Source organism: Schistocerca cancellata, chromosome 1, assembly GCF_023864275.1.
Source record: "Schistocerca cancellata isolate TAMUIC-IGC-003103 chromosome 1, iqSchCanc2.1, whole genome shotgun sequence".
In the NCBI taxonomy this organism is placed as follows: Eukaryota; Metazoa; Arthropoda; class Insecta; order Orthoptera; family Acrididae; genus Schistocerca; species Schistocerca cancellata.
In genome coordinates this window covers 1,018,473,583-1,018,617,761 of record NC_064626.1, presented here as the reverse complement: position 1 = coordinate 1,018,617,761, position 144,179 = coordinate 1,018,473,583, and the positions used below count along the sequence as shown (strand labels likewise).

Sequence of the window (144,179 nt, the reverse complement as noted above, 5' to 3'; positions counted from 1 at the left end):
AACACATCTCCACACGTGAATTGCGCCGCAGCATGCCATAGTCCACCAAGGGACCAGGGCACGGAATGGTAAAGAGGAAGTGCGAGCAATGGGACATTCTGTGGCAGTAAGGATAAAGTTTGTAAGACATTCCACCTGGTTAACACAACTAGGGAAATGTTGTTCGTCTAATGTCGCTAGGGAGAGGTAAAGCCTCCAGTCAGCCTTGGTAAGCTGACATTTGGGTGTGCATATAGGCTGGGTAGGAGTCAGCAAATTGATAGCACATGGGAAACGGTCACTCGAGTATGTCAGAGAGAATGGACCACTCGAGATGATGAGCAAGCTGGGCAGTGCAGAAGGATAGGTTCAAATGGTAATAGGTGTGCGTGAAGACAAAGGAATGTGGGTGTTCCTGTGTTAAGGCAAAGGAGGTTAAGTTGACTGAGAAGGTCAGCTAAGAGGGTACCTCTCAGACAGGTTCCGGGAGAACTCCAAAGGGGCTGGTCGCATTAAAGTCACTGAGCAGCAGAAAGAGGTGAGGCAGTTACCCAGTAAGCTGGAGGAAGTCTGCCCTGGTGTCATCGAATAATGAAGGAATGTCAATGGTACAAAGGGAAAAGGTCAAGTGTGGAAGGGAAAGGCAAACTGCGACAGCTGGAAGATGGGTAGTCGGGGAGATTGGTTGACTATGAACATCATCCCGTATGAGCAGCCTTAGTCTCCCATTAGATGGAATGACGTCCTCAGGGAGAAGGTCGAAAAAGACTGAGAAGAAATGCAAGAGCTCAAAGTGGTCATGAGGACGCAATTTTGTTTCCAGAGGCAGAGTACAAGGGTACGCTGCAATTCTAAGAGCAGCTGTAAATCCTGTTTGCTTGATCGAAGGCCAGGAATTTTCCACTGAAGGAGAGTCATAACGATGAAAGTGGAGGAGGGCAAAAATAATGGGGTGTTACCTTGGTGGCTGCTGAGTGCCAGCCTTCTAAGACTCACTTGCAGAGGCTGGATGATCCTGCTTCATGAGATCTACAGAGGCGTCAGCGTTCTCCCTCTGTCGATCTGCAGAGTACAGGGCAGAAAAACGGTTGGCGGTGTGCTCTGGCGACATGGCGGTCGGCTGGGCGAGGATACCTCATGGCGACACAGTCGATGAGGATCTCTGAGTCAGTGAAGTGTAGAACGTTTGCCTTCATTTGACTTCTTGGAGCCTTTCCGGATGGCAGAGGAAGATTCAGATGTTTGTTGGCTGGAGGGACTTACCGCAAGATGTAGCAAGAACAGTACTGTAAGTGCCAACTGATAGAACACAGGGTTTACCACTATCCAGTAACTTGTGAGTGACAGGGTAAGGCACTTTTTTCTATACCTGCATATCCTCGACAGCCCGCTTATCAAGATCAAGATCAAGATCCATGGGACAATTTCGAGATGAGGCAGCATGGTCGCCATTGCAGTTGACACAGTGGGGAGGAGGAGGAGGAGGAGGAGGAGGAGGAGGACAATCGCCCCCATGAGCATCCATCCACAGGTTACACATTTGGCCAGATGTCAACAGTACATTAGAGTGTGGTTGAAATGATGACACTGGTATCAGTGCATTGGGTTCGCAATGTACGGTCAGACTGTGATAACTTCATAGCCTGCTTTGATCTTGGACGGAAGCAACACTCTACCAAAAGTGAGAGAAAGAGGGCGTGTGGCCACTAAGGATGCATCTACATTTTCCATCAACCCATGGACTGCAGTGACACCCTGATCAAAGAGGTATGTTTGGATTTCTGCCTCAGTCAGGTCATAGAGTAGCCTAGTGTAAATAACACGACGGGAAGAATTCAGAGTTCTAAGGGGCTCGACACATACAGAATAGCAGTGTAGAAGCGAAGTAGCAATCAGTTGTTGTGCTTGAGAATCAGAAGAAGTGTCCAAAAGCAAAGTGTCATTGTGTACATGAGAGCAGTACTTCACAGAGCCGGCAATTGCATTAACACCTATCTGAATAAGAAACGGATTTACCGTTGCAAAGGACTGACTGCTCCAACACATGAAACTATGAAGAACCATGGTGCACCTGGGAGCTTCATTCTGTTAACAGTTGGTAGATGTTGACTGCAAAGATGATGATTGGCTCATTGTGAAAAAATCCGTCACCTCCGATGGCGGGCTCCTTCCAACGACGCCCCCCTCCTTCCTCACAGGGGGGCTCACTCGCTTTAGGTGACTGTCCGCACCTCGGATCATTCCGCCTGAACACCTGACAGAGGAATCAATTGGCAATTTGGGAAGGTAGCACCTCAGGCAACCAACTCTCCATGGGCCTGGCCTGTACCCGGGGTCCATGCGGACCCTACCTGTCGGCCTGGGGCTGGGAATTACGCGTTACCCAGTCACCTGTTGCACATCAGACATGTGGGCCAGCCTTCAGGAGTGCATAGGGAGTTAGAAGAAAGAGAGGAACCTCAAATGCCAAAGCGGAGAATGGATAGGAGAAGGTCAACGAAGAAAGAAAAGAGGACCGAAAAACTGTGGTGAGACTGTTCGGATGTCAGCTACTGAAAATGCAGAACACATCCCCAAAAACACCACAGACATATTCCCCAATGGAGGGGGAAAGAAATAGCAAGAGGACAGAAATGCAGTACGGAAGGGAAAAGATGCTGCAAAAGCTGGGGCCCTGTGGTAGCCATGCACAAACCCAACAAAGAACAAAGCCTCTTGGGAGGGGGGGGGGGGGGAATCCCTTTGTGTAAAATAAGATATCAAGAGTACAACTGTGGGGCGAACGTGAAAAGAAAGCTTTCTAGTCTCTAGAAAAGAACTTTAGATTTGAACAAGAGAGCATTCTATGTACCATGTGGCAGTCACTCAATGGAATCTTGTCCGCTATGTTTTCGCAGTATGCTGTTTGCATGTTTTCAACACTGAAGAGCTTATACGGTTTGTTCTCATCCTCTATTTGGTGAAAGTACGTTTTGAAGACGTATCTGCCCAGCCTGACACTGAAACCACTGAGCCATACTAGGAGCGAAAGTCACGCCGATGCACTTACTCCCCTTAAGGTTTCAAATTGGAGGCATTTATGATGCGCTTGTTGACATATGAGAAGAATTAGACAGCACGTGATCGCTCACAAAGCCATGGCACTTACAAATAAAATAAAAAAGTACATCTTTCTTACTTCTCTGGTAATCTGGTACAACATAGTGCTTCACATCAGTGTAGTCAGTAAGACCCTTCAAAGAACTGACATAAACGTTTTGGGACCGTGGAAACGCCTGAAGGAAAAAAAGCATTCTTGATGGATTTCAAAGAATTGGTGACAGAATTAGAGCTGGGAGATCTAGTGTAACTGCGGTAAGTGTCTCCCAATAACAAAGCAAGAAGCCAAGACACTTACCCTACCAGGAAAGGGACAAGACAATAGAGGCTCCAATGAAATGTTATAAGATTGAATACTAATACTACATTTTAGACGTTGTCTCATCTTCGGATGAGATATTCAATCAGTTCAAGTCCCATTCCAATCATTTTGATTTCTGTACTTCATCGACAAGCTGAAGAATATGCTTCCCAAAAGCCGGGGTGAAAAACGTGGAAGCCTTGCAGAGGTGTTGTGAGACAAGTCGAGCGATGTTGAAGCATGCACTGCAGTTGAGGGAAGGAATTAAAGTGCTTTCAGCATTGGTGAAACCCAGAATAGATGCAACAGAGATATTGCAGTTTATAAGAAGACTTAATTGTTGCTCCAATTTTAACATCGCTCTAAAAGTTGCTTCCACCCTACTCGTGCTCACCAGACTTGTGCTCGTGCTGCTTCTATGTTTGTTTAAACTACCCCACTTTCTTGCCAGGTGTCAACTTGTGTCAACTCCATATTGAGTCGTGACAAGTGCCAGCTTCCTAATTTAAAAATGGACGAAGAGGTTGTAGCAAATGCCACCTTTGTTGTAATGCAGCCTTTAGATCAGAAACAAGGGAGAAGACGCATCAAAGACCCAAGAAAATGTAGTTGGGTGATGACCACAGTTTTCAGTAGCAAAAACAGATATAGTGGGAGGGATTTTATGGATGACTTGGATATTGAAAACATATACTTCAAAACTTTTTGCCACATATTTGACAAATTTGATTGGACCAAAGACAGTAAAGGCCGACAGCAGATTTGGCGAAGCTATAGCAGTCACTGAGCAGTTGGCACTCACGCTCAGATATCAAGCAACTGGTGATTCTTTCTCCAGCCTCTGTTTTTTGTTTTAAGTCTCTAAGCAATGCATATTAAACATTTTTCCTGAAGAACATAGAAAATTGTTCACAAATATTTATGAATTTAATAGAAAAATCGTCGGTCTACTCCATATATTCATAAATTCAGGATTAGTTTCCCAGACTTCTCTATATTTTTGTTTTCGCCTTTTAGATTTAAAAATGTCCGCTGTAGATTTGTCGGGAGTACTACGACCGCTATCACTCTTCTGTTTGCATTGACATAATTTTGCACTACTTTACACCTCACAAATTGCTCACTACCCTTACCTGAGCGAACAAGTTAAATGTAATTGCTTTCACTTATGTATGATCACCGCACAGGATGCAAAGCAGTCAATACAGTGAATTCCCCAGAGGATTCATCTCGGGGAATAACCTAAGTTGACTAATGCAGCTACAACGTAAGAAATTGGAGCATCCCACAGCTGATCATAATGGCATGTAGGCACCTCAAAATTGTATTTGTGAAATAAATTTACAAAAATTAAATAAATCACAAAAATTAAAATAATAAATGAGATGAAACCTTAACAATAGTAAGCGTTTCAAAAGATCGTGTGTGTGTGTGTGTGTGTGTGTGTGTGTGTGTGTGTGTGTGTGTGTGTGTTGGTGTGTGACGAAATGAATTTGAATGGATGTATGACATTTGAAGAGAAAAATCGTGTTGGAGGCCCACTTGGTAACGCGCTTATTGTTGTGTTTCGCCGCCTTTATTCAGGATGGAAACAGCCGATATTTTAGGATTTCGATATTCAGATGACAGCGGCGTTGCTAAAATCAATAGTTTCCTCGCTTCATAGTGTTGTTGTAGTCATTTATGATCTTGGGCCGAAAAATCGATGTGTCTGGAACGAACTGTATATTGATCACGTCAGTTCACGTTTCATGCATCCACAGGAGTCGGCGAAAAATGTGTATTTTCATATGTCCACCAGCTGTATAAATCACTTCGCCATCATTTTATGACAACGGCATAAAGCTTTTCGATGGGAAAGTTATTATCAAAGTGACAATCGAAAATCTGCGATCATTAAACACACAGATTAAAATGGGCCCCCAAACTGTCGCAGGTTCACCTCATTGTTAAAGTTAAGTCCCAACATGTATAGCGAGCCTTACAGCTGTGTTCGAATACAACTGCGCAGAAATTCGTTATCTGTTGCGACAAGAAGTGCAAATGGTAGACTTCTTTCAGCTTGTGAATGACTTATTTGACACTGAATTCTCGCAGAGACGTCGGCAAAAAGACATTAGCGAGCGCTTCGGAACTAACGAGCAACTCCAGAAAAAGATTCTCAACAAACTGCATTTTTGGAACGGAGGTAAAAATAGTGGAGGTGGCGCTAGACTTAACGCTGTACGTTGTTTTGGGGCCCGTGCCACCGTGTTCGATACCCCAAAACAATAGCAGACTATTGTTTGCATTGAGTGTTTACGACTGCTTTTTGTTCGTGATTTCTGTCGTGTGTACGCGGCAGTTGATTTAAATAATAAATATTACAGAGCTTACGCTAATAACACAGTGTTAGGAAGACATTTACAAACGTTTTTCTGGTCTTAAATGCGTAATAATACGACGCATTTTCTCTCTTAAATGTAGCTTCCTTTTTGTTTATAAATTTGAAATAACCATGAAGACAAGTATAATCCATTTAAAGCCTCTTTTACAGTGTTATACGTCGATAGCCGATGAAGCTAGAACACCGAAATCAATAACTGTTTGCTTATGGGTACCCAATTCCTATTCCTTACAATTTCAACCTTGAATCTTAACGTACAACAAGTTTAATGTTCATATTTGCAAAACGCTCAGCTACGTTCTTTATTAGCCCACAGATGCGTACTATAACGAAAAAAGCAAGCAAAGAATGCTATCACGATTTCGGTATGTCAACAAAGTGAAATATTCTTGAAATGTCGCAGCAACAGAACTACATGGAGGGATACCCCCATGCAAAACTAATTTCTTGTTGTATTGGACTGTCAGTGCGTCACTATCATTGTAGTTTATGCATGTTCTCGCTTTGAAATGTTACCTATGAAGTGTCTTTTTGCGTGCGACCAATAATAGCAAATAACGTAAATTCATTGCTGAATGCCTGTTCCAGGAATCTGCAATTCAGTAAATGTCATCAATAGGCAGTGCCGGTGATATTAATTAGCATTTAAACTAATACCTCTTAAGTAACCTACGTGAATAAGTATGTTATCAGCTCCCGTAGACTTCCTATAGTAGGTACAGATCGTTGGAAAGTCAGCACCATTCGGAATACACTAGATCGACAATTGCCGATTTCAGACTGCTGCTACCGCCAGCAACCGCAAACTTGTGACACAGTAATTGCATGGGGAACTGTTGTTGCCTTTTCTGTGTAAGCAGATTATTAATTGATTACTAATAGTAATTGTACTTACATCTAATCTCACCGGAAAAAATTAGTCACCCCCTAGAGAAATCATTACGAGCATCATTTAACACCGTGTAATTCCGCCCCTGGACTTGATAACCGCCTGGATTCGGTTGCGAAATGAGTCCATAATTGTTGTGTACGTACACGCATACAGGTTAACCCTTTGTTGCCTGACATAAGAAAAAATTTACTTTTTAACATTTTCTTTGCAGAATTTATGCTATTGTGGCCTCAAATGACGGTAGGATTTTTTGTAAAATTTTATTTTATTTTTTAAAACTTTTTTCACTCCTGGTACTCAGAAGTACCGTCAGACTCCATGGACAGAATCACAACATGCGCAGAACAATGCACCAATTTTTATAACTTGTACTTTATTCCACATAAATATTAAATATTTTTACATTAGAAAATTAATTAATAAATATATGATATTTCTGAATTTTTTAAATTTCGCATAAATTTACCTTCTAGAGCAACTTCACAATACATAGTAACTTAGCTATACATTTTTGACAGTGTATACATATCACATATATAGTGATACGTCATGAAATTGTAGCCAACATTTCTTTTTCTCATTGCAGCACAAATACACTTTACATGTACTACATTGTGAATGTGGTCTCGACTGAATTTTATTTTACGCACACTATTCGCATCGTCCTCTTTTACAACTGAACACTACAAAATGGTTTCCTCGGTTGTCAAGACGTACATCCTTAGGAACAGAAAAGTTATCTTTCCTTCTCTTTGTGGGAGTTATTTCATCTTCACCAGAGTTTCTCTTTTTGAGATTCTTGCTGTTCATTCATTAGCCCTAGTGCCACAGCACGCCTGAATTCCAGCAGTGGCAGTGCCCGTGCCCCATGTAGATCACCGAAAATGACGTAAGCATTGACAAAAGGAATTTCTATTGCTCCCCAGAAGAGACGGTGCCACCATTTCTTTGATCGCCTGTCAAGACCATAAGTTGAACGTAATCTGTCTGCATCATCCACACCACCCATGTTTTTATTGTAATCACATACAATAACTGGACATGGTATAGTCATACTAGTTCCATCTTTCTGTTTTCTTGACACTACGCTCTGTTCAGTGCCATGGAAGTTTGACGCAAAATACACTACGTTATTGTCCCTCCATTGAAATACTGTTAGGTCTAAAGAAGACACTCTGTGATTTGATTCCCCATGCTTTAGACATTTTTCTTTAGGTAAATTCTCTGGCAAACCTTTCCTGTTTGTTCTAATCGTTCCACAGGCAAATGTATTTACGGATTTTAATTTCTCCGGAAGTGGAATAGAAGTAAAAAAAATGTCAAAGTACAATTTTCTGTACTGACCCCAATACGGTTTGGACAATTTCAGTACTACTCTCTCCCCTAAACTGTACCCTTCAAAGTCCTTCTCCAGTGTCTCATTTCTACCTTGATACACTTCAAAATTGAGTGTGTATCCTTTTTGATCACAAATTGCCCATAGTTTATAGCCTTTTTTGATTGGTTTTAATGGATTATATTGCGTTGTGCTACTTCTTCCCTTGAAGACAATCATTGATTCATCAATACTGAGTTCTCTAGTGCCCCTGTATATGGACATAAATTGCTTATTCAAAGCAGTCAGAAGCGGGCGTATTTTATACAATTTATCAGTGTTTCTTTCTGGAATTTTTGTGTTATCATTAAGATGTAAACTATTCAAAATAAAATCAAACCAGTCCCTATTCATGCATCGCCTTACAATAGAAATACCAAGGTCATCACATGCAGACCAGTAGTGTTTCCACGACGGCAGCTTGTGGTAACCTATAAATAAATTAATTCCCAAAAAAAGCAAACAGCTCATGTTCCTCAAGATTTAAAATTTTTCCCTTCTGTGTTGCGTTAAGATTGCTCTGGAAAACTATGTCTCCTACAATTGGCTTCAAAATGAAAATGAAAAGATCAGTAGATGTGTGGCAATCCTGAAATAATTATTCCATAGGGCCTGCAAAACGAATACATGAATGGAAATAGTGCTGCAGTTGTCGCAGACGGAACAGGATTCTAGAGTAATTCGTGAAATGAAAAAGAAGAAATTGACTAATGCTGAAAAAGAATTTATGATGATCTAAGTGTAAAAAGATACCTTCACTATATCTGTATTCACTGTTCCTTGTTTCATGTGTTTGTCTCTCCACATTCTGTTTGTCCGATATTCACATTGAGGTGAAAGTGTAAACGGCAAAGAACTCTCTGAGACACCATTATCCGAACAAGTGGAGATTGTTTCACAATCTGCCTCTTGCAAATTGCACGAAAAAGTTTTGTCAAAATTATTAACATTTTCGTCATCATCTTCGATGTCAGTATCCTCTGCAATATCAGAGGGAATGCCCTCAAACAAAATTGCTTCAATCTCTGCATCACTCAAAGGTCGAAAGTAGCCACCAGTTTTACGATTTTCGTCCACCTGTGTGAGAAAAAGTGGACAGAACAACTAGTGAGAGGTAACGCATGGTTGTTACAATAAAGCGTACGCACAATCTGACGGTACTAATAAGTCCGCTTTATATTTTCCACTTTATCTCATTCACTTGTAACGTAATGCTTCAAACTATTATAAAAAAAAGCAAAGAAGGTAAGTACTTGCAATGGAAAACTCAACGGAAGTTTCAATAAATTGCGCACAAACTCAGGCAACGCCATGGTAACAAGCACATACAATCTTCTGTTTTCACAGCAACGCGCGAAAAACAATTTCAAGCTCTGACCACCAGAGAGATCTATGTATTGTACAATAACATCTATGAAACAGTAGAGCAGAGTTACTGTTACGTACCGACAGGCTCTCAGATCAAGAAACTGCGCCACGAGAAAATAATGAGAGTCAAAAGTTACCGGTACTTTTAAGTACCGTCAGGCAACGAAGGGTTAAGCCACTCACTGAGTATGTGATCACGCAATTCCACAAAATTTCAGGGATGCAGATGTCGGCTTTTTGCGTGTTGTTGCAACAGGTTCCGTAGATTTTCCATGCGGTTCAAGTCAGGTGATATTGCTGCCTAATAGGGTAGGGAAGTGTTCAGGAAACCATTCACATACGCGGTGCAACAATAAAGTAATGAGACTAATGTGAAAAAAAATGTAGCTTACCGTTTTAGTCAAGTTTAGTGTTGTCTCCTTCAAAGCAGTTCCCTTTTGATTGCACACACTTTTTCCAGCGATTCTGCCATTGATGGTAACATTTCTGGAACTCATCTTCTATAATATCCTCCAAGACCCTCGTCACAGCTTTTTGGACATCGAAATAAGTGTCCAAGGAATAGAAAAGCAACTGAAATCACTCAACAGAGGAAAGTCCACTGGACCTGACGGGATACCAATTCGATTCTACACAGAGTACGCGAAAGAAATTGCCCCCCTTCTAACAGCCGTGTACCACAAGTCTCTAGAGGAACGGAAGGTTCCAAATGATTGGAAAAGAGCACAGGTAGTCCCAGTCTTCAAGAAGGGTCGTCGAGCAGATGCGCAAAACTATAGACCTATATCTCTGACGTCGATCTGTTGTAGAATTTTAGAACATGTTTTTTTGCTCGTGTATTATGTCGTTTTTGGAAACCCAGAATCTACTATGTAGGAATCAACATGGATTCCGGAAACAGCGACCGTGTGAGACCCAACTCGCTTTATTTGTTCATGAGACCCAGAAAATATTAGATACGGGCTCCCAGGTAGCTGCTATTTTCCTTGACTTCCGGAAGGCGTTCGATACAGTTCCGCACTGTCGCCTGATAAACAAAGTAAGAGCCTACGGAATATCAGACCAGCTGTGTGGCTGGATTGAAGAGTTTTTAGCAAACAGAACACAGCATGTTGTTATCAATGGAGAGACGTCTACAGACGTTAAAGTAACCTCTGGCGTGCCACAGGGGAGTGTTATGGGACCATTGCTTTTCACAATATATATAAATGACCTAGTAGATAGTGTCGGAAGTTCCATGCGGCTTTTTGCGGATGATGCTGTAGTATACAGAGAAGTTGCAGCATTAGAAAATTGTAGCGAAATGCAGGAAGATCTGCAGCGGATAGGCACTTGGTGCAGGGAGTGGCAACTGACCCCTAACATCGACAAATGTAATGTATTGCGAATACATAGAAAGAAGGATCCTTTATTGTATGATTATATGATAGCAGAACAAACACTGGTAGCAGTTACTTCTGTAAAATATCTGGGAGTATGCTTGCGGATCGATTTGAAGTGGAATGATCATATAAAATTAATTGTTGGTAAGGCGGGTACCAGGTTGAGATTCATTGGGAGAGTCGTTAGAAAATGTAGTCCATCAACAAAGGAGGTGGCTTACAGAACACTCGTTCGACCTATACTTGAGTATTGCGCATCAGTGTGGGATCCGTACCAGATCGGGTTGACGGAGGAGATAGAGAAGATCCAAAGAAGAGCGGCGCGTTTCGTCACAGGGTTATTTGGTAACCGTGATAGCGTTACGGAGATGTTTAACAAAGTGGCAGACTCTGCAAGAGAGGCGCTCTGCATCGCGGTGTAGCTTGCTCGCCAGGTTTCGAGAGGGTGCGTTTCTGGATGAGGTATCGAATATATTGCTTCCCCCTACTTATACCTCCCGAGGAGATCATGAATGTAAAATTAGAGAGATTCGAGCACACACGGGGGCTTTCCGACAGTCGTTCTTCCCACGAACCATATGCAAGGAGAACAGGAAAGGGAGGTAATGACAGTGACACGTAAAGTGCCTTCTGCCACACACCGTTGTGTGGCTTGCTGAGTATAAATGTAGATGTAGACATCTTGTGTTATTTGAAAATGGTGTCCCTTGACTGCCATTTTGACTCTTGAAAATAGAAAAAAGTCAACGGAGCAATATCTGGTGAATAAGGTGGCTGTGGTAGTACTGAAATTTGTTTTGAGGTTAAAAATTGCTGTACTGACAGAGCAGTATGGGATGGCGCATTATCATGATGCAGAATCCAATTATCAGCAATGTTGGCACGGACACGAAGAACTCTTTTACGAAGTCTTTCTAAAATTTCTTTGTAGTAATATTGGTTAACTGTTTGTCCAGAAGGCACCCACTCTTTATGAACAATTCCCTTGGAATCAAAGAAACACATAAGCATGCATCTCACTTTTGACCTTGACATGCGAGCATTTTTTGGTCTGGGTGATCCCTTTGAGCACCATTGTGAACTTTGGCGTTTTGTCTCTGGATCGTACTGAAAAAACCAAATTTCATTACCAGTGATAACACTGCTCAACAATTCCGCATTGATTTCCATTTGCTTTAACAGATTGACTCCCACATTTTCCTGTGTTTCTTGCTGTTGTTGTGTGAGATTTTTGGGGACCATTTTTGCACAAATCTTTCTCAAGCCAAGATCTTCAGTTATCATTACACGAACCACTCCTCAATTGATGTTCAGTTCTTTTGCAATCATTTTCATGGATAATCTTTGATCAGATCGTACAAGTTCATGCACCCTAGCCAAGTTGTCATCCGTCCGTGAGGTTAATGGTCGTCCACTGTGGTCTTCATCTTCAACATTTGTTCTGCCTTCACTAAACATTTTATCCCAACGAAAAACTTGACTCTTGACATACCCTCCTCTCCAAAAGCTTTCTGAAGCTTACTGTAAGTTGTCGTCGCATTTTCACCCAATCTAACGCAAAAAGAAATGGCATACCATTGTGCAATATTATGCGGTTCCATTTCCGTGACGAGAGATGCAACCACATGTTAACTTATTACAGCACAACTCACGACTGAGCAGTTGCATCAATGTGCCGCTTGGACTAGAAGCAGCTTATTGACCAAGGTCAAAGATATTGTGCCTACGCAAGCCTGCAGGGTTGCCACATCTTGCAAAGAAAATCAGTCTCATTACTTTATTATCACACCTCATATTCTTAGAGCCCAATGAAATTTGATTTTGTTGTCCGTACATGCCTGTGCAAGGCCGTTTGCTAGGTGACCAGCTTCAGATCTTCATTGTATGACATTCCTGCCGTACCGGCTGCTCGCTAACAGGTAGGGTTGGTCCCTCTTTCACTGCTTGCAGCAATTCCCATCAGATTTGGAGGCGATTTTGATTTACATCCCATGAAACGCATTTCTGGTCCCTCTCAGTCATAAACTTTTTCTGACCACAATTCTGACGTCGTGTTTCGTGCCCACGAGTGTCACACCATTGCTTGTAGACATGTTGAACAGTCTGGTGCAAAACATGAATAAATGCAGCAACTCTACATACCGTATGGCCATGGGCATGGCCAGACATGATTGCCCTTTTTGCCATTATGTCATTTCATTACATTTACACACTTTTAGTAGATGAATGCACAGCTAACAACACTATGAACCAAAAGTAAAAAACTGATTTTTGGATTCTGTTTGCACATTGCATGTATTAAATACAGCACAGCAATAATGTTTACAAAGTATAATTAACTGTACCTGAAAGAACTGTCAAAACCATGTTCACTAAAGATCATTGTCATTCGTGTTTGATTCAAGATCATCATATCATCATCATAGCCTGAGGGCGTGGTATTGATGACAAATTAATCGACGACCATTACCATCGTTCCATTTTGTCTCCAATACTCTTGCTCCACCTGTAGTAACCGTGCCAGTCCTGTGCAGTCACTGAATGGAAAGCAGCAATAACAAGATTTGGCAATCTTTCTTTTGGCATGTCTCTGCTGACATTGTTCTCCCTGAAATTATGTTATTATACCAATTCTATTGAATTTAGATCGCAATTGTGGGGCAGTAAATGGACTATTTTATAGCCTCTGCTCTCACCGATTTTATCCACAACGTACACTTTCACGGCTGGTTTGTTTGTCCTTTTTAGATATATGTTCAGTCTTCCTTATTGTGTTGTTACAGATCATTTGCCTGTCTCGCAACCACTCTAACATCGTAATCCTGAAATCATATTTATCAGGCATTCTGTCAAACTCCTGCTGTGGTGTGACGCATTATACAGGCACCCCCACACCCCCAACCCCGTCTACATCCACTAGCTGAGTCAAATTTAAGAATTTCGCTAGTTAGTGAAAACAGTTTCTTCCATGAAACTTCCTGACAAACTTAAACTGCGTGCCATATCTGGTTTCCATGTTCGAGGCCCAATCTGGCACACAGTTCTAGTTTGTCAGGACGTTTCAAATTAGTGCACACTCCGCTGCAGATTCAAAATTCGTTCTAGTTTCATGCATCTTGCTGTAAGTACTTGCCGAATTTGTCATTTACAGAAATTTTTCTCAAACTTACAGAAGTTGTGTTTGTGTTATGTGAAAATGTCACTGTTGAAAATGAGAAATACAGATGGGCTGAAGCAAATGTACCAATGGAACCCTTAAACACATATAACTGGCATCACCTATCAAGGAAGTGCAAAGTGAGCTTACCAATCAATTCTTTCACCAGAAGGGAAAGCAAAATGGCAGTATAGGAGTCTTTAAATTCTTGTTGATTTTTTAATTTTATCGTAAACATAAATGTGTTACTTTTATCATAAAAGTGGTAGACAGCGATAACAGAAGTCGAGCAGTAATTAAAAGTCTCTTGGTGAGATACCCCGCTGCATTTTTGTTTCCGTCTATCAAGTATTTTATTACACAATAGAGAAGAGATGGTCCAAAGTTGCATATGACATCCTCAGTGTTTTTAATCAAAGTGAAATGCTCTGATTTTAGTTAATTGAATGGTGTTTCTTGGTAACATCAATATGTACTACTCTAACATTTTTTTTTCTATTTTTCTCTTTCGTCTTTTTATTCATTAATAATAATGCAACAACAGTGAAGACTGCATTTCTGCACCAAGTACATGCAGAAAATTCCTGAAATAAACTTTCTCCAGTGCCTTCAACAAGTATGTTTGAGTAAGACTGTGTTGTAATTTTAACGCTTCAGCAAATGATTACAGAAGTTACTTGCGAGTAAACACAACCCATACTTGGTGGCTAGGGGCAGCCTGATATTGGCAGCGCTCAGAGACAAATGAATATCTTTCAAGTGGTGCTGATTTTCTTCAGTTCTGGCAGCACTAATGCAATCGTCAAGTTACCGTGGTCAAACAGTAGAGGCAGTGAACACACGGGTCAGCACATGACTATACGGTACGCCATCTGTAAAGGTTTAACGATTCATCTGGGCGTACGCAGATTAATTTTTTGTCCAGTGGACTTAAATGCATTATGCAATACGTGACACAATGATAAATGTTTACTACATGTTTTGACTTTCATTTTTCTTCCACTAATTCTGTTGTATCAGCCTTAATATAATGACATTGTTTTCCCTTGTAGGAATTTGGTAACGAACACGATGTTCATGATGTGTAATGACTGTCAGTGTTACTGATTCACATACACAATATTTATGAGGGTTGGAACTTAAATAATGGCAACTATTTATTCACAACCGACACAAAAGAGTTACATGTTTGCACCAGTCACTGCCCTTCAAAGTAGTCACCAGCATTGTGTAGAACCCGTTGCCAGTGATGTGGAAGGTGTAGTATACTGATGGTGTGAATGGAGCGGTCTACTGCCTGTCGAATCTCTGGAACAGTTAGAAGCAAATGCCACGAAATGGTTCCTTCATCTTCAGAATCAAATCAAAGTCACAAGGACTTAAGTCCGGGGAGTATGGTGGGTGGTACAGTACCACCCAGTCCCACTGACCAAACAGAGCAGCCAGAGCTTGCACTGTATGCGCCCTCACATTGTAGTGCAAAATGATGGGCGGGTTGTGCAGGAAGTTTTGCCGCTTCTTTGGCAAAGCTGGTCACAGGTGATGCTCCAAAAATGAACAGTAATACTATGCACTGACGGTCCATCGTGGGAGAACGTAATGCATTAGGATAACACCATCACAGTTGTACATGAGAATCACCATAACTTTAGACCGCTCCATTCGCACCAACAGAACGGGCCTCCCACATCACTGGCAACGGGTTCTACACAATACTGGTGACTACTTTGAAGGACAATACAGGTGCAAAAATGTAACTCTTTTGTATTGGTTGTGAATAAATAGTTGCCACCATTTGAGTTCCAACCCTCATATTTATACACATTATACAGACAGATACAACTTAAACAATTGCCGTCTCAAAACACAGTGCCCAAAGTCGAGAGATACTGTTTTTGCAGTGATATTCTATGGAAGTCCATATAGCTTGTGTCCTCACAGCCTCTCCCCCCCCCCCCCCCCCCCCTTCAAAGGCATGGATTGCTGAAGTTGTGTTGCGATGCAGTGCAGGTCGTCTCTGGAGATGCTGTCTAGCTCGTACTCATCTAGATGTCTTGGTCAGCACAGTGGTCTGCCGGTTCATGACGTTGGTACTGACTGAGTAGTTGGTATTGCAGGTGCCACACACCGTTGGGTGGCTTGCGGAGTATAAATGTAGATGTATAAATGTAGATGTAGATGTAGATCATCCACCGGTGGTTGTACGTGATCCTGTGGTGGGGGCGTAGGCTGATCCAGCGTCTGGTGTTCTGAGTTGTGGTGTGGGGCTGACACATGTAGGATGCAACCCTGGATAGCACAGATAACATTGCAGCTGTATAAACTGACTGTCGTATCGGTGTGGAGTGGTACAATGATAGCAACACCATGCTGTTGCCGACCTGTCACTTTTGTATGTGGCAGATACCACGATTGTAGTGTCATGTAGAGACACTGTGATATCTTCTGGAAAGTAGTGCTTGACATCGACTGTCATGGAAAAGGGGTTTATGTTGTGGCATGGTGTCAAAGGGGACAGTTTGTTATTCAGCGTCTGTCCAAAGTCCTGTCTGTTGATGGACACAGTAGTGGGTTTGCCATCTAGCATGATCTCGAACATGTTGGGTCCCCATCTTAGTACTTTATATAGTCCACTGTACATTGGGTGCAGTACTGGTTTGATGGCACCTGTGTGTAGCATTACATGAGTGCAAGTCTGTAGGTTTTTGTGCACAAGATCTATAAGATTACCTATGGTACAGGACTTCCCCCATCACGCCCAACGCTAGGGTGTTATTCCAATGCCACAGAGCCCTGGAAACAGTGACAATGTAAGGGGAAAAATAAGCTGAAGATATGAACTGAAGTTTGTGTTGGGGAGGGCACTCGGCCTGGGTAGTTTGTGCAACAATGTTCGACTGTCGTGCTGTGGTGGTGTAATGGTTAGCAGTTCTGCCTTAGTAATCAAGAAGACCTGGGTTCGAGTCCCTGCTGTGGCACAAATTTTAAATCATTAAATCATTTCTTCTGCTTCCATCATTATTGTAGATAAAAATTAGCGACTTAAATGTCTCTGGGAAAATTTAATTATAAGAATACAGTGGGTGTTGCGAGATGCGATGGTGGTGAGACTCTGATGCTGCATATCTGTTCTCTGATCCATCATACGAGGTCTTGGAAGTCCTCATTGCCTTTGTTGTCTGTGTGACAAATTCCGCTGGGAGGCTAATCGTTTTGCCATATAGGATCTCCACTAGCAAGGCATCGAGGTCCTCTTTGTGGGCTGTTCTGATACCCAGCAGCACCTAGGGTAGGGTGCCTGAGCATTCGTTATTGTGGCACACGAGTGCTGTTTTCAGCATGCGGTGCCTCCGTTCAACTAGGCCATTTGACAATGGATGGTAGGTTGAGTTAAGGAATTGGTGATTGGCGCAGAGGCAGCACAGTTCCGTAACAGGGTTGATTCAAATTGTCTGCTCTGATTGGTTGTTAGTGACTCAGGGCAGCCAAATCTCGCTATCCATAGGTCGATGAACAGTCTCGACACTGTCTCCACTGATATGTCCATGAGCGGAGTGGCCTCCACCCACCGAGTTGTTCGGTCAATGACTGATAGGATGAAACAAAATCCATTAGATTCAGGTAGTGGCCCCATGAAACCTACATGTGCATGGCAAAAATGACCCCTTCAGAACAGGGAAACTCCCTAACGGCAGCTGGTTGTGTCATCCTGTCTTCGCCCTCTGGCAATAAATACACACTCGTATCAAAGTGGCACAACCCTCTTCATATTCGGCCACACGTAACGCTCTGAAACTAGTTTCGTAGTGGGGCGCACTCCAGGGTGAGCTAAGTAATGAAGAAAGTTGAATATTCATCTTTTGCAGAACATGATTTACAATAACAGGAGCGAAATTGTGAGGGGTTGCTATTGCCTTACTACTTACCACACAAAGTAGTTTGAATGTGTGAGGGGTTGCTATTGCCTTACTACTTACCACACAAAGTAGTTTGAATGTTTTTGCCCATTTTGTACACGAAATCATCTTTCTAGTGTTCACAGCCACTATACATGGCAAATTAAGCACATTTCCCTGTATGTGCGAATCTGTGGCTACTGCTATGCAGCAGCAGTTGCCAGCTAAATCTGCACCCACAGGCTGGTTTCAAAAAATGGAAACAGTTGGAAAAGTTGCATTAAGTTTATTAAATTTTGCAGGAGACAGGTGGAGAAAATTCTGAAGGTGGCATCTGCTTCAAGAATTCTTAAGATGTTTAAAGATATGTTCTTCCTCCTAAACAGTGTCACAAGATATTTGAATAAGTAAATGAAGTTTCAAGCAGTAGAGAGAAGTTAAAATTGTACACCCTGCAAGGCAACTAAAAAAGTTCCTAGAATTTAGAGATCAGTAAGGTATCAGATATACTATTTATGCATGCATCATTAACATTCTGAAAGTTTAAATTTCTATGTTGTTTGTCTCCACACCTTCCAAGCTCACCTCAAAATGTTTGTTTCAATGAAACTGACTGAGATAGAAAGAGAATGATTGAGTAAAACTTCTGGAGAGGTTTTTATCCCCTTTTATACCTTTGCATTTAAACCACTGACATATCATTTGCTAAAACTTTTTTTAAAAAAATCTGTACCAAAAAATATATATTTTTTAAGTATTGTGTGTGTGTGTGTGTGTGTGCGTGCGTGCGTGCGTGCGCTGGGTTTTTGAAACAGCATACACTCATAGCATGTAAGTTTTAATGCAAAAACCACCAAATACCTCACATTAGCTTCAGAGTGCCCTTTTCCAACATAAATTCTGTGCAGGTTGACCTGTGGCACAGAATGCGATCTTACACTGCACTGACTTGCTTATCACATCTTTCACACTCTGAAATACTACCCAACATCAAAGGCCACATCAAAGTATTGTAAAACTTATCCCATTCCAGTTCACAATTGCATTCATACCCTGTGTAAGGTTGGCTTTGTATAAAGCCAACTGTACTCGCTCTGCACTTACGTTTACTACTTGTAATGAAAATGCTGTGACCAGCAGATTTTAACAGTTGAACAAATGCAGGAAGTTTAGAATAAGAGTTCAGTGTCAGAAAAGAACATGCTCGGTCAGTAGAGTACTCACCTATGTTTGAATCATTCGCCCAAACAATGTTGTACATTTTACAGAAAAAAAAAACTTGTTTTGTTTATCTATTTTGGCTTTGTATATGACATAAAATGCCAATCTGCCTCTTTCTTTTGGTAACAATTACTGTATAATTGCTTATGTTATCTTTGAAACTATTTTAACTTTCTTGGACAAACAATGTTGTACTGCTGTGTTACTTATTTCAGAAACAGAAAGCTTACTTTCAAAAAATACCACAAAGCAGGTCAACACACAGTGTTTATTGCAATATAAATCTACACAACCTGCAGCAAAAGATACTGAAAAATTCAACACACTGGTGTTGTAATTATGCTAAACATGTACACTCAGTCCTTAATCAATGGGTTTTGCTAGATGAATATGCAAATCTGTTATTCACTTGGTAGTTGCCAACAGAAATCCCATTTCTTACCTGGGAATAATATTGAGACATGAAGACTACGTCTTTCTTCCTGAAACTTTTTATTGGCAAAAGTTTTATCAGACAAGACAGGGAAAAGTGAAGTTTTATATGGCAACATATTTCTCCTCCCACTTTTTTTGCAATGCTTTGATAAACACACAGATGCACAATGTTATAACTGTTTCTTCTCCTTAGTGTAGTAAGGGTGATCCCAGAAATCCTCTGTTCCGTCTTGCAGACAAGGAATTCATTGTCCTTGTCACTGGTAATCAGTGGAATCCAATTGTCAGTGTTACACACATTAAAGAATCTCTTATCCTTCTCTATAGGCAATCAGTGGAATCCAATTGTCAGTGTGATACACAGAAAGTATCTCTTGTTCCTTTCTATAAAGGCATGATCCTACCACATGGTAGGAAAGTATCCCCTATAATGAGGAATTTCTATTATAGTATGTATGGATGATCAAGAGTCTGCAAAAGGGAAATTATCTGCCAATTGTGCCCAACTCACTGTTCAGATCAGATTCTAAACCCATCATTGAGTGGATTGGAATGTATAAGAATATACTTTGGCATTCATGAAAATATCTTTACTGAGCCTCTCTTGGTAATGCTTTCATGTCAAAAACCCATGAAAGCAGTGTTACTACCAGTATTACGTTCTGGAAGATTGTGGCAAGAGTAATACCATTGATAAAATACAGAAAAATAATTTAACTGTCAGCAACTGTGTCAGCACAAAGTTACTATTACCTGTTGGTTTGCTTTTTCTGGTATCAGCAGCAAGTGTTTTGTATGCTGTTTCAGCCCTAGTATGATGAAATGTACCTTCCTTTTCAGCTTTCTTACTTCCTTCAGCAGGCTCTGCACTAACCACCAGCATAAAAAGTTTATTGCAATAAGAACTTGGCAAACACAATTTTAATTTAAAATCACTTCTGAAAATATCTCTAAACCTACTGTAGCTAATTTAGTTCAGGGTACTTCTCCTGGAGAGAAAGACATACAATTACGCCCTCACAGATCTGGACTGAAATGGCAACTAACAGTTTTATGCCAAAAGTAGTGACTTTCTTGGTTTAGAAACAATTCAGTTTGTTTCTTCATTAGGTCTATGTCATGATCCAGGATTCTGTGAGGCCTGTTCAAATGCTTTCCTCTTTTGTCTTCAAGGTGTGGATTACTCTTTAATGTGTTGATAAAAATTTGCACACTCTGGGGTGTAATACACACAACATTACACAGTGTCTTTCGGCAAATGCATACCTTACTGATTTCTAAAGGCAAATGATATGTAAGTGACCAACTGTGACAAGACACACTTTCTTCTGTTGTTCATCTCTTCACACCAGTTATCTCAGTGCACTGGAAAACCAAAAATTATGTTTCTGCCATAATCAAGTGCATAAAATATCCAAATAGGTTGCACCTTATAATTTGCCGATGAATTTCCACGTGAAAACTGACAGTGACAAATTCTTTCCTAGAAAAGAACAAAATTCAACTTTGAACATCTCTCACAAAATCTGCTATATTTAAGGGAAGTATTCCAGTGGGATAGAAATTGATGGATGTGCTGTACATGTACTGACAAACAAATGACTAGTTTTTCAGAAAAATTGGATGATTTATTCAAGAGAAAGAGCTTCACAAATTGAGCAAGTCAATAAGCATTGATCCACGTCTGGCTCTTATGCAAGCAGTTATTCAGCTTGGCAACTGATTGACAGAGTTGTTGGATGTTCTACTGAACGATATCATCCTAAATTCTGCCCAATTGGCGTGTTAGATTGTCAATATCCCAAGTTGGTTGGATGGGTCTGCCCGTACTGCTTCAAACATACTCAATTGGGGAGAGATCCGGTGACCTTTCTGGTCAACGTAGGGTTCGCAAGCACGAAGACAAGCAGTAGAAACTCTCGACATGTGCAGGGAGGCATTATCTTGCTTAAATGTACATCCAAGCTGGCTTGCCATGACGGACAACAAAATGGGACACAGAATATCACTGACATACCAGGCTGTGCTGAAACTGCACTGCGGCTGACAACCAAATGGGTCTTGTTATGAAATGCAGTGGCACCTCAGACCAAATATTGTCAATGTACCACTGTGCTGTAAGAGTGCTGTGGACGACAACCAAAGGGGTCCTGATAAGAAATTCAATGGCACCCCAGACTCCTGGTTCATGGACCGTATGGCAGGCAACAGTCAGGTAGGTATCCCACCACTGTCTGGGATGTCTCCAGACAAGAATTGTCTTCGGTGATGACTCCTGCTTCGAACTGAGCCCTGATGACCAGCAAAGACTTGTCTGGAGACACCCTGGTTAGCAGTGCGATACCTACCTGACTGTCACCCATCATACAGCCCAACAACCAGGAGTGATGGTCTGGAGTGCCATTTCATTTCTTAGCAGGACTGCTATGGTTGCCATCCGTGACACCCTTACAGCACAGCAGTTAGTCGACGATATTCTATGCTATTTTGTTGCCCTTCATATCAATGCACCCTGGGCTTACATTTCAGCAAGATAGAGTCCGACACACACGGGGATTTTCTACTACTAGTCTTCATGCTTACAGAAAGTTTGGAGTGGTAATGGCAGGGCCCTCCTACCAGCTCAAGATTTTGACATTCTAAAATACCAATTGGACAGGACTTGCCACATATCCATCAGGTATCAATCAATGCCATGGCAAATAACTGTTTGCATGAGAGGCAGAGGTGGACCAATGCATTACTGACTTGCTCAATTTGCGAAAGTCTTCTCATGAATATATCATTCAATTTTTCTGAAATTGTAATAATTTGTTTTTCTGTAAATGTATATCACATCTAGCAATTTCCATTTCATTTGGATAATTCCTTCGGGGTGCATTGGTTAAGAGTGTATAGGGCACCTGCTATCCTTCAACACCTTGCATATATTGTCCTTTACCTCATAAATATTAACTTAAATTTCCTTCCTTTATTCAAACACTGTTGCACTCCACTCGTTACGACAACATTCGGTGCATAACCCAGAATGATAAGTTACAATGTTTTGAGGTTTGACAACAGTACCAAAAATAATGCAAGATAGAAACAATTTAACCAGTAGATAAAGGAGGTCAGATATAATGCTATCCCAACTCTAACTCGCTTTTGGTAAAAATGTTGGGTACAATATTGTTTGGGCAAATGATTCATTTCAAGGAATTAATCAGGTGCTAATAAAAAGAAGCAGAATAGATTTATAGCTTTTGCACAATGGGAAAGGAACTATCAGTTTACTTGCTTAGCAAACATACTTCCCAAATATTCTAACTACTGAAATCTCGTTACCTTCCCCGTGAAACAAACATAATATTTGATAAAAAAACTTGTAACCTACTCCTTACCTTATATCGTCCTCATGGTTTAACAGAATACAAGCAGTTAAATTATTAAAACTATATCGATACAGTTTCAAATTTATTTCAAGCAACACAGTTCTCATTTTTATACACTTCGCCAACTATATATTGTAACATCATCAGTATTAATATCAGTACCAGTCAAACAAAGGAGAATATTAAATATAATACATTTTTCTTACAAAGGGTTTTTATTAAATTTATAATTCAGTATGAGGTGGAAAGTTGACTAGCTCTGTTTTCAAGGCAGTTATGGAACATAAAACATGATTCACACTCCCACTTTTTGCTTTCGACAGTTCATGTTTTGGCAGTCGTTTTTAGTCAAGAGTATTTGGGGGAGACCCCTACGCAGTCTTATCACATTCCATACCAGTATCAGTCTGTACTTCTCAGCAAACATTCTAGAACACCAAATTAATGAATTTCTTGTCATCTCATTTTTCTTCCATATTTTTGATCTGCAAAAATTTACAAAGAGTTGGCATTTGTTTTACACTGATTGCTTTTTATGGAAAATACTGCCTTTATTTGAATGGATTTCTGTTACCTTTACAAAATATTCAACAAAAGTATTGCATACATAGTGTGCAAAGGCTCTCTTCTTCAACAAAGAAAAATCTGTGGGTTTTACAGAGACACTCTTGACTACAAATAAAATATACAGCACGAGTTCTCTGAAAACTTCATTTCATTTCAACAAACATGACATGCATTCTTATGTGGTAGCCATAACGTATCAGCTGCAACACATTTCAACAATGTATTACAAATGAATTAGAAACACAATGTTTCTACCTCCTACTTTCAACACATTCTCTACAATTGGCTAAAAATACATACTACCAGCCAAAGTAAAGAGAAACATGTCTCAAGTCTTAACACAATAAATATTCCATAAATAACATGACATCCCCTACTGAATGTGTCAGAGGGCACAATGTCAGAATACAAAACACTGAAATGACTGGGTGGTGCCACCAAATTCAAACAGCACTATAACATATCTTCCAGCTTTTCTATAACAGTGGACATCTTATATCAGAATATTTATCCTATTTACATTTTTAAAAATCCACTGAGAGCACCAAGCATTGTCAATGTAATTTACACGAAATAATTTCTGTTGCTGATTGAACAATCTAATTCAGTTGCTCAATGCACAGTTCTTATTTTGATCACTTACAAAGTATTACAATTTTGTAATTGTAAACATTTAAGGATCTAATGATGTTGTCCTTTAAGTCATCACTTTTCACTTAACTTTTTCTTTAAGTCCAGTCAAATTTATTTCACTGTCACCTAACTATGGTCAGTCATCACGTCGTCATTTGTAATGCAAAGAATTATTAATTTTACGCATTTTTCATAGCTTCACTAAGTTTCGCCATTAAAGACAGGCACAACATTGAATACCTTTTAGAACCAAATTTACTTTGCGCAAAATGTTAACAATTCTTGGCGAGCAGGTAACAAAGTGGGGGCATGAACTACAAGGTTATCAGTAAAGAAACTGAGAATGTTGTTCATTACAGCTTCTGTATGAGAAATTAAAGAAACTATACAATTCAAAAAGTGAAAAGTTATCAGTTTCCACAATGTTTATGTTTCCTGTATTTTTCATGGCATGTCAAAAGAAAATGAAAAAGTAAACAGTGTACATCATTTATTATACATAGTGTAGCATTCAGAGGAAAAATACTGGAACAACACAGATGTACTCTGAGGGATTCTGTTAATAAAGGTAGATCTACAGATACAAAGTAACAGGACTGGGAATGGAACAGAAAGTAGTAGTGTGCGTTTTGAAAGGCATGAATGAAGCGAGGAAAAAACTATCATTTGCACTGACAGACTTTGTTGTGGGTTGTCAAAGCTTTTACAGTGTTCTTCACAGTAATTTCTAGAGCATGTCGGGACAATATGAAACACTGTATCAGCATTTAAACACCCCAAATATTTATGAATTACCTCTGCATAACAACAAAATATGCCTGATATCAGTTCCTCTCCTTTTCATTAGAGAGATACTCTTTCAAGCTACAAACCAATTGAATACACACACATTCAAGAGGCCAGAAATGTCACAGCAAATTTTCACATTACAATATCATAAACTGCTGTATTTAGTTACATCTGCACAATGCTCTACACATGCAAGATATATTACAAACATTATTTAATTAAGAAAGTACTTTCACATGGCATTCATCTTTTAGGGTCCAGGCAAAAGAAACTGCATTATCCAGGCAGAGGAATGGAACAGAAATCTACCGGTAACTGTGAAAGCTAGACACAATTACTTCAAGTAACACAAAAGTGTGTCTTGCAAGTGGCAACTATTACTCTGCTCCTGAACATCACAGATTCTTACACCCAGGATTCAGTGACCCTGTTATGAACTTGGACCCACAAATACTCATTTTTGTTGTATTAATTCTATGATGTTTCACAACCGGAGAACAGGAGTTTTCAGTTCTGCAGAATAATAAACAGCAGCACACAAGGCGCGAACTGAGACATTGTTGCAGAAAGAATATTAATTTTGTATTTCTTTTCTTCTCTGCATATCATTAGTTAGTGTTCTTATTTTCCGTGTTCCTTTTAAATGATCACAAAATTGCTCCATTTCTTTAAAATTTACAATTTTTGCCAGTTCAGTTCACTTCAATAAGAACGAAAATAAACTCCGAACTACTCACGAGGCGACTCTTGTGGCCCATCATCCAGAGTTTCAGAAATTGAAGCCACCCATTGGAACGCTCTGGTCAGCATTGAACTGATACTGCTGTGCCTCTGCATCGACTGCTGGAGCAACTCTCGCATCCTCCTCCTCACTTCCAAAGTAGTGCTCAATTATGTCAAATGCTTTTTGATAGATGTCCATATTTTCATGTGACTGCAAGAATTCTATCTTATCCAGACCTGAAACAATAATGAAGTAAAATATTTTCAGAAGTATGTATAATTGGGTTGGGCATTTTTCACTGGTCAAAAAGATTTCCAGTTCTTGCACCCTGCACAAGGAGCAGCATTCCAGAACATGCTGTTACTAATAGCAAGAATTTATGATGTAAACACCAGAGAGACAAACATTACAAATTATCTTTGTACGACTACATTTGAGAACCAGCCATAAGTTATTGGTGTGTGTGTGTGTGTGTGTGTGTGTGTGTGTGTGTAAAACAACAAACTTCTTGGCAGATTAAATTAATGTGATGAAGCAGAACTAGGACCAGGACATTTAAAAACAGCACACACTACTGCTGAGTGTGCACTTGTGTTAACAACTGAAAAAATTTTCAGTATCTACAATTGTGTGGGAAAAAAGGGTAATAAATTTTAACATACAACACCATTTCGAATTATGAAAACACTTTGTTATTGTACTCTAGCACACTTTTCAGAGCCCTGTAATAGTGACAGATCATATTAATGGAAATGAAAGGATGCAAATGAAGAGAAGATGAAACTGTCTCCAAATAAATCACTGTGCACCAATGTATCAAATAATTCAGACTTATTAAAAAATTTAAACTGTGAGGAAAACTGCCACAAGCCATCCTCTTTGTATTTCAAGGTCACTGCTCTTACAAAATAAATTATTAACATCCATCTCACTACCAAAAGGTGGATGGTTAGAGCAGGTGAAAATTTCATAACAGTAACTGAACTCATTTAGGTAACAGAGTTGGAACTACTGACTGTCATGATGTCAGAGGAGCAAAATTATGACTAGCTACTGATACTAGCATTAGCCACTTTACTTTTGTCAAATATTGAGTGATGACAATGGGCTTCAGGTCTCATCACTGGAATGTCGTTTCAACAACACGACGCAGTGTATTCACTGTATGGTACCCCAAAGCTAAAATTTATTTTTGGCCAGATCGCTTATTGAGGCCTGAGGAAATCAGCCCTGGGCACACGCTGTGGTTGATGTGTGTACTCTCACGGAGTGCTGCACTGAGGAGAGGTATCGTTGTTGGTCGGTGATGGCTGTCACAAGTCGGTGTTCCAGAACATCCCAAAGGTGTTCTACAGGATTCAGGGATGTTATTGTCATGTAACCACTCTGTCACAGGCTGTGCATTATGAACAGGGGCTCGATTGTGTTGGAAGATGCAATCACCTTCCCCGAATTGCTCTCCAACAGTGGAAAGCATGAAGGTGCTTAAAATGTCAATGTAGGCCTACGATGTGATAGTGCCACACAAAACAACAAGGGGTGGAAGCCCCATCCACGAAAAACATGACCACACCATAAAACCGCCGCTTCCGAATTTTTAGTGTTGGCACTAAACACCCTGGCAGATGAAGATCACCAGGCATTTGCATACCCACACCCTGCCATCGGACCGCCACATTGTGTACCAAGATTTGTCACTCCACATGATGTTTTTCCACTGTTCAATCGTCCAATGTTTATACTCCTTACACCAAGTGAGGTGTTATTTGGCATTTACCGGGTTGATGGGTGGCTTACGAGCAGCCGCTCAACCATGAAATCGAAGTTTTCTCACCTCCCGCCGAACTGTCTTAGTATTTGCAGTGGATCCCGATGCAGTTCAGAATTCCTGTGTGATGGTCTGGATGGATGTCTGCCTATTATACATAACGACCCTCTTCAACTGCCGGCGGTCAACAGACGAGGTTGGCCAGTACATGTCCTTTCACGTTTACACTTCACCATCACATCGGAAACAGTCGGGCTAGGGATGTTTAGGAGTGCGGAAATCTCGCGTACAGACATAGGACACAAGTGACACCCAATCACCTGACCACATTCGAAATCCATGAGTTCTGCGGAGCACCCCATTCTGCTCTCTCATGATGTCTAATGAATACTGAGGTCGCTGATATTGAGTACCTGGCAGTAGGTGGCAACACAATGCACCCAATATGAAAAACGTATATTTTTCGGGGGTCCGGATACTTTTGATCACATAGTGTATGTTCACTGACTGGCTCTGACAACTGCCGGTGCTTCAGGTTTTCCACCACACTGCACAGAAGAAGTGTCAAATTCAAATTACAATCTTGTCACTAAAATTTACATTCCCTTGCAGCACTAATCCATATCCTAGAGTGTTCAGGTGCCTTCCTCGTATACATTGCACAAATATTGTTCTATTAATTGTTAATATACAATCAACTTGCTGTTTAAAACTGTATAAAGAAGTAGTATATGGACAGAAGAAAACTAATAGCAACCAAAAAATACTTCAGATGACAATAAAGAAGACTAATGTTAAATGACAAAAACATTGGTGAAATACATGTTGATATGAAGCCAGTGAAGAATACAGAAGTGAAGTAGCACTGGGAGCCTTATTACCAATTAAATAAACACAAACAAGTATCAAATCCAAACTGTGTATTCAGGGTAGCTGGAAAACATTCTTGAAAGAAACATTATCACTGCAATTGTAACAGCTGCAACATACACGTAGCATAGAACTGATCCGAAGTATCCCATAATAAAGATGCTATCCTGTTGCGTACAGCAATTCTCATTCAGAAAGCACTCTCAGGAAAAACATGGAACATTATTTTAAAACAAGACTGGTGTATCAAAAACAAAGGTATGGGCAACATCACCCCGGCACCAATATCGCTTAGCAGACCATAGTTAACATTTAATGGTTAATGTGAAGCAAACTGATCACTGGAAGTTCCCATCATAAAATCAACAAAATAAATACTATTAATATAGGAGATTATTACCCTTTTCCTCGAATTAAATGTGACTTTCATCAACACAAATGCTTATCATCAATTATGGCTCTAGGGTCTGCCACCAGATCAGGTTATTTTGTTAATCCTACAATAAATCCTTGCTTTCACATAGTGAATGTTCATTACTGCTGGCAATCAGAAGCTGTTGCTACTTGTCAGCAGTAAGCAGCAGTTGTCTTGCGGGAATACTGTGGGATACTGAAAACATTATCCAGCAGCAGATCTGAGAGCCATATACTGAATATATCTGCTGAGAATACCTGAAGAGTCACAAGAAATGCTTATGTTTTTGCAACTGACTTATCTGAAGATTAATCAAGCTTCTTTCTGGCCAATTAATCTGTGCATTTGTTTCTTTTGTTAAGTCATTTAGATATGAATGATTATAATGTTACCAAACAATTTTTTGCTTTCTTTGAGATAACTGTTTCGTATTCATGTGAAAGTTAAGTTTGATACTTTTACTTGTTATATATGTCTACTATCTTTTCATACGCGTGAATGTAACTTTTTTTGCAGTGTCTATAGTACACACTTACAGCTACAGAAAACAGTGACAGACAGAAGTTTGCCCATAACTGCCAGCAAACTCCAGGTATTTTTAGTACAATGATACACAAAAATTCTCAGCGGTACTAATTCACATGGAATTATACAAATTATGTATGGCTAAGCAACAAAGCATTTTTCATTCGCAAGAAAAGTAATTCTAACTGCACTGTAGCTCTAGTGCACTACTTACTGAAGTGTCATCAAACAATAGATTTAGGAGGAATTTTTGTAAATTTGCACAAAAAATATTTACCATAGCATTCTTCAATAAGCACTGCATAGGGATTGATGCCTCCATGTGTCTTAGCATCTTGGTCACCTAGCCTGAGTATGTTTTCCAGACCATTCAGTGCCACCTGGACAATCTTGGCATCCATCACTGTCAATAGGTCACACAACGGATGTATGCACCCCTGAAACAAGGATCATTTTAATGGGTCTACCCCTGTTGAAATCATTACATAAACACAAATTTACAAGGACACAGAGCAGCTGGCCAATACAAGGAGACAAAGAGAGTACTGCCAATACACACATGTAAAAGCAGAGGAAACTATACACATCAAAAAAAGTTTTGCATCACCACAGTTCCCAGAACTCCTGAAGATAGACGTTGACTGTGTATATTGTATCACAGACACAATCCCTTTGTCTGTTCAGAGATTTCACGAAACCCGCCCAAAGATGTAAACAACCACGCATGAGCAGCGCGTATTAGACGGAGGGGGTCCGACAACCAATCAGTTCCAGTCATTCCACTAGGAAGGAGATACACTGCTCGTCTTGTCTGTAGTTCAACCATGCCTAGACAGTCAATACCGCGGTTCGATTGCATCCGCATTGTTACTTTGTTCCAGGAAGGGCTCTCAACAAGGGAACTGTCCAGGTGTCTCTGAGAGAACCAAAGTGATGCTCGAACATGGAGGAACTACAGAGACACAGGAACTATCAATGACATACCTCACTCAGGCCGCTCAAGGGCTGCTACTGCAGTGGATGACCGCTACCTACAGATTATGGCTCAGAGGTATCCTGACAGCAATGCCACCATGTTGAATAATGCTGTTCGTGCAGCCACAGGACGTTGTGTTAGTAATAGGCTGCATGATGCGCAACTTCACTCCCGACGTCCAGGGCGAGTTTCATCTTTGCAACCGCGACACCATGCAGCACAGTACAGATGGGCCCAACAACGTGCCGAATGGACCGCTCAGGATTGGCATCACGTTCGCTTCACCAATCAGTGTTGCATATGCCTTCAACTGGACAATCATCGGAGACGTGTTTGGAGGCAACCCGGTCAAGCTGAACACCTTAGACACACTGTCCTGCGAGAGCAGCAAGGTGGAGGTTCCCTGCTGTTTTGGGGTGGCATTATGTGGGGCCGACGTACGCTGCTGGTGGTCATGGAAGGTGCCGTAACGGCTGTACGATACGTGAATGCCATCCTCCAACCGATAGTGCAACCAAATCGGCAGCATATTGGCAAGGCATTTGTCTTCATGGACGACAATTCGCACCCCCATTGTGAATGACTACGTTCAGGATAACAACATCGCTCGAAAAGAGTGGCCAGCATGTTCTCCAGACATGAACCCTGTTGAACATGCCTGGGATAGATTGAAAAGGGCTGTTTATGGACGACGTGATCCATTGACCACTGACGGATCTACGCCGAATTGCCGTTGAGGAGTGGGACAATCTGGACCAACAGTGCCTTGATGAACTTGTGCATAGTATAACACGACGAATACAGGCGTGCATCAATGCAAGAGGATGTGCTACTGGGTATGAGGTACTAGTGAGGGCAAAAATGATGTTTATGTTGCTCTCTATTCCAATTTTCTGTACAGGTTGCAGAACTCTAGGAACCAAGGTGATGCAAAACTCTTTTTAATGTATTTCTTGTTTATGGAACTGATAGTACCTTCCTCCTCAAGGAGGATACGATAGGATAGGATACGATTTGGAAGGCTGCGAAAAATAGGCAGCTCGATCAATGCCCATGCTGAGAGACCCGCTCATTGTGAAGGTGAACGGAGACATGAACAATGTAAGGTTGTTCTTATAGGTTGTCTGAACATCAAAGTGTGCATAAGGGCCTAAGAGGCAAAAGTGTTGGTGAGTAATGAGAATAAGTGAAACTGCATCTGCTTAAATAGGTTGTAGTGCTACAGGCAGTAGTTGTCGGTCAGCACAGTCTTGAAATGATCCATCTGTGGATGATAAGAGTGTTTCCTGAAATAGTAGTTGACAGCACGAGGTCCAAGATTTAAATTAACTGTTAATCAGACATTCAGTTAAATGCAGTGGCACATAGTATTCTGTGAAGTTTAATTAAAGAGGAGAAGGCAATGAGTAACAATGAAATGGTTATCATCCATCAGAAACCTTATTTGACACAGTGAAAGTCAATTTCCCGATCTATACTGCATCCTGCTTTAAGATGAGATAAAGAAAAGATCTACAAGACAACATACAACTAGAGTATAACTGCTGGGAAGGTATTGGTGAGAGAAGATCAAAGGTAGTACATTAGTAGGTGATGTGTTAGCTTCAGTGCAGAGATGACAGACAGAGAGGAGTAAAGATGTGTTAAGAGGAAGATATGAGAAGTGAAAGAATATTATGGTTAAGACACAAGAAGAAATCAAATGAGGAGATCAGGGGGTGGGGGTGGGGGAATCAACAAAAGCAGCAGCTGCTGCTGCTGCTACCTTCACAATTCTCCATTATTCAAATCTCGTATAGCACGCAGAAAGAATGAACACCTATATCTTTCCGTACGAGCTCTGATTTCCCTTATTTTATCGTGGTGATCATTTCGCCCTATGTAGGTTGGTGTCAACAAAATATTTTCGCATTCGGAGGAGAAAGTTGGTGATTGGAATTTCGTCGCAACGAAAAACGCCTTTCTTTTAATGATTTCCAGCCCAAATCCCGTATCATTTCTGTGACACTCTCTCCCATATTTCACGATAATACAAAACGCACTGCCTTTCTTTGAACTTTTTCAATGTGTTCCGTCAGTCCTACCTGGTAAGGATCCCACACTGCGCAGCAGTATTCTAAAAGTGGATGGACAAGCGTAGTATATGCAGTCTCCTTAGTAGGTCTGTTACATTTTCTAAGTGTCCTGCCAATAAAACACAGCCTTTGGTTAGCCTTCCCCACAACATTTTCTGTGTGTTCTTTCCAATTTAAGTTGCTCGTAATTATAATACCTAGATATTTAGTTGAATTCACGGCTTTTAGATTAGTCTGATTTATTGTGTAACCGAAGTTCAATGAGTTACTTTTAGTACTCATGTGGATGACCTCACACTTTTCGTTATTTAGGGTCAACTGCCACTTTTCGCACCATTCAGATATTTTTTCTAAATTGTTTTGCATTTTTTTTTTTTTTAATCTTCTGATGACTTTATTAGTCGATAAACGACAGCGTCATCTGCAAACAACCAAAGATGGCTGCTCAGATTGTCTCCCAAATCGTTCATATAGATAAGGGACATCAAAGGGCCTATAACGCTTCCTTGAGGAACGCCTGAAGTCACTTCTGATTTACCGTATTTACTCGAATCTAAGCCGCACTTTTTTTCCGGTTTTCGTAATCCAAAAAACCGCCTGCGGCTTAGAATCGAGTGCAAAGCAAGCGGAAGTTATAAAAAATGTTGGTACGTGCCGCCACAACTAACTTCTGCCGTCGAATATATGTAGCACTATGCACGCATGCTCTGTAGGCACAAAGATAAATATTGGCGCCAAAACCTCTGCGTCAGTAAATAAATTTAAAAAAAGAAGTGGAAGACGAGTTTTTTTTCTCCGCCGCGAGTTTCGACCACTGCATTTTCATACATTATCCAACGAAGTAAATACAAATTCCGTATTGTTCATCTTCGAATGTAGCACAATTTCAGTGTACTACGAAAATCTGACTGGCAAGACTGTTTGGGATGTTTGTCAATATGGCCAACTCTACGTTCTGAATTTTTTCCTATCTGTGAGAAGAGATGGTTGCTAATAGGAACCTGATGAAATTTGAATCACAAGCAGTATTCTCTTCACCATAAGAATAATACGGATATAAACATTTTGCCATGTATTCTTTCGTGTTTGCTGCTCTCTCATTTAAATCCTGTCTGCCTAATAAACTACGAAACTAGAGTGAGACAACAGCAAACGCGGAAGAATATACGTATCGTGTCATGTTTATATTCGTATTATTCTTATGCCTAACAGCGATACAGTCATAAATGAAGCACGGCAAGTGACTAGATTTTTAAATCTAAGATGACTCTAATTTCTGTGCAGAATTTGATGTAATAAAGAAGCGGCCGCAAAGATTTTCAAACGGAGAAATATTTTCGCCTAACTCTCGTTCAGAACATGTTCTATCATACGCAGTCTATTATTTGATTCTTGTTGATCATTATCAAAGAAAGCAGCAGTGTAAGTAACAACAAATAGCAGTCTCTTGCCATTGTTCGCTAATGAGACGATTCCTCACTTTCTTTTTAATTGTACGCGGCGGTAGCACGCACAAAAGCAAGCCATGCCGTGAGCCGCGACAGGCCGTAAACACACACTATCAGAATGCGACAAACAATGCATGACACAGTGCAGTAATGCATTTTCAGCTTAAGAGTGACGCAAACACCTATAACAAAGAAAACGGCACTTGTCAGCTCCAAGCAAAATAAGCAATCGATTCAAACCAGACGAAGCACATGAAAAAGGAAGGGCACCCATATAAATACGGACGGAGCGCCTGACGCATAGCAATGGCTATGTAGTAAAGCTTAACTGCTAAGCTTACGACTTGAACCAAACTACTGTAGCAGTATCGTCATTCATTCGACCTAAATTGTGTCTCATATTACAATGGACTAACTTTGTTTCGATTTGGAGGTGCGGCCTAAAACTTTTCTCTCCCCTTGAATTTCGAGTCTCAAATTTCAGGTGCGGCTTAGATTCGGGAAATTTCTTTTTCCCTTTATTTCGGGTCTCATTTTTCAGGTGCGGCTTAGATTCGAGTGCGGCTTAGATTCGAGTAAATACGGTACTCGATGACTTTCTGTCAATTATTACAAACTGTGACCTCTCTGGCAGGAAATCGTAAATCCAGTCACATAACTGAGACGATATTCCATAAGCACGCAATTTTACTACGCTCCGCTTGTGTGGTACAGTGCCAAAAGCCTTCCGGAAATCCAGGAATACGGAATCAATCTGAAATCCCTTATCAATAGCACTCAGCACTTCATGTGAATAAAGAGCTAGTTGTGTTTCACAGGAATGATGTTTTCTAAGCCCATGTTTACTGTGTGTCAATAGACCGTTTCCTTCGAGGTAATTCATAACGTTCGAACACAATATATGTTCTAAAATCCCGCTGCTTATCGACGTTAACAATATGGGCCTGTAATTTAGTGGATTAATCAATGATGGTGGATATAGCAAGGGCTCTGCTTAGAATGTCATCAAGCAAAAAGTGTGCAGGTGCTAACTGCAGTACAGCAAAAAGGAAAGCAACGTATTTGGCATTTACACACTACTTAGGTCAAACAGCACGGTCTTCTACAGTGACATAAATAAATTACCATACATGCTGCTGAATCAGATGGTAAACAGTAATAAATTAATGTTTCTATTGCAGCAGTAATGTTGAAGTGATTTCACCATTACCAGCACTGGAACCCAAACCTTGTCTAAGTGATCCTGTCTGGCATAAAGTCAAAGAGCCTCAGCAATAATTACTGTGATGAACAAGCCACAAACAGTATGAAAAAGTCACAGGCAGCAATATAATTTAAACCCATAGTAACATGTCACATTAAATCACTGAAGTACTAAATGAACAACTGGTTAGCCTTACCTGATCTACAAGATAACGTATCTGATCTGGAGTACCCCCAGACGTAGCATTAGTGATGGCCCAAGCTGCTTCTTTTCGAGTTTTGAATTCGGCTTTTCCCAGGATATCAATGAGAACAGGAAATATGTTGGCATCAATGACAGCCTGTAAACATATGGAGAAAGTGTGATGCTGTTAGGACAGTGATCAGACAATGATAAATTCCCACAATTGATCAAAAACAATTACATCAAAATTCCATGACTCATACCTTAACCTACAGCAAGTAATAATACTGTGCAAGAATCAGTAAATCAAATACACCTATATGCTTATTTATTTCAAACAATGGAAAATCCAGCATGGAATGTAGCAATATTATGAAAAGAAAGTTGTTGCTCACCATATAGCAGAGATGAGTGGCAGATAGACACAACAAAAAGACTGTCATAAAAAGCTTTTGGCCAGTAACACCTTCGTTAAAAATGCAACTCGCACACGTGACTGCAGTCTCAGGAAACTGCAAGCAGCTGGACCAGCGCATGATGGGAGTGGCAATTAGGTGGGGGTAAGGAGGAGGCTGGGGAGGGGAGGGACAGTACGGTATGGGTGGCGGACAGTGACGTGCTGCTGGGGAGCACGCAGGAATGATGTGGAGATGGGTAGGGCCGCTAAGTGCAGTCGGGAGGTTAGACGGAGAGCAGGGGAGTAGTGGTGGTGGTGGTGGGGGGGGGGGGGGGGGTGCAGTGGAAATGGAGAGATGTAAAAAATACTGCATGCGGCTGTGGAATGCAGGCTGTGTAGTGCTGGAATGGGAACAGAGACAGGGCTGGATGGGAGAGGACAGGTGCTGCTGCTCGCAGTGTAGCTTCAGCCGCCAGAGACTGCAGTTGCGTGCGAGAGTTGCGTTTGAGTGTGTGTGTGTGTGTGTGTGTGTGTGTGTGTGTGTGTGTGTGTGTGTGTGTGTGTGTGTGTGTGTCTGTCTGTAATCTACTTTTGACGAAGGCCTTACTGGCCAAAAGATTTAATTGTAACAGTCTTTGTGCTGTATTTATTTATTTAATTTTTAATCCATTAGAACAAAGTATCAACGGCGCAAGGTCATATGAGATTATACAACATATGCAGAACTTAAGTAAAAAAAAAAAAAAAATAGATTAATACAAATCAAGATGGGTGGATTAGTTAAACAAGCCCTACACTCATTATGCAAATGGTTTGTCATGTTTTTAAAGTGACATTAGTATGTTACAATTAGCATAACACAATGACATAGACTTAATGTATGTACACACGTGTACACGTGGCAATTTTGTAAATTAGAGCAACTACTATATACAAAAATTAAGTTGACACTCTGCACAGTGGCTGATGGGAGCGACCATAAGTGATATATGCATTTAGGGTCGCTCCCATCAACCACCATGCTGAGTGTCAATTTAGTTTGTGTGTATATTAACACATGGAAAGCTCCACCAAATATACTGAGATAGGGGACAAAGGGCACTGTGAAGCTAGCTAAGGAATAGCAGTTTAAACATGCCTATAAGTAGTATCCTCTGCTGTAATGAACAATTCACTTAGTTTTTGCCTCTGCCTACTGTCTTTAAGGTAATCATGTTGCACAAGATGTGTTACTAAATACTGACAGATCTTCAAAAGATCAACAGATCATTTAAATGTGAATGTCCACAGTCATCACAGTGCTGAAGTTAGACTGGAAGATGAAGCCCTATTCCATAATCCTCGGGTCACACACATCTCTATTTCTGATGGGAATATCTGAAGTAACTTATTCATAAGAAGATGGTGGGCGCAACTACAAAACGATAGCAAACTTGAGGGTATCCAAAACACACAGCTCAATATGAGCTTTAGCTTTTCACCAAATGTTGTGTGTCTTGAGTGGACGTTATTTAAAGCAACATAGTATACTATGATTATAATATCAATGAGTCACTGTTGGAATTGTCCAACTCATACAAATACCTGCGTAACACTTGTAGGGATATGAAATGGAATGATCGCCCAGGTTCAGTTGTGGGTAAAGCAGGTGTAGACTTCAGTTTGTAAGCAGAATACTGGTGAAGTGCAATCAGTCTACAAAAAGAGACTGTTTACAAATCAGTCATGCGATCCATCCTAGAATACTGTTAAAGTACGTGGGGCCCACACCGTATAGGACTAACAGGGAATATTGAATGTATACAGAGAAGGACAGCACGAATGGTCACAGGTTTGTTTAATCTGTGGGAGAGTGTCACATTGGAGGAACTCAACTGACAAGATCTTGAAGACTGACAAACTATCCCGAGAAAGTCTACTAACAAGGTTTTACAAACAAGCTTTAAATAATGAATCTACAAATAAACTACAACCCCTTATGTATTGCTCACACAGTGATAGTGAGGATAAGATTAGAATAATTACTGCACGCACAGCGGCATTCAAACAACCATTCTTCGTATGCTCCATATGCGAATGGAACTGGAAGAAACCCTAACAACTGATACAATGGGACGTACCCTCTGCCATGCACCTCATGGTGGTTTGTAGAGTACAGGTGCAGATGTAAATTGATATTAATGTCACTTGAGCACATGGAACAAAATATTAACACTCCAGCTTTCTGTAATCCTATAGTTCAAGGAAATTCTGCAACATATGCTTATTACTTATTAAAATCACCATTTAAACCAAATCATTCAGAATTTCACAACACTTTCGCATGTAGCACACAAAGCAACACTTCCACAACCCAAAGAGTACACTTGCTGTTTGACTTCAAAGGTACAAAATATTTATTAGTCGTGTTCCGTAGTTTTAATAAACTGTAGAAATGACATCATGTAGCACCTTAAACTGATGTTTTATTTAATCTTTGTTGTGCAACCAGTTTCAGTCAAAGTCCTTCATCCAGCACCTGTTGTGCACAAGATCATGGAGACATGAAACTTTCAGGTGAAAAGGCTGTATGAAAATTTTAGTAAAAATAAAGGCAGTACTTACATATATTTGTTAACAGCAAGAGTTACACATAAACACCAAAAATACTAAACTATTTGTAAATATTATATTTTGACTTTTTTATGTATTTATGTAATTCTTGATGTTGTCTAAAATATTTAAGTATTGCTTGTATTTTTTCTACAGTTTCCAAACATCCTCATCACCTGAAATTTTCCTGTATCCATGAAGTGTGTACAACAGGTACTACACAATGCTCTTTCACAGAAACCAGTCACACAATAAAGATTAATTTAAACAGTGGCTTAAGATGTTACATTATGTCATTTCTACATTTGAAGTAACACTTACAACTGTTAAAAGATACAACTGAAATCCCATTTGTCTACAGGATACAAAAATAACAAACATGGATATTTAAGAGCCATAGAATAAGGCTGCTTATTCACAGATTTTTAAATCTGTAAGTAATACGGAAAATTTGGGAAGTACATTGAGGCTGCCACTGACTCTAGAGCACTGAAGTTCATTATAATTTTAACATTGCCAACAGGTATTTTTACCAATAATATAATAAACAAGATGCAATTCCAGCATAGATGCTCACACAGTGTTCCCAACCTCAAACCATTCTATATGGCATTCCTCATTTCATTTTCTACAACTTTACAAAATCACTTTGCATATCCCAGACAACTTAAGTAAGAGTAATGTTTATCTTATTATGCTCACTGAAGCAACAGTGATTTCTTCACATAGATAACAGAAACTATCCTTAAATAAAGTACTCCACGTCTGCAAAATGGCAAAAAAAGTAGAATAGTTTCATAGATACTATTTACACGAAACTTACATTTACAGCCACTCTCTGTATCACACCTTTTTATTGTGACATAAAATGTCACTTCAGAAGCACATAGAGATGAAATACTTTAGGAAAATTTCAGAACACAGTGTAACGGCCATGTTAGTAGTATTTAGTCAATTATGAAAGGGGTTATTTTCCTTTGAATGTAAGCATCTAATTTACTAATTTATTCAGTGTGTCATGAAGTAACATGCACAAAATTGAAAAGAAAAATTACCTTACAGACTTCACTTATATAAGCTGTATTTGACAAAAATTTGAATCAGTAACCTGTATTTGTTGCCGATTTCCTGCAGTTATGTTGGAAATGGTCCAGCATGCCTCTTTCCTGATAGATTCCTTTTGTGATGCAAGCAGATGCAGAAGGCAAGGGAGTGCCGAGCAGTTAAGGATCACCTGCGTCTGAACATCGTCACCCGTGACAATGTTGCCCACGGCACGCAGTGCGGCAGACACAACATTGTGCTGATTGTGCCTGCAAATTTTCCACAGAAGTAAGTGCATTACACATATAGTAACGTATGTTCAACATCTCAATGGATAAACACAGTTTTACCTTTATATTAAAAATGACTAGTTTCAACTTGCCAGTCCAGAGCAATTTATTAACTATCATTCATTTTTCTCTCAAAAGGAAAAGAGTAAATGCAAAATCTTACTGAAGAGCCAACATAGGCAAACAATAATTTAATGCTTAACCATACAAGAGATTTGATTTTCCTTTTTCTTGAAACTTCCAGACAGAATACAGCTTTGTGCCATACAAAGACTTGAACATACAAATTTGCCTTATGTGGTTGTTCTTAATGATTGAGCTACCCTTTCATGCTTGATGGTCCAGATCAAAGTCTGAATCTATGAGTAATCCCCCTAACTTTGCAAGCTCTGCTCCTTCTTTCCCATTTTCCTCAAATTTTGAAAATGAAACATTTGCTTACTAAACCTCATAGATATATACACTGCATGTTTCCAGTTTCAACTGTGACCACGTTATCCTACAGAGCAACAAGCTTTACCCACAGGCCAACCAGAATTTTAATGTAAAATAACTTGGATCCTCCTCAAGCTGCACCCCTGAGTAAAGATCAAGAAAGTTTGACTAATGTCAAGCTACGCAGTCTCTACGACTTGTCTCTTATGTGAACAAGCTGCTGCACCCTGAATCCCAATGTAAATGATTGTCACAGAATTTAAAACTTCCCTTTTCACTGTTGCATCAGTTCTCCCACTTTTATAAACCTCTTCAAAAAATTTGTTTCGATAATAGCCAGAAAGTACATTAGAAAACTAGAGATAAGAAAATTTGTACACATCCCAGCTGTTCTAGAATACTGGTGCAATGGTATTCACCCCAATAAATCAGAAAAAATTTTTGCAGTAAGCTCAAAAAGGATATCAGTCCGTTGTGACCTACTAAATGAGGAAGCTTCTACCTTTGGTGATGCAAAACGTAGCAAATATCACGTTACGTGCACTCCAGAAACAGCACGAAACCAAGTTTGCTCGTAATTATCTGAGTTAGCTTCACTGTAGACTGATACATCTTTTTAGTATGTGCCAGAAGCAACAAGAAATAATTTGTACAAGAAAGATGAGGAAAGAGCTTGTAATAACTTCCAAGTACTTGCCCTACTTAATACAACTTACAAACAGTGTGCCAGAATTATCAACAGCAGATTCGAGTCCATAGCTGGATATTTCCTTGCACAAGAACCAATTGTTTTTAGACAATGGTGACAACAACTACTGACACTATTTTTACTTTATAAGTCATGAAAAGACTTCTGTTTAATCAAGAAACACACTATTTGTTTTTGTATGTCCATCCTTCTGATTGAAGGTTGGAGAGACTTTGGCTGTTCACTTACGTAAAACGGAACACCTGCAGCCGTTCACTTATGTAATAAAACAGAACACCTACAGCTGTCCTTTCTATGTTATTTATTATACGGCTATCAGTTTCAGTGATTCAATACACCATATTCAGGCCTTAACTGATGCTGAGGGGTTAACTCCAATCATATACATGATTCTATCAGTGGCCAACACCTACGAACTGGTTTCCATAGACTGTTACAATGATGATGTGTCTCCAACCATCAACTACCAACTGTTGGAATATTATGAAGTACTGTACATAGCATACTCTTTATTTCTTTAATCACCAATTCAGAACATGCACAAGAACTCATTATGTGTGTTCAATACAGGTGTAAAAGTGATAGATCCAGGCCCAACAAACAATGGATGTAATTTATATCCACACCTATTAATCATCTTGGGGCAGTGTGGAGATCATTCTTTTTCCGGAATTTGCTCACTTAGCTCTTCAAACCATGGCAGCCCCTGAAGTGAAACATAATGTGGTTCAACTTGGTGAAGCTGTTTAAATCAAATGCTGTCCTAAGCATGTCAACAAAGTGTTTTCTACTGGAAAGGGGGTTCATTGAATTGAGTCTGACTGAAGTTACTAATTAAACTATACTCTTGGCTAAGAAATCTGTGCTGCATTCTAACTTCAGCAATACTCTTACCGCTACTAAGTTAGTGGCCATTCATTCTGGTTGACTACTGGTCGGTTGTCATATCAATGTAAAACACTGTGCAGTGGCTGCAGCAGAGCTGGTATATAACACGGCTGCTTTCACAGGTAGCCCAGCCTTTGACGGGGTAGGATAAGCCTGTGATGGGATTGGAGTAGGTGGTGCTGGTTGGGAGGCTAGGCATGCCAGGCTTTGTAACTGGGTCTTCCACAAGGGTATGATCCTTGTGGCAGGGGATTCAGGGTGGGAGTGGCACAGGGATGGACTAGGATGGTGGGCGGCGGAACACCACTTTGGGAAGGGGTGGAAGTGTCTTGGGTAGGATGTCCCTCGTTTAAGGGCAAGGTGAAGGACATGGTTCAGTCATTCCAGTCCCGAGTGGTACTGGTATTCTTGGGATGGATGTGAGGATCAGGTGTGTGTAGGGATATGGCACAGGAGATCTGTTTGTGCATTAGGTCTGGGAGGGGGGGGGGGGGGGGGTATTGCCTGTCTACGAAGGCTGTTGTAAGGCCTTCAGTATACTGGGTGAGGGAGTTCTCATCACTGCAGATGCATTTGCCACAGGTGGCCAGGCTGTATGGGAGGAATATTTTGGTGTGGAAGGTTGTGGCAGCTGTCAAAGTGCAAGTCAGGGAGTTGCTTGTAATGAAAAGTTATAAAATGTAGGTTTTGGGTAAATTTCAGTACCTCAAATTATTTCTGGTGTAGACCTGAAACTCATAGCAATAAACTACTGTCAATCTGAAAGGCTACATAATGACTTTATTAATCCACAGTTTGTTGTGTCATTTATACAGTCTGGAAAGTTAATCACGCATGAGTAGGCCTGGAGCATTCAAGGACTGGGATGAGAGCTGGTAACTTCGCGACATGGGAACACATTCTTTAGGGCAGCGGGCTACTGTGATCAGCAAGAAGAATCTTACAGATTCCTAATCATCAATGCATGTAACTACGTCACAATATGTATTAACAATTAAGTTCAATATGTATTAAAAATGAAGTTTTAAAGTAAACAGGGGGTACGGCAGAAAAACAATGCTTTATGCCAATAATATTGCACTGATTTCTAAGAAGGTAAATCATATGCACACAGCTGTTCACAAATGGCATAAATTGTGTTACAAATATTACCTCAAAATTTCAGTGCAGACAACTAACAGCACTGCTTTTACAAGTAAATAACCAACTCAGACTAAAATTGTTATTAACAATAAAATAAAAGAATAAGACAAACTCTTCAAATATCTTTGCTATTATATAACATACAAAACATGCAAAATAATGTAAATAAGTTTAGAAATATTTATAGATAGCAGATAGCTGAAAAATAAAACTCTTGAATACACAGATTAAAGTTTTACGAGATGGTTGCACTAGGAAAACTATTAAATGGAAAAGGATAGTGGGTAGTAAACAAGAAGTAGGAAATGCATATCCAGTGTTCAGAGATAAGGTTCCCAAGTATTGTCAAGAGATGTGACACGACAGACAGAATCAGAATGGTTGACGCAGGATAAAGAAAAGAAGGTTAACTGAACATTAAATAGGAATGGATCCTGAAAGATTATCTGCAAAAATAAGGAAAGACAAACCAAAAAGAAATCAAGATTCTGGAAGCTTGGAACTGTAATAGGCAATAAATGGCTTAACATGGAAAGTGAAGAAAAAGAAGAAGAATAATGTGGCTTAGCACCTCTAAATTGCACCTATTTAGATGGGACATTACAGCAGTGATCAGATGTGCAGTACGAGTCACACGCAGGACAGGTGACATCAGATTGCACGAGTGTATGCTGTTTCTATGTGATCTGTGAGGTCACTAGCTGACGGACACTGTTCGCGCTGAAGTCAAAATACTGTCAGTTTTATTTCAGGTTCTGTTTGTTTAATTTTCTAATTGTTTATTAGTTACAACTATAATTGTGCTTAGTTGTGAGAGTGAATGAAGGTGTGAATGCGAAATACTACACAGTGAAGTAATTGCTCACATGAAGAATGTTTGAGAATGACTTGTGTTACTCATTTGTACCGGGGAATTTGTTATAAACTATTTAGTCAGTTTATAGTACTGGATAAATGAGATTATGATTTCAGAAAAGTAGTTTTATTAAAAGGGAATTAATTTTATATTTGTGGGTTTTCAAAATTAATTTATGTTAATTTACTGCTCCGGTTCTGTATACATGCGCGATATTGAGCAGGCTTGATGCTGCTTTCTGATTGGCTGTGATGTTTCTCTGCCAATAAGAAATTATCATATTTGTGCATTTTTTGGAGAACTAGAAACTTCATTTGCGTAGAGAGATAAATAGAGTCGTGGCTTGGATCTCATAGGGATCAGACCAATTGATACATGCTCTGCTGAAAATAATTAATATTGAGATATTTTGGTACCAGAATGTTTGAAAGTGTTGTAAAGTGTCGAAGAGACTGTGATTTAATGCACAGGGTCAAATTCTGAATTTTTTGTGATATTTAAAATACATAAATTCCGAATGGCATGTCGCTTACTTGCGAACGTGAACATTGTGTTATGAGAGATTGTTTATAACAACATTTGAGCGAGCTATTCTAACAGAAACAATTTGGGAAGTGTCACTGATAATTGCCATAAACTGGCTACAGTTATGAATGATGTTTGCATGTGGACTTTTGAAAAAGCAAGGTGGGATAATTTTACTTCCCCTTTTGTTTTGCATCTGTCTCCTTAAAAGTCATTTTTTCACTTTTAACTCATAACCATTAATGTACGTGAATATAATCTGCCTTTCCATAAAAGTTTTAAAGAATACATCAGCAGGTCTAATTTTGTGCTTAGTTTTATGTGTGTAATTGATTTTCTAATTTATTTCAACTATTCCTAGTTAGTATCTTTTGTTATAAGGTGAAATCAGTAATTCTTTTGTAACTTAAATTCTATTGTTGACTTATAAACAAATATAAATTCTGAAATAATTGTAAACACTTGGAAGACAAAATGCTAGTAATCTTGTCTATTTAGCTCTATTCAAAAACATGTTAGCTAAGCCAGCCCTTCATTAATTCCAAAGTAATTAACAGCTTTGTTAAATGAATTGTTTGCATGACTATATTTGTTAAGTTCACAATTTAAACAAATAATTCGGCCTAACTCTTGGTCTTCAGTCCTGAGACTGGTTTGATGCAGCTCTCCATGCTACTCTATCCTGTGCAAGCTGCTTCATCTCCCAGTACCTACTGCAACCTACATCCTTCTGAATCTGCTTAGTGTATTCATCTCTTGGTCTCCCCCTACGATTTTTACCCTCCACGCTGCCCTCCAATACTAAATTGGTGATCCCTTGATGCCTCAGAACATGTCCTACCAACCGATCCCTTCTTCTGGTCAAGTTGTGCCACAAACTTCTCTTCTCCCCAATCCTATTCAATACTTCCTCATTAGTTATGTGATCTACCCATCTAATCTTCAGCATTCTTCTGTAGCACCACATTTCGAAAGCTTCTATTCTCTTCATGTCCAAACTATTTACCGTCCATGTTTCACTTCCATACATGGCTACACTCCATACAAATACTTTCAGAAATGACTTCCTGACACTTAAATCTATACTCTATGTTAACAAATTTCTCTTCTTCAGAAACGCTTTCCTTGTCATTGCCAGTCTACATTTTATATCCTCTCTACTTCGACCGTCATCAGTTATTTTGCTCCCCAAATAGCAAAACTCCTTCACTACTTCAAGTGTCTCATTTCCCAATCTAATTCCCTCAACAGCACCCGACTTAATTCGACTACATTCCATTATCCTCGTTTTGCTTTTGTTGATGTTCATCTTATATCCTCCCTTCAAGACACCATCCATTCCGTTCAACTGCTCTTCCAAGTCCTTTGCTGTCTCTGACAGAATTACAATGTCATCAGCGAACCTCAAAGTTTTTATTTCTTCTCCATGGATTTTAATACCTACTCCGAATTTTTCTTTTGTTTCCTTTACTGCTTGCTCAATATACAGATTGAATAACATCGGGGAGAGGCTACAACCCTGTCTTACTCCCTTCGCAACCACTGCTTCCCTTTCATGTCCCTCGACTCTTATAACTGCCATCTGGTTTCTGTACAAATTGTAAATAGCCTTTCGCTCCCTGTATTTTACCCTGCCACCTTTAGAATTTGAAAGAGAGTATTCCAATCAACATTGTCAAAAGCTTTCTCTAAGTCTACAAATGCTAGAAATGTAGGTTTGCCTTTCCTTAATCTTTCTTCTAAAATAAGTCGTAAGGTCAGTATTGCCTCACGTGTCCCAGTATTTCTACGGAATCCAAACTGATCTTCCCCGAAGTCGGCTTCTATCAGTTTTTCCATTCGTCTGTAAAGAATTCGTGTTAGTATTTTGCAGCTGTGGCTTATTAACCTAATTGTTCGGTAATTTTCATCTTGCTCACCAGATGGTAGAGTTTTGTCAGGACTGGCTCTCCCAAGGCCGTCAGTAGTTCCAATGAAATGTTGTCTACTCCGGGGGCCTTGTTTCGACTCAGGTCTTTCAGTGCTCTGTCAAACTCTTCACGCAGTATCGTATCTCCCATTTCATCTTCATCTACATCCTCTTCCATTTCCATAATATTGTCCTCAAGTACATCGCCCTTGTATAGACCCTCTATATACTCCTTCCACCTTTCTGCTTTCCCTTCTTTGCTTAGAACTGGGTTTCCATCTGAACTCTTGATGTTCATACAAGTGGTTCTCTTATCTCCAAAGGTCTCTTTAATTTTCCTGTAGACAGTATCTATCTTACCCCTAGTGAGATAAGCCTCTACATCCTTACATTTGTCCTCGAGCCATCCCTGCTTAGCCATTTTGCACTTCCTGTCGATCTCATTTTTGAGACGTTTGTATTCCTTCTTGCCTGCTTCATTTACTTCATTTTTACATTTTCTCCTTTCATCAATTAAATTCAATATTTCTTCTGTTACCCAAGGATTTCTACTAGCCCTCGTCTTTTTACCTACTTGTTCCTCTGCTGCCTTCACTACTTCATCCCTCAAAGCTACCCATTCTTCTTCTACTGTATTTCTTTCCCCCGTTCCCGTCAATTGTTCCCTTATGCTCTCCCTGAAACTCTGTACAACCTCTGGTTCTTTCAGTTTATCCAGGTCCCATCTCCTTGAATTGCCACCTTTTTGCAGTTTCTTCAGTTTTAATCTACAGTCCATAACCAACAGATTGTGGTCAGAGTCCACATCTGCCTCTGGAAATGTCTTACAATTTAAAACCTGGTTCCTAAATCTCTGTCTTACCATTATATAATCTATCTGATACCTTTTAGTATCTCCAGGATTCTTCCATGTATACAACCTTCTATCATGATTCTTAAACCAAGTGTTAGCTATGATTAAGTTGTGCTCTGTGCAAAATTCTACCAGTCGGCTCCCTGTTTCATTTCTTAGCCCCAATCCATATTCACCTACTACGTTTCCTTCTCTCCCTTTTCCTACACTCGAATTCCAGTCACCCACGACTATTAAATTTTCGTTTCCCTTCACTATCTGAATAATTTCTTTTATTTCATCATACATTTCTTCAATTTCTTCGTCATCTGCAGAGCTAGTTGGCATATAAACTTGTACTACTGTAGTGAGTGTGGGCTTCGTATCTATCTTGGCCACAATAATGCGTTCACTATGCTGTTTGTAGTAGCTTACCCGCATTCCTATTTTCCTATTCATTATTAAACCTACTCCTGCATTACCCCTATTTGACTTTGTGTTTATAACCCTGTAGTCACCTGACCAGAAGTCTTGTTCCTCCTGCCACCGAACTTCACTAATTCCCACTATATCTAACTTTAACCTATCCATTTCCCTTTTTAAATTTTCTAACCTACCTGCCCGATTAAGGGATCTGACATTCCACACTCCGATCTGTAGAACGCCAGTTTTCTTTCTCCTGATAACGACATCCTCTTGAGTAGTCCCCGCCCGGAACAATTATGGAATGCAAATGTGCACATGTCACCTACATCATTTACAGCACACAGTACTGCACTTCCACCCCATATTTTTCAGCCACTATGTTGACACAGAGGGCAAAAAATGAAGAAATAAAGAAGGTGAACCATCACACGTGGTGCCCTGACATGAGGAATATTGTACGCAGCCGCAATAAACAAGGACTCACGAATTTTGAGCAGTGAACATAACAGCGGTTCACAGTGCAGTGGTGCAACAGCCAATCAACGCATGGGTTTCATTGTCACAGTATGACAGCTGCCAATCAGCGAGCGGGGTCTATGGAAGCAGCCGTTTAGTACAGGAGCAGCCAATCAGCACACAGGTGAACACAGCTGAGCAGAGATAAACAAGATACCTTGCTGAGAGAATTACTATTTGTCACAGCCGTGCAGATCCAGATGACAACAGCAGCAGCAGCAGCAGAGCAGCAGAAGAAGAGTGAATGAGAATAAGGTAATTTCATAGCAAAGGCTGTTTCATATTAAGTTTTACATAATGAGTGGCCTTAACAAACAAGACAGTGTGACTGAGGACAAAGCTGTAGAGGTTAAGTTATTAAATGAACAAGGACGTAAGGGCGACGGGTTCTGAAGATGAATGTAACCTTGAAGGATGAGGACGAAAGTGCTATTGTAAAGAGCAAAATTGACGAAAACAGTACTAAAGTGGATGAGGTCATTAGAGTTAAAAAATTAAGGAGGAGGAATCTAGTAGTGAAAGTAGGCAAGTGCAAAAGTTCATGGCGGCCGGAAATTTGGAAGTGACATTAAGGCAAATTTTGAGTAGTATGAGTAGGAAAGAAGACATTAGTAGTATGAAAAATGACATTAGTAGTATGGGAAGGAGGAAAAAAAAAGATAAAAAGACAAGACATTTGTAGTATGGATAAGAAAATTGATAGCATTAGAACTGACATGGTTAAGTTAAAGGATGAACCTGAAGAAAGAAATTAAAAAGGAGATTAATGTAGTCAGCTCTAATCTTTTAGAATTAAATAAGAAGTTTGAAGCAAAAGCTAAAGATTTTGATGGAAAGATAAATACAGTAGTATATAACACTAATGAGAAATTAACATTGACGAGTAGTAAATGTGTAGAAGAGAGAAAACAGCTTTGTGATGACTGTAGTAGGAGGGTATGTAAAATTGAAGTCAAAGCTGCCACGAAATTTTGTGCTGAAAACAAGAGTTAAACTTGAGAATCAATAGATCAGATTAAAAATGATTTTGAAACTGAGGTAGAAACCAAGGGTGCAGTAGTGGCAGAGGAAAAACTGGTAAAAGTAAATAAAAATGTTAATTCAAAAGTGACGGAAATAGAGAATACAGTGGAAGGGGTACAAAATCTAAAGCACAGAGAAAGTGAAAGTGTATCTGATTTTGAAAGAAGTTGTAATGATGATAGCAATGACGAAGCCAGTAGTGATGAGAATGATGTACAGTATAGCCCCGATTTTGCGTGACCTCAATTTAGCGTAAACCCACATTTAACAGAAGAAATTTCAAGTCCCGAAAATTATTCCACAAGTGCAATGCAATTTTATATTTGATTTAATGTAATTCACATTACGGCAAAACCCAAATTTAGTGTCAGGAATATTAAATATTTAAAACAATACAATAGTGGCTTTTGGGGCCCGCATGCAAGCCACACCTTTTTTCCGGTTTTCGAAATCTATAAAACCACCTGCAGTTTACATTTGGGTGCAATTGTGGCCTTTATTGCTGCTTTTTGCTGCTAGAAGTGGCCTAGAAGCCGTTGTGCTAGTTTTGAGTAATGAATGTTAAGGTATTTTTTATCATGGGCGAATTCAGCAATTTTTCAAATATTCATAGCAATTAAAAAAACTCTTTACATATACACCATCAAAATGGATGTTTTGAAGAAACTTCACAAGCGTGGCTTTACATTTTGACAACTCCAGCTAATGAGAGCAGTGCTCGCAAGAACGTTTGTTTCAGTCTTCTTTTGAACTTCGGTAAGACATGGAGACAGCAAAAGTAACAACTTTCAGCTTGTTCCAGCAACAGAAAAACATTTTCTGGACCAAAACATGGCTGCCACTATGAGTTGGAAGTCATAGTGAACGATTTTGTGAGAAAGTAGTAACTGTGCTTACCTGTAACTGCAGAAATAATTCAAGTAAAAACACATCAGAAACTCCAGAATTTTCAAGGGAGCCACAATTGGGCCTGAAAAATACGGGGAAAAACTCGTCGCATTTCAGCGCTACATCATCAAACTGCACACCAGGAATTCATGCTGGCTTGTACAGCTGATTACCATAAACTGCCACCATTCATTTCACAAAGAAGACTTTACTGATGTCCGAAGTGTCTCCTAAAGATGTTATTGTACATGCTAACAAAATTGGCTAGTTCATGGAGGACATGTTTTAGAGTGGATCAGACTTGTCTCGCAACATTGTCCTGGTACCTTGCTAGGTTTGCCATGCATGCTTGTATTAGATTCGTATGCAGGTCACTGTACACTAGCTGTGAAAAATAAATTAGCAGAGGGTAAAACGGACTTAGTTGTAATTCCAGAATGGATGATGTCCAGTCTGCATCCATTAAATGTTTGTTTAAACAAATCTTTTATGGACAAGCAGGAAAATATGTGCTTAACGAAAGAAGATAGACAATTAACGCCTACAGGACATGTAAAGTGCGCAAGCTTGTTTCAAGTGTGCATGTGCATTAGTCAGTCTTGGAAATGTGTATCAAGTAAAACTGTTCATCACGCATTTAAACAATACTGTATTTCTAATGCACTTGATGGCACAGAGAATGATGCTTTGTATGAAAGTAGCAACAAAGGGTTGCTAGCGTTAATAATGAAACATGAAAAATCATGACTGTGTTCCGGTATGCAGTGCAGCAAGCTCACCTGTGATGTCACTACTCACAGCTCACGTGCGTGTAGATATGGAATAACTGTATTTCGATAGACATTGTAAATTTTCACTGTTGTCAGTGTTTTGCGATGTAATCATAATTTTAAGTGTCCCATATCCCTGACAGGTAGGGCCACTTAATACTTCATCCATCATATGATGAGCCATATCTTTCACTTTCAAGTGTGGCTTGAAATCGGGGTAAAATTTATTTACTTAATTTTTTTTTTCCGAATCTCATTACTGGGGTGTGGCTTGCATTCGAGGTCAGCTTGCAACCAGGTAATTACAGTAACTATAGTACACTCCAGCATTTATATTGGATACGATTGATCATCTTCCACATCGATTCCTTGCTACATGTAAGAGCAAGCTTAGCTGGCCGCATCCAAAGACTAACAATGTACAGCGTGCTAACACTCATGCCACTTTGCATGCTTACACGCGGCCCAGCTCTGTCCAAGTTTGTACGTTCGTAGCAGCATTACAGTATAGCATCAGTTTACGCAAGTTTGCATCAGTTCGTGTATTGCATGGAGAATCCATGCTGTATATCAGTTTGCTCACTCACATTCGTTGCTGTAGTGCAGTTGATTATGGCAGCAAAAAGAAAAACTATCTGTCACAGAGAAAGTGAACTCGATTCGGGAACTGGAGAGAAGCACAAATGTGCCCCTAAGTGAAATGGCTCAACGCCTGGGACTTGCACAGTCTTCATTGTCAAGAATATCGAAGAATGCAGTTCAAATGCAGAGAAAAAATGTTAAAAAGTCGCCATACGAAGAAATGGAATCGAAGCTAATGGAGCGGTTCAATCGAGCACATGCTGAAAATGGGGCATTGATAAAAATGAAAGCATCTACGATATCAGGGAAACTTGGGCTAACAGAATTCAAAGCTTCGAATGGTTGGCTGGATAGATTCAAAAAACACTATGGAATAATTTGCAGGGCAGTATGTGGTGACAGTGCTGCAGTTAGTGATGAAAGTGTTGAACACTGGAAAGAAGAGGTGCTGCCACCCCTCTTTGAAGGTTTCGATCTCGAGATGTGTACAATGTGGATGAAAAAGGTCTGTTTTACCAACTCATGCCCTCTAAAACCTTAAGTGTTAAAGGAGAAGCATGCCATGGAGGAAGAATGAGCAAGCAGAGAATTACTGTTCTCTTATGCAGAAATGCAGATTGCAGTGACAAGCTGGACCCCATAGTAATTGGGAAGTCCCACAAACCATGTTGCTTCAAGAACAGTGCTACGCTGTCATGTAAGTATTATACTGACAAAAGTGCTTGGATGCCTGCGGACTTGTTCAAAAAGTTCTTGCAAGTTTTACATGCATGAATGGGTGCTAGAAACAGAAAGGTTGTTCTCTTTATGGACAAATGTCCTGCTCATCCAACAGACTTAGGATTTCTGAGGAATGTGAAAGTGCATTTCTTTCCTGCAAATTGCACTAGCTGACTCCAGCCCATGGATCTCGGGATTATTCATAGCCTGAAAAGCAAGTATTGGAAAGCTCTTGTCTTTAACGCACTTGCCTTTATTGATAGGAATGAACTGTTTAAACTGAACATCCTGCAAATGGTAACTAAGGAAACCATCTAAAATTGCTTTCCTAAGGCTGGATTTAATGAAATGAGCACTCACAACGGTGATGAATCAGTAGTGGACATGCATGATTGGATGCAGGTATCTAACAATTTACCAATCACTTTTGATGAATTTCTGGCTTGTAATGATGATGTCATCACTACATGCATCCGAGATGTTGAGGAAATCTGCGAAGATGAAGTAAAGCAAAATGATGAAGATATCGAAGAAGACGATGATGTTAGGGATGAAGAAATGCAAACACCGTCATTCAGTGAAGCTATTGCCAGCATAGACATTATCCAGAGATTTGTCACAGCATTTAAAGTGGACACCCCTGTTATAGACAAGAGTAAATCAATTGGAGATAGACTTTTGAACCTAAAATCCAACAGTGCTAAAAAGCAGACTACCATTTTTGATTACAGGTATTTCAAAAAATGAGGCATTGTAAATATGTGTTGTATATAGGAAAAGTAACTCAATTTATTATATTACTGTAATTGTGTACGTATTTTGTGGATATTTTCATTTTGTAGTGTGCTGGGAAACTACGATCTTTGACTACCGTATTAGTGCTACAAAAAAAGTTGTAATTACAGTATAGTGTGTAGGGTAGGTATCTCCTTGTTTTATTGTTGTTATAGTGTAAATTATGTGTGTCGGTGCAATTCATGTCAATACAGTCAGAGTTTTGGAAAAGGTTTGCTTTCTAGGATTAATACGGTTTTGTTGTATGAAGAAGATCACTTGATAAGTAAAAAGGAGATATGGTACCCTATAATAACAGCAAGTGTATAAGAGATACATGTTAAGTGTTTACTGGACAGTGGTAGTGATTTGAATGGCATTTCACAGGCATTTTTTGAATCTATTAACAACACAGAGGGTATAGTAGTGATGCATGTTTCTGAAATAAAAGAATCATCGGCGCTACTGGTAAGCTATCATAGAGTGTGAAACAAGAGGTGCCATTAACTGTGGAATTGGAAGGACAGCTGTTGGAGTGCAATTTCTTGGTCATTCAAAATCTTGGCATTGATGTAATATTTGGGACTAATTTCTTGTGCAATTAGCAAGTAGGGGGTTCAATATTCTGTGTTGGATTTATTACGTGCTGATAATGCTTACCCTAGCCGTCTGTCTCATTTTTCATGTTTCCTGAGGCAGTCAAACACTTCTACTATACTATCTGTAGTTTGTAAGTGAATCAGAATAATTCTTTCTTTGACTGTCATGTGATTTTGTACAGTAGGGTTCTTTAGTATAGAAATGTTTTAGAAAAACTTTCTCATACTGTTAGTTATAAGAAATGGAATCTTAAGAGGGCGGAAGAAAGTAAATTGGTACAATGGTTAAAGAATTTCTGTCAAACAGGAAGGTAAGGTAAACGGAAATAAAAGGTGTCTGCATATGTTGAGGAGAAGGTGCAGCTTATCTGAAAACATTACCATCTGACCCAATCAGCTCATTGGTGTAGCAGCAGAGGCAATACGCAGTAAAAACAAATCTTACATACTAGATCTTAATATTAATTATGATATAATAGAAGTTTTTGAGTTCAGTGCAGTCAGTATGTGTATATAACTATCTACCCATAGGATACAGCCTTTTCTAAGAGTAAGGAATTACAACTTTAGACGTAGTTGCCTGGAGTAATGTGTGTGGAAAGAGGAAGCAAGATTTGTACGTACAGACTTTTCAGACTTCGTACAGTTTAGAGTGCGGCTTGGTAGTGACTGGTGCGTACGAGTTTATTGTAACAGAGTGAAATATTACACACATAAATACTCTTATGTAACTATTCCTTCCTCCAACAAAACAATTTTAGTAAAGCTTGTAGTCAGGATTGTAAAGGGCTGTCTTTTCTATAGCTTTTTATGCCTGATAACTGCTTGTCAGTAACAAAGTAGGAGTGCATGTTAGAGGAGATTCACCATGCGGTGAGTGGAACTTTATACACTGTGCAATGCACTGTGACGCTGCAAGAAGAAGAAGAAGAAGAAGAAGAAGAAGAAGAAGAAGAAGAAGAAGAAATGTTAAAATTGGTACTCACATCAACAATTCCACCAGTCTGCGACAGACGCCAGCATCGATTACAGCCTGAATCTTATCATTAGGTCCATCTGACAGGTAGGAAAGTGCCCAGCAGGCATCAGCCAGAACATCACCATCAGAATGAAACAGTAAACGTGCCAGGATGGGCAGGCATGGGCTAACTTTAGCAAAGTCTGGTGGTGGATTCTTGCCACGGCAAAGATTAGACAGGGCCCACACAGCATTTCTTGTCATAGATAGTCGACAGGATTTACTCAAAAGCCTGAAAAAGAAGATGGCGTAACTTTTTATTTGCATCTACACATACTAATCCCACATGTAAACTGAAATGGAGACAGGCTCTGAAGCAGATAACTGTGCACCCCCCCCCCCACACACACACACACAGATACATAGTATCTGCTTCTAACTTTCTCTCACATGCTGATGTAATAGTTGTTGCAATTCCTTCAGTTTGCTCTCAATAAAAACAGTAATGGCTGCCTTAGGCATACTAACACATAAAAGGAGAAGCAAGCAAAAGTTGTAATAGTTATAAGGATTTAAGACAATTTAAATATTTTCAACACTTATCCCTCTAGGCTCTAAAATGCAAAGGTATCTCTGATGCTCAACCCTAATGACAAATGCTAATTCCAATAAATGTAAAATTAGTAAAAGCAACAAAGTTTCCAAAACTTAATTCCAGTACTCACAGTCATATAAACCTGCTAACTCTCCCTGCATTTGTAGTACTTACTGCAACAATGGAACTAGAATGCCAGAGTCCAGCACATGGTCTCGGCACTCAGGAGAATCGCCAGCAATGTTACCCAGGGCCCAAACTGCCTGCTCTTGGACATCCTCGTATTCAGAACCGAGCAGTTGAATGAATATGGGAACTGCACCAGCTTCAATGACCATCTGTGTCTGTGCGGAAGTTCCTGAAGCAATATTCGTCAGTGCCCATGCTGCCTCAAACTGCAACAGAAGGTATTACAATATTCTCAGCAGTGGGCAATGTGGCCCCCTCCATCCTTGCAAGTGTATGCAGAGATGTGCTTGGTTGGTTGGTTGTTTGAGGGACCAAATAGCAAGGTCATCAGTCCCTTGTTTCAAATGTGCTCCATTCCGCTAATGTGACATCGCAGGAAAGTCAGAACAATAAAAGGGAAAAGGCTAAAAACGTAAAGGGGCAGTCATGTTGTCAATGGTAAAAACAAAACGAGGGAAGTCAGCAAGAGAACAAACCCAATGCTATGCTGAAGCAGCATAGGCAAGACCACCTGTGACTTAAAAGGTACAACCGCTAGAATGTAGAAAGTACATATGGGAAAAGGAGACTAACCAAGCCTTAAAAAAAGGGTAAAAACAAAGAAAAGGGGAAGAAAAGAGGATTTCAGTCAGGGAGGTGAATCGGGAATCTCCGATCACTGCTTACAGTGGGAGACACCCAAACACTCACCGCCCTGCCCCAATACCAGAGAGAGATTAAAAACCTTGAAACTGAGAATAAAAACCACCACCGAGAACCAGAGAGACCATCCGGGAATCGTCAGCCAACATCAAAGGTAAAGTGTGGGGGAGTCTGTACTTAGCACACAGAGCCAAAAGAAGGGGGCATTCAGCCAAAATGTGGGCTACCGACTGGAAGGCTCCACAACCACAAAGTGGGGGTGGCTCATCACGCAAAAGAAAACCATGGGTCAGCCTGCTATGGCCAATGCGGAGACGACACAGTGTGGTCGAGTCCTTTCGGGAGAGGCGAAAGGAAGAATGCCACGGGCCTGGTGTCACCTTAATCGCACGAAGTTTATTAGACAGGGGAGTAGCCTCCCAAGAATTGGCCCATGACTGTGCGAAGTGGGATTTGATGTGAAGCCATAAATCCGCTGCAGGAGGAGTTACAGAAAACGGGGGTAAGTGACTGCTCCCCCAGCCAAACGATCAGCGAGCTCATTACCCAGGATACCCACATGGCCAGGGATCCAAAGGAAGTCAATGGAACAAGCAGCACGGTGAATATCAGCAAGATGGTCATGGATGGCAGAGACCAAGGGATGACACGAAAAAGACCGGTCAATAGCCAGAAGGCCATTCATCGAGTCCGTACATAACAAAACGCGGTTGTGTTGGGACTGTTTAATAAAGGTAAGGGCCTGGGAAATTGCCATCAATTCATTCCGCAGTAAACACCCCACATGTAGGTGGCAGCAGATGATTTTCCGTTCCGACAGAGGACGTGAAGGCATACCCCACATGATCAGCAGATTTAGAAACATCAGTGTAAAAAACAACAGCATCCCGAAACTCCCATAAAATTTGGCGGAAAAAGGAACAGAACACCACCGGGGGGATGGAATCTTTTGGACCTCAGCGGAGATCCATCCGAATTCGAGGCCGAGGAGGAACTAACAAAGGGGGGGGGGGGGGGGGGGGGGGGAGGGAGCGAGGAAGGCAGGACAAAGAAGGAAGCTGAAAATCACGGCAGAGAGACGCAAGGCGGAGCCCAACCAGTAAACCCGCCCGAGGGCGGGAGTCGGGTGGGCGACGTCCATGGTCTGGGAACAGGATAGAGTAGGAAGGATGAGTGGGAGAGGAACGGATAGTGAGTGCATAAGACACCAGAAGCTGGGACCGCTGAACAGAAAGGGGGGGGGGATCCTAGTTTCAACCAGGAGACTATCAACAGGGCTAGTAGGGAAGGCACCGGTGGCCAAACGGATACCACGATGGTGGACTGGATCCAGCACGTGCAGTGTGGAAGGAGCAGCAGAACCATAAACTTGACAACCATAGTCCAAGCGAGACAGAACTAGAGCACGATAAAGACGGAGAAGGAGGGAACGGTCCGCACCCCAAGAGGAGTGGGCAAGGAAGCGAAGGACATTGAGTTTACGGAAACATCCTACCTTCAGATGTCTGATATGGCGCAGCCAAGTGAGCTTGTTGTCAAAAAGAAGACCCAGGAAACGAAACTGTGGGACCACAGGCAATCGGTGGGCATTGAGATAGAGCTCTGGATCAGGGTGGATCGTAGTACAGCGACAGAAGTGGACCACCCGCGATTTTAGAGGAGAGAATTGGAATCCATATGAGAGGGTCCATGCAGAGGCACGCCGTATAGTTCCCTGGAGCTGCCGCTCTGCAGATGCCATCGAAGAGGAACTAACCCAAATGCAGAAATCATCCACATACAGGGCAGGGGCGACCAAAGGACCGACAGAGGCCACAAGTCCATCAATAGCAATGAGGAAAAGAAGGACACTCAAGACAGAACCCTGTGGGATGCCCGTCTCCTGTGTCCGTGGAGAACTAAAAACAGTACCAACTCTAACTCTGAATGACCGATGGAACAGGAACTGGTGGATAAAAATTGGGAGCGGGCCCCGAAGACTCCACTAATAAAGGGTAAGTAAGATGTGATGGCACCAGGCCGTGTCACAGGCCTTGCGAAGGTCAAAAAACACTGCAACCAAATGGCGGCGCTGGGAAAAAGCCTGCCGAACAGCGGATTCCAAGCGAAGTAAATGATCGATTGGAGACCGTCCCTCTCGAAAGCCACACTGGTAAGGGGACAATAGATCCCGAGATTTGAGGACCCAATTGAGCCAACGGGCTACCATCCGTTCAAGTAACTTACAAACAACATTGGTCAAACTAATTGGCCGATAGCTGTCAACAGATAAGGGGTTCTTACCAGGCTTAAGGACAGGAACCACGATGCTATCCCTCGACTGACAAGGGAAGTCACCCTGGAGCCAGATACGGTTAAACACCTGAAGAAGGTGTTGCCGTTGTGGAGCACTGAGATGTTGAAGCAGTTGGTTATGAATGGAATCTGGGCCGGGGGCTGTATCATGAGAAGAAGAAAGTGCAGAAAGAAATTCCCATTCAGTAAAAGGTTCGGTGTAAGATTTTGACTCACAAGGGGTAAAACATAAGGTGGATGCTTCAGCCCGCTGTTTCAGGTGAAGGAAAGCAGCTGGATAGGAGGCTCAGAGATGTGCTTCAGCAGGGTAGGAGCAGAGGGGGCATATGGGGTAGGGAAGATAAATCAAAAAAGTAAGGCTATGGCTTTTAGAACATTTTCAAAATGCCAATTAATCCAAGTTCCAATGAGATGATTTTCACTTGTCAACATTTGTGCAAACACACTGTGGAATCCAAATGAAATTCTTAGATAAGGATCTAGGTGTTTTCTACTTTTTAACTTGAGCAAGCAGTAAAGGAAACAAAAGAAAAATTCGGAGTTGAAATTAAAATCCATGGAGAAGAAATAAAAACTTTGAGGTTCGCTGATGACATTGTAATTCTATCAGAGACAGCAAAGGACCTGGAAGAGCAGCTGAACGGAATGAACAGTCTTGAAAGGAACATAAGATGAACATCAACAAAAGCAAAAAATGGTTCAAATGGCTCTGAGCACTATGGGACTCAACTGCTGTGGTCATAAGTCCCCTAGAACTTAGAACTACTTAAACCTAACTAACCTAAGGACATCACACACATCCATGCCCGAGGCAGGATTCGAACCTGCGACCGTAGCGGTCGTGCGGTTCCAGACTGAAGCGCCTTTAACCGCTCGGCCACTCCGGCCGGCTCAACAAAAGCAAAACGAGGATAATGGAATGTAGTCGAATTAAATCAGGTGATGCTGAGGGAATTAGATTAGGAAATGAGATGCTTAAAGTAGTAAATGAGTTTTGCTATTTGGGGAGCAAAATAACTGATGATGGTCGAAGTAGAGGGGATATAAAATGCCGACTGGCAGGGAAAGCGTTTCTGAAGAAGAGAAATTTGTTAACATCGAGTATAGATTTACATGTCAGGAAGTCGTTTCTGAAAGTATCTGTATGGAGTGTAGCCATGTATGGAAGTGAAACATGGACAATAAATAGTTTAGACAAGAAGAGAATAGAAGCTTTTGAAATGTGGTGCTACAGAAGAATGCTGAAGATTAGATGGGTAGATCACATAACTAATGAGGAGGTATTGAATAGAATTGGAGAGAAGAGAAATTTGTGGCACAATTTGACTAGAAGAAGAGATCGGGTGGCAGGGCATAATAATAATTAATAATAATAATAATAATAAAGATTTTATTGTCTTTAGGCCATTACAGCAATTGACAATATCAAATGAAGATACAATTTATAATACAGTGTGATAAGGTATTGACTACTGAAATATTTTAGCTTAAATTACAATAAATGTACAGTGGGTCATCTGTTGGATTACTGCATTTTACAGTTGAAGAATTCATTGATATCATAGAACGGGTGGGCAACAAACCATTCATGCAGTCTTTCTTTGAATGTATTATTAAATAGTTTGTGCCCTGTGACTTCATAGCTATTTATTGATTTTGATAATCTGTGGTAAGTCGTGTATATGTGTTTGATGCTTCTTGTGTTGTAACAATGTACATTTTCTCTACGTTTCACATCTTGTAGGTTCTTCTTCGTAAAGATTAAGACATTGTATATAAGATTAAGACATTGTACATATAGAGGTTCATTACTGTCATAATTTTTTGTATAGTAAATAAGGGTTTGCAGTGAGCCTTATGCGAATAATTTGTAATTATCCTAATGGGTTTCTTCTGCAATAATAGGACGTCATGTATATGACTACAGTTACCCCACAAGATAATGCCATAGGATATTATACTTTGGAAAAATGCAAAATAAGATGATCTGATGTATGTTTCAGGTACACAATTTCTGAGTTGTCTTAATAAATAAATTACCCGAGATAGCTTACTACTAATATAGTTTACATGTTGGCCCCACAATAACTTTTCGTCTAAATAAACTCCCAGGAATTTAACAGAACTAGGTTCATCAGATAGTGGCTTGTCTCTTACAGTGAAGATTATCTGCTGAGTTTTACTTTCATTTAGCAGGAAACCATTTGCTCTGAACCAATATGCTATGTGAGTGTATTTTCAGCACAGGTTTTAAGATAATTAAGATTGTTACTGCTATGAAGAAAAGTCATGTCATCTACATACAATACAGTGGTGGATCTAATAAATGAGGGGAGGTCATTGATCATTATCAGAAACAGGAAGGGGCCCAGTACAGATCCCTGAGGCACACCTACTTTAACATTTTCTATGTTTGACATATCGTTACCAACACAAACTACCTGTTTATGGTTGTTGAGATAAGCTTTTAATAGTCTGAGACTGTTTCCTTTGATACCGTAGAATTCTAGTTTCTCTAGTAGTGGCGTGTGCTCAACACAGTCGAAGGCCTTGCTTAGGTCACAGAATGAGATCTGAGCAAAGCCTTTGTTCTCAAAAACTTTGAGGACGTAACTGACTACCGTGTTGATTGCATCAATGGTCGACAGATTCTTCCTAAACCTGTATTGTGTAGCATTAATTATTCCTAGATTCTCAAAGTGAAAGATAATTGTTAGTACATGATGCATTCTATTACCTTGGAGAATGCGGGCACTATTGAAATAGTGCCTGTAACTAGATGGAGAGTCTATCTCTCTTTTTGTATTCTGAGGCATCGAGGGACCACCAATTTAGTATTAGAGGGCAGCGTGGAGGGTAAAAATCATAGAGGGAGACCAAGAGATGAATACACTAAACAAATTCAGAAGGATGTAGGTTGCAGTAGGCACAGGGAGATGAAGATGCTTGCACAGGATAGAGTAGCATGGAGAGCTGCATCAAACCAGGCTCTGGACTGAAGACCACAACAACAACAACAACAACTTCAAAGAGCGAATGACATTTTCACAATAGGGAGAGTTGTTTCAGCAGTGTCTGGTGGCTACAAAACTATGGTAAGATGGCATTTCTATGACTGCAAACCCAACTATTTTACTTTTTCCCCCTCTGAAACAAGCAAACAAATAACACCAATATTCATACACAACTTACATAGCTCCACGATATCATACACTGACACTCTAAATATGTGTATATATACTGAAACTCACTAGAGTGTCTTTAAAGTGATTTACATGGAAAGGATTAATATGGCATTCTTCATTCATCTCCCTCCCAATGAAACATGGACCTTGCCGTTGGTGGGGAGGCTTGCGTGCCTCGGTGATACAGATAGCCGTACCGTAGGTACAACCACAATGGAGGGGTATCTGTTGAGAGGTCAGACAAACATGTGGTTCCCGAAGAGGGGCAGAAGCCTTTTCAGTACTTGCAGGGGCAACAGTCTGGATGATTGACTGATCTGGCCTTGTAACAATAACCAAAACAGCCTTGCTGTGCTGGTACTGCGAACGGCTGAAAGCAAGGGGAAACTACGGCCGTAATTTTTCCCGAGGGCATGCAGCTTTACTGTATGATTAAATGATGATGGCGTCCTCTTGGGTAAAATATTCCGGAGGTAAAATAGTCCCCCATTCGGATCTCCGGGCGGGGACTACTCAAGAGGATGTCGTTATCAGGAGAAAGAAAACTGGCGTTCTACAGATCGGAGCGTGGAATGTCAGATTCCTTAATCGGGCAGGTAGGTTAGAAAATTTGAAAAGGGAAATGGATAGGTTAAAGTTAGATATAGTGGGAATTAGTGAAGTTCGGTGGCAGGAGGAACAAGACTTCTGGTCAGGTGACTACAGGGTTATAAACACAAAATCAAATAGGGGTAATGCAGGAGTAGGTTTAATAATGAATAGGAAAATAGGAATGCGGGTAAGCTACTACAAACAGCATAGCTAACGCATTATTGTGGCCAAGATAGATACGAAGCCCACACCTACTACAGTAGTACAAGTTTACATGCCAACTAGCTCTGCAGATGACAAAGAAATTGAAGACATGTATGATGAAATAAAAGAAATTATTCATATAGTGAAGGGAGACGAAAATTTAATAGTCATGGGTGACTGGAATTCGAGTGTAGGAAAAGGGAGAGAAGGAAACGTAGTAGGTGAATATGGATTGGGGCTAAGAAATGAAAGAGGAAGCCGCCTGGTAGAATTTTGCACAGAGCACAACTTAATCATAGCTAACACTTGGTTTAAGAATCATGAAAGAAGGTTGTATACCTGGAAGAACCCTGGAGATACTAAAAGGTATCAGATAGATTATATAATGGTAAGACAGAGATTTAGGAATCAGGTTTTAAATTGTAAGACATTTCCAGGGGCAGATGGGGACTCTGACCACAATCTATTGGTTATGGCCTGTAGATTAAAACTGAAGAAACTGCAAAAAGGTGGGAATTTAAGGAGATGGGACCTGGATAAACTGAAAGAACCAGAGGTTGTACAGAGTTTCAGGGAGAGCATAAGGGAACAATTGACAGGAATGGGGGGAAGAAATACAGTAGAAGAAAAATGGATAGCTTTGAGGGATGAAGTAGTGAAGGCAGCAGAGGATCAAGTAGGTAAAAAGACGAGGGGTAGTAGAAATCCTTGGGTAACAGAAGAAATATTGAAATTAATTGATGAAAGGACAAAATATAAAAATGCAGTAAATGAAGCAGGCAAAAAGGAATACAAACGTCTCAAAAATGAGATCGACAGGAATTGCAAAATGGCTGAGCATGGATGGCTAGAGGACAAATGTAAGGATGTAGAGGCTTATCTCACTAGGGGTAAGATAGATACTGCCTACAGGAAAATTAAAGAGACCTTTGGAGATAAGAGAACCACTTGTATGAACATCAAGAGTTCAGATGGAAACCCAGTTCTAAGCAAAGAAGGGAAAGCAGAAAGGTGGAAGGAGTATATAGAGGGTCTATACAAGGGCGATGTACTTGAGGACAATATTATGGAAATGGAAGAGGATGTAGATGAAGATGAAATGGGAGATACGATACTGCATGAAGAGTTTGACAGAGCACTGAAAGACCTGAGTCGAAACAAGGCCCCTGGAGTAGACATCATTCCATTGGAACTACTGACGGCCTTGGGAGAGCCAGTCCTGACAAAACTCTACCATCTGGTGAGCAAGATGTATGAAACAGGCGAAATACCCTCAGACTTCAAGACGAATATAATAATTCCAATCCCAAAGAAAGCAGGTGTTGACAGATGTGAAAATTACCGAACTATCAGTTTAATAAGCCACAGCAGCAAAATACTTACACGAATTCTTTACAGACGAATGGAAAAACTAGTAGAAGCTGATCTCGGGGAAGATCAGTTTGGATTCCGTAGAAATACTGGAACACGTGAGGCAATACTGACCTTACGACTTATCTTAGAAGAAAGATTAAGGAAAGGCAAACATATGTTTCTAGCATTTGTAGACTTAGAGAAAGCTTTTGACAATGTTGACTGGAATACTCTCTTTCAAATTCTAAAGGTGGCAGGGGTAAAATACAGGGAGCGAAAGGCTATTTACAATTTGTACAGAAACCAGATGGCAGTTATAAGAGTCGAGGGGCATGAAAGGGAAGCAGTGGTTGCGAAGGGAGTAAGACAGGGTTGTAGCCTCTCCCCGATGTTATTCAATCTGTATACTAAGCAAGCAGTAAAGGAAACAAAAGGTAAATTTGGAGTAGGTATTAAAATCCAAGGAGAAGAAATAAAAACTTTGAGGTTCGCCGATGACATTGTAATTCTGTCAGAGACAGCAAAGGACTTGGAAGAGCAGTTGAATGGAATGGATAGTGTCTTGAAAGGAGCATATAAGATGAACATCAACAAAAGCAAAACAAGGATAATGGAATGTAGTCGAATTAAGTCGGGTGATGCTGAGGGTATTAGATTAGGAAATGAGACACTTAAAGTAGTAAAGGAGTTTTGCTATTTGGGGAGCAAAATAACTGATGATGGTCGAAGTAGAGAGGATATAAAATGTAGACTGGCAATGGCAAGGAAAGCGTTTCTGAAGAAGAGAAATTTGTTAATATCGAGTATAGATTTAAGTGTCAGGAAGTCGTTTCTGAAAGTATTTGTATGGAGTGTAGCCTTGTATGGAAGTGAAACATGGATGATAAATAGTTTGGACAAGAAGAGAATAGAAGCTTTCGAAATGTGGTGCTACAGAAGAATGCTGAAGATTAGATGGGTAGATCACATAACTAATGAGGAAGTATTGAATAGGATTGGGGAGAAGAGAAGTTTGTGGCATAACTTGACCAGAAGAAGGGATCGGTTGGTAGGACATGTTCTGAGGCATCAAGGGATCACCAATTTAGTATTGGAGGGCAGCGTGGAGGGTAAAAATCGTAGGGGGAGACCAAGAGATGAATACACTAAGCAGATTCAGAAGGATGTAGGTTGCAGTAGGTACTGGGAGATGAAGAAGCTTGCACAGGATAGAGTAGCATGGAGAGCTGCATGAAACCAGTCTCAGGACTGAAGACCACAACAACAACAACATTCATCTTGTCTAAATCTACATATATACTCCGCACGCTACTATGTGGTGTATGGTGTAGGGAAAAACAACAGTCAATATGCTTTCATACAAGTCCTGATTTCTCTTATCCTTAAATGAGATGGAAGTTCTGCAGCCTGTTACAAAGCCCTATTCTCTAAACCTTTTCAACTGTTGTTTGCAAAAAAACTTCACTCCAGAAATTCTCATTCAGGTTAATGGAGCATTTCACTAATGCTTGCGTGTTAATAGAACTTACCAATAACAAATCTAGCAGCATCTCTCTGAATGGCTTCAATCTCTTCCTTTAATCCGATCTGGCAGGGTCCCAAACACTAGAGCAGCACTCAAGAATAGATCATACTAATGTTCTGTAGGTGGTCTCTTTCATAGATGACCTACACTTTGTTACAATCCTCCCAGTGAACCAAAGTTGACCATTCACCTTCCCTACAACCGATCTTACAAGCTCATTCCATTTCATCTCGTTTTGCAACGTTGCATTTACATATTTAATCAACATGACTGCATCAAGCAACGTACCACTAATAGTATATTCAAACATTACACAATTCTTTTTCCTACTCATCTGCATTAACTTACATTTTTCAGTGTTTAGGGCAAGCTGCCATTCATCAAACCAATTAGAAATTCTACTCAAGTCATCCTGTACATTCTTACAGTCACTCAAATATGACATTTTCCAGTAAACTACAGCATCATCAGCAAACAGTCTCATTTTATGAGTCAGATGGCTTACGTGTGTAGAGTACAAGTGTCACCACACTACCCTGGGGCACTCTTGACAGTACCTTGGATTTCAACAAACACTCTGTCCAGGAAAGTGTACTGGCTCATATTTCTCTGGATAATCATAAACCGCAGAATAACTAAGGAGAGTCTGCCAATTAGGTGTAACTATCAATTGTTCATCATTGAAAACTATGCAAAGTATGTTAGTAAGTGTAGCGTGGTGTTGTATACCATTCCATAAGAGTGAATCTTATCCCTACATGTTCTTACTGACGAATAATACTAGGTAATGAAAGCCATAAAACAAATTCTTATACACGAGAGGAAATACGTTGTGTGGATTTGTTATGTTATTTGCATATGGAGAACCATGCTGAATGTCAGCCGAAGTCATCAAGACAGATCTTCGTGAGAGGAAGTACCTGTGTTGATGACAATATAATGCTAACAATGGTTATGAGGGAACTGTTAATGAAATGTCATTTCTGCTTTCACTGCCCCTTGCACAAACTTGCAAATAGAGGCTTCATGCTGGGCATTATGAACTGATGTGTAATGTTACCTAAAGGTTATTGTACAATTTGTGGACGATACAGATACACAAGAGGTGTCTGTGTATTTATTCAAGAAAGGAAGAAGTTGCAATATTGAATTTTCTTTTAGCAAGCAGAGCGCAAGGCGGGAATGGAGTTCTTTATTGCTGTATCCAAGGCAATCAATGCTCAAGAAAGTAAGATCAAGAAAAATCGTATTAAATCTGCATCAGATAATACACAGCTAACCCAAATAAAACACAACAGCAGATGCAGTCACTTTTAGGTTACACCTACTATCACTGTGTTAAAAAAGTAAGCCGGCCGTGGTGGCCGAGTGGCTCTAGGTGCTTCAGTCCGGAACCACGCAGCTGCTATGGTCGTAGGTTCAAATCCTGTCTTGGGCATGGATGTGTGTGATGTCCTTAGGTTAATTAGGTTGAAGTAGTTCTAAGTCTAGGGGACTGATGACCTAAGATGTTCAGCTCCTTAGTGCTTAGAGCCATTTGAACCATTTTTAATAAGTAACAAATCATAATGATTTATTAACACTGTATTACATGTTATGTCTCATCAACAGGTATTTGTGAATTGCATTTCATATAGCATTTACACTGGTGTCCAAACACTAACATTGTGATTATGAAAGGACATGTCTTTTCTGCTGTTTATTCCCCCACATACAATAATCTCAAATTTTAAAAAAATAAAATAAAAAAAGTTTCCTGCCATCACAAAAATGAAATAACTCTAGCAGACACCAATCCAGATGCTATAGAGGAAATGTACATCTTAACTAATGTATAAGTAGTTGATCAACACCTGCTTTGTTTTGCAATTGGAATAATTTTCATACTCATTTCTTTGTTTTTCTACTGCATTTTATTTCTCCCCCTCCAGTGGTTGCAAGAGTCTGACAACAGCTGGATAACTGTCTTCCCATTTCTAATATAAACTTCATGCAGATAGACTGTGATGAAATTTAATATTGTGGGACTTTCAGTTACAATTTTATCAAATGTCTTGAAATCTTTTACTATTAATTTAACTCAACCAAGAGCAATTTCAGCAACTATTCCCACTTCGCAGATCAGTTCCACTGTCAAGTAAGTTCCTTCATAGCACAACAATAATTATTTAATAGCAACAGCTGAATGTAGCAGCAGCCTCTGATGTCTTATCCCAATTTTAACACTAAAGATGTAGACAGAAGGCTATTAGTATTGCAACATGTATTTTATATTTGATGGGAAATAAGCTGAGACAATGAAGGAAAGATTGTACACAAATAATTTAAAATATAAGACTTGAAGAATCATGCATAGTGTCAACTTATGGTATATATAAATGTGCCCTGGCACTCAAATCCTTTGCAATACCTACTGTAAAAATTTAGCAGGAATGATCACATAAATGTCTGCATCTGCACTGTACATGACCTCATATAATTATTAATGTTATCATTTAAGTCCTTAGAAACTTATCAAGCAATTTTCTGCTTACCTGAAGTGTGCAGTTTGTGTTGTTCTGTAGAAATTCAACAAATCTTGGTACTATTCCAGTCTGTATAACCTCGTCAATGGGGGGATTTGGCTCACGTGACAGTAACTTCCGAAATTTCTGTGTTGCCATCAGCTGGTCATCAACATTTGTACTATATAGTGCCTGCACCATTGCCTGTGTTATTCCAGGTGCACTCATAAGAGAATGTATGTCATCCTGTAACAAAGACGTTACATCAATTGGTTGTCTGCTACACCTATAAATGCACCTTACCTGTGATAATTTGTTGAGATCTATCTGGGTGTCTGTGCAATTAGTTGGTGTAGCACAAATAATATTAAGCATAATAATTTATTTTCCAGCACAACCACATCAATTTAAAATGAATTGACAGGTCTCGGATGGTATTTGTCATCCTCAGATCATAAAACACATATTATGGTTCAATCCCACCACTGCAGAAACCACATTTTCAATCAATCACTGTGCATCTCCAGCTCTTCTGCAACATGCCTCTTTCTAAAATAATAAGCATCATGATACTTTGTTATTAATCCAGTACACAGGTTAAGTTTCTATGAATTTCTTCTTTTGTTAGTGTATACATTGGTTTCACATCCAAGAAGATTCCTCTTGATGGGATCTATAAAATAGAAGTGCTTGATCCACATGGTCTGTGTATAAATACCACATTCATCTAACTTGGAGATCTACCATTCACTACCAATCCTCCATCACTCCTGAATGCATTGCAACTCCATATTTGCTCTATTTTACCATTTGTGAATTTTTTTGTTTCTGACACACACTCATCTTCATCTCCCCCTCTCCCTATATCCTTGATTTTTTTAAATTTGATATTCCATTATAATATGGAAAAATCATGTATCATAACCGCTTGAGAGAACAAAACTGTGATTCCAAAGATTGCAATTCCTTCTGGGCACCAGTAATGTCTTCTCATGAAAGAAGGAAATACCGATTGTTCTGGAAACTGTTTTATGTGTGGGAGCAAATATATGCTTGTAATGTTTCCAAGTAGGACATCATTAATTCAAATTTTTTACTGCCATAGTGGGAAGTGATACAGCAATAGTAAGACATTAAAATACAATGAAGATCAAAAGTATGCAAATAGCTGTAGGTTATTTACAGAGTTTGTACAAAATGTGGAAGGCAGAAGGGAAATAAATCTGGAAGGCTTAAAGACAATTCCAATGTGAAAACAATATACACAAAACGAGGACAGACAATAATTCACCTGCAATGAGTGGTACTCCCGCAAACTTCAACATCTAACAAATGCATAGCTGCACTGATTTTCAGCCTTATTATGTCCACTGAACAAACACCATCCCACATTCAAACAGGGAGCAAAATGCTCACCTCTGCAACTGCTCTGTGTGCAGATCTGTGTGTGTGCACACTACACATTGTTAACTAGCATGCAAGTGGTCATCTACCCCCAAGATGAAGACAGATGACCACTTTATTACAAATATTTTCCATATTTCGAGTGTTAAATGGTGGTTTTCAAATAACCACAATAATTTCTGTGCCTTGTCGTGCTGTGAAGTGCCACAGGCAGAGTTTCATGTAGGACAATGACTTCTGTAGTTCATATCATGGAGAATATTGTGGACGCTATGGGTATTCAATTAGCTGCTATGTGAATTGTCTGCTTTCACTGCAACCTGTGATAGTTGACAATGTCCCTTTAAAAAACACAACATCAGCCACTCCAGCTAGTTCTTTACTCAAACTAAGACACTCAATGTACACTGTCGGCACGTACGTCTAAAAGGTCTGATAACATCCCAGCTATGTGATATGACTCACCACTGAATTTCCCATGGCAATAACAATACTCTCTCTTCAACAGAGAACGTATGTGTAATTCAACTGCTCAATTACGTACTTCATAAGAGGAGCAGTTAATCATGAGATGACCATTGTTAATTACCACAAAATAAGTAAGTGCTGTCCAGTTTTCCGCATGTTAAGCTGTCAACGACAATGAAAACACATTGGCAAAGATTGGTAAAGCACAGTACCTAACCAAAGTACACTCTCCAGCACAACAGCTGATAGCTTTAAAAGTTACTTCACTGCGAAGGCAATTCTGAACCCCCCCCCCCCCCCAAAGCACTGCAGTATTACACATATGAAAACTTGCTCTGTAACATGTGCTCATTCAGCCTACTTCAATTAAAAATAATTTGTGTAACTCCAATTTACTTCCTTTTCATTGTGTCCAACATGTACACTTTCTGTCTCCTCTTCATCTCCTTATCGCTTACCCTCAAGACTTATTCTCAGCATTCCTAGCTGCTCCTTCCTTTGTGTTAGTCTTATCTTCTGCTCCTTACAGTTAAGAAATAATGTGTTCTTCCCTTGTAGTACTGAGTAATAATTATTGCGTAATACTTCCAAATTAATTTACGTTTTTAATCAAACATAGGATTTATCTCATACCATAAGTAAAATGCTTGTTCTTCCAGTTTTTATAAAATGAGGACTGTTATGTACATCTGTCAGAAAAGGGTTTGTTCAACTTTCAGTTTCCCAAATCCTTTTGGGGGTGTTGAAACGTAACAGCCCATTAAGGCCTATTTAAAATGAACACTTCCCAGTCTAATTCAGAATCGTAAATGTAAACAAAATATGTAACTCGGCTAGAAAAACTTATAACTGAGAAAATAACTGTCTAATCTATTTCAGTTCAAAGTGTAGAAGCTCTGTAAATAAAGGGAATAATTCCCGTGACGGGAGTCTCCAGTAATTAATAGAAAATATACATGTATTATTTTAATTTTTTATTTGAGTTTATTCTCGAAAGAAATAACAGACATGTAATAATACCGTAGTGTTCTTACTGTTCTGAGCAGACATACATTTATATATGTATTTTGATATGAATATAATAGAGGGAAACATTCCACGCGGGAAAAATATATCTAAAAACAAAGATGATGTAAATTGCCAAACGATAGCATTGATATGTCGGTAGACACACAAACAAACACAAACACACACATTTTGTGTTAGTTTGTGTGTCTATCGACATACCAACGCTTTAGTTTGGTAAGTTACATCATCTTTGTTTTTTTATATATATATATATATATATATATATATATATATATATATATATATATATATATATATATATATATTTAAAAAGAAAGATGATGAGACTTACCCAACAAAAGCGCTGGCAGGTCGATAGACACACAAATAAACACAAACATACACACAAAACTCTAGCTTTCGCAACCAACGGTTGCCTCGTCAGGAAAGAGGGAAGGAGAAGGAAAGACAAAAGGATTGGGTTTTAAGGGAGAGGGTAAGGAGTCATTCCAATCCCGGGAGCGGAAAGACTTACCTTAGGGGGAAAAAAGGACAGGTTTACACTCGCACACACACACATATCCATCCACACATACACAGACACAGATGTCTGCTTGTGTCTGTGTATGTGTGGATGGATATGTGTGTGTGTGCGAGTGTAAACCTGTCCTTTTTTCCCCCTAAGGTAAGTCTTTCCGCTCCCGGGATTGGAATGACTCCTTACCCTCTCCCTTAAAACCCAATCCTTTTGTCTTTCCTTCTCCTTCCCTCTTTCCTGACGAGGCAACCGTTGGTTGCGAAAGCTAGAGTTTTGTGTGTATGTTTGTGTTTATTTGTGTGTCTATCGACCTGCCAGCGCTTTTGTTGGGTAAGTCTCATCATCTTTCTTTTTAAATATATTTTTCCCACGTGGAATGTTTCCCTCTATTATATATATATATATATATATATATATATATATATATATATATATATATATATTTTACCAAATGAGAAAGTGCTGGTATGTTGATACACACAATAAAAAACACAAACACACACACAAATATTCAAGCTTTCGCAACCCCTGGTTGCTTCATCAGGGAAGAGGGAAGGAGAGGGAAAGACGAAAGGATGTGGGTTTTAAGGGAGAGGGTAAGGAGTCATTCCAATCCCGTGAGCGGAAAGACTTACCTCAGGGGGGAACAAAAGGCAGCGTGCGCGCCCAACCCCCCCCCCCCCCCCCCCACACACACACACATCCATCTGCACATATACAGACACAGGCAGACATATATGTCTACCTGTGTCTGTGTATGTGCAGATGGATGTGTGTGTGCGCGAGTGTATACCTGTCCTTTTTTCCCCCTAAGGTAAGTCTTTCCGCTCCCGGGATTGGAATGACTCCTTACCCTCTCCCTTAAAACCCACATCCTTTCGTCTTTCCCTCTCCTTCCCTCTTTCCTGATGAAGCAACCAGAGGTTGCAAAAGCTTGAATGTGTGTGTGTGTGTGTGTGTGTGTGTGTGTGTGTGTGTCCTTTTTATTGTGTCTATGAACATACCAGCGCTTTCTCGTTTGGTAAGTAAAAGCATCTTTGTTTTTTATATAGATTTTTCCCATGTTGAATGTTTCCCTCTATTATATTCATATATATGTATTTTCATTTTTTGTATGAATTTTAATTGTTAATTAATCAAATGTTCATCTTAAACAATGCCGAGGATTGTTCAGGATTGTTAAGAAAGTATAAAGGATGGCTGCCATGTTGGCAGAGTGAGTCAGTCTGGTTTTAGTTTTTGAGCAGCGAGCATGTAGCTGCTCTTTTTGTATTGTAAGTATTGTTTGCCTTTGTAATAATGCTTTAACTATGTTTTGAAAGTATAATAAATGTATTTAAAATAACATAATGCAAGATGATTTTTAATTTTAACTTTTCTGAAGTTGGAATTTTACAGTAACTGTCTCCAGGACTTATGCTGCGACATATTGCCTGATACGATGAGTAAAACAACCCCTAAGAATGTTATAAAAGGAACATGTCAAAGATCTCAGAAATTTTTGTTTGTTGAAAATACTTTTCTTGAAAGTAGTCTCCCTTATGTATGCAAAGCTCTTCAGCTGTATTTGACTGCACCACTTACTTCTGCTATGGCAGAAATATCATATTTAAATTGAAACTAATAAACATATCTTCAAAACTATGTTTGAAGTACTTTAGCAGTACTAAGAAATGTTCGAGAACTGGAAAAATGTGTTTGCTTGAACTGAAGGCATTCTTTGTTCTATGAGGAACACATCAACTGGTGAGTTTATTTCACTATTACCTTGAATTACGGTATGTGAATGTTTCATATTTTCATATCAAACAATGGAAACTCCAGGTTGGAATATCAACAATGTAGGACAAGACAGATTGCTACTTACCATAAAGACGGCACGTTAAGTTGCAGACAGGTAAATTTAGAAGACTATTACACGCAAGCTTTTGACCACAGCCTTTGTCAGAAAAAGCAGCTTTCACAGGTAGCCCAATCCGAGACACGACTGGAATAGGAAGTGCTGGGTGGACGGATTGGGTAGATCTTGTACCTGGGTTTTCCACAGGGATCTGATCCTTGTGGCACTCGGTTGGGACTGGAAGTGGCATAGTGATGGACTAGGATGTTGTGGAGGTTGGGTGGGCAATGGACCACCACTTTAGAACAGTTGGGAATGATTTCTGGTAGGATGTCCCTCATTTCAGGGCATGATGATAGATAATCAAAGCCATGGAGAAGGATGTGATTCAGTTGTTTCAGTCCAGGGGAGTATTGGATGAAATAGGGGGCGCTCCTTTGTGACTGGTTCTTGGTGATGGAGGGAGGATTGGAGGTGTGGGAAATGGCACAGGAGATCTGTTTGTGGACTGGAGGAGGAGGAGATTAGTGTTTAATGTTCTGTTAACAATTAGGTCATTAGAGGCAAAGCACAAGCTCAGATTAGGGAAGGATTGGGAGGAAAATCAGCCCTGCCCTTTCAAAGGAGCCATCCCAACATTTGCCTGAAGCAATTTAGGGAAATCATGGGAAACCTAAACCAGGATGGCCGGTTGCAGTTCAAGCAAACCTATTTTTCCAGTTCTCGAACATTTCTTAGTACTGCTAAAGTACTTCGAACATAGTTTTAAAGATATGCTTATTAGTTTCAATTTAAATATGATATTTCTGCCATAGCAGAAGTAAGTGGTGCAGTCAAATACAGCTGAAGAGCCCAGTGTGCTAACAACTGTGCCACCTTGCTTGCTGTTTGTCTGTGGACTAGGTCTGGGGAATAGTGCCTGTCTGTGTATGCCTTGGTGAGACCCTCACCATGACTGGGCAAGGAAGTTCTTGTCACTGCAGGTACTCCATCCCCATGTGGGCAGGTTGTATGGGAGTAATTTTTTGGTGTGAAAGGGATGGCAGCTGTCAAAATACCGATGCTACTGATGGTTTTAATGTGGACAGAGGTGTGGATGGAACCATTAGAGAGGAAGAGGTCAACATTTGGGAAGGTGGCATGCTGGGTTGACAAGGACCATGTGAAGCAGATGGGAGAAATAGTGTTATGGTTGTGAAGGAATGAAGATGGGTGTCTTGGCCATGAGTTCAAATCATGAAGACATCACAATGAACATGAACAAGACTGGGTGTATTGCATTTTGGGAGTCTAGGGAAGTCTCCTGTAGATGGCCCATAAACAGTTTGGCATTGGAGGGTGCCATGTGGATGCCCATGGCTGTGCCGAATATTTGTTTGTATGTTTTCCGTCGAAGGAAAAGTAGTTGTAGGTTAGGATAAAGTTAGTAAGGTGTATGAGGAATGAGATAGTGAGTTTGGATTCTGAAGAATGTTGGTAAAGGTAGTGTTCAATTGTAGTAAGAATATGGGCATAAGGGATGGAGTATGGGGAGGTGGTGTCAACAGTGGTAGGTAGGAATCCAGGAGATAAAGGGGTGGGGATGGTGGAGAATCTCTGAAGGAAGTGCTTGGTATCTTTGATGTGGGAGGCTAGATTACAGGCAATAGGTTAGATGTATTAGTCAATGGGGACCAAAATTCTTTCAGTGGGGGCACAATAACCAGCCACAATGGGGGCCAGGATTGTTGGGGTTTGTGCACTTTGGAGAGCCTGTAGAAGGTGGGTCTGCCAGGTATCATACAGGTGAGGAGGGAAATGGATTCAGGGAAGAGGTTCTGGGAAAGGCCTAAGACTTTTAGCGGGGACTGGAGGTTGTGTTGGACTTCTGGGGTGGGATCATTCTGGCAGAGCTCATAGCAGGAGGAATCAGATAATCGGCATAAGCCTTCTGCCAGGTAGTCACTGTGATTCATAACAATAGTGGTGGCACTGTTGTCAGCATGACAGGATGACTACGTCAGAATTTTGAATAAAAATCTCTCAGTGTCAGAATTTGTTTTCAGTTTGTGTATAGTTATTCTTTCTTCTGTGGAAAGACTAGTGAGGCCAAGTTGGAGGTGAGGAATTCATGGAAGGTGAACAGTGGGGGATTAGGAGGGAGGGACAGAGGGAGGATCATGGTTGGATGGTGGTATAAACTGGGAGAGGCAGGCTCCGGTGTTTGATTTAGGGTGGCTTTGGTTGGAGGGATTTGCAGCAAAGAAGTGTTTACTTTGTAGGCATCAGAAGAAGGAGAGTAGGTCGCTGACAAGTCCAGCTTGGTTATATTTGGATGTAGGCCTAAAGGTGATGCCTTTGCATAGGACAAACTTCTGTGGAGGCTGGGTTTTGGTGGAAAGGACTGTTTCGGCTTTGGATTTGGTAGAGTATTGGTAGAGAGTTTTGGGGGATATGGCAAGTTTAAAAAGTCAGCTAGGCAGGATTTAGGTGCTACATGGGGTGCACAAGGAGGAACACTGTAGGTACGATAGGGGTTGGATAGTGGTGCCCTGAGGTGGCAACAGGATGCCAGCAGGTTGGATAACTTATGGAGGTGGTGGCTGGAATGCTCCTCCATGTGCTGGAAAGCAAGGGATTAAATTTCAGAGATGTAATGTATGTAGCAGAGATTGCACAGTAGCAGTATCTTGCAGAGGGAGGGAGGGAGGAAAGGTGGTTCTGGGATACCTATGCCATGGAGATGTGTTTTTGCAGTACAAGGTTTGTGAGGGCCAGTGACTTCAGAATCTGAAAAGGTGAAGGTCACTATGATATGAGGGGTGGGATCCAGCGAAAGGAATTTTTATGGTTAAGGCATTGGGGGTGGGAATTCCAAGCTTTAGGCAGAATTTAAAAAAATAGGATGTGGGATTGGGTTTTAACCAGGGAAAGGGATACTTTCTGAACTGGTGTAGAAAGAAGGAGCAGGGGTCCACTGCAGCAAGGTTGGTGTAAAGGAAATGGGAATGATGTACAAATGGGCAAAATAAGATGTTGATGGTTGTGAGAGGAGCTGGATAAGAGAAAAGATGCTTAAAATACCTAAAGACACACAAAAACATGCACAGATACGCCAAAACACATCCAGATACGTAAAAATACATACAAATATGTAAAAACACGTAAAATGTATGAAACCGTGTGAAAACACATAAAAATACCTTAAAAATATACAGAAATGTGGGCGCAAAGGAAGAGGTGAGGTATGGGACTATGTGTGTGTTGCAATAAGAGAAAACAGGGGGAAGGGAGTGGGTTTGGTTGAGGATCACAAGTTCGTATGGCATGGGCAGCTGTGAACTACTTGAGAATGAGGGATGAAGTGGGATCAATTAATTATCGGGGGGAAGAAACTGGGACATCAGATGCACCATCAACAATCCGTATGTCCATGAAGTCGTGTATTGTGCGAGCACTACTGTTGATGGAGTGTGGCTCAGGCTTTGATCACCTTATCATCATGCCCTGAAATCCTACAGAAGATCTTTCACACCCCTCCTAACATGGTGTTCCATCGCCTACAACATCCTAGTCCATTCCTATGCCACTCCCAATCCAAACCAGTTGCCACAAGAGTCATATACTTGTGGAAGAATCAAGTACAAGACCTAACCTATCCATCCACCCAGTTCTTCCTATTCCAGTCCTGTCACAGGACTATCATACCCCATCAGAAGCTAGGCGACATATGAAAGAAGCCATGTCATATATCAACTCACTGCACAGCTTTTTATACTGGTATGACCACAAACCAGCTGTCCACCTGGATGAACAGCCACTGCCAAACTGTAGCCATTAGCAAAATAGACGACCCTGTGGCACAACATGAGCTGAAAATAAAATGCTTTATTTGAATGGCTGCTTCACTCCCAGCCATGTGGATCTTCACCTCCACCACCAGCTTTTCTGAAATGCACAGATGGGAGTTACACTTACGACACATTCTCCATGCCTGTAACTACCCTGGCCTTAACCTACAATAACATACTGTAGTAATCTTCTTGAACTGGACTTCTGTCTTATCACTGCTCAACACTCCAATGTACTGCACAGACACGAACTGAGTGTTCCAGAACTGACAGACACACAGCACTTTGGATATAATTCACAGAATTTACAGAATCTAATTTATGATTCATTGTGGTCTCAGTGCGTGATAAATGATTCTTAAGGCTGCTAAGTAAGAGCTGTTCCTGCTTCTTTATCTTCTGTCCTTCAATTCTAACACAAACATGAACACGAACTTTGATCCCGAGACACGTCCTGCTATATTCATCATTTTATTTGGTCTGAAATCTTTTTTCCTTATTTTCTTCTGGGCAGTGTAAAAATTTCTCTTTCTTTCTTTCTCCTAACTTTCTGTCAATCTTCACCATACTTACTGGGACATTAAATGTGGATGCTGTTTTTCGCACTATACAGCTACTTGGTTCTAGCGTCACAATCCATAGCTGTTCATTTAAATTTGATACACACAACATCTAGTTGTTCCAACATATAGTCAAAATCAAGGCAGCTTTAGCATTCATGGCTTGTACTTGATTGCATCACTTCATCCAGATCAGGGGTACTCAACCTTCTTAGGCTTAAGATCTACTACATGCAGTTTAGTCCATTTGGAGGTCTACTGATTTAAAAATTTGTAATTGTTTAAGCATGAAACAACACTGTAGGCAAAATTAATCATTTTAATTATATAAAAACATAAACGCAATTCTCTCTCCATCAACAGTTGTAAACTTACTACTCAATTTTCAAGACATTACCCATGTGAAAAAATTACAATATACAGCATCATAAATGCTTTGCATATCATTGCCAAGTTTATTATAATCTGGTAGATAATTTGTCAGAACCAACCTTACGTAGTCTGAAAGATGAGGATCAGTTAGTTTATTTCTACACTTAGATTTCACAATGTTCATTATTGAACCAAAAATGATTAAACATATGATGACACTTTTACAATGTTAGGGTAGGTTTTCACACTCACTAATTTCCAAAAGTTATCTTCATTGTATTTCACTTTGTGGAAATGTCATTTTGAAATCCAATTATTTTCTGTTCAAGTTCAGTCCTAGTACAAGAGAAAAGAGCACTCATTTTACTTTAAATATATTCAACATCCAGCTTTTGGAAAAGTTTAGCTATGAATGCTAGAACAGAACTGCCTTCAAAACTGAAAATCAGTTTTCAAACTTTGTCTTCTTCGCAGCTTCTTAATCCAGTGATGTTTGTTGACATTTCTGACTGTATTTGAGGACAGTGTTTCACATTTAATATCTGTAACTGTGCTATCCAAAGGTCAAGTCTTGCAGCAAACCCTGAGCACTCTCCCTGCTCACTGCAACGTCCACTCACAATGCACCAACTTCCAGTTCGCAAGCAATAACTTCAAGAGGGAAGACGGCTGCTTGGCATGAGTATTAAGGGTGGTGAAAAGCATATGAAGATGAAAGAGGTGAGACAAGTGTTGTCAGAGTTACTCCCTGCAAATCCGTGTGAAATGCTAATTGTCAACAAATTGGTATTTTACAAAAACAGCTTATTTAAACAGATTTCTGACAAAGGATTTGAAAGATTGACTTATAAAACCATGGTAATTGACCGGCTGATTGCAATCGATGAGTTGAGCATCCCTGATCTACATCAAAACAACAGTGATCTGAATTTTGTTACTGACAACAGCTTGTTCAGAGGATCTTCCGCTTTGCATAACCACACAAATCTCCACTGCTAAGATTCAGAATGTGTGTGCAGTTCCTACCTGTGTTTGACACGCAAAACTCACACACAAATGACCACTGTCTGCACACCGAGCCTCAGATACAAGGGTGTGTGTGTGTGTGTGTGTGTGTGTGTGTGTGTGTGTGTGTGTGTGTGTGTGTTAAAAGGAGGTCTTTTGGCTGCATACTTAAATGTCTAGCAGTCTTCTTGTTCTGCCTGCCTGTGTCTCCTCTATATGGTGAGCAGTAATCTACCCTTTTCATAATACCGTCATTATTCCACCCCGGATTTTCCACTGTTTCTAATAGAGGTGTAGCAGTTTCCCCATCATCTTAAAGGCACCTGCAAGTCTGAGGGGTTGTGTGCAGTGAAAAGTGTGAAGAGATTCAATGAATAGTGTGTTATTTTTCCCATATTAAAAGGTGTACAACTCTGCTTCCGCCGTTTGCCGATAGGTGGCGACACGGTAAGTTGTGGACGTAAGAAACAGATCGCAGACGTCAGGCAGTTAGCTTGGACTTGGTCAACATAACCCCACTCAAACATTAGTTGATTTGTGTCTGCATCATAAAGTTGTTCTTGATTGAAAATGTAAGTTTATGAGCCTAATTCTCATCATTTAAGGGAGGTGTTACTATTTCATTTCAATATAAAGAAAACAGCGGCTGAGTCCCATCAAATGCTCTCAAGTATGTATGGTAAGGAAGCTATTAGTGAAAGAACGTGTCACGAGTGGTTTCAATGCTTCAAGAACAGTGATTTTACCACTGTAGACCGGCATAGCGGTGGAAGAGAGAATGTTTTCGAAGATGCAGAATTGGAGACATTGCTGAGTGAAGACTTGCGTCAAACTCAAGAAGAAATGGCACAATTAGTGGGAGTGACACAGCAAGCCATTTCAAAACATCTCATCTCAAGGCTATAGGCACGATTCAGAAAGAAGGAGCTTGGGTCCTGTTTGAGCTGAAACCAAGAGACACTGAACAGCGTTTGTGAACAGTTGCTTCAGAGGCAAAAATGGAAGAGATTTCTGCATCACGTTGAGACCGTGGACAAAAAATGGGTTCATTATGATAGCCCTAAATACAAAAATTCATGGGGATATCCCGGCCATGCTTCCATGTCGACGGCCAAACCAAATATTCACAGCTCCAAGATCATGCTCTGCATTTGGTGGGACCAGCTCGGCGTCATGTACTATGAGCTGTTAAAAATCAAGTGAAACAATCACAGGTGCTCGTTATTGAACACAATTAATACGTTAGAGGAGAGAATTAAAAGACAAATGGCCACAATACAGCGGGAGGCACGATAAAGTGATTTTGTAGCACGACAACGCTCGCCCCTATGTTGCAAAAGGGGTCAAAACATACTTGGAAACGAAGTCCTACCCCACCTGCCGTATCCTCCGGACATTGCTCCCTCTGACTATCACCTGTTTAGATCAATGACACATGGCCTGGCTGACCAACACTTCCGATCTCATGAAGAAGTCACAAATTGGATAGATTTGTGGATTGTTTCAAAAGATGAACAATTTCTTCGACGCAGGATTCATACACTGCCTGGAAGATGGGAGAAAGTAGTGGCTAGCGATGGAAAATACTTTGAATGATACATGTGTAACCAATCTGTTTCATTAAAGCCTCAAATGTTGGGGAAAAAAACAGCGGAAGCAAAGTTTTACAGCTTGTACTAAGCAAACTTATTCCAATCTAACCAAGCAAACTTATTCCAAATATGCAAAAACATTAAGACCTGTACATTAGGTATAAGTGGCTGAGGCAGGCCCCTATAGATGAGTCAGCATATATTGATCACTGGCAGTCACAGTGGGCTAGACACAGCAGCTTCAGGCATCTACCTCATCCAACAGTGTATCGTGATTCTGTAAACAACTCTGTGGTGATGTCTCGGTGTTGTCACAGCTCCACAAATGGCTGCGATTTTGACCTGTAGCAGCTTGCACTTTACAGTTAAAAGTTGTCAACAACGCTGCAAGCCATCCTGTTCTTCTTACGTCATTTTGACTACAGTGCACTTACTAAGATACAGGGGTCGGATTTGGGAGGATGGAGGTTCATGCTCTGTCTGGCAAGCCTGGTTTAGGTTTTCACTACAGCCAAGCCCTGTGTTTGTAAATTTGTATGTCAAAATAAATTATTCTTGTTTTACTTGAATTTAACCAAGAGATGCTATATCATTGCAAAATGACCCTTGAACAACTAAGTTATTGAAATTGAAACGAGGCTTGTGGTTCACCACCTAGAAAATATATGTGGGTGATGACTGAGGTTTTAAGTCTTACAATGTTTTGCACATGCTAGTCTTCTTGCAACCAGAGGTTCTGGGAAGTTGCTTAAAGGGAAACTATCGTCTCAAAAATACTGAACAACGACGGCAGGAAATATATAGGCCTAAATAAACTATAACAAACCATGTACAGATTATAAATGACCATCAAAGCAAGAAGCTTACCTGCATACCGCCTTCTTCATCAGCAAGTGCTGGCATAAGCACATTGCGCCTTTTGAATAATTGTTGTTCACGTTTTTGTTTCCGCAACTGAACACCTTCCTCTTCTCTTCGACGCCGTAATTCTTGGGAATCCAATCCCACATTTTTGTAGCGATATTTGTGAGTAGGCCCCGACATCTATAAAAAGACCGATGTTATGGTTAGAACCAACTTCGGTAAAAGTTTCAATGAGAATGCTTTTTTTCCCCCACAGCATCCGACTCATCTATTAATACTTTAACCTCTCAACAAAATGTGACTGTCAAGTTGTTAAAAGGCTTGATGACTCACGAGGTCAACAGTCACTTATTGATTTTTATCGACAGAAATATTCACAGTTGCCTGAACCACGATAATTCAATATTCATCAGGTAAACAGTACTATTGCTACTACGACACTGATTAACGTGCTGCAGCAGTTTCTGCAAAATGGTTTTGTCACTCGCGTACAGCTGACATTCACACTGTCCACAGGCTTAAAATTACACGCAATATCACACAATTTCCTATTTTTTCCCTAAGTTCAGCAGTCTCCTTAATACTTGCACAACGTTAAGAGAATCTTGTTAGACTCCAATATTTACCTTTTATCGTGTTACTAAGCGAGATTTATAAGAAGAATATATCATAGAAAATTTCTTCCGCAGCTTTCAACTTCAAGGCCCTTCGCTTCCAGGGGCTCATGGGTATTCTCTTTCGGTGTACGAGATTTAAGTAAAAATGGCAGCCTCCTCTACCGTAGAATGTGGCGATTTTCTAGAATTCCAGGTAAAATATAGATATGTTTGCAGTGACTGTGGGTAACGCGGTAGTTGAAGGTAAAATAGGCGCTTTTCTTTGAGACAAGCACTTTATATTGTTACAGTTTCTTAGTTACACGGACCGGAATACATAACCTACAAAGACAAGCTACCAAAGAGCTTATCACTTTGTAGCCTGTGTAGGCGGCGCGTGAATATGATGTGGAAGTACTCCGGTGTTTCTACTGTGTTGTGCTTGGCAAAGGCCTTGATAAGCATATAGAATTGAAAAACAATAAGTGAATCACATAAGAATTTTAAAATAAATGACAAAAACGGTAAACAAATAAGTGTTTTGTTTACTCAGCCACTGTAGTGGTATTCGTGTCTAAAGTCCACTGTATGGTACCCAGGTCCAAATTCCGGCCAAGTTAAAATGTCTTGGAAAAAGCTAAAATGCGCCACCTGTTCGTTGTAGCATTCTCCATAAAAAAAACTGTTTTTTCCGAGTAACATAAATATGTTTTCCCATTGTACATCGTCTTCGTTGTCTCAAAGCATTAACACGCAGATTTGTATAATAGATATTTAAGGTACTGCACCATTGACGATGTGTTTCCACCCTTAAATGTAGAGCTTCATGTTCAGTTTGGGAAAGAAGTTAGATCTTTACGAAATTTATCCCCTGCAGTATGTGACGAGCTGACTGCTCCTTGTTTAGGTTGGTGGAGAGCAAAAACTTTGGTATTTTTATTACAGCATGTTCCAGTTTTTGTTTTACGGTGTCATGTGCCCACTGCCATTGCATAATTTAAGTTTGAAGACAGCATTCGCTATGGAGATTGTTTGCAATTCAATTTGCCCTTGAGACAGAAATAATCTAAAGAGAAAGTACTTACTCTCAGGATGAGAAATGTGTTGCAGATAGACACACAAAGAGTAAAAGAGACACACTGCATAACTTTTGGAACTAATAGTTCTTTTGTCAGGAAGCTCTACCCTTGTTCTCACTAAATGTGGATCCCTCACACCCTGAGGCTTGGATGACCTGATCTTTTTTAACTTTTCCGAAAATGTCCCCCTCCCTCCTCTCTGAAATAGGACTATTAGTTCTGGAAGCTAAGTGGATGTATAATAAACTTATTTCACCTATATTTTGGTGATATTCCAGCTTTGCAAAACTACATTACATGTATTTTTGCTTGATGCTTCAAAGAAGGTATCTCGAACAGAATGACCTCCATGCCAACCAGCTTGGCTCCAAAAACATGCAAAACCCAGATCGCATTTTCTCACATAACATATGGAAAGCCAAGGATCAAGGCAGTTAGGTAGATTCAATATTTTTTGGATAAAGTGAAAAGCATTTGATTCAGTTTCACAACAATTAATAATGAAAGTACAATCAAACAACAATCTGTTGAGATCGCCGCAAAAGCCTGAAGAATTACAGTCAAAAGGGCTATCAAATGAAATTTGTGACGAGATTGAGAATTTTGTGGTAAGGAGGACACAGCATGTTATCTTGGATGAAGAATCACTAACAGATGTAGAATTGATTGCACCGTTCATATTGTATATTAATGACATCACAGACAATATTAATAGTAACCTCGAACATTTTGCAGATGATGAAGTTATCTACAGCGAAGTTCTGTCTGTAATAAAAAATGAAAATACATAGTATATATGATAATAATATCAGTAAGTCACATTTAGAATCAGTATTATTCTTCAAATACCTGCGTATATGAAACAACTTGCAGGAATAAATGATAAGATAGGCTCAGTTCTAGACGAACCAGTTGTCAGACTTCAGTTCATTAGTAGGTTAGTGGGAGAATGTGATCAGTTTGGAAAGGAGGTCACTTACCAAATCTCGTGTGATTCAGCCTTGAATAATGCTCAAATCTATGGGACCCACATCAGATAATACTAACAGGACATTGAATGTACACAAAGAAGGTCAACACAAAAGGTTTGATTGACGCATGGGAGGATGTCGCAGAGATGCAGAAAAACCTGAAATTACAGACACTTGAGGAGAGATGCAAACTACACTGCAACAGCTTGTGTACAAAGTCGAAGAACCAGCTTTAAGTGAAGAATCTAGGAATACGCTATGACCCTATACATATATCACTCCTGTATACAGGTGAAGTCCACATCAAGGCATTTCAGCAATCATATATCCCACGTCCAGTATGTGAATGGAACACAAAGAAGCCCTAATAAGTGGTCTAGTGGAAAGTACACTCTGTTGTGCAATTACAGTGGTTTACAGAGTGTAGGTATAAATGTAGAAATGTGTGTCAGTGCAGTTGTGTGAGCCTCAGCTGTTGCACATTTAAACATTTGAAGCCTGAAACAAAAAACAAGTAATTAGTGTCATTCATCAAGCACATATATAGGACAATGGGCTAATTACTTCTGTAATGATTGGCTCATGTAGTTTGGAGGAAAAACTAAGCTTTTATATTTAAGAAGCATATTGAGAACTCTTAAATTGTATGAACTGCATTAAAAAAAAAAGAAGAAGAAGAAGAGAGAGAGAGAGAGAGAGAGAGAGAGAAAATGCACCACGTGCATATCTGCAAACATGTGGCATTAAATTTACTGTTAAGACAAAGAAACTAACTAAAATAAAGCCAGTTTGTTTGAATGTGCACTCTGTGAAATCAAAGTTTGCTGCTATGTAACATTCAGTCCCAAGTTGCTCCACTTGTAACATTTATGGATCCTCCTCGACCTGCTGCCAACAAGGTAGTTGGGACAAGGCACTTGAGCCTGTCTCATTCTCTGATGATGGCCCTCCTGAGTTCATCCAATGTGTGAAGGGGGTACCTGTGACAATGCTTGCAAGCATCAACTGATCTCAGTTATACTCGATCATCTTCATGTCAGCAAATACCACAAGCCATTCCATTTGGGTTTTTCCTAACAACCTGGCACCATTGATTCAGATTCCAATCCAGATATTCCCTTGCCCACAATCTACACATGTAATTATGCTGCCGAATTGTTCTGTTGTTCATAATGTATGCCTGGAGAACAAATTGATAGTGGAGGTGGTTGTCTACTGGTTGGGTCAACAAAGCCTTTCCAGTTGACTCCAAAGAGGCAATGTGCAGTTCTTCTGCATTCTCTCTCTTCTGACTGGTTTAATGCGATCCTCCACAAATTCCTTTCTTGTGCCAACATATTCATTTCTAGAGTAGCACTTGCAACCTACATCTTCAATTATTTGCTGGATGTATTCCAATCTCTGTCTTTCTACACAGCTTTTACCCGGTACAGCTGCCTCTAGCACCACAAAAGTTATTTCGTGATGTCATTAACAGATGTCCTATCATTCTCCCCCTTCTTCCCTTGGAAGGGTTTTCCACATATTTCTTTCCGTGTCGATTCTTCAGAGAACCTCCACATTCTGTACTTTTTCAGTCCACTTAATTTTCAATATTCTTCTGTTTCACTACCAGACAATGCTGTGCTCCAGTCTCAGAAATTTTTTCCTAAAATTAAGGCCTATTTTTGATATTAGGAGGCTTCCTTTGGCCAGGTATGCATTTATGGCCATTACTAGTATACTATTTATGACCTCCTTGTGCCACCTGTTGTGGGTTATTTTGTTCCCTTGGTAGCAGAGTTGCTTAACTTCATTTACTTTGTGATCACTAATTATGATTTTAAGGTTCTTATTGTTCTCACTCATGCTACTTCACATTACCTTTGTCTTTCTTCAATGTACTCTCAATACGTAAGCTGTACTCGTTAGACAGTTCATTCCATTCAGCAAATCATGTAACTCTTCTTCACTTTCACTGAGGATAGTAATGTCGTCAGAAAGTCTTGTCATTGATATCCTGTCACCATCAATTTCAATTCCACTCTCGGACCTTTCTTTTATCTTTGTTATTTCTTCTTTGATGTATCAGTTGACTACTTCCCTGTCTTACAGCCTATTAATCTGAGCATTTCAGTCTTGTTCTTCTACTCTTATTGCCCCTCTTGGCTCTTGTAGGTATTGTGTATTGCCCATATTTCATTGTAGGTTATCCTACTTTTTCTCAGAATTTCAAAAATCTGCCACCATTTAACATTGTTGAAAGCTTTTTCCAGGTCAACAAATCTACATCTCTACCCTTCAAACTATCGTGAAATGCATGGCAGAGGGTATGTCCCATTGAATCAGTTATTAGGGTTTCTTCCCATTCCGTTCACGTATGGAGCATGGGAAGAATGATTTTTCAAATGCCTCTGTGCATACAGTGATTATTCTAACCTTATCCTCATGATTCCTGTGTTAGGACTATATAGGGGGTTGTAGTATATTCCTAGAGTCATCATGTGAAGCTTGTTCTTGAAACTTTGTTAGAAGTCATTCTCGGGATAGTTTACATCTATCTTCAAGAGTCTTCCAGTTCAGTTCGTTCAATATCTCTGTGACTCTCCCACACATAAAAAGGAACCTGTGACCACTTGTGCTGCCCTTCTCTGTACAGGGTATTTCAAAATGAATATATGGGTTTTATGGCTTTGTATCACATATTACATTCACCTTACAATTATAAATAATACAGCAGACTCCCACTAATCCGAACCCCAGTAATCCGAATGTTCAGTAAATCTGAACATGAAAAATGTTAGTCTAAGTATTGAAAACTGTGCAGTAAATTGCTGTACGTACACAGTATTTTAATTTACACTGTGCAGTAAACATGTATTACAAAAGTTGTCAAGAAAACATTGGGTTTAAACAATGCGTAACAATGAAAGAAAAGCTGTCAAACTTACTAAAATACAGCGGACATTTTCTCCCTACTTTTTAGATGACAAAAACTGTCATTGTTTTTTGGCTTAATGAAGACAGTCTATTATATGACGCATAGTTGCACCATTGTCTCATAAACATCAAATCAGCAGTTGAAGCAGTGGGCTCTTGCTCCAAATAACATAGTGTGAGGTCAAGGGCTTCAGCTGCGTCACTGTGTGGCACCAGTTCTCCTTTGTAGCTTTCTGGCTCATTGTCACTTCTGTCACAGCAGTCCACTTCTTCCTGGTCTTGAGTCACAGCAGTAACTAAATCAGCGTCAGTAAGGTTCTGCACACATGCTCCATCCACTGCAATCCACTCATCTACGTCTCCTTCACTAGCTTCTTCACATCCAGGGTTTGTCTGTATCATTTGTAGTAGATTTTCCTCTTCCTTTTCACCTAGGTTGTCCTGAAATTCAAGAGATGTCCACAGTTTTCTCCAAGATTTTCTCAGAGTTTTTTCTGAAATATTCTGCCATGCCTCAGCAGCCCAATAATCAACATCCTTCACATGTGTCTTTTTTATTTTGCCCTCTAAAGGAATGCTGTCATCTTGGACCAGCATTCTTAAGAATTGTTTTCTGTAAATCAGTTTTAATTTTGCAGAGCGCCCTGGTCTATCGGCTGTAGAAGTGGTGTAACTTTTGCCACAATTTCTCCATCGCATAATTGCTCACTGCTGGGGGTGAGATGGCGTGTTAACAATCAAAAGTATTCCACAGGGAGACAAATGATTTTCCATAGAAAACCATTGAACAGGGGGAACAAACTGGCCATGAAACCATTCTTTGAACAGCTTATCATCCATCCATGCCTTTTTCTGGTTGCAATAATATACGGGCAGAGACTTCATGTTGCAATTCTTAAAAGCTCTGGGCGTAGCAGATTTGCTGATCAGCATTAAAGGCAGCTTGTGATTACCAGCAGCGTTGCTGCACGCTAATAAAGTCACATGATCTTTGCACATTTTAAAACCAGGAGAATGGTCTTCTGCTTTTGATGCCAGGCTTTTTGTTTGCAATGCCTTAAAATTAAGGCCAATCATGTCAGCGTTATAAATTTGTTGGGGAGAATACTTTCCCTCTCTTATCATTTTTTCAAACTCATGCAAGTATTCCTTCACTGCATCATGGTCAGACGAAATCTTCTCTCCAGTAATTGTTAGCTGACGGATTCCAAGACTTTTTCGAATCTGTCCGACCAACCCATACTCGCACTAAAAGACTCATCACCATTCATTAACTTTTTCAGGTAAATAGCCTTCTCCTGAACCAGTGCTCCACTCAAAGGAGTTCCCCTTTCTCTTTCCTGCATAAACCAAAGGAAAAGAGCTTCATCCACTTTATTGTACTGGGACTGTTTCAAAGTCTGCCAACTTTCGAGTGTTTTTCATGAAGGCATTGCACAGGACTGTTCAAGATTCACTCAGTTCTTCTTCCAATCACAAATGGTTGCTGCTTTACCAACACCCAGTTCCGTTGCCCGTTTAGATACATTCTCACCATTGTCTATCCGCTTCGAAGCATTCAGCTTTTCTTTGAGAGTTAATGTTGCATGTTTCCATTTACTTATGATGAAAATACGTACACCACTACACCTGAACGAATGCATTACAACTGTTACACATGCCAGCGATTGGTAACTAACCTACCAAGCACTTTGCTAGCCAAGTGGCAGTGCACTGACCACAGACACTACAAAGGTCTCAACAGTGCACAACAACAAGGGCAGGTAGTGAGGGTGAGCCATTGTTCCCACACTTTTTTCCATTTGTTACCATGGTGTACCTACTTATTTGCTTGGTATACTTCATTCTAGAAACTCGTCACCATAATACCGGCTAATCTGAACAAATCGGTAATCCAAACAAGCTCCATTTGGATTAATGACACTCTACTATACACCAAATGAAAGAGAAACACAAACAGTTTTTCTTACAGTTATTTGGTGTGAACACCGACCACACGTCAAGTTGACAGGTGAGTTGTTCTGGAACTGTGATCAGTGTGTCGGGAGTAACTGTTGCAGTAACACTGTTTCTAAAGTCGGGTAGATCAGCTGGTATCAGAGGCACATACACATGATTGTGTCAGATTGTGTGTGAACATAGAGGTTGTGCATAAAATGCTGTGTCATCCGGCCCCTTGCACCCAATCAACTGGTCGGATAGCAATGTCATTTAACTGGTCGTCTACTGAGTTCCATCTTGCTCCCAAATAAAGATGTGTTTTTCACCTTCTTCCCATTGAGGCAAGGGTTGTAGCTGTAGCACATCGAGATAAGAAACAACAGTTACAGTTGATTTACTGAAAAAGAAAGGCCCATAAACTTTCCGTGGGGATATTTCTTGAGGCTATGTGTGGAAGACCCGCACCCGTTCAACATGTTTTTCAGTCGCTCTTTTTCATTCTATACTCTTCCCATTGCACACAGGTATGCAAACAAAACTGTTTGAGTTGCTCTTTCATTTGGTGTATTATTTGCAATGCCTTAAAACCGGTATGTTCATTTTGAAATACCCTGTATATGTTCAATATCCCCTGTTAGTCCTATTTGGAATGTATGCCAGATACTTGAGCAGTATTCTAGGATGAGTCACACGAGTGATTTGTAAGCAATGTCCTTTGTAGACTGTTTGCACTTGCCCAGTGTTCTACCAATAAAACAAAGTCTGCCACCAGCTTTACTCACAACTGAGCCTATGTGATCATTAATTTCATATCCCTACTAAGTTTTACACCCAGGTATTTGTATGAGTTGGCCGATTCCAGCAGTGACTCATTGATAGTATAGTCATAGGCTACTGTTTTATCGAATGCACAGCTTTACATTTCTGAACATTTAAGCAGGTTACCAATCTTTACACCACTTGGAAATCTTATCAAGACATGACTGAATAATTATGCAGCTTTTTCAGAGACTCCTTTCCTGTGCTAACCTCTTCATCTCAGAGTAGCACTTGCAATGTACGTCCTCAATTAGTTGCTTGATATATTCCAATCTCTGTCTTCCTCTACAGTTTTTGCCCTCTGCAGCTCCCTCTAGTACCATGGAAGTCATTCCTTCATGTCTTAGCAGATGTCCTATCATCCTGTCCCTTCTCCTTATTAGTGTTTTCCACATATTCCTTTCCTCTCCGATTCTACGTAGAACCTCCTCATTCCTTACCGTATCAGTCCACCTAATTTTCAACATTCGTCTATAGCACCACATCTCAAATGCTTCGATTCTCTTCTGTTCCGGTTTTCCCACAGTCCATGTTTCACTACCATATAATGCTGTACTCCAGACGTACATCCTCAGAAATGTTTTCCTCAAATTAAGGCCGGTATTTGATATTAGTAGACTTCTCTTGGCCAGAAATGCCTTTTTTGCCATAGCGAGTCTGCTTTTGATGTCCTCCTTGCTCCGTCCGTCATTGGTTATTTTACTGCCTAGGTAGCAGAATTCCTTAAGTTCATTGACTTCGTGACCATCAATCCTGATGTTAAGTATCTCGCTGTTCTCATTTCTACTACTTCTCATTACCTTCGTCTTTCTCTGATTTACTCTCAAACCATACTGTGTACTCATTAGACTGTTCATTCCATTCAGCAGATCTTTAATTCTTCTTCACTTTCACTCAGGATAGCAATGTCATCAGCAAATCGTATCATTGATATCCTTTCACCTTGTATTTTAATTCCACTCCTGAACCTTTCTTTTATTTCCATCATTGCTTCCTCGATGTACAGATTGAAGAGTAGAGGCGAAAGGCTACAGCCTTGTCTTACACCCTTCTTAATACGAGCACTTCGTTCTTGATCGTCCACTCTTATTATTCCCTCTTGGTTGCTGTACATATTGTATATGACCCGTCTCTCCCTATAGCTTAGCTCTACTTTTTTCAGAATCTCGAACAGCTTGCACCATTTTATATTGTCGAACGCTTTTTTCAGGTCGACAGATCCTATGAAAGTGTCTTGATTTTTCTTTAGCCTTGCTTCCATTATTAGCCGTACGTCAGAATTGCCTCTCTCGTCCCTTTACTTTTCCTAAAGCCAAACTGATTGTCACCTAGCGCATTCTCAATTTTCTTTTCCATTCTTCTGTATATTATTCTTGTAAGCAGCTTTGATGCATGAGCTGTTAAGCTGATTGTGCGATAATTCTCGCACTTGTCAGCTCTTGCCGTCTTCGGAATTGTGTGGATGATGCTTTTCCGAAAGTCAGATGGTATATCGCCAGACTCATATATTCTACACACCAACGTGAATAGTCGTTTTGTTGCCACTTCCCCCAATGATTTTAGAAATTCTGATGGAATGTTATCTATCCCTTCTGCCTTATTTGCCCGTAAGTCCTCCAAAGCTCTTTTAAATTCCGATTCTAGTACTGGATCCCCTATCTCTTCTAAATCGACTCCTGTTTCTTCTTCTATCACGTCAGACAAATCTTCACCTTCATAGAGGCTTTCAGTGTATTCTTTCCACCTATCTGCTCTCTCCTCTGCATTTAACAGTGGAATTCCCGTTGCACTCTTAATGTTACCACCGTTGCTTTTAATGTCACCAAAGGTTGTTTTGACTTTCCTGTATGCTGAGCCTGTCCTTCCGACAATCATATCTTTTCCGATGTCTTCACATTTTTCCTGCAGCCATTTCGTCTTAGCTTCCCTGCACTTCCTATCTATTTCATTCCTCAGCGACTTGTATTTCTGTATTCCTGATTTTCCCGAAACATGTTTGTACTTCCTCCTTTCATCAATCAACTGAAGTATTTCTTCTGTTACCCATGGTTTCTTCGCAGCTACCTTCTTTGTACCTATGTTTTCCTTCCCAACTTCTGTAATGGCCCTTTTTAGAGATGTCCATTCCTCTTCAACTGTACTGCCTACTGCGCTATTCCTTATTGCTGTATCTATAGCGTTAGAGAACTTCAAACGTATCTCGTCATTCCTTAGTACTTCCGTATCCCACTTCTTTGCGTATTGATTCTTCCTGACTAATGTCTTGAACTTCAGCCTACTCTTCATCACTACTATATTGTGATCTGAGTCTATATCTGCTCCTGGGTACGCCTTACAATCCAGTATCTGATTTCGGAATCTCTGTCTGACCATGATATAATCTAATTGAAATCTTTCCGTATCTCCCGGCCTTTTCCAAGTATACCTCCTCCTCTTGTGATTCTTGAACAGGGTATTCACTATTACTAGCTGAAACTTGTTACAGAACTCAATTAGTCTTTCTCCTCTTTCATTCCTAGTCCCAAGCCCATATTCTCCTGTAACCTTTTCTTCTACTCCTTCCCCTACAACTGCATTCCAGTCGCCCATGACTATTAGATTTTCGTCCCCCTTTACATACTGCATTACCCTTTCAATATCCTGATACACTTTCTCTATATGTTCATCTTCAGCTTGCGACTTCGGCATGTATACCTGAACTATCGTTGTCGGTGTTGGTTTGCTGTCGATTCTGATTAGAACAACGCGGTCACTGAACTGTTCACAGTAACACGCCCTCTGCCCTATCTTCCTATTCATAACGAATCCTACACCTGTTATACCATTTTCTGCTGCTGCCGATATTACCCGATACTCATCTGACCAGAAATCCTTGTCTTCCTTCCACTTCACTTCACTGACCCCTACTATATCTAGATTGAGCCTTTGCATTTCCCTTTTCAGATTTTCTAGTTTCCCTATCACGTTCAAGCTTCTGACATTCCACGCCCCGACTCGTAGAATGTTATCCTATCATTGATTACTCAATCTTTTTCTCATGGTAACCTTCCCCTTGGCAGTTCCCTCCCGGAGATCCGAATGGGGGACTATTCCGGAATCTTTTGCCAATGGAGAGATCATCATGACACTTCTTCAAATACAGGCCACATGTCCTGTGGATACACGTTACGTGTCTTTAATGCAGTGGTTTCCATTGCCTTCTGCATCCTCATGTCGTAGATCATAGCTGATTCTTCCGCCTTTAGGGGCAATTTCCCACCCCTAGGACAAGAGAGTGCCCTGAACCTCTATCCGCTCCTCCGCCCTCTTTGACAAGGCCGTTGGCAGAATGAGGCTGACTTCTTATGCCGGAAGTCTTCGGCCGCCAATGCTGATTATTTATCAAAATTTAGGCAGTGGCGGGGATCAAACCCAGGACCGAAGGCGTTTTGATTATGAATCAAAGACGCTACCCCTAGACCACGGGTAGACCATTAATAGACCAGGTTAATAGACCGGGTAAACTATTAATATTATCATTAATATACAACATGAACAGCAACGGTCCCAACACACCTCTCTGGTGTCCTTGACCTTCACTAAAATCAAACTTGTCATCACATAGTAGATCCTCAATTTTCTTTTCCATTCTTCTGTACATTATTCTTGTCAGCAACTTGGCTTAATGAGCTGTTCAACTGACTGTACAATAATTCTTGCACTTGTCGGCTTTTTATCGGCTCTTGCAGTCTTCAGAATTGTGTAGATGATGTTTTTCTATATAAGTTCCTGTTTCTTCTTCTATCATGTCAACACACATCTTCAACCTCATAGAGGTCTTCAATGTACTCTTTCCGCCTATCCGCTCCCTCCTCTGCCTTTAACAGTTGAATTCCCACTGCACTCTTAATCTTGCTTTTAGTTTCACTGAAGGTTGTTTTGATTTTTCTATATGCTGAGTCAGTCCTTCCGAGAATAATTTCTTTTTCGATATTTTTCATGCAGCCATTTCACCTTAGTTTCCCTGCACGTCCAATTTATTTCATTCCTAAGTAACTTGTATTCCTGAATTTCCTTGAACATTTTTGTACTTCCTTCTTTCATCAATCAACTGAAGTATATCTATCTTCTGTTACCCATGGTCTCTTTGCATTTACCTTCTTCATACCTATGTTTTTTTTTTCCCAACTTCTGTGATTGTCCTTTTTCTTTATGTCCATTCCTGAAACTTTCTGGAAGACCAAAACTGTGTGCCAGACCAAGACTCAAAGTGAGACCTCTACCTTTCATGGACAAGTGCTCTACCAACAGAGCTACCCAAGCACAACTCACAACATGTTCCCATAGCTTTACTTCTGCCAATACCTCATCTCCTACCTTCTTAACTCACTTGGTAGAGCACTTGTCTGCGGAAGGCAAACATACTGAGTTTGAGTCTCGGTCTGAAACACAGTTCTCTGTCAGGAAGTTTCGTTATATCCATTCCTCTTCAAATGAATTTCCTACTGAGTTATTCCTTAGTGCAGCATAGTATCTTAAACTTTAGTCTGCTCTTCATTACTATTAAATGGTGATCTGAGTCTATATCTGTTCCTGGGTATGCCTTACAATCTAGTATCTGTTTTCAGGATCTCTGCCTGTCTATGATCTAAACTAACTGAAATATCTCCCTATCTCCCAGCCTTTGCCAAGTATAACTCCTCCTCTTGTAATTCTTGAACTGAGTATTCACCACTACTAGCTGAAATTTATTGCAGAACTCAATTAGTCTTTCTCCTCTCTCATTCTCAGTACCAAGCCCATAGTCTCTCGTAATACATTCTTCTACTCCTTCCACTACAACTGTATTCCAATCTCCCATGACAATTAGATTTCCATCTCCCTTTAACTACTGAATTACCCATTCAGTATCCTCATATACTTTCTCTATCTCGTCATCTTCAGTCTGCGATGTTGTCAGTGTTGCTTTGCTATCAACTCTGATTAGAATAACAGTATCACTGAATTGTTCACAGTAAGTCACTGTCTGCCCTACCTTCCCATTCATAATGAATCCTACTCCCATTTTCTGCTGCTGTTGATAGTATCCTGTAATCATCGATCAGAAAGCATTGTCTTCTTTCCATTTCCCTTTATTAACCCCTATTATATCTACAGGGTGTTACAAAAAGGTACGGCCAAACTTTCAGGAAACATTCCTCACACACAAATAAAGAAAAGATGTTATGTGGACATGTGTCCGGAAACGCTTAATTTCCATGTTAGAGCTCATTTTAGTTTCGTCCACCTACGCTCAAAGGAGCACGTTATCATGATTTCGTACGGGATACTCTACCTGTGCTGCTAGAACATGTGCCTTTACAAGTACGACACAACATGTGGTTCATACACAATGGAGCTCCTGCACATTTCAATCGAAGTGTTCGTACGCTTCTCAACAACAGATTCGGTGACCGATGGATTGGTAGAGGTGGACCAATTCCATAGCCTCCACGCTCTCCTGACCTCAACCCTCTTGATTTTCATTTATGGAGGCATTTGAAAGCTCTTGTCTACGCAACCCCGGTCAAAATGTAGAGACTCTTCGTGCTCGTATTGTGGATGGCTTTGATAGTATACACCATTCTCCAGGGCTGCATCAGCGCATCAGGGATTCCATGCGACGGAGGGTGGATGCATGTATCCTCGCTAACGGAGGACATTTTGAACATTTCCTGTAACAAAGTGTTTGAAGTCACGCTGGTACGTTCTGTTGCTGTGTGTTTCCATTCCATGATTAATGTGATTTGAAGAGAAGTAATAAAATTAGCTCTAACATGGAAAGTAAGCGTTTCCGGACACATGTCCATATAACATATTTTCTTTCTTTGTGTGTGAGGAATGTTTCCTGAACGTTTGGCCGTACCTTTTTGTAAGACCCTGTATATTGAGTCGTATCATTTTCTGTATCAGATTTTCTGGCTTCCTTACCATGTTCAAACTTATGACATTCCACACTTTGACTCAGAGAACATTATCCTTTTGATGGTTAGTTACCTTCCTCTTGGCAATCTCTTACCAGAGATACAAATGGGGGCTAGTTCAGTATCTTTTGCCAATGGAGAGATCATCATGACTTTTTTAACTACATGCCCCATGTCTTCTGGATACACATTATCTGTCTCTAATGCAGTGGTTTCCATTGCATTCTGCATCCTCATTCTGTTTATCATTGCTGATTCTTCCGCCTTCAGGAACAGTCTCCCACCCCAAGGGCAAGACCGTGCCCTTAACCTCTGTTCGGTCCTCAGCCCTCTTTGACAAGGCTATTGGCTGAATGAAGATGACTTCTTATGCCAGAAGTGTTCGGCCGCCATTGCTGATGCTTTTTATTCACAATTTAAGGGATGGCAGGCTTCAAACCAGGACCGAGGACGTTTTGATTACTAATCAAAGACATACCCCTACACCACTGGTGCACCTATGAACCAGACTTTGTAGGTAGGCGCCAATCATCGGTGTTGTTGACTACGGTTGATGTCTTTGAACAGATCCTCAATTTTTTTCATGTCTCATGATAGCAGCTGAATGTTTGAATGATGTCTGTGTTGTGTTCACTAATTTGGTGGGCTACTTCTCTCACTCACAAATCTTCATGCCATAAAGTGACAATGTACACACTGTCTAAGCTTGAAATGTCAATTCAAGGCAAGTTGACAAACTGAAAACTCTTCACAAACCACATTCTCTCTTTCATGACTACAGACACAGTATTGCACCATGAATGTGGCTTTTATGTCCATTACACAGGTAGTGATTTCATGTGGGTAAAAGAGGATTAGGACAGCAAAAAACAGAAAATTATGAGGTTGGTGCAGAACTTTTTTTGAGCAGTTTATAATGCTCTTGGCCACATATGTCATACATAATTTATATACTTGTGTTTCATTTGTCCACCTTTTGATAACAGTATAGGAAAAATCAGTACAGACATGAATAAAAATTGATAAAAAAAACAGTAGCCAAGAGGTATTTCTATTTAAACATTGTAAGGGTTGAAAGATTATGTACAACCAACAGTTGTATACAAGACTCAGTCTTCATTTTCCACAAAAGGAATTGGTTGTATGTACATGCATCTGAAATCTATGTAAACAACTACAGTGTCCCGTGCTCTTCATTTCCACTGACTCACATTTCCCAGTTGTATTTACACACTTCATGTCATCAGTAGAAGGAAAGATTTGCAGAAGCTTAAAAAAAAAGAAAAAGAAATATTATTTTACCTTGCTATATTTTTTAAAAATTCTTGTTATCTACTTCACTGACTTTTTCATAAGTATTCTCTACTACCACAAAAGCCAGTTGAGATTGCATATGATCTTAATTTATCTTGCAAGTTGATATCATTTTTATGTTTTATACTGAGGGTGAGCCAGGTACCTAATATACACCAATGTTTGCTAAGATTTTTTTGAAATTTAAGATAATTATCAGCACTGTCAACATGGTGATAGTGACCATGATGTTTGAGATCGTTTGCAGTTAAAACATAATCTTTTAGCTATTGGAGTCCACTTTATCTGGCAGGATGTGGAGGGGGGGGTTCCATGCTAAGTCATACCATGTTTTGCTGATACTATGGCATCATCATTTTCTTAAGTCAGAAAATAGCACACCATATTATAAAAAACTTACAATGACAGAGCAGTGATAAAATATGTTTGGATCAGTAAAAATAAGCTTGTGTTTTCTCCGTGCGGATAGTTAGATGTGGAGAAAACTCTTAAGTACTAGTGTAGTTTGATGAAGATGTTTGTACAACTGTTAACATACGAATAGTACTGGCATATATAATATCTGTAATTCTTACTGGTTTTTACTGACTATGTAGCTAGTCAATTTCCTATACACTTAATTGTTAAAGTCTCCAATTATAAATTTCTGCATATACACACACCTGCTGCCGTGTCTATACCGATACATTTAGTAAAAAATGGTGATATTACCAAAGTTAGGATCTGTCTGTCAGTTTTGGCATGTGACCTAGTCAAGATGGCAGACATCTGAACTTCAAACATACTAAATATGGTGGCCACTACCTCACACAATTTACCTGCTGATAGATCTCAGTAATAAGCTAAATGTTTAACATACACTATAAAAAGTAACCATCAGGACAATCACAGGTGAGGCCAAACTAAATCCATTACAGTAACAATCAAAACACCACTCCAAACAAATATTCACCCAAGAGTAAAGTACACAAAATCATCAACACCCAACCCAAAATTGGAAAAAGCGTAACATTGGTATCGTACATTTTGATTGACCTATATAGTTCCAAAGAAGGCAACATACCAGGAACCCACATACAACTCGAAAACCCGACACCATAAATTTTTCTTTACCTATGCAACTCAAACGAAGACAGCAATACCAGCATCCCAGGCACAGTTCAAAAGCCCGGTACCGCAAATTTCACTTGCCCTATATTGCTCAAACCGAACCCACAATTCTAAGATCCCTCAATTAGGAGAACTAAGTATTATCAAAACCTCCTTGCCGCAGTGGTAACACCAGTTCCTGTCGGATCACTGAAGTTAAACACTGCTGGGCTGAGCTAGCACTTGGATGGGTGACCATCTAGTCTGCCAAGTGCTTGGCAAGCGGGGTGCACTCAGCCCATGTGAGGCAAACTGAGGAGCTACTTGATTGAGGAGTAGCGGCTTCGGTCTTGTAAACTGACATAAGGCCTGGAGAGCAGTGTGCTGACCACATGCCTCTCCATATCAGCATCCAGTGATGCCTGTGGGCTGAGGATGACATGGCGGCCAGTCAGTGGCCAGTACTGTTGGGGGAGGGGAGGGGTGCACACACACACACACACACACACACACACACACACACACACACACACACACACACACAGAGAGAGAGAGAGAGAGACAGAGAGACAGAGATACACACCTGGTTTGAGATGCAGAGATCTTCCTTGTTTCATAAATTCCACACACTGCCGACACTTAACACATTCCACTGCATAGACACATGACTGGAGAAATTAAAAGTAGTAACAACTAACAAAAGACTATTAAATATCATTGTAAGGTCGATACACAGTACCAAATGAAACACCAAAAAGAAAAAAAAAAAGCTTTCAAACAATTAATAACATGGTGAACAAGCAATTTCAAAACCGAAAATGAATAAGTAGCCAGTAACTATCAACATTAAGATAACTCACTGACAAGTCAACAGAAACAAACTCCCAAAACACTGAGTAACACCCATCACAAAGTCCAATGCCACATTAACATTATTCACAAACAATTGAAAAACATAAACATCCCACACACTCTGCAAACACAATCCATTTCCAACATACCATGTCTCAACATCGTCACACAAAACAACACAGTTAACTGATGAGTCAAAGCCGATGGGTGATATCCCACTTTTCAGTTGACTCTTAATTACTGTAGTATATATTAACTTTATAGTGCTGTGAATTTGAGGAGTACTTTTATTTGAAAATTTTAGAGTCAGTTTTGATTATATGACTTTCCCATGTCTTTACTCACCTACCATAACCCAAAGAAGTCAGTTACTGTATTTTGAGAACTTTCCAGTTGCTCATATACAGGTCCTAATCAGAATTTTTGCATTTTATTGTTGTGCTTTGTGTTTAGGTTATTGATTCGTGATGATTTTAATTCAAGTATTTAACAGATGTTAGACTGAAATGGTCTATAGACGTTACTGGCTCTTTGTGATTGAGTACCAATCATAATTATCTTTACTCAGTTAGGTCCTAGAGGTAGTAGTACCCTGATACATAATGTAACATGAAGCTAAATAAACATATACCTGACCTGTTGTAAACAGAGTGTCTGATTTCAGAATGAAATTTTCACTCTACAGCAGAGTGTGCGCTGATATGAAACTTCCTGGCAGGTTAAAACGGTGTGCCGGACCGAAACTCGAACTCGGGACCTTTGCCTTCCGCAGGCAAGTGTTCTACCATCTGAGAGCGTGACTCATGACCCATCCTCACAGCTTCAATTCTACCAGTACCTCATCTCCTACCTCCCAAATTTCACAGATGCTCTTCTGCGAACCTTGCAGAACTAGCACTCCTGGTAGAAAGGATATTGCGGAGACATGGCTTAGCTACAGCCTGGGGGATGTTTCCAGAATGAAATTTTCACTCTGCACCGGAGTGTGCACTGATATGAATCTTCCTGGTAGATTAAAACTGTGTGCTTGACCAAGACTCAAACTCAGGACCTTTGCCTTTTGTGGGCAAGTGCTCTACTATCTGAGCTACCCAAGCACGACTCATGACCCGTCCTCACAGCTTTCGACCAGAAGGCCTTTTTCTGAAATGTACAGTATAAACACAAACGTTCACGCAAATACAGCTCACACACTCATGACCACTGTCTCTAGCTGCCAAAATGTTGACAATTTTGAAGTTCACAGTAAGGTAAACATTGATATTAACATTCAACATATTTATGAATAAACTTTAAATTAAAATAAAAAATTAAATACAGTACTGGGGAAAAGTAAATGAAAGATTACATTGTTACTGGTATCATTGTCTCTTCAGAAAAGCATATTAATTCTGTAAAATATTCCAATTTAGTAATGACACAAAAATACTTCCATACATACTATAACACATTGTTTTTTTTTCTTCTTAAGTTGAGAAGATGTTCTCATATTCTACCTGAAACTGATAACTCTGAAAATAAATGTGAAATATTGCTATAATGAGATTCATGAAAAGTAGACATGAAGGATGAAATTATTTCTGTTAAGAGGAATGAGAAAGTTATGAGTACAGTCCATTTGTAACAAATACAAGGGTTGACTGAAGGGTAATACCTCCACATTCGTAACTCTTCAATAGTTGGCAATGTTGGTTTGCGGCAGGTACTGGTTGTTCTGTAGCCTCTTCTCTGCAGCTCCAGTTGGTGGGAAGCCTTAGCATTGAATGGTTGTATTGTTGCAGTGTAAAGTATGGAACCATGCACAGGCGGTCGGTCATTGCGATTTAAGTTACATGCAGTCATTGAATTCTTGACAGCGGAAGGTGTCACCCCAAAGGAGATTCATCAGAGAATGAGAGCAGTTTATGGTGACTGTGTTGATGTGAGTACTGTGCATCATTGAGCGAGTAAGTTTAAAGATATTGAGGCGGGAACGTCTAACCTGCATGACAAACAAATAGATGGACGTCCTGTGACAGCCACCACCGAGTTTCCCAAGCAAAATGTTGACAGATTGATTCAGGACGATCGTCGTATCACTCAGAGAGAAATTGCAAGCACAATCGGCATTTCACAAGAACGTTTGGGTCACATTATTGGGGCACATTATCGGAAGATCTGTGCACGGTGGGTACCCCGGATGCTGACTCCTGAAATGAAAACACACAGACTTGAATTTTGCCAGGTACTCCTCTCGCGTTATGAGAATGAAGATGATGCCTTTCTCCATTCAATTGTGACAGGAGACAAAATGAGGGTACACCATTATGACCTGGAGATGAAAAGTCAGTCTATGGAATATCAACACAAAGACTTGCCCCAGAAAAAGAAATTCAAGATGCAGCCCTCAGCTGGAAAAATTATGGCCACAATGTTCTGGGATGCAGATGGTGTTATCCATGTTGATTTCCTTGATCGTGGAACAACAATGAATTCAGAGCATTACATCACAATGCTGTGAACTCTGAAACGACGGCTAACAAGGGTCCGAAAGGGAAAGGGAAATGTTTTCCTGCAGCACGACAATGCCAAACCACACACTTCATGTGCCACCACAGCAGAACTTCAGAGACCGACTCTCATCATCATACGGCATCCTCCACACAGTCCAGATTTAGCACCAACTGACTTCCATCTGTTCCCAATAATGAAAGACAATCTTTGGGGACATCATCATGCTTCTGATGAAGACGTTGAGAGAACTGTGAGACTTTGGTTGCGGAAACGGAGTGTCGACTTCTTCTGTGACGGCTTCAGAAAACTTGTTCATTGTTGGCAGAAATGTATCCAATTGGCTGGTGATTATGCGGAAAAGTGAATATTGGTAATTAAAAATCACATTCGAAGGATTATTTGTGCATTTGATTTATTAAAATATTCCCACCCAAACCCAATTAACGAAAGTGAAGGCATTACTTTTCATCCAACCCTCATACGTTGATAGAAGTTGTGACTACATATACTACAAATTGCAGTCATAACAATAATTGTAACTATTACTTCATAAAACAATTACCAAGTGTTTGCAGGGAGTAATGGTTGTGACAAAGCAGGTGGATTCCATGTAGCTGTTAATTATCCACCCCCCCCCCCCCCCCATTTTTTTGCAAATATCATTGATATGATAATTTATATGGCACATGCACAACACTAAAAACTGTGAATATTAATCAGAGCTTAGCTAATGTAACTTTATTGTCCGTTATATTCTTTTGATTAATAAAACTCATAAGTGTGATTAGTTTACCTGAAAACTGAACACTAGAAATACCAGTAATTTCAAACTTAGTTATTATTTGTTCATATGCCAACAAATGCCTGTTTGCTAACTTCATGACAATGTAGATGGAAAAACTATGTAAAGAACGGTAGCATTTATACATCTTTGGAAATATGTTAGCAACTTTTGCACTCATTTAATTCTGGAGTAATTAACATTCACAGTTAAAACATTGTTATTGAAACAGAATAAGATATTTTAGAAAAATAGACAGCATAATTCTATAGTCATTATTGTTCTATCTAAAAGTTCAAATTCAGAAGAGTCTTCCTCCATTGTTCAGTTAATCAGATGCATAAATGTTTAATTGTAATTTGAAAAAGCCAGTGAATGACAATAGATAAATGTAGCTCTAATTATTGTAATTTTATAAAAGAGAAGCTGCTGGAAGCCATTTTAGTCAGCCTGTGGAAGATTATGAAATGTGCAAGGTCTATGTCCGCTGATAAGGGAAATGTACCAAAGATGCTTTGGCATCAGTTATGTCATTTTATATAAACTCTGTATTTGAGAGTTTAGTTAGTGACTGTTTTAAATGGTTAGTTGGACGTTGAATGCGTAATAGTATCATGGACTGTGCCAAACGTCAACAATGCTTCTGTGATAATAGCATCAGGCTGTGAACTGTGTTACTACCAAATTATACTTAAAGTGCACTTCATTTTCATATTGAAATAATGGTTATACTTCAAGGACAGTGAGTTAAGAAGTTTAATCAGCAACTGTGTTAACTATCTGTTTGTCACATGTAAACTTTTGTGTCTCTTCAATGTTAGATTACTGCTCTCACGAACAATCCCTTTATAGGACATTGACTGAGTGTAGTATGTAGCTAATCATTTATCTGTGCATAAATTATGTTAGATGAGACTTGATCTGACCATGAACAGTATTTAATTCAGCAATCAAAGAGCAAGTAAAATATTTGATTTCCAAATCCTGTGTGGACCACAATATTCGTAGTACACTGTCCCTACCACCAATTTCCAGCCAGATTCAATGGAGGTACTGCTACTGAGGGAATGTTTTGCACTGGTAAATATGGCTGAGCTTTAAGACAACAAATCACTGTATAGCTGAGAGGGCAATAGGCACATAAACTCCCTCTGAAACAAAGAAAACTATCAGGGCTCTCAAAGGGGAACATTCTCCTGAGGTACAGCACCAAGTCATTTGAGCTTGCTTACTGCATTGTAGCCTTGTTCTCCCACTATAATTTTCAACTCCTGCATGTTCCTACACTATCAGATTAATTATCCCTTGATGGCTTAGGATATGTGCTATCAACAAATCACTTCTTGTAGCCAATTGTGTGCTGAAGCTCTTTTCACGTCAATTTGATTGATATCCTCCTCATTAGTTATCTGATTTGCGCATATAATATAAAGTACTTTTCTACAACCACTTGTCAAAAGCTCTCTTCTCATCTGTACTATTTATCGCCACATTTCACTTCCACATAAGGCTATGCCGCACCCATATACTTCCAGAAAAAGAGTCCTCAACACTAAAACTTAAATTAGATGTTACATATTTTGATTACTCTGAAAAGCTTTTCTTGCCATTGTCAGTGTTCATTTTGTGTTCTCTTTACTTCTACCCTCAATTATTTTGCTACTCAAATAGCAAAACTTACCTACTACCTTTAATTTCTCATTTCTGAATCGAATTCCTTCATCACTACCTGACTTAATATGACTACACTCTATTCCCCTGTTTTGCTTTTATTGGTGTTTCTTTTACATCTCATCTAGAGACTAACCATTCCAATCAGCTGATCTTCCAAGGCTTTTCCAATTTCTGTATAGAATGACAGTGTCATTGGCAAATTGTAGTTTTCTTTTTTTTAATGTAATTAATTTTTTTGAGGAAAATGCAAAGCAGGAAAGTCTAGAAGGCAAATGCAGAACTGCAGAAGTATGTTTGGCTGTAGGATTTTGATTACAGAAAAATCAAAGAAAACTCTGGGAAACAGAGAAGCAACTGTATGGCCGTCAAGAGTGCAGATAGCAATCCAATGTTAAGGAAAAATAGAAAACTGGAAGGTGAAAGTAATATGTGGAATGTTCATACACACAAAAGAAAATTTAAGACAGTAGTGTGGAAAGGGAAGACACTTGGTGTAGATGACCATGTCTCAGAATTTTTAAGATATTTGGAGGAGTCAACCACGCCAAAACTGATTTGTTTATTGCTTTTGCAAAATGAATCTGTAGTCACCGTATGTATTGCAGGTTGTAAATGCATACTGCAATCATAGCAATAATTGAAACAATGAGTTGATAAAACCATTTCAAAGTATTTCAAGGAGTAAATTGAATGCTTGACACACACATAAAAAAGACTGAAAGCAGAAAGCTTTTGGTCAAAGTATACAGACTCTGCAAACCTCTGTGAAGGGCAAGGCAGTGTGTACTTAGCATTGTATCATATGTTAAGGTTTCTTCTTGTTCCAATGATGTATAGAGCAAGGGGAGGATAACTGCTTAAAACCCTCTTTGCATCTTGTAATTAATGTAATCTCGTCTTTGAGGTCTCTGCAGAAATGATACACTATGTGATGAAAAGTATCCAGACACCCCAAAAAACATACATTTTTCATGTTAGGTGCATTGTGCTGTTACTTACTGCCAGGTACTGCATATCAGCAATCTCAGTAGTAATTAGATATCGTGAGAGAGCAGAATAGGGTGCTCCGCAGAACTCACGGACTTCGAATGTCGTCAGGTGATAGGGTGTAACTTGTGTCATACATCTGAATGTGAGATTTCCACACTGTTAAACATTCCTAGGTCCACTGTTTCCGATGTGCTAGTGAAATGGAAATGTGAAGGGACACGTACAGCACAAAAGTGTACAGGCTGACCTTGTCTGTTGCCTGACAGAGACCACCGACTGTTGAAGACGGCTGTAATGTGCAATAGGTAGACATCTGTCCAGGCCATCACATAGGAATTCCAAACTGCATCAGCATCCACTGCAAGAACTATGACAGCTAGGTGGGAGGTGAGAAAATTTGGATTTCATGATCAAGCGGCTACTCAGAAGCCACACATCACACCAGTAAATGCCAAACGATGCCTCACTTGGTGTAAGGAGTATAAACACTGGATGACTGAACAGTGGAAAAACGTTGTGTGGAGTGATGAATCATGGTACACAGTGTGGCAATGTGATGGCAGGGCGTGGGTATGGTGAATGCTCAGTGAACGTTATCTGCCAGCGTGTGTAGTGCCAACAGTAAAATTCGGAGGTGGTGGTGTTATGGTGTGATCATGTTTATCATGGAGGGACCTTGCACCCATTGTTGTTTAGTGTGGCACTTTCAGGCCTACACTGATGTTTTAAGCACCTTCATGCTTTCCACTGTTGAAGAGCAATTTGGGGATGGCAATTGCATCTTTCAACACAATCGAGCACCTGTTCATAATGCATGGTCTGTGGCAGAGTAGTTACACGACAATAACATCCCTGTAATGGACTGGCTTGCACAGAGTCCTTACCTGAATCCCATAAAACACCTTTGGGATGTCTTGCAACGCCAACTTCATGCCAGGCCCCCCTGACCAACACCAGTACCTCTCCTCATTGCAACACTCCATGAAGAATGGACTGCCATTCCCCAAGAAACCCTCCAGCACCTGATTGAACGTATGCCTGCAACAGTAGAAGCTATCATTAAGGCTAAGGGTGGACCAACACCATATTGAATTCCAGCATTACCGATGGAGAACGCTACGAACTTGTTAGTCATTTTCAGCTAGGTGTCCAGATACTTTTGATCACATAGTGTATATATGGGGCTGAAGTACATTTATCGTGATATGGTTCTTGAAAATTTATAAGTAGCATTTTGTGGAACGATAGGAGTCTGTAGCAGCCAGGACCACTCCTTCTCAGTGTACTGTGGTACCACGAGCGAATATTTTTATTGCGCTGTCGATATTTTTATGCCACCTGTGAGAGGCACTGTGTTTCACAGCAATATTATGCTCACAAATACACTCCTGGAAATTGAAATAAGAACACCGTGAATTCATTGTCCCAGGAAGGGGAAACTATATTGACACATTCCTGGGGTCAGATACATCACATGATCACACTGACAGAACCACAGGCACATAGACACAGGCAACAGAGCATGCACAATGTCGGCACTAGTACAGTGTATACCCACCTTTCGCAGCAATGCAGGCTGCTATTCTCCCATGGAGACGATCGTAGAGATGCTGGATGTAGTCCTGTGGAACGGCTTGCCATGCCATTTCCACCTGGCGCCTCAGTTGGACCAGCGTTCGTGCTGGACGTGCAGACAGCGTGAGACGACGCTTCATGCAGTCCCAAACATGCTCAATGGGGGACAGATCCGGAGATCTTGCTGGCCAGGGTAGTTGACTTACACCTTCTAGAGCACGTTGGGTGGCACGGGATACATGCGGACGTGCATTGTCCTGTTGGAACAGCAAGTTCCCTTGCCGGTCTTGGAATGGTAGAACGATGGGTTCGATGACGGTTTGGATGTACCGTGCACTATTCAGTGTCCCCTCGACGATCACCAGTGGTGTACGGCCAGTGTAGGAGATCGCTCCCCACACCGTGATGCCGGGTGTTGGCCCTGTGTGCCTTGGTCGTATGCAGTCCTGATTGTGGCGCTCACCTGCACGGCGCCAAACACCATTACGACCATCATTGGCACCGAGGCAGAAGCGACTCTCATCGCTGAAGACGACACGTCTCCATTCGTCCCTCCATTCACGCCTGTCGCGACACCACTGGAGGCGGGCTGCACGATGTTGGGGCGTGAGCGGAAGACGGCCTAACGGTGTGCGGGACCGTAGCCCAGCTTCATGGAGACGGTTGCGAATGGTCCTCGCCGATACCCCAGGAGCAACAGTGTCCCTAATTGGCTGGGAAGTGGCTGTGCGGTCCCCTACGGCACTGCGTAGGATCCTACGGTCTTGGCGTGCATCCGTGCGTCGCTGCGGTCCGGTCCCAGGTCGACGGGCACGTGCACCTTCCGCCGACCACTGGCGACAACATCGATGTACTGTGGAGACCTCGCGACCCACGTGTTGAGCAATTCGGCGGTACGTCCACCCGGCCTCCCGCATGCCCACTATACGCCCTCGCTCAAAGTCCGTCAACTGCACATACGGTTCACGTCCACGCTGTCGCGGCATGTTACCAGTGTTAAAGACTGCGATGGAGCTCCGTATGCCACGGCAAACTGGCTGACACTGACGGCGGCGGTGCACAAATGCTGCGCAGCTAGCGCCATTCGACGGCCAACACCGCGGTTCCTGGTGTGTCCGCTGTGCCGTGCGTGTGATCATTGCTTGTACAGCCCTCTCGCAGTGTCCGGAGCAAGTATGGTGGGTCTGACACACCGGTGTCAATGTGTTCTTTTTTCCATTTCCAGGAGTGTACTTATGAGTTAGAGGTAGGAATAATACTACCATAAGGTGGAATTTCTCAAAGTTGTGTTCTCCATTGACAAGCTCTTCCTTCCTGTATAACTGAATAAAGTTTGAAAATTTTTCTCATGTGCGAGTGTTGCATTTTGTACGCCAGACACCTTGACTATGACATGCACGGTAATTGATCAGATAGCTTCCGTTTCATGGCTTATCTAACACTGGTGACCCTGGCATGATTTGAACACACAATAGCACTGAAAGGATAAGATTGTAACATAACATTATCATTGACTGGACGTGTACCTTCAGTCTCTTGGCTCACTGTGCACTTACCATCCTTCTAGCCACATAATCTGGCATTGTGGTTTGACCAAGTGGAAGCCAGTTTCCTCTACATGGGCATTACAGCAGATTTTGCCAAATTCATGATCGTGGTAAGCTGGGTGGAACATAAATATGCCATGGAGATTGAAGATGTGATCATTGCTCTGCTTATGAAAAAATGGAGACAGAACTGTATCTTAGGACGTCTGCATCGTAAGAGGAATTAATCAGATAAGTTTTAACACAAGAAGAAGTTGGTGGCAGGAAACTGTCACAATATTATAGACATTTACGGAGTAAAGATGACATTAGTATCAACCCTGATAGTCTTCTGCATACATTGTGGAGTACTTGTCAGCCACTTCAAGTGAAGGCTATTGTAGTGACACAAACCGACATGGCTTGGGCACAGTGGCTGAATAGGCTCGTAAAATATTCAGCACAATCATGCCCATGTCGGTAAATGCAGTCACAGTGCCATGCAACAGCTTGTCAATGCCCCTGGTTTCACACACCATTCATGGCGCTGTGGCAGCCAAGGTTGATTTGTTGACTAAACAGATTGGTGAACTGTTGACTAAGCAGGATTGCAGCAAGGACAGTGGACATACTACAAGAAATTTAGAAGTCACTCTACAACTGCCTCTTCAGCATCTGGTACAAGTGAAACCTCTGTCTGTTGGTACTATAAAAGATTTGGAGACTAGGCGCATAAATGTACTAGGCCTTGCATCCATCCAAATGCCAGCAGAAACTGGACGTAGCCACATCAGCTGATTGCCAGGCTGCATTGCAGCGCCTTCTCACAAATGTCTGCAAGTCCGATTGAAAACATATAGTAGACATTGGATCAAACCTATGCATATTTCCACACACGCTATTACACAACAGGCAACCAGCGACCACCTTCTGCCTGACAACAGCTAATAATTCTACCAAACCAATGTATGGTACACTGCGGATCAAGGGGATCTTGGATTTTGGTGTGAACTGGCATGGGACTTGACAGTTGCATCTGTGTTAGAACCCATTATAGGGGGAGAAGTTTTCAACGTAGTGTCAACTGTTAGACATGTCAAACACTCAGCTAGTTGATGGCATTACCGCCTTAACAATCTCAGTTTTCATATGAAATGCAGTAGCATACACTGGTGTCCTGTTGACTCTAATGTTTATCCGCAGACCATCTGGCCATAGCAAAAGCTGAGTTCAACAGCATGTTTCAGGACTGTGTTATGTGCCGGTCGAGCAGCAGTCCTTGATTGTCCCCATTTTGCTTAATGCTTAAGAAGTGTGGTGCTTGGCGCTCGTGCGCAGTTATCGAACCCTCAGTGCCAGAACTGTGCTGAAATGATACCCCATACCCTTAGTATGAGATTTTAACTACATGCCAAGTGGTATGACTTTATTTGGTGTTCTAGACTGCACCAAGGTGTGCACTCAGATTCTGGTGTTGGAGGCAGACATACTGAAGATGGCCATAATCACTCCGTTTGGTTTATTCGAGAGTCATTTTGTGATATTTTGCCTCCGAAACTCTGCACAAACTTAGCAAAGGTTTATAGATTCGACATGGTCTCCCCTTTTCCTTTGTGTATTTTGATGGTATCCTGTTTTTTTTTCTGCCTTGCCAGAACAGCATTGGCTGCTTCTAACTGGTATTTAAATGTTTAGAACAGTACGGCATAGTTTTAAACACCATTAAATGGATTTTTGGCCGGACACAGATTAACTTCCTGGGCTGTAAGATCTCCTCATGACGTTCACTACCTATATCTGAGAAAGTTGAAGCCATCTTATAAATTCCACCACCAAGAACCTTTAAAGAACTGCATATCTTCCTCAGTCTGCTTAACTTGTGTCACCGACACTTGCCACATGTGGTTGAGTTGCAAGAACCGGCAATAGCAGCACTAACTGGCCCAAAGAGCTAAGGTAACTTGCCAGTTCCCTGGATGAATAGCATGGACCGTAGGCCTGATGCTCATGAATGGCAACATTGTGATGCAAGGATGGGCTCAGAGGTGTAGAGAGTATTTTTGCATCAAAGTCTTTTTGTTAGGACAAAAATTTCCATAGGGTTTAATGCACATCTGCTAATATTTTACTCATTATCAACATTGAGTTACGCTGTTGATTGATCCCAGCAGTTTTTGTTTGATCTCCTCTTGAGGATCTGAAAATACTTGTTCCTGATTTATTTTATATAAATAAGATTTGTGAAATCTGCTGTTGTTTTTTCCCTGCTAAAATTTCTTTGCTCTCAACAAACCTGCTAACAAGGCTATCAATTGCCACTCTTAGTGACTCTTGGTACAAATGTCAAATTAATTTCTTTTTTACATTTGTAGACTTTTGTGAACAGAGACACTTATAATAAAATTCTTCTGTGTTGTAGACTAAATTATTTTATTATTGATAAATTTGTATCATCTTGTGATGCACACAAGGATGAATACTGTAAAAAAATACAGTTTACAAGTGATGTCAAATAGAAAGTCGTGAGAACTGGCACTTTGTTCTGTACAGTAACTTTACACACCATATATGGTGATCACACAAACTTGTTGCTCTGGTGTATTGAGAGTGTGGTGGAGCTGATGTTTCTTTTATGTGAGACAGTAAGCCGTGTGCTGGTGTGAACCGATAGCTGTGACATCAGTATCTGAACTGGAGGAAGTGTTTTCTTTGAAGAATATGACACAATCTAAAACCGAGAAGAATTTGTGGTAACCAACTTTTGATTAAGATTAACTTCATTTTTCATTGATGCTTGGCAGAACACAATAATAATATTAAAAAGGAAAACACTTCATAATGTTCTGAAAATCATTACAGAACATTAGAAAGTGTTTTCCATTTTAATACAATTTTGGATTATTTGTTCAGGAAGAACACCTGAATAAAATTTTGTTGTGACCTATTTCACCATCAAATATCTAGTCAAAATCTACTGTCATGAACTCAAGTCAGTTCCACCAATTCATTGATTGTTTTGCAATGATAAGATGTGACCCTATTATGTGATGTATTGACCATTACCATTTGTTCTAGAAGCTGGGCATCATAGTGCAAAGAAATATCTACCTTTGAGATGCAGTCATTTTTATATTGACAATACTCTGGAGACCAGTTATTGTTGTGGTGCAACTTAGTTGCAGTTGGACTCCCGGCCAGGATGGAGTGAGTCAAGTTTGGATAATGCATTTGTCAACAGTGCTCAGTAGCCATCTCAATGCTTTTATAGCTTGTCTGTGCCACGCTTGGTCATTGCTTAAGTTTCAGTGCGGAAGCGACCGGTAGCAAATTGTGGCATGTAAACTGAAATGCTGATTGTTATCAAAATATTAATGTTTAGTGAGTATTTGAATATACTATAATTCATAACGCCTTTACAATCGATGTTCTCACTTGAAACAATTATCATAATATCCCGGGAGGAATTATTTCATGAGATAAGCTGTACAGAAAGTTTGTTGGAAAAGTAAAAAGAGACTGTGACTTAATATAGTGGGCCTGGAGGAATACCAACAGGGTTATAGTGTGTCACTTAATCAGCAAACAGCCTTGCAGTGATGGTAACTCTGGTTCCTGTCAGATCACTAAAATTAAGTGGTTAGTACTGCAGTGGATGACCATCTGAATCTGCTGAGTGCTGTTGGCAAGTGGGGTGCACTCAGCCCACACGAAACCAATTGAGGAGCTGCTTGACAGAGAAGTAGCAGTTCCAGTCACAAAAACTGACACCAGCTGGGAGAGTGGTGTGCTGACCACATGCCCCTCCATAGCCTCATCTATGATGCCTGTCACCTGAGAATGACATGGCAGTCGATCAGTAACACTGGGCCTTCCAAGATCTCTTCAGACAGAGTTTACTTTAGTTTTTATGTTACTTAATAAAGTTAAATGGGTCCTACAATAAAGGCATAGGAATTCTCTCAAGGCAATACTTGAAAATCTGATCCAAAACTACAAGAGAATGAAACTGCTGCACTTTTGACCACAGATAAAAACTCATTACACTGATGGGTTGCTCTATAGATAATTTTATGACTGCACTTTAACATAGTTCCTGAGAGGAGAAACGTCTCTTATTGCTTACAGAAAAAAAATAACCAAATTGATCATAATCATAACTGCAGAATGAGTGTATTTCTTTTTAATTTCAGGATGCATTGAAGAAAATGAGGACTGTTGATGACAAAATTGTGTATATGCTGAATACATCTATACCAACAGAATCATTTAAAGGGCAAGTTGATCCAACAGCGACATGCAAACAGCTTTATGAAGAGGTATGATTTATTTGTACTTTTTAGTTACTGCTGTTGCATAAAGTGCTTGCTTGTGAATAGCATGCATATTTTTCATTCCAGCTGAAATCCAGTTATGATACAAGAGAAGCAGCCATTAAAAAATGTATTACTTTAACTGCAGAGCGAGTCAAAGAGCTGAAGGTTCAAAGGGAAAGTAGAGTTGATGATATAAGCCTCCTGAAGAATCTACGGAAAGAACAAACAAAGGTAAAAAACCAAAAATTGAATGTTCATTTACTTTTTTTTTTTTTTACAGTACTGCATGATTTTGCTGTATAACTGAACAAAATAAAGACTCTTACCTGCATTCCTTTATTCATTTCCTAAAGCTACCTTGTTATTCCATCCATATTGTTCTTGCCATTTTCTTCCAATTCACATTTCTGTTTCCTCTAATTGGGTCCTTTCTTGTTTCCGAAATGTCCAGCTTTCAAATCCACAGACAAGTACTCTGCACAAATGATTTTGTGGATTTCTTCATTGATGTGTTTTCCTAGTAAAAATGTTTTCCTTTCCCACAAATTCTTGTTTTTCTAATGATATTCTTTACTTCTGTTAAATAAGTGTTGTCTTATGTAATTATGTTGCTGAGGTAGCAGAACAACTTTACTTGATTGACTTTAGCGACATTAGTTTTCCTCACATTGTTAATCCCTTTAATATTTTTCCCCTAGTTGTTGTTACTTAAGATTTTTCCCTGTTTACCTGCTAAATGTGATTCACTTCCATATCTGAATGTGAAACCAACTATGTCATCAGCAGTATGGTGCAGTGTTTCTTTTTTCAGTGGGTTTTAATGTTTTCAGATTTTGTATAGCTTCTCTGTCGTACATATTAGAGTTGGCAAGAAAATAAATTTATGGCATAACATGAGTAAATGAAGTGACAGGTTGATAGAACACATTCTGAGACATTAGGGAATCACCAATGTAATATTGGAGGGTTGGAGGGAAGTGTGGTGTGTAAAAAGTTTAGAAGGAGACCAAGAGACAAATACAGTAGTAGCATGGAAAGCTGCATCAAGGAAGTCTTCAGACTGAAAACCACAGCAACTTGAAGACAAAAGACAGCATTAAGTTGCCTCTTCCTTGATTTTAGCCTTCCTTTCTGACCTCTTCATATTAATTTTTGCTTTCTTATTGTAGTACACTTCATAAATTATTATTCTTTACTCCCAGTGCAACCCTATTATTTTCATCAGTATTTTCATCATTGTCAGCTGCAACTTAGTTGTGAGTATGCACTGTGTTTCGAGTGGCTGAACAGACCAATCCTGGCATAAAACATGTGTCCACACAAATTGCACTGAACATTTGGAGGAGGGCGGGGTTGTAACTGACGGAGCTTTCTTGCTTGTTGCTTGGCCTCTTTGTGCCTGTGACATTCTCCTTCAATCAGTTGACAGTGGTGGACCTGCAGCATCCCTCCACAGTTAAGTGGTCCACAGCACAATCTTCCCCTGTTTGTTTGTTTATGCCAGTCATCTTTATGATGTGTTTTAGTTAGTCCTTAAAGCTCTTGAGAGGGACTCTATGCGGTCTACTGCCAGAGCAGAGTTCACAATAAAGGATTTGGTGGGGAAGCCTCATACCACATTGTGATGAAAATGGCCTAACCATCTCAGTTGAGTGGGGAAGCCTCGTACCACACTTGTGATGAAAACGACATAACCATCTCAGTTGATGAGTGTTGATGGTGATCTCAATTTGCTGAGATGTGCTTTCTCAAGAACTGCAATGTAGGTCACATGGTCCTCTCACTTAATGTTCAAGATTTATCTAATTTTTTGTTGGTGGAAGTGCTCAAGTTTCTTCATATCGAAGCAATAGATTGTCCAAGTTTCACAGCTGTACAGGAGCATACAAACGACAACAGCTCTGTCCATTGTGAGTTTGAATTGAATCATAAATTTAATGAAAGTTGTTAATATAAGATAAATATGGTTATTAAATAATGAGGCTATTAGAGGTGAGCAGATGCAGACACACACACACACACACACACACACACACACACACACACACACACACACACATCACAAATATTTGTACACACATTTTATCTGTATGTGTAGCAAATTTTGTCCTGCAGCTACATATGGGTTGTGAGGAAACTTGTAATTCTGCCAGTAACTGAGATGAGAAAGTCTCTTCGGGTTTGCTGCCAGATCCTAAAATCAACTTGACTCAATTTTGGTGATCCAACTGGTCGCCATCTTCAGGAGAATGGTGCTTCTGCTGATGAGCCCTGCTGAGAACTGACACCAGGTTGCAAATCGACATTCTATATAGGCCACCATTCAGTACACGGTGCATGCACTGCCCGTCACGGTTGCTGTTCTCCAAGACTGGGAGGTAGCACCACCCTTAGCAGAACATTGCCTCTGCCACTGCAGGATAACATCTCTTCCTCAGAGAGAGCAGCCATTCGTTCCCTTAGGAATGACGATGAAGTAGTAGTTTTATCAGCTGACAAGGGGAATGCCACAGTAGTAATGATGTGGGATGATTATGTCCTAAAAATGGATTTACTACTCAACGACTCGGCGTACAGAAGACTATCTAGTGACCCGACATAAAGTATTAAGCGCAAGACAGTTTCACTGTTGAAAAAGAGTTTGTTGTCCAAAGATTTACATAAGAAACTTCATCCTGGTGCTGCTGTTCCGCCTAGGTTGTGTGGTTTGCCTAAGTTGCGTAAGGAAGGGATCCTCTATGCCCTATTTTTAGTAATTTGGTTGCACCCACTTATAACCTGGCAAAGTATGTATCATCTGTTTTCAGTCCATATGTTGGCAAGTGTAAACACCATATCTCCAATTCGGTGGAATTTATTCGACGATTGAAATCTTTGAGGCTGAGTCCTTCAGATCTATTAGTGAGTTTTGATGTGGTACCTTTGTTTACAGGAATCCCTAGGGAAGAGTCCCTTAGCTTGATTAGTGAAAAACTGGAGGAAGAGTTGGTGAAGGTTTGTCGTCATGTACTGACATCCATGTGTTTTTTATTTAATGGCAACATTTTTGAACAGAATAATGGAGTGGCTATGGGTAGTCCTTTATCACTCATAGTTGCCAATTTATTTATGGAGGACTTTAAGGATATGGCACCAGAGGACTTAGGCTTTGCAACCAATTTGCTTCTGGAGATATGTGGATGATACTTTTTCTGTCTGGCCATATGGACCTGATGCTCTTAATAGATTGGACCACTTTAACTGTCTTCATCCCCACATTCAATTTACCATGGAAGTTGAAAGTGATGGGATGCTTCCATTTATAGAAGTTATGGTTTATAAAAAGCCAGATGCTACTTTGGGACACAGTATTCACTGAAAGCCAACTCACACAGATGGGTATCTGCATTCTAAGAGTTGTCATCCACCATACCAATGCAGTGGTGTCCTTAGGACTTTGGTACACAGAACATATGCCATTTCCTACGCGGACAGCTTAACCCAAGAACTTGTGCATCTGATGGCTGTTTTTAAGGAAAATGGATACTCCGAGAAGCAGATTCTTCATTCTATGGAGTTTGGACAATCACTGGAAGTGCATGAAGAGGAACATAGATCGGTGGCCTTTCTTCCTTATGCTGGAGGCATATCGTTTAAGATTGGATGAATTTTAAGGAATTTTAACATTAAGAGTGTGTTCCATCCACCTTCTAAGATTAGGGCACTACTCGGCTCTGCGAAAGATGATTTGGGGCTTAGGAAACCCGGTCTATACAAAATTCTGTGTCAGTGTGGGAAGGCTTACATTGGCCGTTCAATTTGTACAGTTCATGACAGGTGTGTGGAACATTGCCGTCATACGAGGCTACAACAGCTGGAAAAGTCGGCAGTACTAGAACACTACTTAAATGAGGCGCACGGTATGAAATTTGATGAAACTGTGGTAGTTGCCAACATTTCCGGTTTTTGGAACAGTATGTATAAAGAGGCAATTGAAATTATGTTGGTGGATAATTTAATTAACAGAGACAGTGAGTTTCCTCTTAGCAGGATGTGGAATCCTGTACTATAATGCATCAAAATTGAATGTTCTTCAGTGCGACCCTGAGTGCAATGTATCATTGCCCCCAAAGTTCTACTAAGAGCAGTGCCACCTCTCAGTCTTGGAGGGCAGCAACTGTGATGGGCAGCGCATGTGCCATGTACTGAATGGTGGCCTATATAGGATGTCGATTTGCAGCCTGGCGTCAATTCTCAGTGGGATTCATCAGCAGAAACAGCATTCTCCTGAAAATGGCAACTAGTTGGATAGCCGAAATATTGAGTCAAGTTGATTTTAGGATCCAGCAGCAAACCCAAATAAAACATAAATAAATAAATAAAAATTTTAAAAAATGTGGTTGCATGTCTAGAACTAAAAATTTCAGTAATATTAATATTAGCACTATTCATGTGTGTATATATATTTTGTAATTTGACTTGTTCCACATCATATCGATAAAATAATTGTGAAAATGATCTACGGAACATGACATAACTAAACTAAACTTTCAAGACTAATTACATTGGGAAAGCCTACGAAATCACAACTGTTTAAAGAGGAAGGACTGTTACTGGGAACTGTCTGACTCTCCACTATATTACATCATCTGACTCTAGAGAGGGCATTAAGTGTATCTGTGGTTTTGAGACATGTGACATGATCTTTCACCCCAACATGCCGTGTAGTAATAGTGGGAGTACCTTACTCCATAGTATTTTTTATACAAGTCAACCATAGGGGCGGTAGGGATGTCTTACAGTCACAGTAAATATTTTTAGACAGCATATGACACATGTACTGATTTTGGTAGAAATTCCTTCAGGCACTGCAGGGATTTGGTGACTTGTCACTGTCTTTGCACTCTGGCCCTACCCCAAATTCTACATGTGAAACATGATCAGACTGTCGCCAATAAGCCTAGCAACTCCAAAAACTATGGATTTGATAATAGCATCAGTTGTTGTCGAATGTTTTTACATGTCACATCTTCTCACCCCCACCCACATCCGTAGAAGTGGTTGGGGCACAGTACCCTCACAGTATTTTCATATCAGTAATAAGCCACATATATACAAAATTTGATGGAAATTGCTCCAGATGTTTCTGAGTGAAGTTCCTACCAACACCAGCTTTTCTGAATGGTGCAGGTGGGAACTCTCCTTGTGATATATCCTACATTCCCGTAACCCCCCTGGCCTCAATCTCTATTAGTCACTGTCCTTCACCCACCTATCCCCTCCAGCACTTCACGGCCTTCTATTCCATCAATGCACCCACAGTCTCTTTACTTCTCTCCTTTCCTGCTCCCTTCCGCCCCCTGTCTAACCTCCTGACTGCACCTATATACCCTACACTATCCCCACCATGTCCCTGTATGCTCCCACAAACAGCACTTTATCGTCTCCTCACACCTACGCTGCTATCCCTCCCCCTCCCTGCTGCAGCCTCCTCCTTTCCCCCATCAGCCAGATTGCTTCTCCCATTATGCACTGTTGCTTGCAATCCGGCATTGGTGGCCAGAGATAGTGGTCATGTGTGTGTGAATTGTGCTTGGGTGAATGTGTATGTTTTATCTCCTACAGGAGAAGGTTTTTTGGCCAAAATCTCACTTGTTTAGCCGTCTTCTTTCTGTGCCTGTCTGTGACTCAACATATTCACTATATGGCGAGTAGCAATCTATTCTCTTCATAATATTTCATTATTCCATCTTGGAGTTTCCATTGTTTGAGTGTGGTTTCTAAGTCACCACCTTTTTCACCTCCACCCCTTTGGATGGTAGGTGGAAATCTTCACAGGCAAACACACTACATACAACTCACCAAAGTTTCATCATAACTGTTACTTGTACAGGAAGCACATACGGTAAACAAACAAAGAAATATTCTTTGTTATATATTAGATATAAAAAAAGCCATGTTGTGACAGCAGATGTATTATATAGAGTACTAATTGCTACAATTTATTTTCGACATCATTCTCTGTAATTGTCTCCACTTGTCTTTCTCATTTACAGCACTATATTATAACAAATGACAAATTTTAAAACAATGGTGATGGCAGATCTCATGCCAAGAACGCTATGCAGTGGCCATTTCTAAAAACTTAAATGTTGGCCCTCATTTTCATGTTCTGTTGTAGTCTTCCTCTCTTTCCTTCCACTTATAGTCTGTTTTTCACTCCATTATGACAGCAGGAATTTAGTATTAATAACATTTCCTTACACCATAGCATTTCCTTACACCATAGATTTTGTTCTGTTATCAGAGCATTTTGTTGTTTTGTAGCTTTACACTCATAAATACTTAGGATAATGCACAACATATGAAAAAAAAAATCTGTATTTTGAATTTGAATTAATAGGGGAGTGGCACTGGATTTCTGTTGTATAGCTTCTAAGTTATGATGGTACAACTGCTTTTCCTTTTGAGTCAACATTGAAAACTTATTGTTTTTAAACTTCTAAACATGTTCTTTACTTTTTTTAATTGAATTTATTGGCATTTAGCTTATACCATACAGCCAGCTCATACTTACATATAATATGCAGATAGTGTTGAAAAAAATTATAAAATCAAATGTTTTATAATGTTAAAACATTTAATATAATGTTATGTAAATGTAATGTAAACAAATAATATAATGTTATAAAACTTTATATATGTTTGGCATTACATCATTCATTGGAGGTGATTTGAAGGTTATATTAGTCTTGAAGAATCAAGTTTCCCAAGATTACTAATAACTATTTTTATTGCTATTACCGGTTTCAACAGATCTACACTATCATTATTGGATCTTCTAATGTTACTAGCTGTATGTGCTTTTTATAGCTCTGAAAGTTACATAGTGATGATGCATCAAATTGCAATAAAAAGTAGCAAACAAAATACAACACAATTAAAACATACAACATGTTATCCTTATGTCCCAGTATACACTACCTATAGCGTGTACAGTTTGACGCAACATCACTATATGTGGTCACCTGTGGCAACAGTGAATCTGTACTTCACATTGAAAAGTTTGTGATCCTGTGGTACTAACAAAGTAATCATGCAGGTTGACAACAGACAACCCCAAGCTTCATAAGTCCTTCTAAAAAGATTGGAGTACTTCCATGTAGCCTGGGGTGCCCTAAGGAAAGGTGATCTGCATCCTCTTCTTCTCCACAATGGCAGAAAGGTGGCTCTACAGTGGGTATGAAGTTGTTTAGGAAAATCTGTGATTAAATTTGACTGGGCTATGAGAGAGGTGAGGTGCCTAGGCAATCACTTTGTATGAGGTTTCATGGACTAGGGGACTGACAGGTGAATTGTTTTGTACTTCTTGCATTTGTGCCATGTTAGATGTGTATAGGGCTAACTGGTAATCCATACTTCGTTTAGCAGTCTAGGTGGTATGCCTTGACACAGCGTAAGTGGTCTCCAGCTTCATTGCCAGTGATCCCACTGTTAGTAAATTGAATAGCTCAGGCTTCTGCAAATGTGGTATGCAGTGTGCACCTCTGACAGATTCAATGGTTTTGGAACTGCCAGTGTATGTGCATATTGTCTCATGCACGAAGGGGCAGTAAGAGTTCTAGTGATCCAGAAGTGTCCAGTTAAGCCCTCTATGGTAAGGTCCGAGGCAATCAATTTCATATTCGTATTGATACCTTTTAAGAAGAACTTTAGTGCAGAGATACTGCCAGCATAAGTACCGTATTTACTCGAATCTAAGACGCACTTTTTTTCCGGTTTTTGTAATCCAAAAAATCGCCTGCAGCTTAGAATCGAGTGCAAAGCAAGTGGAAGTTCTGAAAAATGTTGGTAGGTGCTGTCGAATATATGTAGCGCTACACAGGCATGCTTTGTAGGCACAAAGATAAATACTGGCGTCAGTTAAAAAAAAAAAAGTGGAAGACGAGCTTTTTTTTTCTCCGCCCCGAGTTTAGACCACTGCATTTTCACACATTATCCAACGAAGTAAATACAAGTTCCGTATTGTTCATCTCCGAATGTAGTAGAATTTCAATGTACTACGAAAATCCGACTGGCAAGACTGGGATGTTTTTCAATATGGCCAACTCTACGTTCTAAATTTTTTCCTAACTGTGAGAAGAAATGGTTGCTAATAGTAACCTGATGAAATGTGAATCACAAGCAGTATTCTCTTCACCATTCACCATAAGAATAATACGAATATAAACATTTTGCCATGTATTCTTCCGTGTTTGTTGCTATCTCATTTAAATCCTGTCTGCCTAATAAACTACGAAACTAGAGTGAGACAACAGCAAACGCAGAAGAATATACGTATCGTGTCATGTTTATATTCGTATTATTCTTATGCCTAATAGTGATACAGTCAGAAATGAAGCACGGCAACTGACTAGATTTTTAAATCTAAGATGACTCTAATTTCTGTGCAGAATTTGATGTACTAAAGAAGCGCCCGCAAAGATTTTCAAACGGAGAAAAATTTTCGCCTAACTCTCGTTCAGAACGTGTTCTATCATACGCAGCCTATTATTTGGTTCTTGTTGATCATTCTCAAAGAAAGCAGCAGTGTAAGTAACAACTTGACATTGCTTCGCTAATGAGATGATTCGCCTCTTTTTAGTTGTAAGCGGCGCTAGCGCGCACAAAAGCAAGCCATGCCGCGAGCGGCGACAGGCCGTAAACACGCACTATCAGAATGCGACAAACAATGCATGACACAGTACAGTGATGCATTTTCAACTTAGAGTGACGTAAACACCTATAACAGAGAAAACGGCACTTATCAGATCAAAGCAAAATAAGCAATCGATTCAAACCAGACGAAGCACGTGAAAAAGGAAGGGTACCCATATAAATACGGACGGAGCGCCTGACGCATAGCAATGGCTACCTGGTAAAGCTTAACTGCTAAGCTTACGACTCAAACCAAACTACTGTAGCTGTATCGTCATTAATTCGACCTAAATTGTGTCTCAAAATGCAATGGACCAACTTTGTTTCAATTTGGAGGTGCGGCCTAAAACTTTTCTCTCCCATTGAATTTCGAGTCTCAAATTTCAGGTGCGGCTTAGATTCGAGTGCGGCTTAGATTCGAGTAAATACGGTAGATTGGAGGTACATGTCTAGAGGTGGACTGCATTGCTTCCAAACATTCTCTCGGCACTTTATATTGGCATTTATTAAATCTATTGTGGTAACTGTCAGGTGCAGATCCATAACATCCACTTGCACAATCAATGATTGGACATATCATTGTACGGTAAAGTGTTAGTGCTGTACTGTCATCCTAGCCCCACCCAAATCCTGTCATTGCTCTGATTATGTTGACAGATATCTCACATTTCTTAGCCACATATTTTCAGTGCACATTCCAGGTTGGCTTATGGTCAATGAAGAATCCCAGGTATTTGACTACCATCTTTGAAGGGAAGTGGTATGGGCCTAGGGCTTTTACCTGAGGCAGGTTCACTCTGTGCCCCGAAAACAATAGTACATTTTGTTTATCCAGTCCATTTCTTATGAACCACTGCCAAAGCATAAACATTGCGGTTGTCAGTTGTATCTTGCTGTTTTCTAGGGATGTACTTTCCATGTAAATACATATATCATCTGCGTATTGCAAAACTGTCACTTTCTCCAGAAATGTCCTTTGTATATAAATGTTGGCAGACACACTAAAGTTGCAGAAATTGAAAACAATATGGGCCACACAAAAAAGTTTGAATTTGGATGAAGAGGATAACATCTGACCTTTATATACAAATATATAAGTTTATTAACACAATGCGCAAACAAAACTTGAAATTTTATGGACATATTAGTAGAATGGACTACTGTTGTTGTTGTTGTTGTTGTTGTTGTGGTCTTAAGTCCTGAGACTGGTTTGATGCAGCTCTCCATGCTACTCTATCCTGTGCAAGCTTCTTCATCTCCCAGTACCTACTGCAGCTTACATCCCTCCGAATCTGCTTAGTGTACTCATCTCTTGGTCTCCCTCTATGATTTTTACCTCCACGCTGCTCTCCAGTACTAAATTGGTGATCCCTTGATGCCTCAGAACATGTCCTACCAACCGATCCCTTCTTCTAGTCAAGTTGTGCCACAAACTCATCTTCTCCCCAATTCTATTCAATACCTCCTCATTAGTTATGTGATCTACCCATCTAGTCTTGAGCATTCTTCTGTAGCACCACATTTCAAAAGCTTCATTCTCTTCTTGTCTAAACTATTTATCGTCCAACTATAGACTCACTAAAAGGTTACTGAAAATTATTAATTCAAAGGAGGTGAAAAATTGGTTGGTTTGGAAACACTAAAGAAGATTTACAAGACATGAGCATCACAGATGCAAACACAATAAATTCTCTAGCCTTTGGAACATAATAAGCAAAGATTCATGGAGAAGTTTAAATAGTAGTCTAGCTAGAAATAGTCAGAAGAACTGAAGTAAAAAGCAGTGAGTTCATGAAGAGATTTTGACAGTATAAGAAGACGGAAAACATCAAGCCAACTACCAAGTTTAAACACACTCTTTAAATGGCCAAAACAAATAAAGTAGAATAAGATTAGATAATTGTATTTTAGTAATCTGTCCTCAATATGACACTCAGAACACTATTGTATGAGGCATAGCATTTTATTGCAGATTATGTGAATCAAAATAAGAAAGTCTTTCACCCATTAAATATTTTGTGATTATATTGATTTAGATTGGTAAATCTTTATTGACACACTCTCTGTATTTGTCATGCTCTGCTAGCTCCCATGATCCATTGTACTTCTCCCAATTAATGTTCTCTAGTCTCTGACAGCATTTGCTCTGATACTTTACATACCTACTCCTGAACATGAATCAGTGAAAATATATGACATGTACAGATTGCTCTTGAAATAAGAGTTATTGACAAACTTTAGGCAGTTTGTACAATGACTTTACAGTAAGCAAAACATAAAAAATCACCCACATTTTAATGACAGTATAGAGCATATTATACACAAAATCAAAAAAAGATTATGTTTCATCTGAATGTGATACTTTGTTATTATGTTAGAATGTGTAATTTTTCTTTTACAGCTGAGATTGCTTCAGTCAGAACTGAATGTGGAAGAAGTGGTGAAAGAGAGAAGCACAAAAGTGTACTATGAACGATGTCGACCGTTTTTCAAACCAGCAGACATTGAATTATGATGAACAGGCATTACTATCTTCTAGTCATGTGCCTGGTAGTAGAGTATGAATTCTGTGAGAAGGAAAAGGGCACTTGTGGATTGATATTCAGTTTGTATCAAGATTGTGAAGTGGACTGCTTAGAACAGGGTGATTACATGCACTTTTTTAAAGGAAATTTTTGAGGAAGAAGAAGAGTGTCTTTCATTACATAGAAGAGTGAATCATCTGTTTATTTACCTGCAATATTTTGATAAACAGTGGTATTACAACATGGTCAGTAATGTTCATTTGTTGTTATTCAACATTTTGATAAAAGATTATATTACAAGGTTGTTGCTAGTGTTCATTTGATTTAATTATGCAGACTTGCCCAGGTAGCAGTGAACGGAATTATATTTTCCTTAAAATAAAATGAGTCTTTAATACCAACAGGTACATTTATAATGAATCACTTTTCGTGTGGTAAACATTTTTCTGCTTGAATTAAAAGCAAAAAAAAAAAAAAAAAAAAAAAAAAACATTTGCAGAAATACTGTTAACCAAATTTTCATTGGAAAAAAATATGCCAAATATAAATTTTTTTAAAGTGTGAAGACTGATAAAATGTGCTCAGAGCAATTGTATGATTGCTAGCCATGTATATTATTTATATATGTTAGTCATATGTAGAATCACAATTTTGCCTTTTTTGTCAGCAGTCAGTTTTGAAGTCCATGAAATTAAACAAAACTGTACTTGCATTTGTGGTCACTTTAATGTTCAAGTATGTAGTTAACATTAGACCTTGCTGATTTCCACAAAGCCCTTGACAGAAGCTGAATAATGTTTTTATGTTATATACTTTATACTTTATTTGTACAAATGTTGCTTTTGTATAACACCATTTTCCATCCACAAAGAAAATAAATTTCATGATATTCATCAAGAAAAAGTATGTCCATCTGGAACTTGTTGATAATAATGTCTTTTTTGCTTTGGGGCAGTTTTAGCAGTTATTTGCCAGAGTTAATTGCTGTTTGTTGCTGGTCATAATATATAGCTACAACAATGTGTAACTAAAAATGTAAATGTAACGTACATATCTGAGACACTTATACATGGTTACATTTATGTTACACAAATAATAGTGAGTTTAAAAACATTGCACACATTTATAAACGTATTTACATGGATATTCTGCAAACTGTTGAAAAGTGCATAGCAGAGGGCACTTCCCAATGCACCACATATTAGTGTTTCTTCTCATTGCATTCACATATGGAGTACGGAAAGAATGAGTTTAAATTCTTCTGTATGCAATGTAATTAGTCTAATTCTGACTTCACAGTCCCTAAGGGAATGTCACATAGCAGGCTCTATCTGTAATAGATTCCTCACTTAATACTAAAGCCTTTGCAGAATAGTTGGCACCCATCATTGAACATCTGCCAATACAGGCTTTTCCATAACATTCTACATCTGTACTCTGCAAACCAATATGAAGTGCATGGCAGAGGGTATGTCCCATTGTACCAGTTATTAGTGTTTCTTCCTGTTCCATTCACTTATGGACTGCAGAACGAGTGATTGTTTGAATGCCTCTATATGTGCTGTAATTATTCTAATCTTATTCTCACAATCCTTGTGTGAGCGATACGTAGGGGCTTGTAGTATATTCCTAAAGTCATGATTTAAAGCTGGTTCTTGAAACTTTGCGAGCAGACTTTCTTGGGATAGTTGACATCTTATCTTTAAGAATCTGCCTGTCCAATTTCTTCAGTATCTCTGTGACACTTTCCCATGGATCAAACAAAACTGTGGGCATCTGTGCTGCCCTTCTTTGTACACATTCAGCATCTCCTGGTGGTGCTATTTAGTATCAGTTTCACACACATGAGCAATATTCTAGGTTGCTTTGCAAGAGTTTTTTGCAACCTGTCTCCTTTGTAGACTGATTGCATTTGTCCAGCATCCTACCAGAAAACTGAAGTCTGCCAGATGCTTTACCCATGGTTGAGCTTGTATTCCATTTCATATCCCTCAAACTGTTAGGTCATGGTCTTTATATGTTTTGACTGATTCCATTGATCTTACAGTCATAGAATACTACTTTTCTGTATTTTTTAGGAGCACAGTTTTACATTTCTGAACATTTAAAGCACACTATCAGTCTTGTATCAACTTCTGATGAGATTTTATGCAGCTATTTTCGGATAGTAGTTAATAAGAGATAATTGCATCAGGTGTGAAAAGTCGGAGGTTATTGTTGATATCGTCTGTCAATTCAGTAATACACAGCATGAAGATCAAGGATCCCAACACACTTCCCCGGGACACACCTCAAGCTTTATCTATGTCTGTCGATGACACTCTGTCCGATATAGCATGTCATGTCATTCCTACCATGAAATTGTCAATCCAATCACATATTTCATTTGACACCCCTTATGGTCATAGTTTCATTAAAAACTGTTGGTGTGGTGCTGAGTCAAATGCTTTTCGGTGGTCATGAAATAATGCATTCACCTGATTTTTTATCCTTGGTTTTCCAAATGTCTTGTAAGAAGAATTACTGCTAGTTTAAATGGAGATAGTCATTCTGTTCAAGATATATGGTTATGTTTAAACTCAGAAAATGTTTGAAGATTCTACTATGGATGGATTTAGTAACTCTGGACATTAGTTTTGTGCACCAGTTCTGCTAGCCTTCTTACAGACAGTTTGACCTGTGCTTTCCTCCAACCACTAGACACAGGTTATGTGTGAATGATGAGAGATGCATCCATTACACAATTGTAAGATGACACTATTCAATTCCACACAGCCAAAATTAAGGTCTTAATATACACAATAATTAAGGATGAAATTCCAATTCAGAAAATATTTGTGCCTCTGTTGTAGTTGCTGTAACACTTGTAAAACAAGATATTACAATGATATCATCACTGTAAATACTTAGAGAACATTAGTGACTCAACTCGATTATAACACTTGCAAAACAAAATTTTGCAATGATACCATTGCTATAAATACCTATAGAGCACTATCAGTACTACTCGATTGTGAAGATAAAACACAAAAATACAATTTCTCTCTCTCTCTCTCTCTCTCTCTCTCTCTCTCTCTCTCTCTCTCTCTCCCCCCCTCCCTCCCTCCCCCCTCCCTCACCCCCTCTCTACCAAACCCCCCCCCCACTCCTCTAAAATACCCATACTTAAGGTTCATGAGGGTAATCCATATCATAAGTTCCACTGAACTAGCTCTGCTCGGTATGACTAAATATGAATATATAATGAAGATTGATATGTGTTTTTTTTAACAACTTTTGGCAGTTCCAAAGAAGAAAATTTGTACAGATAAGCCATCATCACCATCTTTGAGCTGCTGTTTTTTTTTTTTTTTTTTTTTTTTTTTTTTTTTTTTTTTTTTTTTTTTTTTACTCTTATTTGATTTTCAAGCTGAATGCTTGTCTGTCCTTGTATTAATTTTCTTCACTTTAATTTTCCACCCAGAATAGAACAAAAATATGATATTGAGGCCCATGTGGTTAAAAAGTAGCTCATCAAGTACCTACCAAACTAATTTCAGAAAAAGATAGTCATGATCAGAACAGATTTTCACTTCGGTCCACCTTTCTGACACAGATGAGTGTCTCACTAGGGAAAGACCACTGTAACTGGTATTAATTTTGACAGGCTGTCAAGAAATATTAGCTTGTAAAGTTGGATCTGATCCCAGAGAAATGGAGTGTACTTCAATCACAGATACACAAAAGAGTGTTAGGCAATATGCTCAAGAAATACTGGCAATATGTCAAAGCTGGAATGTAGTAAGAGCTAGACACTTAAATCAGATGACTTGTTAAGTGTACAGTTAAGTGTACATAGAGCCTCATTAAAAAATGACTTTTTAAGGGATAATCTCTGCACTACGCACAAAAAATAGAAATTGTTAAGAACAAGGTAACTGTGGTTTATAGTATTATTAAGCATGAAATTAATAAACTGTGTAATGGAAATGATATTTTACTCTTTGGTGACAGTAGGTTTAAGACAGATATTACATTCAAATTATTGGCCACCAAATTCAAAGAATTCTTTGTGACAGTAGCTGAAAACACAGGGATAAAACAAATGGACCACTTTATTTAAATAGAGGTGGAGCCCCTCCACGCCCACACCGGCATGATGGCCAACACAAAAGGTCTACTGCCATCTCTGCATAAGGGTTAGTATTCACTAAAGTGAGGTGTCGCAGGATGTGGGTACTGCGATGTTTGCGTACGTCTGGTTAGGATTAACCATTAATACGCACTCATCTGGAGATAGATTGGTCGAAATCTGACGAAGGGTAGCGGTTTGAAGGGCAGAGGAAAAAAAGTGCCAAGGCAAGAGCCAAGGGAAAAAAACCTCTGCGAAAGTTAGGTCGGGCGGCAAGAGCAGTGGCGGTTGTCTTGCTGCCTGCGATAGGTTGTGCAAGGATAGGCTTTGTTAGTAGTGGGTATCATGCCTGTCGATACCTTGACGTTGTGCGTTTGTGCTGCTCGGCGGCTGGTGCTGGGTGCTGGTACAGAGTCCTCGTTCAGCGTCCTGCAACCTGCAACAGTTATGTTTGTTATCGGTCTTGTGTCCGATAGGTCATATACCAGAGGCACAGTGTGAGGGAGTGTTGGGAGATTGTTCGTGCGTCTGTGGGCGAGCTCGTCGGTGTCCCTGCTGTGGCCTGTTGGTCGGCTCTAATAGCAGCTGGTAGTTGCCAGTCAGTGTTGCTGATATGCAGGGGCTTACCGACGTTTGTCACTGTTTGCGTATGTTAGTTTACCATAGGTGGTTATGCCCTAGCTAGCAGTGTCTTTGGTCGCTTGTGTTTCCACCTGTGGTTGTGATCGTAGTTTCCCAGAGTGAGGATGAAAGGATTGTTCGAGTGTCTCGAGTTCCTGTATAGTCGTGCGGCGTGTTTCTTGAATACTTCCTTGAGGGTATCAAGGCGGTATTCATGGTGAAGATCCACGGTGCGTGTGTAGCGTGGAGCATTGCTAATGATTCGTAGCACTTTGTTCTGTATGATCTGCAGGCGGCGCAGTCGTGTGGGAGCTGCGTATCCCCAGACGGGAGCTGCGTACGTCATCAGAGGTCTAATCAGTGTCATGTATAAGGACCTCGACACCCTCCTATTCAGTGTGCTTTCCCTGTTGAGCATTGGGTAGAGCTGTTTGAGCCTCGCGTGCGCTTGGTTGGCAACGTATTCGATGTGGTCCCCCCATGTAAGTTTCCGGTCCAGCCAGACACCAAGGTATCTGACTTTCTCTCGGAAACGTATTGGGCGTGTATGTAGTGTTATCGGTTTACAGTGTTGGTGTTTGCGCAGTAGTTTCGGTCTGCGTGTGAACAGAACTGCTTCGCACTTGTCGACGTTTACTTTAATACGCCATCGCTCCAGCCAAGGCTCAGCTGTTCTGAGTGCTGTCTGTATTCGTGAGTTGATGTTCGACGGTTTCCAGTCTTGCGCGAGGATGGCTGTGTCATCCGCGTAGACGGCTAACGTCGTGTTTCGTGTCGCTGGGAAGTCATTAATGTACAGGTTAAACAAGATGGGCCCCAGGATGCTTCCTTGGGGTACTCCAGCTTGGATACCGTGTTGTGTTGATTGTTTATCCTGCACGTTAGTGTTGAAACATCTGTTCGTGAGATATGAGTGTATGAGACGTACGAGTCCGTCTGGGAAACCAGCTTCGCTTAGTTTGCGTATGAGTCCGTTGTGCCAGAGACGATCGAAAGCCTTTTCGTTGTCTAGGAACACGGCCCCTGTGGCTTTGTTCATGTTGTAGCCGTGTGTTATATGTTCGACTACGCAGAGGAGTTGTTGTGTTGTCGGGTGGTGATTCCTAAAGCCGAATTGCTCCGGTCTTAGGGTGTCGTTGGCGATGCAATGCCTAGTGATACGTTTTAGTATTACCTTCTCAACAATCTTGCTGAGCGAGCACAGCAGACTGATGGGTCGGTAATTTTGTGGGAGGGAGTGGTCTTTCCCTGGCTTCCTGAACATCAGGACCTTGGCCGCCTTCCAAAAGTCAGGGAAGTGTTGGTGTGTCAGGATGGCATTCATTAGGTGTGTGAGGTATTCTACGGCTTTATCCGTGAACTCCTGGAGGACACGGTTTTGAATGCCATCAGGCCCAGGGGCTTTTCTAGTGTTGGTGTGCTTGATAGCCCATGTGACTTCATTTGTGCTAGTACGTCTTATTTCGTCGCGCGAGGGCTGGGCTACAAGTCGTGTAACCTCCTGGTCCGTTTCAAGTGTGAATGTTGGGTCTGAAGGAACCAGATTCGGCATGAAGGACGCTGCAAGTGTTGTGGCCATAAGCTCTGCCTTCTCCGTCGCGGAGTAGTCTGGGCCGTCTGGTCCTTGTAACGTGGGAATGTAATGTTTCTCCCTGGTGAAGTGTCTGGCCAGCTGCCACATGCCAGGACGTGTGGTATCCAGCCGAGCGAGTTTCTGTCCCCATTGTTCGTTTCTGAATGTTTGAATTTTATTCCGTATTATGCCCTGGAGTCTGTTGACGTGCAGTTTATAGAACGGGTGCCTGGTACGCTGCCAGTATCTCCTGAGGCGGTTCCTCATTGAGATAAGGCCCAGGATTTCCTGGGGCAGGGCCGTCGAGTGTTGTCTTGGTATTGTAAATGGAATGGCGTCAGTCATTGCGTCTTGGACGGCAGTTGTGAGAGCCTCCACAGCCTCATCGATTTGCTGTGTGTTGTTAATTTCGTGGGTGTCAGGAATGCGACTATCAAGCGTTTCCTTGAACAGTGTCCAGTTCGCACGCTTGTAGTTAAGCATCCTGCGTGGTTCGATGTCCTGCAGTGTCTCTTCCATGTGCAGTAATACAGGCATGTGATCTGAGTCCAGATCGTTTTCAACCGTCAGGTTGAGTGTGCTTGTGATGCCCTTTATGAGGGCTATGTCTAACACGTCTGGCCTATGTCGGGCCTGTGTAGGCATGAACGTGGGAACGTCCGGTCCGAGTATAATGTAGTTTCGGCCTAGTGCGTGTTCATACAGTTTCTTGCCGTTGGAGGTTCGTATTCGTGAGTTCCAATCAGGGTGTTTTGCGTTGAGGTCTCCAGCGGCTATTACCCGCGGTGCTATGTTGAGTACTGTGCTGATATCGCGTGTTACTATGTTTTTAGGAGGATTGTATAGCGATGTGGTGTTGGCTCCGTTGAACTTGACCCTGATGGCCGTAGCCTCTAGTCTTTCAAGTGCTGGGAGCTCGATGTTCGTGTGGTCTATGTCTCTGTGTATAATGATTGCCGTGCCGCCTCCCCTCCTGCCGTCCGCTCGGTCGGTACGATAGACTCAATAACCTGGGAGGTTTAGTTGTTTGCAAGGCGTAAGCAGTGTTTCGTTCACAAGAGCGATTCGGATACCCTTTCGCTCCATGAACGCGGCCATCTCGGCTTTTTTGCTTGCGATCCCGTTGGCATTCCAAAACAGGATCTGTGTGATTGTGTTTAAGTCTGCGTTTCGGGGCTGGTGTGGTGTATTATCCATGTAGTAGTGTAAAAAGCGGTGTGATAGTGGCTTGGAAGCTAGTCCAGTTGAGCGTACCTGACATGAACTGCATGAAGAGTTGTGAGACACACCCCATAATCTTCGTGACTATTTTGGTGGTCGTGTGTCCGGGGAATAATGTTTCCATTATTCTCTGGAATGTTGTTGTAATGTTGGTCATGTCGGCTTGCGAGTTATTGGTCGTGTTAGCGGCCGCTTGTTCCAGTGTTGGCGTTTGGTGAGGGCTGGCCTGCGAGTCGGTTGTTCGTGTGGCAGTTGTGGGCGCCTGTGTATTTTCTGTGGTGAGTGGGTGTGTTATGTGGGTTGTTGAGTTGGTGTCCGGGATGTGTTCGTGGGTGTTGGTGTTCTGTTGCCTGTGTACTTGTTGTGGTGTGGTCGTGTTCCTCGTGCTGCGGCTGTTTCTCCTTCTCCTCCTCCTCTGGCGCTGTGGTTGTCCCTGTGTGGGTGCGTTTTCTGTAGCCTGTGGCGGGCTGCAGTTCGCGATCTCAGGGGGTAGGGTGGTGTTGTTGCTTGTTTCGTGTGGTGTGCCCGGTGCGGGTGTGGTGTCAGTTGTTGTGCTTGTCTGTTGTGTGTCTGTTGCTGGGGGTGTTTGCTGAGCGTGTTCTGAGCTCTGGGGCTCCTCTGACCGTCCCGCGCTGCTGGGGCTGCCAGCGACCACTCCAGCGAAGGATATTCCACTTCTTACTGGGCGCGGGGGCGGTTTTGGAACTGTGATGGCGGTTGGTTTCGCATGTTTCGCGATTTTGCGCCTCAGAGCTGCTTTGTATGCAATGCACCCTTCTGTAGTTTGCCAGATGGGCAGCACCACAGTTGGCGCACTTGCGAGGTGCTGTATGGGGGAGTTTGCAGCGTTGGGTTGTGTGACCACCAGCGCAAATGCGGCAGCGGGGTGCAAGACCGCATCTGATACCCGCGTGCGCATAGCGCTGGCAGTTGTGGCATTGTTGGGGGGTGCGCGGCGTGTTGTACACCTCTACATTAACGACCATGTGAAGAATAGACCACTGGAAGCAGATCTACTTGATTTTTTCTGGACAGTCATTGCATATTCCACAAGAAGGCATGAGTTTTGTCAATACAGCTTTTGAAGATATCACAGAATTCATCACTGAGCGAGGTGGCGCAGTGGTTAGCACACTGGACTCGCATTCGGGAGGACGACAGTTCAATCCCGTCTCCGGCCATTCTGATTTAGGTTTTCCGTGATTTCCCTAAATCGTTTCAGGCAAATGCCGGGATGGTTCCTTTGACAGGGCACGGCCGATTTCCTTCCCAATCCTTCCCTAACCCGAGCTTGCGCTCCGTCTCTAATGACCTCGTTGTCGACGGGACGTTAAACACTAACCACCACCACCACAGAATTCATCAGAAGAATATGGAAAGGATAGATTGCCACTCACCACATAGAAGAGGCAATGAGTTACTGACAGGCTTAATTAAAAGAAATGCTAGAAATATTTTAGCTCTTCCAAGGAAAATTGCCAAACAGCTGTATATTTTGAGAAGTTATTTTATTCAAACAACCAGTTTCGGCATCTCAATAGTGCCATCTTCAGTCCCCTATACACTTCTTGTACAGATAGTCAGATAAATTGGTATCTGGATACTGTGAATTCATTTTTCAAGTGTTTCCTTAAAATACTTGCAGCTGTTGTCAAGTCTTCAAGGGAAACACTTGAAAAATGAATTCACCGTCTCCAGATATCACCATTATGTTGTTATTCTATCCTGGACTTTCCATTGTTTGATTTTGTATAATAGCTTTCCTTTCATCTCACAACCCAGTGCTGTTTCCTTTGCTATTATTCTCTGTCACATTACATTACTTAGTATTCATCCTTTTCATTCCCTATTGCCTGTGCAGACTTTATGTGCAGTGTCTCATGTCCTACATGCCTATCATCAATATAATTATTCCTGGGGCTTCAAACAGATCACAGTAACTCCCTTCTAACAATGGAAAATCCAGGATGGATTAATGACAAAACTGTGAAACAGACAGACTGGTACTCACCTTTCGCACAAAAAGCCTTCATCTCAGTTATACAAAACACATATTCATGCAAATGCAGTGTGTGTGTGTGTGTGTGTGTGTGTGTGTGTGTGTGTGTGTGTGTGTGTGTATGTGTGTGTGTGTTTGTATGCTGGGTAGCAATCTATGCTTTTCATAATATTGTCCTACCTCCCTTGTAACTCGCATATTTTCCTGTGCCACACATATTGCATTGAACCACATACCTATGAGCTGCCTCCTCCTCTCTTCCCTTATTCAGGTACACAGCTAACTCACTTCACCCAATCCAATTACACCTGCTGCACCCATTCACACACACCCACCTACTAACCTGCAACCTACTCTGTTACAATATTTTTATTTATTTTTTTCACGTTGCCCTCATCCCATTTTCATGTTGATTTTATTTAGTTTTAATTTTTTTTTTTTGTAGGCCCCACTTACTCAGATTTTACACCTTTTTGCTACATTTAATCCATTTTGTCCTTTTTGTGATTTTCCCATGTACTTTTATATAATTTTACATATTTTACGTGATTGTTGTCCTCCAATATGAATCCTTCTGTCTGTGCAAAAACAGAAACATTTCCCTAATCCCTAGCCAAAAGCCAGTGCCATGCACTGTTCCTGTGTTCTAGCGTAATTTATGAAAGCACCCCAAATGACCAGACCATCAAATTATCCCGTTGCAACACCTCCTTCCACAATGACCTCTATCTGTTGAGATTCTGTCAGTTCGTAGCCCACACCAATGTAGTCTTGCAAAACAAAATCAGTCAGGCCCAAAACTCTTAGCACTATCTCCTCTCCATTCATAAAATTCTCCTGCTCTGTAATCCTGAACTCCTGCATTCCATCTTCCAGACTGAAACACTTGCTCTCCAGGCACTAAAACGTCATGCACAATGCCACCTAAAATACTGTATAATCTGTGTACCTCATACTACCACCTTGGAGCACCACTATCCACCACCACCGCAAGAGCCCACATCAAAGCTACCCCGCATTCCATCATAGCTGCCAAACTCTGCCTTGCTGACCTACTACATTTACGACACCCTCAAAAATTCTCTCACACCACCCTACAGAACCAAGGCTTAAACGGACCTGCAACACAGTCATGAACCTGTCCTCCAAAAACCTCAGTCCAGTTGAAGTAACAGCCCTTTCCAAAGGCCTTATCTTGTGCTCTACTCTCAAATTCATTCATGCTTGGCTTGTTAAAGACCTCTCCTTTTCACAATCCCTACAATGGAAACACATTTTCGCCATTAATCCTACCAATAAGACTCAATCCAAAACCAATATTGAACACTACCCACTCAGTTTATTCCTCCATCCAATTGTGCTCCAATTCCACTGCCCCCAGATCACCTCCTCTTAACTTTCTAGAATTTCCTAACCTCAAACCTTACCTCTCTGTCTTTCCCCAAATCCCTCAACATGCAAACTAACATCACAACTGCAGAAAGAAATTCCAGTCCTTCACCTAAAACTGATCTTAACCTTTCAATCCTACTTGCCAATAAAGGTTCTCTCACTATGATTATGAACCGCAGGGATTATCTAGTAGACAGTCTCCCTCAGCTGTCATATACGTCCACCATCAAGCCTTGCCACAGTTATGCTGGTCCTGAAATCTACCAGGATCTCCAGTCCCTGCTCACTTCATAGAATCTGACCTCTGAGTCTATCTCTCTTCTTACTGTCATCACTCCCTGCACTCCTGCCTTCTACAGGCTGCCTAATGTTTGCAATACCCAACCATCCTGGACACCCCATTGTGGCTCATTATTGTGCACTCATAGAATCTCTGCCCTTGTAGACCAACACCTTCAGCCCATTATCAATAACCTGCCCTCCTATAAAAAGACCTCAACGATTTTCCACAGTTTGTGTTGCATTACCACCAGGCGCCTGCTCATCATTGTCGATGCCACCTCTGCACCAACATCACCAATGCCCATGGCCTTGCTGCTATTGGACACTACTTTTCCCAATGCCCGCCTGACTTCAAACCTACAATCTCCTCCCCCCCCCCCCCCCCCCCCCCCAATTACCCATGGACCTTGCCGTTGGTGGGGAGGCTTGCGTGCCTCAGCGATACAGATAGCCATACCGTAGGTACAACCACAACGGAGGGGTATCTGTTGAGAGGCCAGACAAACATGTGGTTCCTGAAGAGGGGCAGCAGCCTTTTCAGTAGTTGCAAGGGCAGCAGTCTGGATGATTGACTGATCTGGCCTTGTAACAATAACCAAAACGGCCTTGCTGTGCTGGTACTGCGAACGGCTGAAAGCAAGGGGAAACTACGGCCATAATTTTTCCCGAGGGCATGCAGCTTTACTGTATGATTAAATGATGATGGCGTCCTCTTGGGTAAAATATTCCGGAGGTAAAATAGTCCCCCATTCGGATCTCCGGGCGGGGACTACTCAGGAGGATGTCGTTATCAGGAGAAAGAAAACTGGCGTTCTACGGATCGGAGCGTGGAATGTCAGATCCCTTAATCGGGCAGGTAGGTTAGAAAATTTAAAAAGGGAAATGGATAGGTTAAAGTTAGATATAGTGGGAATTAGTGAAGTTCGGTGGCAGGAGGAACAAGACTTCTGGTCAGGTGACTACAGGGTTATAAACACAAAGTCAATAGGGGTAATGCAGGAGTAGGTTTAATAATGAATAGGAAAATAGGAATGCAGGTAAGCTACTACAAACAGCATAGTGAACGCATTATTGTGGCCAAGATAAATACGAAGCCCACACCTACTACAGTAGTACAAGTTCATATGCCAACTACCTCTGCAGATGACGAAGAAATTGAAGACATGTATGATGAAATAAAAGAAATTATTCAGATAGTGAAGGGAGACGAAAATTTAATAGTCATGGGTGACTGGAATTCGAGTGTAGGAAAAGGGAGAGAAGGAAACGTAGTAGGTGAGTATGGATTGGGGCTAAGAAATGAAAGAGGAAGCCGCCTGATAGAATTTTGCACAGAGCACAACTTAATCATAGCTAACACTTGGTTTAAGAATCATGATAGAAGGTTGTATACATGGAAGAATCCTGGAGATACTAAAAGGTATCAGATAGATTATATAATGGTAAGACAGAGATTTAGGAACCAGGTTTTAAATTGTAAGACATTTCCAGGGGCAGATGTGGACTCTGATCACAATCTATTGGTTATGAACTGTAGATTAAAACTGAAGAAACTGCAAAAAGGTGGGAATTTAAGGAGATGGGACCTGGATAAACTGAAAGAACCAGAGGTTGTACAGAGTTTCAGGGAGAGCATAAGGCAACAATTGACAGGAATGGGGGAAAGAAATACAGTAGAAGAAGAATGGGTAGCTGTAAGGGATGAAGTAGTGAAGGCAGCAGAGGATCAAGTAGGTAAAAAGACGAGGGCTAGTAGAAATCCTTGGGTAACAGAAGAAATATTGAATTTAATTGATGAAAGGAGAAAATATAAAAATGCAGTAAATGAAGCAGGCACAAAGGAATACAAACGTCTCAAAAATGAGATCGACAGGAAGTGCAAAATGGCTAAGCAGGGATGGCTAGAGGACAAATGTAAGGATGTAGAGGCTTATCTCACTAGGGGTAAGATAGATACTGCCTACAGGAAAATTAAAGAGACCTTTGGAGAAAAGAGAACCACTTGCATGAACATCAAGAGCTCAGATGGAAACCCAGTTCTAAACAAAGAAGGGAAAGCAGAAAGGTGGAAGGAGTATATAGAGGGTCTATACAAGGGCGATGTACTTGAGGACAATATTATGGAAATGGAAGAGGATGTAGAGGAAGATGAAATGGGAGATGCGATACTGCGTGAAGAGTTTGACAGAGCACTGAAAGACCTGAGTCGAAACAAGGCCCCCGGAGTAGACAACATTCCATTGGAACTACTGACGGCCTTGGGAGAGCCAGTCCTGACAAAACTCTACCATCTGGTGAGCAAGATGTATGAAACAGGCGAAATACCCTCAGACTTCAAGAAGAGTATAATAATTCCAATCCCAAAGAAAGCAGGTGTTGACAGATGTGAGAATTACCGAACAATCAGTTTAATAAGCCACAGCTGCAAAATACTAACACGAATTCTTTACAGACGAATGGAAAAACTAGTAGAAGCCGACCTCAGGGAAGATCAGTTTGGATTCCGTAGAAATACTGGAACACGTGAGGCAATACTGACCTTACGACTTATCTTAGAAGAAAGATTAAGGAAAAGCAAACCTACGTTTCTAGCATTTGTAGACTTAGAGAAAGCTTTTGACAATGTTGACTGGAATACTCTCTTTCAAATTCTAAAGGTGGTGGAGGTAAAATACAGGGAGCGAAAGGCTATTTACAATTTGTACAGAAACCAGATGGCAGTTATAAGAGTCGAGGGGCACGAAAGGGAAGCAGTGGTTGGGAAGGGAGTGAGGCAGGGTTGTAGCCTCTCCCCGATGTTATTCAATCTGTATATTGAGCAAGCAGTAAAGGAAACAAAAGATAAATTCGGAGTGGGTATTAAAATCCATGGAGAAGAAATAAAAACTTTGAGGTTCGCCGATGACATTGTAATTCTGTCAGAGACAGCAAAGGACTTGGAAGAGCAGTTAACGGAATGGATGGTGTCTTGAAGGGAGGATATAAGATGAACATCAACAAAAGCAAAACGAGGATAATGGAATGTAGTCGAATTAAGTTGGGTGATGCTGAGGGAATTAGATTAGGAAATGAGACACTTAAAGTAGTAAAGGAGTTTTGCTATTTGGGGAGCAAAATAACTGATGATGGTCGAAGTAGAGAGGATATAAAATGTAGACTGGCAATGGCAAGGAAAGCGTTTTTGAAGAAGAGAAATTTGTTAACATCAAGTATAGATTTCAGTGTCAGGAAGTCATTTCTGAAAGTATTTGTACGGAGTGTAGCTATGTATGGAAGTGAAACATGGACGGTAAATAGTTTGGACAAGAAGAGAATAGAAGCTTTCGAAATGTGGTGCTACAGAAGAATGCTGAAGATTAGATGGGTAGATCACATAACTAATGAGGAGGTACTGAATAGGATTGGGGAGAAGAGGAGTTTGTGGCACAACTTGACCAGAAGAAGGGATCGGTTGGTAGGACATATTCTGAGGCATCAAGGGATCACCAATTTAGTATTGGAGGGCAGCGTGGAGGGTAAAAATCGTAGGGGGAGACCAAGAGATGAATACACTAAGCAGATTCAGAAGGATGTAGGTTGCAGTAGGTACTGGGAGATGAAGAAGCTTGCACAGGATAGAGTAGCATGGAGAGCTGCATCAAACCAGTCTCAGGACTGAAGACCACAACAACAACATCTCCTTCCCATCATGATGACCAACTAAATTGTCACCTGTAATTACTTTTCCTTTGAAGGCTTCACATAGAAACAAATCCACAGCACAGCAATGGGCATCTGCATGGCGCCATCCTATGCTAAGCTATTCATTGACCATCTAGAGGAATCCTTCATAACCACCCAGAATCTCAACCCCTGATCGAAATTTCCCTCCCAACCATGTCCAGAAACAGATCTCCCTTGCCTTGTATCACCCGTCATGTGCCATTGCTCACATCCTCACTGTCCAGCCACAAAGGAGCACTCCTCTCATGAGTCAATTATGCCCAGGACTGTAGAAACCGAATCACATTCCCTGCCATGGTTTTGACTCTCTCTCATCCTGCACTGAAATTAGAAATGTCATCCCCATCCCTCCTCTCCCACAGTTGTATTCTGCCACTCACTCAACTTGTGAAATATCCTTGTCCGTCCCTACACCCAAATCCTTTACTTCTTGGCTCATATCCCTGCAGCAGATCCAAATGCAAGACCTGTCTCATATGTCCTCCCACTACCAGATACTCCAGGTGTGTCAGAGGCATCTCCTACCCCATCAAAGGCAAGGACATCTTTGAAAGCAGCCATGTGACCTACCAACTTTGGTGCAACCACTGTGCTTGACAACTAACAAGCTATCTGTCAGATGGATGACCAGTGCCAAACTGTGGCCAAGAGACAGCTTGACCACCCAGTTGCTGAACATACCACCCAACACAACACGCTCCACTTTAATGACTACTTCACAGCTTGTGCCATTGGAATTCTACCCACCAACACCAGCTTACCTGAATTGTACAGATGGGAACTCACTTTATAACATATCCTTCACTTTCATAACCCACCTGGGCTCAGCCTTTGCTTGTCCTTATCCTCCTGTCTGCTCCCACTGCAGTACTACACCGGCCTCCGATCCTGCCAGTCCACCTACATAGTCTTTTCCTCTTCTCTCTCTCTCTCTCTCTCTCTCTCTCTCTCTCATATCACACCCTTCAGCCTCCTGATTCTCCACCTAGCAGTCCTATCAGGTCTCTACCACTGCCCCGCATGGCCCCCACAGGCAGCGCTAGCATCTTCGCCTCACCCTATGCTGCTATCCCTCTCCTTCCCCATCCAGTGCCTCCTCCTTATTCCCACTACTCACCTCAACTAGACCACTGCTCATGTCAGATGCAGTCGCAAAAAAATGGTTCAAATGGCTCTGAGCACTATGGGACTCAACTGCTGTGGTCATCAGTCCCCTAGAACTTAGAACTACTTAAACCTAACTAACCTAAGGACATCACACACATCCATGCCCAAGGCAGGATTCGAACCTGCGACCGTAGCGGTCGGGCGGTTCCAGACTGTAGCGCCTTTAACCGCTCGGCCACTCCGGCCGGCCGATGCAGTCGCAGTAAAGCCATAGTGCCTAGAGACAGTGGCCATGTCTATGTGAGTTGTTGTGTGGATGTTTGTGTGTTTTCTACTTCTGAATAAGGACGTCTGAAAGCTAAAATATTTCTAACATTCCTTTTCATGCATTGTGCTTGTCTGTGACCCAGTGCCTCTCCTATGTGGTGACAGTAATCTACTCTTTCCATATTGTTTTTATTACCTCCTGAACTTTCCATTTTCTTTTATGCATACAAAAATCAATAGGTCACTGAAAAGCATGATGGTGCTTCAAGCAACGTACTGATCTCCGGATGCACCAAAAGTGGAGGATGTAACATTACATCATTGGAAGCCAATCATGAAGGGAGAACATCTCAACTTCATGGCATTGCTAGTGCAGAAGGGAGCACAAAACTTGAGGACAGGACATCCAGCAGAGGTCAGTCAGCTAGTTGAGGAGTCAGATGAGTTTAGTCCACTCAGCTCATTTCAGTCTAAACAACCAGCAGAATTGAGATCTGAAACTATGATCAGTTAAGTTGATATGGATACAATATGTAAAGGGTTTCTGTTATGTAATCTGTGCAGAGAGAAATGAGAAATATAATGCAACATTATTTGTGTGCTGTCTGTCTTTCGCTCATGCCACACACTTCAGTCATTGCCTACCATGGTAACTGGCAATGTTGAGATAATCATCATACTGGGCCACTGTTTTGCTTTTGACTTTCCCTAGCAAAAGGTATAATGTTCAGAAAACCATTGCTGTCAGTTCTTAACATAATATTTGTCGAGCATTGTTGGAAACAAGGGTGCTCTCAGCCCTTGTGAGGCCAATTGAGGAGTTACCTGATTGAGAAATAGTGGCTTCGGCCAGAAGAGTGGTGTGCTGACCATATACCCCTCTATATGTGCAGCCAATGATGCCTACCAGCTGAGGATGACACAGCAGTCAGTTCGTACCATTGGGCCTTCCAAGGCCTGTTCAGATGGGGAGAGTCTTTTTTTGCTTTAAGCCAATTCAATAATAAGTCAGATGTATTTCCTGAAGGACTGAAATATGCAGTACTAATACCCCCTCCCACCCCTTTTTTAAGTGAAGATAAACAAGAGACTTTTATAAGGGGCGGTGAAATGAAAATGAGACAGTCGGAGAAAAAGTAAGTAAACTTTTCATAATTTCAAAAGTAATCACCATAATTATCAATACATTTATCCCACTGTGAGACAAAAAGGTCAATGCCTTCATGGACAAATGTTTGCGCTTGCCTACGGAATCGTGGTTGTACCCAGGCATGCACCCCTTCATCCAAAGCAAATCAACAGCTGTGAATGTCATTCTGCAAGGTTGCAAAAACTTGCAAATCAGAAGTGGGGAAATCAGGACTGTATGAAGGGAAAATGTTGTTTTGACTACACTGCAGAAGTTTCACTGGAAGCTCTTACACATCTTCCATAAAGACCCAATCTTTCCCCATACGATTTCCATATTTTTGGCACCCTAAAGAAAGACATTTGTGCTCATCAGTTTGCTTCAGACAAAGCCTGGGTACAATTGTGGTTCCATAGGCAAACACAAGGGTTTTTCACTGGAGGTAGCTGACAGCCTTGTCTCATCATGGGATAAATAAACTGATAGTTATGGTGATTACTTTTGAAATAATAAACAGTTTACGTAATGTTTTCCCATTCATCTCATTTTCGTTTGACTGCCCCTTATAGTTATGACTCAATCACTTCTTCCCCAAGGAAGGATCAATTGGCATACACTGTATGAGGCTCATTGTGTTAAGTTCCTGAACATCCAAATGGACAATAAACCGAGGTGGACCAGCATATGGATCAGTCAACCAAAATGCTTAGTTCTACCTTCTGACCCTTAGAAATCTCTCTCATTGTGCTGAACTGCAAATAGGACCAGAAGCATACTTTTACTCAATATCGTAATGACATAATCTTCTGGGACAATGGAGCTAATATCAAAAACTATTTATTTTACAGATGCATTCCATAAGGAAATAACTGAACATCTTAAAGAAGTCTTTTTCAGGGAGTTGGGAATTCTCACACTTAAATGCCAGTACATATACTATGATGAGCCAAAACATTATGACCACTGCCCATAATGAGGTTGAATATCTCCTGGTGGTGTTGCAGGCATGTGACACAGTAAGGGAAGAATGTAAACGGAAGAGAGACGAATGGCCAGTCATTATAGCGAAGATACAGGTGCAAATGCGGAAATTCACTGATATAAGCAGTTTTGACAAAGGGCACATGTTTGTGGTGAAGCGACCTGAAACAAGAATCTCTGAAACAGTGAAGCTGGTCGCCTGTTGACGTGCAACTATCATGAGCACCTATAGAAAGTGGCTGAAGGATGGTGAAATAACGAGTAGGCCGTATGGTACTGATGAACATGTCTCACCACGAAATGTAGAGGTGGGGGGGTTGCCCCTGTGTAATCTAGGACAAGTAGTGATCTGTGGCAGAAATGATGACAAAGCACAATGCTGGTGCAAGCACAAGTTTTTCGGAGCACACCATGGAGCTCTATATCACGTGATCCCTATGTGTTTCTGTATTGACCCAATGACATTGTTAGTTATTGCAGTAGGCACAGAGTTACTGAATTTTCATTGTGGAACAATAGATAGGTGTCGTCTGTTGAATGAACCACATTTCTAGTTACACCTGGTCAATGGTTGGGTTCTTACACACCGACATCCATGTGAATAGCTGCATGTAACATGAATCGCACCACAGATGAAGGCCAGTAAGGGCAGAATTATGTTATGGGGTACATTGAGTTGGGCTTCCATGGGTTGTGTGCTGGTAATTGATGGCAGTATGACAGGATTGAACTTCGGGAACAATACTGCGGACCACCTGCATCATTTCATGTTTCAAGTCTCCCCCTACAGTGATGACATCTTCCGGCAGGATAACTGTCCATGCTGCAAGATCAGAATCATGCTGCAGTGGCTTCAGGAGCATTATAATGAAGTAGTATTGATGTCTTGGCCAGCAAATGTACCTGATTTGTACCCATTGGAACACCTATCAGGCACCAGCTTCATGTCTGTAAACCACCATCCGTAATTTGTGGGAATTGGTTGACCTTTGTGTAGAAATCTGGTGCCACATACTTCTGCTTTACTTTGTCCAACTCGACTGATTTTATTCAATGGTTGAAGTCTTTATGCATTGGAACATTTGACTTTTTAGTTAGTTTTGATGTGGTTTCTCTTTTCACCCAGGTACCTGTGGAAGAGTCCTTGTTGTTAATTGGTCAACTTTCGGATGATGAATCTATGGAGCTGTGTCGCCACATGTTGACATCGACATATTTTTTATTTAATGATGTATTTTTTGAACAAACTGATGGTGTGGCTATGGGGAGTCCACTTTCCCCTATTGTCAACAATCTTTTTATGGAAGATTTTGAAGATATCGCACTCAGGACTTCTTCTCTTCAACCTACATGTTTTTGGAGATATGTGAATGATATTTTCATTATTTGGCCACATGGAATGGAAGCTCTTAATCGGTTTTTAGATCATTTTAACTGTCTTCATCTACACATCAAATTTTCAATGGAAATTGAAAAAAATGTCAAATTACCTTTTTTGGTTGTTCTGGGGACATAGCATATACTATAAACCCACACCAACGGACCACTATATTCATTCTACAAGCTGTCATCCACTACACCAGCCCATGTGAGTTCTACGTACATTGGTCAAGAGAGCTTATGCCATTTCTAATTCTGAAACTTTGACACAGAAACTGGATCATCTTAAGGCTGTCTTCAAGCTCAACAGATACACTGATCATCAAATAACTCATGCTTTTCAATTTGGACCATCAAGTGAACCAGTGTGGCATATTAGTAAATCAGTTGCTTTTCTACCCTTCACTGGAAGTATGTCTTCAAAAATTTCTAGAATTCTCAGCAAATATGATGTTAAAAGTGCTCTTTTGCCTTTGGCCAAGACTAGCACCTGGTTCAGATCTGTTAAAGATGATTTGGGATTGAGAAAGCCTGGCGTTTATAAAATTCTAATCATCTTAATTTGTGACTTATCACTTTCGCCAGTTTCTACCGCCGGCGGCACTGCAATTCTTTGCTTTGCTGGGGGCAGCTCTTCAGCTTCTCGCGCAGGCGCAGTGGCCTGGACCCAGGGTATAAAAGAGCTGCCATTTTTGATGTTCATCCAGTTTGGCATGGTTGTGTACTCAGCAATCACACCTGAAGATGGCAGCCAGATGGATCACCAAAATATCATGCAGTGAAGACAATCATATCTGGCAGCATACCCATGAAGAGCATAAATATATAAGATGCCGGGAAAATCTGTGGACTCAATTGGTCATAAAGTTTTGGCTCATCACTGTACTCCCTAATGGTATATATGGTTAATTGTATAAGAAAGCTTTTATCAATATTGACTAGAGTGGTGGTGTTGTGGTTTTCAGTCTGAAGACTGATTTGATCCATTCTGCTCTATTCTGTACAAGCTTCTTCATCTCTGAGTAACTATTGCAACCTACATTCTTCTGAATCTGCTTACTGTACTCACTTCTTGGTGTCTCTCTCTGTGATTTTTAGCCACCACTACTAAACTGGTGGTCCTTTGATATCTCAGAATGTGTCCTATCAATTGATCCCTTCTTTTAGTCAAGCTGAGTCACAAGTTTCTTGTCACCCCATTTCCATTCAGTACCTCCACCTCCCACCTCCCCTTCCCCCACCCCAATTAGTTATGCAATCTACCCATCTAATTGTCTAATTTCCAGATCTTCATCATTCTTCTGTAGCACCACAATTCAGAAGCTCCTATTTTCTTTTTGTCTAAAATTTTTGTCATGCATGTTCCACTTCCAAGCCTGGCTACACTCCAGACAAATACCTTCAGAAAAGACTTCCTAACACTTAAATTTATATTAGCTGTTAACAAATTTCCCCTTTTCAGAAACACTTTCCTCGCCGTTGCCAGTCTACATTTTATCTCTCTATTTCAGCCATCATCAGTTATTTTGCTACCCAAATAGCAAAACTCGTCTACTACTTTTGATGTCTTGTTCCCTAATCTAATTCCCTCAGCATGACCTGATTTAATTCGACTACATTCCATTATCATTGTTTTGCTTTAGTTGATGTTCATCATATATCCTCCTTTCAAGACACTGCCCATTCTGTTCAGCTGCTCTTCCTGTTCCCTTCCTGTCTCTGACAGAATTACAATGTCATTGGCAAACCTCAAAGTTTTTATTTCTTCTCTCTGAACTTTAATTTCTTCCCTGAATTTTTCTTTGATTTCCTTTACTGCTTGCTCAATGTACAGGT

At 40.5% G+C, this 144,179-nt stretch overlaps 2 protein-coding genes across 6 annotated transcripts; one reads left to right on the top strand and one right to left on the bottom strand.

The window, feature by feature from the left end:
• Positions 1-22,934: 22,934 nt before the first annotated feature.
• On the bottom strand, positions 22,935-81,248 carry LOC126089301 (importin subunit alpha-7). Of its 2 annotated transcripts, none has more exons than XM_049906898.1 (9): positions 81,109-81,248; positions 80,486-80,662; positions 67,032-67,247; positions 54,688-54,908; positions 53,947-54,210; positions 39,140-39,344; positions 35,056-35,199; positions 29,434-29,593; positions 22,935-25,814 (listed from the first exon to the last, which is right to left on the bottom strand). In XM_049906898.1, the coding sequence occupies exons 2-9, from the start codon at positions 80,660-80,662 to the stop codon at positions 25,624-25,626; spliced, it is 1,578 nt and encodes a 525-aa protein (XP_049762855.1). In that variant the 5' UTR covers positions 81,109-81,248; the 3' UTR covers positions 22,935-25,623. The 2 variants fall into 2 exon arrangements, with proteins under 2 accessions (XP_049762855.1, XP_049762856.1); XM_049906899.1 differs by lacking the exon at positions 81,109-81,248 and adding an exon at positions 80,816-80,960.
• On the top strand, positions 81,116-123,043 carry LOC126089327 (protein MIX23). Of its 4 annotated transcripts, none has more exons than XM_049906903.1 (5): positions 81,189-81,292; positions 110,122-110,247; positions 111,234-111,359; positions 111,441-111,587; positions 122,434-123,043. In XM_049906903.1, the coding sequence occupies exons 3-5, from the start codon at positions 111,249-111,251 to the stop codon at positions 122,545-122,547; spliced, it is 372 nt and encodes a 123-aa protein (XP_049762860.1). In that variant the 5' UTR covers positions 81,189-81,292; positions 110,122-110,247; positions 111,234-111,248; the 3' UTR covers positions 122,548-123,043. The 4 variants fall into 4 exon arrangements, with proteins under 4 accessions (XP_049762857.1, XP_049762860.1, XP_049762859.1 ...); XM_049906902.1 differs by having other exon boundaries at positions 81,219-81,292; positions 110,119-110,247; XM_049906900.1 differs by lacking the exon at positions 110,122-110,247 and having other exon boundaries at positions 81,116-81,292.
• Positions 123,044-144,179: the final 21,136 nt, after the last annotated feature.

What these genes read in the sequence shown, in the direction of transcription:
- LOC126089301 (XM_049906898.1), bottom strand. Translation starts at nt 80,662, where the DNA reads ATGTCGGGGCCTACTCACAAATATCGCTACAAAAATGTGGGATTGGAT. An exon ending in TACGTTATCTTGTAGATCAG is followed by an intron (nt 29,594 to 35,055) that starts GTAAGGCTAACC and finishes TCCTTGTTTCAG; the next exon opens with GGGTGCATACATCCGTTGTG. An exon ending in GCTTATTGAAGAATGCTATG is followed by an intron (nt 25,815 to 29,433) that starts GTAAATATTTTT and finishes TTATTGTTTCAG; the next exon opens with GTCTGGATAAGATAGAATTC.
- LOC126089327 (XM_049906900.1), top strand. Translation starts at nt 81,245, where the DNA reads ATGGCAGCCTCCTCTACCGTAGAATGTGGCGATTTTCTAGAATTCCAG. An exon ending in GCGATTTTCTAGAATTCCAG is followed by an intron (nt 81,293 to 111,233) that starts GTAAAATATAGA and finishes TTTTAATTTCAG; the next exon opens with GATGCATTGAAGAAAATGAG. An exon ending in GCAAACAGCTTTATGAAGAG is followed by an intron (nt 111,360 to 111,440) that starts GTATGATTTATT and finishes TTTTCATTCCAG; the next exon opens with CTGAAATCCAGTTATGATAC.